We start from the raw sequence: 137931 nt of genomic DNA, 5'->3' as shown, positions 1-137931 counted from the left end.
TCACGTGTCAGCTCCTCTTGAAGGTGGGTGATGTGCTTGTCGCTCAGTTTCAGCTGGGTTGTGAAGGCATAGCTTAGTGAGCTTGTGATCTTGACTAGCTCCTCGTGGTTGTTGTTCTGGCTTGAATCTTGTGTCAGGAATCTTCTCAGGATTAGGATTATTATTAAAAATAATAACAGTTCAAATGTCTTTGGAGTGAGGCTGTCTGTTATGCCTCTCAGCCAAATGTTCACATCTTCCCCATGGGAAATGGGGTCTGCAGTCTGCGGCATGTTGGCACGCTGGGGAGAAGAGAGACTGACACAGATCTGTGTGGAGTAAAAGCCTATGTGTGGTGGGACAACTAAGTGTTGTATCAGTGATTGTGAACCACTAGTGAAATGTGGTGATGACTGTGTTGGTCTCAGGGTGTCTAAGTAGACTAGAGATGCGAAGACTTTGTCACTCTAATGAGGAAGAGGAAAAGAGAGACAGAGGTGAAAAACAAATTCAAATGACAAGCAAAATTTCTGTTTTTCAAATGAGGAAAATAATTTTTTCCAATTAAATGTTATCAAAAACATAAACAATATTATTATATTTCTTGCTTTGGACAAAAGAATACAATAATAATTCTGATATCTCTTTTCTTAGTCTGACAGGATTGACACCGTACACCTTTCAGTTGGACCGCTCACCAGGGAGGCTTGCTCAACACGTATCTCTATTAAATTGATCTCAACGTTGGATGAGATGCTAAAACTTGGATTGCGTTTCCAAATGTAGGGAGGTTAGGAAGAACAAATGAGAGGATGATTACAATCAAATTCATAAGAATGATTCGTCGTCTTTGGCACGATTGTGTATTTACTTCACTTAGAATTGATTGATGGTTCTTACATGTCCTACAAATGTAAAAAGAGAAGAGGAAAGTAAAGGAGAGAGAGGACGGAGATGGTAAGTCTCAGTAGCGGTTATCTGAACTACAAGGAGAGCGTTGTGTTAGTTGCTGCACAACTTATCAAACAAAATAAACTTTAAGTGAAAGAGAGTTGTCTTTCTAATTTATTTGAACTCGTAGTGAGGGATAACAATGTCTCCTTTTAGGGCTCAGGTTTGTCGTTCCCAGGCTAGGATACACAAAGTACAGAAATGGTAAGAAAAAGTAAAATTAAAAAATTAATAAATGGGCAAAATATGCAAAAATGAAATTAAAAAGAAAAGGAAATCAATAAGTAAAACAATAGTGGTTAAGTGTATAACCAAAATAGGAAGAGGGGTAAAACGCATTCAAATAATTAAAGGTCTGAATAGCATATATTCAGATGGGTAATAAATAAATTAGGAAGAATAAGTTTACTTAAACTTCCAAAGTTCAAGGCTTATTCATTCCTAAAATAATAAGACCCAAAAGAGAATACTAGAAATAAAAGATCATATGAAATGATCTGAGAGGGAAATTTTAAATGATTCAAAATAAATTTAATGTTTCAATTAAATTTCAATTTGACAATTAATAATTGTGAGTCAGTATTTCCCTTTCTAGTAAAATGAAAATAAGTGGTCTAGTGAGAAAACAGAGCGATAAAAAGAAAGAGACTAACAAGTGTTAGTTAAGATGTTGAAAATGGTTAAATCACGTCAGCGTTGCCCAAACACACATTATTCTACCACTGGATGGTAATGCTAGCGGCTAACCTTTGAGGCTAGTGGCTTTAGTATAGACTTCAATGTAAATGCAATGGTTTCGTTAGCTTAGCGACACCGCAGAGTTTGTGCGCTGCGCGTGCACAGTTCAGAGTTGCTCCGGAAGTACGTTAGGCTTCCGGGTCACGGTCGTCACTATGGCAACCAAAACACATTCTAGTGGATCAGCACATGAATCGTTGCATTGTTGCAAATACAGTTAAGCATGTTACATGAAATGTCGGCTCATTTCAACACTGTACAAATAACAACACCGCCTTTCAGTTGGTTTTGCGATGTGGCACTTAAACTCTCAGTTTGTATAGAGTTAAATTTATCTTAATTCAAATAGCAGCTTCCTGCTGTAGTTAAGGGAACACAGTTATATCAATCTCAGCAATTTGAATCTCCGTGCCAGTTTTTCTGGACACAAACATAAAAGTTTTCCTTCGCTGTTGGTACACAGTTAAACTTTACTTGATCAAGCTTTTAAAACACTCCCATTCAAATTACTCTCGGACACACGCAGTGTTACGCGAGATTGCATTCACTTTGTGAACGGATACAAATGGGCAAACATTGTTCTCTAATGTTTAACGTTAATTTAGGGGAGTAGAATATCAAATTTGATTCGGCAGTGGAACACGCACTGGCAATCAAACTATATTAAATATGAATACGGGGACTTTGATAAATAGATTGAGGAACCCGCTCAAAACTATTCTTTATTCACCGATTTATATCCCTTTTGAAACACTAACAGTTTAGCTCCGTTCAGCAAACAGTGACTGAGATAGCGTTTGAGACACTGGAACACGCAGTGAAATCAAATCAGCTATAAAACAAGGCATTACACAAATGAGGAACACGCTCAATTTCTACCTTATTGTACGATCTCAGATGTTTACTTTTAAGTTCACTTACTGCTGTTAACAAAGGGGAGACGGACTCGAGTTAAAGTCTCCTCTAGCTCCTTTCATTCAAGCGGGAGGGCGCGCGCTGCTTACGTCACGCAAACACACACACATACTCAGGTCTCGGAAGCTTTTCATCCGTCATTCCTTTAGCAAAATCAAAGATTAAATAACTTGGTTTATGCTCACAATTTAGGTTAAACTGCCCGCATTCTCCACCATTATAAATGTAAGGGAAACAGGTCAATTTAGCTCAAAGGGAATCATTTAAGATTTTAAAGGGAATTTGAACAGAATCACTGTTTCACGGCTGTTCACGGAGGCGCGCCTGCGGTTCAGTGAACGAGCCGTTTAACATCAAATCTGCGCTGGATACTAATATCCAAACTATAGTGAAAACACTATCAATTAGCACAGTAACAAGATCGGCAGTTTAAGACATTAACTTGTAAGCACAAAACACAAGATACTTCTCTTTTCAATATGAATAAGGCTTTATTAGATAAATCTAAGACATATAAACTAATCTAACACATAAACGCACGCACACACACATTCACACAAGTTGTAGGAAGGTCGAAAGTTAAGGAAAGATGAGTTTAAGAGAATGGAAATATAGAATCCCAAGTTTACAGCAATACGTTAAATTGCATAGACATGAACAACCATCAATCACGTAATTAGCCCTTGCATTGAGTTCCTCAATGTGACTAAAATTATATTAGATAGACCAGCACAATAAATATCTGGGGATACGTTGCCTTAGTTTCCTGTGAAAGGGACTCCCGTTGAAAGGGGTATCCCGGTGTCGCTGATTGGCTGGAAGTTCAGTAGTGAAGTGACGTCTTGGGAAGCCCGTGGTTGTTGGGCGTTGGCTGAAAGTGCAGAGTCGTGTGCGCTGGTTGAAGTTGAACTGGCATCCGAGGTCAGGCGTCGGAGACTCGACGTTACAAAACTTAACTCAGAACACGAAACTCTCAAACGGAAAAGAAAAGAAATAAAGTTTGACGAGACTAGGTTGTGTTCCTTCTCATTGTGGCATAAGTAGCAGCAGGCAGGCACGCTGGAACCGCGCTCAAAGAACAATGACGACTAACCGCATGGCTAGATGCTTATAGCTAAAGCTAGGTAGCAAAGCTACAAGCTAAAAGCTAAGAGCAGGCATGACTGATAGCACGAGCAAGGCTGGAACTAAAAGCCGACATGGCTAATAGCAGCAGCTAGACTAGAACTAAAAGCCGACTAAAAGCCGACATGGCTAATAGCAAACTAAAAGCAAAATTTCATGGGATCCAAAGTATTTAAAACTTCCTTGTTGGCCACCCCTCAAATGTTGCCTTGACCAATCAGATATGTTCTTGGGGTGGGTATCATAAATTATTTGTTTATCTTACCAAGCATGTGGTTCTTGCCTCACAGGGTCTAATTTTGGACATGATTCCTATAACATGATTATGATATATTTTACAAATAAATGATTGTCAGGACAATATCAAGCAAGAAAATGCGATTATTTCAATACTAGACATGACTAGGTATCCTATAGTTATCAAAAGACATACACAATAAGTGATTATACATGATAGTCAAATGTGTGGGTTACACGTAAATGAATATGGAGTTAAGCAATGGAATGATTCATTCATAAGTCTTTTTTGAGTTCATTCTGGTCCATATATAATGTATAAAAAGGGTTTCTTTGCCATTCTCTGGCAAAGGACTTTTCTGTGAAGACAAAGGTTTAAAGCCCTTCCCCCTTAGGAATTTCAGTCTGGTTTCACTGGCTGGGGGGGGAAGTCAATGCAAGTATTTAACTTGATCTCCTGGGTTTACATGTGATGTCCAGCGTTGCATTCCAATCACGAACAATAAATTTGACAATCTCTTCTTTGAATTAAAATTGTCAATAATTGTTCTATTGGTGTTAATGTTGAAAGCTGTTGTGTGAACAAGTTGGTTGGTTGGTTATCTTGTTTGGTTCCTGTGGCACTAGAACTGATTTATGACTTCCTGAGGAATTCAGCTCATGTTTCAATGCACACAGCTCTGATAGACTCTTTGATTTGTCTGATTTGACTCATTTCTGCTACACCATCAATGCATCAGCAATACTGGCGCATTATTATGTGTTTGCATGACACAACAACCAGAAGTATGTATACATCTGGGAATTCATGGCCTAATGGTTAGAGAATTTGACTCCTAACCATAAGGTTGTGGGTTTGAGTCCTGGGCTGGCAATACCATGACTGAGATGCCCACTGATGAGTGTGTTCACTGCTGTGCACTTTGGATGGGTTAAATACAGAGCACAAATTCTGAGTATGGGTGACCATGCTTGGCTGTATGTCACTTCACTATTATATGCACTTAATTTAAAAAGTTTGGGGTAAGGTTTTTTTTATTATTATTTTTTTTTTATTATTCAACAAGGACTCATTAAAAGTTACAGTAAATAAATGCTTTGTTATATAAAGGTTTCTATTTCAAATAAACTCAGTTTTATTAAACTATCTATTTATCATAAATCCTGGGGGAATAAATTACTAGTTTGCACAAAACTTCAAGAACCAACATTTTATTAGAACGATTTCTGTATGAGTAATTAAATTCATTCTCAGGAATGAATTATATTTTAAAATAGATTTAAATAGACGATTTAAAGATTAGAAGAATAGAAGTAATTTTAATTAAACTGTAATAATATTACACAGTACTAACTTGAAAAACATGAACAATAGTGTAAATAATAGAGAGATATTAAATTTTATCCTCAGGTAAAGTCAAGAAGTCCAGAGTGTCATATGAAATACTGAACAAAAGTGACGTTTTGTAAGTGAAGCATAAAAGTTGCTAACTTTTTTTTGTTTGTTTTTGAGAGTGTGTTGTTAAAGGCATGTTGATAGAGTCCTGAACTTAAGGTGCAGAACACCTAACCTTTCTAATGAGATCACTGATGTTCTAAAGTGCAGACCAAAGGGACCAAGCAAGCAGAGCAGCTTTGCTTGTCAATAAGGCAAAGTGATCTGAATCTGACTAAAACTGAATGAATATGAACTTGTTTAAAAGAATGTAGAGAAAATATTGTGTTTACAAAACGGGTAATGATAATCTGTATAAATGTTGATTTTCCATGTGTTTACTATTCATTATTATTTTCAAAAATACATATTTTCTGTATCAATTTTACATGAAAATCTACATGCTTAGCTTAATATGTGCTAATTAGAGAAAGATTATATTTATTGATATTATTAATGATATGTGAATCAGTGAGAGAGAGTGACAGACTGAGCACACTAAAAGGATGTAGTAGATATAAATTGGGGTTGTTGTATTAGAAAACAATGCACATACTCAAAAAGACAGCAAGAAAGCAGAGAAACGAGAAGGGACTGAAGGGCAACCACAGAGTCTTGGTCTGTTGGGACCAGAATTTACAAGGCACCAATTAGATATGATGAAGCGAAACTCCTCCAAAGTGACTCAGATCTCCTCCAGCAGCAATGCAGAGGATCTTTGTGCGCTCTGTAGACCGGCTCATTAAGCAAAACATAGATGGGTCTTAGCTTATCACTGCTGAACACATCCAAATCAGACACTATTTTCCTCAGGCACTCTACCTTTTTACTAGCTTTCACTGTCTGTTCTTTCTTTTATTTCTGTTTTAGCTGAAAAAGACATCTTTATTTGGTTTGGTCACTGACCTTGCATTATTGCTCTCTCTCTCTCTCTCTCTCTCTCTCTCTCTCTCTCTCTCTCTCTCTCTCTCTCTCTCTCTCTCTCTCTCTCTCTCTTTTGAAATGAAGCCATTTAAAATGAGAAACTTTTTTCTTTTTAAGTAACTTTTTTAAGTTAAGTATTGCCTGGTGCAAAGGTGAGTTGAAAGAATTCTGCAAAGCCCCAGAATGTATTGTATACCCAATATTTAGAGGCTTAAAGTCTAAACAAGGGCCACAATTCAAAATCAAACCAGTATGTATGGTAGTCTGGAGAGCCTATATAACAGTTTTACTCTCATGCATGTAGAGCAATTTCACAAGTTTTTAAGTAGGTTAGGCAGCCTTTACTCATCAGATTGGATTCTTGTTCTGACGGATTAGTCATTTCTAGTTCTGAATGAACTCAGGCAGAGAGAATGAACAACAGATGATAGTCTGTGAAGGGAGACAGATAAGAAATGCCATATTTATAAAATTACAAGCATATTACATCTGTACACATGCTTCTTCTGAGGAATCTTTAAAACATGTACTAGCAGAGAAAAGGTTGAGAGGCCAGCCTCTAATAAATCACATCTGTGGGTGTCTGACAGAAATCAAATGGACAATAAAATGACTGATTTCTACTGTACTACAGTACATAAAAACAGCTAAATAAACTTAAGTACACTACCTTTCAAAAGTTTATGATCGTTAAAATTTTTCTTTAGTCAATGACTTGTCTTATGCTTACCATGCCTGCATGGTAAGCATCAGTAAAATATGGAGTGCCACAAGGATCCGTCCTAGGTCCCCTTCTATTTTAAATATACATGTTGCCCCTTGGTAATATTATTAGAAAATACGGAATTAGCTTCCACTGTTATGCTGATGATACTCAGCTATATATCTCAACAAGACCAGATGAAACTTCTCAATTATCTAAGCTAACAGAGTGTGTTAAAAATGTAAAAGATTGGATGACAAATAATTTTCTCCAATTAAATTCGGATAAGACAGAGATATTAATTATTGGACCAAAAAACACTACACAAAATCTTGTAGATTACAATTTGCAACTAGACGGATGTACTGTTACTTTCTCTACAGTCAGAAATCTGGGTGTCATATTAGACAGCAATTTGTCTTTTGAAAATCATATTTCCAATGTTACAAAAATTGCATTCTTCCATCTTAGAAACATTGCCAAGCTACGAAACATGTTATCTGTTTCTAATGCAGAAAAGCTAGTTCATGCATTCATGACCTCTAGACTGGACTATTGTAATGCACTTCTAGGTGGTTGCCCTGCTTCGTCAATAAACAAGCTACAGGTAGTCCAAGATGCAGCAGCTAGAGTCCTTACCAGGTCAAGAAAATATGATCATATTACCCCAATTTTACAGTCTCTGCACTGGCTACCTATTAAGTTCTGTATCAGTTACAAATTATCATTTCTTAGCTATAAGGCCCTAAATGGTTTAGCTCCTGCGTACCTAACTAGCCTTCTACGACGCTACAATCCATCACGCTCCCTAAGGTCACAAAACGCTGGACTTTTGGTAGTTCCTAGGATAGCAAAGTCCACTAAAGGAGGTAGAGCTTTTTCACATTTGGCTCCCAAACTCTGGAATAGCCTTCCTGATAATGTTCGGGGTTCAGACACATTCTCTCTGTTTAGATCTAGATTAAAAATGCATCTCTTTCGTCAAGCATTCGAATAATGTATCTCTTAAATTGTGAGTGTAGTTGCATCTGATCTAATGTACATTTTTATTCATTAGCTTGGGTTAAACTAATTTTAGTTTGTTAATGATGTCTCTATTTTGTTTCTATGTTTGTTTCTAGGATTTACACAAGCTCCAGTCTGGATCCAGAACACCTGAGAAGAGATGATGCTGACCCTCAGAGGACCTCAGATGATGCTAACCCTGAATCAACAAACAGAACTAACAAATATTGCTACAAGTGTGACTGCATTATATAACAATTATTAATTAATAATATTAATAATGTTCATTGTGTAGCTGACTACGTCTTTTATTAATTTCAACGTGCACAAACTGACAGTCACCACCATAAGCTACTACTAAATATTGTAGAAACATAATTTTCTGTAAAGTTGCTTTGTAACGATTCGTATTGTAAAAAGCGCTATACAAATGAACTTGAATTGAATTGAATTATTTAATAAAAAATACCATGAAATTGTAGATTGTTAAATATTATTACAATTTAAAAGAACTGTTCTTTTCTTTTTTTTCTTCTTTTTTTTACCTTAAAATTTTAATTCATAATGGACCTGATCATAACTGGACCAAGTCTACTAACAATGCCAATTATTTAGAAAATATTTCATGCTTAAAACAAAAATTTTAAGGTCCGTGTTCAGACTCAGTGGTGATATCCTTTTCACAAACCATATGCATCAATCTGACGGGTCTGTGCTAAATTGAGAGATAAATGTGTTTTGAATTGAAGGAGCAGCTGTGAGGAGATCTGTGCAGGAATGGAGTAGCATCTATAATGAACTCTGGGTCCACTATAAAAAAAAATAAAACATTTTATTCAACCAGCTCACCACAGTCAAACTTTATAGATATAACTCAGGGATCTCTGCATTTTTCTTTAGAACCAAAGTGATTGAGGGCACATTTTTACATGGCACATGGCTATGCCCTGAAGCACCCTAAAGCAAGCTGTGCGTGATGCACTCCCTGCTATACCCAGAGCTGCAGTCCCCCTGACACTCAACTATGTCTGCTGTGAGGTTTCACAATCTCAATTCTAAATCTAGTTACTACATAAAGCCTATGGAGATATTCCTGCCTATTACATAAAATATATGTAGCAAAAATGTAGAAATCACATCTACTTTGTCAGTAGTAGGCAGGGCCATAGCAGGGAGAAAGGTTGTGACAATACTTCAGGAACTTTATTTCAGCCAACAAAGACCAGATTAGTTAAATTGTTAGGTTGTTTTATTAGTTTTGTTTTCAATTGTGGCCATGTTGTATTACTTTGTTCCCTGATTTTAATTTAATTAAACTGTGGCTGCTATTTAACTAAAACTAGGGAGCAACTTTGGAACAACATTGCAATGATTAACTTTAAATGAGAGAACAAATTAATACATTTTGGAAGCAGATTAAATTAAGTCATGGCTATGATATCTTTTGATATTATTATGCTATGATATTATTACTCCAAAGAGTGATAATGTTTTTATGAAGAAATTCAATATCACTGATCAATATTTTCAAAAGAAAAGATTCATTCCTTTTTTGTATTTCTCATTTGTAAATCACGTTGAATAAAGGTGTCTGCTAAATGAATAAATGTAAATATTGAGCAAAGGTATTTTTTAATCTCAATTCAGGTGTGTTGAAATTAAAGTTCTGCATAACTTCAATATACAGCAGATATGTTCATATTCAAGTAAATATTATTTAAGACTGTGTTATATTTACAACGAGTCCTCAAATATTGGGATTCGATTTGTAAAAAAAAAAAAATTCTAAAAAGTTAAATTTACTCAATAATATGCTGCAAATTTATGTAAATTTTATTTAATTGTATTATGTAAATTTGTGCAGTTTTAAGTGTGTTGCACCCTGTCCATTGTTTTTTATGGGAAAAAATTTCATGCATCCAGGCCTGCATGTGTTAATCGTGCCACATGGCCTTTTGTACAGCCCAAGTTATCAGGGTTCAAACTTTCATGCACTCAAACATGCTAATCTTTTTCCATGCATAATTGGAAAGCATAGAACAACTGCCACTTTTCACCACAGGTAGACGTGATTCACTCCAACACGTACACATTCATACATTCACACGTACATACATACTCACTGGTTCATCCAATGCTTCTTGTGACTGTGGCAGTAGGAGGGTGGTGCCCTCAAGCAATTTGCAAAACGCTTCACACTGCCCTTCACAGCTCACTTGGCAAGTGCCCATTTGCAATGGAAAAGGAACATGAAACATGCTGTCAGGAATGACACCTGTATGACTACATTATGCATGCATGGTCCTTATGCATTAAACTATGCACACATACAGTATAGACAAACAAGCATGAAGTCACTGACACTGACATCTAAATCAAATTCTCAATGGAACGCGATGTAAATATATGGACAATATCCAGCTCCAGTAGGAAAGTCACTGAGGCAAGCAGAATTCCAAATACTCCTCTGAGAGTATTAGCATTTTGATAATACTGCTAATACTACAAAAAAGAAAAGAATAATAAAAGGAAAGCCTTTCAGATTTGTCCTGACAGCAGTCTCAGTATCACTCCAAGGTACTTTTCAAAGTTCAGCGCCATTGAAGATTATGGATGCCATAAAATCAATTCCTCTGGACAGATAAAAGGCAAAGAAATCCAATGCAGCTATAATCAAAGTGCATTGTTTTGCCTATATTTTTTTCCCTCTTCTTCTTCTTCTGTCTTGTGCTCCTTCTTTGGTCCATGAGCCCAAGAGGTATGTGGATCAGAGACATGTTGGTTTATAGTCAATCCAGGACTATTAGATTGATAGTCATTAGCACTGTAGAATAGGCTGCTGGTACTGATTTTTTAAGGATAATGTCCAGTCATCCAATCGAAGCAAAATACACTTTATATTGTGGACAGTACCTGAGAAGTTACCATGTAAGTACAATGGTATTATAGTGGTGCACCAACTCCTCCTCGAGATCCAACTCCTCCCACTTTACATATCCCTAAACCTTCTCCACCCCCTGGATCAAATGATTCCAATTACTCTTAAACTGTACATGTTGTTTCAAAATGTAGTTATATAATTCCTGTCACATGAGTACTTAGTGAAGAGAAAAACAAAAGTGTTGTTATCAGTCATATTACACATTTGTACTTACACAAACCATCCTGAGGGTTGTTAAGTGTGTAGTTACAGAAATGTTACAGGTGTAGATACTATGTACCAATGTGTACTTACACTGTGGTGACATACTATGTACACATGCAGTTACTATGTAAGTGCGCAGGTAAAAGGAACATGATGTAAAGTGGGACCAGATAGTCTAAACAAAATTGAAAATACTTAATTTACTAAGTTAATTCAACTTAACTGCGCAAGCGGAAACATGGCTCAATAAATTAAGAATTACAGTGTAATAAGACAGTAATAATAATAGATTTTCTGAGGTAATTTTCACTGCTCTTATTAAATGTGACTAAGGGTGCTTTCACACAAGCACTTTTGGTGTGCACCCGGGGTCGATTGACATCAGAGTTCAGTTCGTTTGGATGATGTGAACGCTTTCTTCCATACTTGGATGTGCACCCGCGGACCGTACCCGAGTCTGCTTAAAAACGGTGGTCTGGGGTACACTTCATGTGAACTCTGGTACAGTTCGCTACTCATGTGAACGCAATTGTACCAAATCGCGGAAGTGAACCGCTTTTAATGACAAACTATTTTATGAAAATGTGTGTTTGTGTGTGTGTTTCACTCACTTTCCTGATGAGCGTGACTGACGCGCTACAAGCAGAGAGCTGTACATCTCATTTATGTTCGCCTTCAACGTTCTTTAGAGCATTTTCAGTAAATTCATAAGACAGACGCAAGTGAGGTTATGTACCGAAGCTTTATAAACAAAACGAACAGTTCAAAACGTAATACATAAAAGTGCAGAGAGTAATATTATGCATTTGCCGCCTTCTCCTGCGCTGTCGTTACCAAGCAACGGGGTAAACAGCTGCTGGCTTGATGACACAAGCGATCCGCGGTTCGGTCTCAAATATTATAATATGAACACAGTCCAGTGGGGGCAGGGGGAGGGGGGAGCAACCGAACTCGGGTTTGGTCCAGGCAAGTGAACCAAGTGTGAAAGCACCCTAAAGATCCCACCAGTTGAGTTTGTGTAAAATGAAAAAAAGAGTGAGTCTGTAGAGTGAGAGATTGAAGCAGAACCATTATTAAGAATTAAGTGTTCAGAACGTCATTCAATAGTAATGTTTAAAAGTAATAATTTTTATTTGTCAGAAATATGTTCACAATTCGCCTTTCTCTCTCTTTCTCCCTCTCACCCTCTCCCTTTTTTTTCTTTTTTTTGGAAACTATAATTTTCAAACAATTCTGCAGTAGCTTTCAAATAAAAGATCAGAAAACTAATTTCAAACATACACCAGTGGTTGCACCTTGCTCATTTCTAAAATGTAAAAAAGGGTAAGCGGGCAACTACATGTTACTATGGCAATGTGCAGTTACTGGATACTGGCTGGATGGTTAAAGGCCCAAAGCTCAAACAGTAGAGCATGGTGCTAGCAAAGCCAAGGTCATGGGTTTGGTTCTCATTGAAATACACAAGCCAATCAATTGTCTACCCTGGATACAATGTATGTTGCTTTGGGTAAAAGCATCTGCCAATTGTATACATACTGAACATTACAGTAGCAAGTATTATGACCCCCATTTGATTAAAAATGGCAATGAATGTTTGTATATATATATATATATATATATATATATATATATATATATATATATATATATATATATATATATATATATATATTAGTGCTGTCAATCGATTAAAAAAAATTAACTAATTAATCGCACAATTTTTTAAAATTAATCGTGATTAATCGCGATTAATCGCAATTAAAAGACTGAAACTTTTTGGATATGTAAATGTAAAATGTAAATAATTAATGTAAACTCAAGACAAAGAAACTGTTTAAATTCAAAATATGATTGTTTATTGGAATTTTTGTTTAACTTGTAACACTGATTTTCTCATGTAAACAACATACCTGCAATAAACCATCAATATCCTCCAAATTAACTGTTGGCTTGAAAGCCATAGTTATTACAGAAATAAAAACACAGGCATTTAAGTACCATTTGAATTTCAAAACAATCAATGCCAATAAAAAACAAAAATGATTTCCATGTTGAATTCTAAGTGGACTGCAAAAAAATTCCAAAGTATTGTCATTGCCAGTGCTTTAAGTGGGCCAGTATGCACAGGTACTCAGTACCGCCACTTCCAAATATAGCTCTTGAGCTTACCGCCACCTCTCCGTGCGCCCAGAACGTGCTTGTAGCGTACCGGTACGCTCATTTGGACATCTGTTTTAATAGAGGTTTTAATCTTTTACCTGCACTGCCGATTTTCAGAGCGCCCTTCACAATGCAAGCTTCCTAATTCATCCCACCCAGAGCAGAAACTACATTACCCATTCACCCTTAAGTTATACAAGTGAATAGCGCATGTGTCGCTTTTCCCACTGTTAAGTGTCAACAACTCAACGTGGCCGGAGAAGGTGTGTGAAACTCGTTGTGAGTTATACTAAAGCAAAATCTTGAGTATTTATTGTCTGAAAAACATTAAAAACTGTCTGCGGAGGTTGAGTCGTCCTGCAGCCCCCGCTGGCTGTTCATTGGCTGCAGCATCTTTTTTCTAAGTTCTAAAAAAATACCGTAGACGGCAAGGCACAAATTTAGTACAAAAAATACTCCGCTACACAATTATTTCGTTATTTTCGTTTAAGCTTATTAACGTTAGCGTTATAGAAAGGTCTGATTTACGCACTGTTACAGTCATTGTTTTTTTTTTTTGTTTTTTTTTTAAACAATGACATTTGAGTTCATGATTTTAATGTTGCTGTTTCTTGTGGCAGACTAAATGAAGAGTAATGTTTCTTGTGGCAGACTGAAGAGTAATCCGGCAGAGTTTTATACTGAAACTTTCCGTCTAAAAGTCCTTCCTTGGTCTTATCCATATTTCTTTGCACATTGAACACACATAGGCCACAACTGGAAATAAAAAAAAACTGCAACCGCGTTAATTGCGTTATTTTTTTTTTACGCGTTAAATATTTCAAATTAATCGAATGCGTTAACGCGCTAATTTTGACAGCACTGATATATATATATATATATATATATATATATATATATATATATATATATATATATATATATATATATATAAAGGTCAAAATAAAGACCATTTTACTGGGCCAGCATAACATTTATAGACAAAACATGGCTTTCGAAATAAATATAGTGTTTGTTTTATTTGCATACCATCATAACATATCCATCAGTGGCCTACACAGCAATCCATTTTGTAATCGAGTTTGTCAGTCTGTCCGGGGTGTTGAAGAATGCTGTCAACACGGAGTAAGCAAGCAGAAATAATGACATCAGTGGACTCCTCAACAATTATGCCCTTTATTGCATAGTTAAAAATGGCATAAAAATAACAAATGACATGAGACAGATAGGACTATATTATCCTATCATAGCATGCCACAATTTTCTACACATCATCGAGCTGAAAATGTCTAGTACTGAAGAAATGTCTAAAGTAAACAGCATATAAATATTAAGTTATTACAAATAACAATAGTTAAAAGCATTAAATATTAATTGTAACTGTAGTTAAGATGTCAGATGTCATAGTTTGCCTTATAAATCCTTTTTATATATTGGAAAAACTGTGAAGAGAATCTTGTCTTAAATGACACACACATGAAATCTCAGCTGGTGGAATGCTGGCATCTACATGAGCATTCAACCTCAGAGATCAATAAACTGCACATGTATACTGTATGTTTACTCCAGCAGTTAAGTTTGTTCAAGGTTTCTCGAAACCATGTACATTTACCAGACAATTTCAAGAAATATAGATGACTGAAATAGCATAGCACCTACAATAAACCAACTGCTTTGAAATAAGGTAAAGATTATAGCTGAGAAGAGAAAAGTTAAAGTGCCAACGAGCGGCAAATAAGCTAAAATAACTTTTCAATTAAAAAGTAAGAGAAAAAACGTGGAGGGGGGTGGGGTAGTGGATTTGTTCATAATTATTGCACTCACAGAAAAGGTCATGTAATAACCTTTATGTAAATACAGCAGCACAGCAGCACAACCTGTGTGTTGTAACACTGACACTCAAAAAGTGAAGAAAAAGCCTGTGATTTATTATTATGGTAATTGTTGCTGAACCTTTAGTTCACACTTTACATTGTAAAATAAATAAATAAATCAATCAATACAGATTTAAAGTATTGGAATGTACCAATATTTAATTATGTCAGGGAATAGCATGTTAATACACATTGTTGTTGCTATTGCCATTATAATGATTTATATTAATGTGTATAATGGACACTAATATATATATATATATATATATATATATATATATATATATATATATATATATTATTAAAAATATTATATTAACATAATAACTGAATATAGTCACTGTTGTCAAAATCTTCAGTTACACTTTAAGGTCTTTGATACAGTGGAAATATCAGTTAATGTACACGTACTGAAAAGGGTTAGGCTTTGGTTTGAGGCATTACTAAATGGCAATATTTTCATACATTTTTTTCATCCATATAATTCTAAAAGCATAGGAACTTGATAAATTTTGTCACTGAAAACCATGTCCTCTGGTGTGATACCATATCCTGATTTTGAATCGGGCTATTCCACTGACAACTTTAATTAGTTGAAGGACCCCATTCAAGGTCATGTTACTGAAGCCCCCTGTGAAGCCCATGCCATAATTAAAAACTTGTTAAAATTGTTAAATTACATAATCATGGGTAATTGGGTGGAGCTGAGCACAAACACATATATTCATACAAGTTGTACAAATTGCATTTTAATTCAGTTTATTACAGTTGTGTGTGTTTGTTTACCCCATTGTTATTTCAGCAAAACTCACATTGATTTGCTGACAAACTGGGGCTTTGCAATCCATGACAGGGAATCATAGAGAAATGTCAGAGGCAGTCATTCAGTTTGTCACCTCTCTTTTATACATCATCGAGTATGAAAGCCCTCTGACATACAGGGGCCAGATTTCAGCTAAAACGTGTGCGTGTATGTACTGTATGTATGAATGTATATTTAGTTTCATACCTGGAAAAAAAAAATGTGTTGATTAAAAATATTTAATTGGTTCCATACTAATCAATTACAATGTTACACAAACATCATTTGTTCACATATATTCTACATCATTGAATACATTTATTTTAAGAGACCCAATTAAGTAGTTTCAAAGTGATATTATATGATTCCCTGACAGGATTAACTCATTGCGTTTCATATTTTGTTACACCACTAAATTACAAGGTTGTAGCTAATGAACTGGTAGCAAAGAATAGCCAATCAACATGCTAAATGATAAGTAATATAATGTTTCTTGAGTAAAACTCAAGTATGTACTTGTACTAAGCTCCACTCTTCACCAGCACTGTAAACCTAGTAGAACTGAAACTAAATCCCAACATAATTGAACATTAAACACTATGAAGTCTGCCTACATAAGTTCAGCCTACATAATTAAATCTATTAGACTGAACATCTTAAAGATTCACATTAATCAAAAGCAATAAATAGAAACAGTTATGTTGTGTAGATGACAAATAATGATTGAGTAAATTGGACAGTCTGTGGTTTTCAGTGCATAAAGCTGTATAATTCATACTATACATTTATAATAATAATAATAAGCTTAAATGTTTTATATTAGTTTTTTTTAATAAAAAACCTTATTGGTTTCCACTGATTCTCCAGTGACTGTGTAAATGAAGCTTACGGATCTACTAGTGGGGCAACCTTTTGACCAAAATGTTGCTCTAATCACTCTGTTCTTAATTAAAGCGATATAATCATTATAGCATAATCTTTGAGGACTCCTGAGCCTATTCATGACCAGAGTGCAAGAGTGTGTTTGTGCATTTAAATGTGTGTTGATCTCTCTCTCGCTCTCTTGCTGTACTCTTTTACTTTGGCTCACATCCTGTCAGACTGTCAGACATCTACTCATCCACAGCCCTCTCACCAGGGGTAGGATAAAATGTCCAAACTCTCCTCGACCTCCAACCCCCTCCCGTGTGTTTCGGTCAAGCCTTCAACACTTCCCTGGTCCTCCTGAGAGAGTTTTGATGCTGATGCAAACATTAACAAACTGCACATCTCACTGCTCTCCTGTTAAGATAACAAAATTAGCACGTGGACCCACCGCTCTGTCAGCAGAAGCCAAATTTCACCTTCAGTACCAATTTACACGTAACACATCACATAGTAACACAAATTCTGAGAAGAAGGTTGATAAGGTTATATTTCCATCAAGATGCTATTCTCTATTATGCCTATTCAGGCAAATGGCTAATTTAAAACCAGGTTTATCTTGACAAGAAATTAAGTATTCGTGTATACTACAAAGTAAAAATCTGTAGTTATGGAAGGAGTAAAACTATGTGTCAACAGCAAATCCATCTGAAGAATTGACCAACTATAACATATGAAATTAATGATACTCAATTAACTTACTTTATTGAGGTACTGTAATTACTGATATCCATAATAATCTAATATGAATTATGTTTGCAAGGGAAAAATTTAACATTGTAATAATTAAGCACATTTTAATAAGTGAGATTATTCTATACATAATAAGGTGTACCGCTTCCATTGCTCTAGAAATATATTTTGACAATAGTTTTGAAAGTCACCATGGAAAAAGGTACAGAATTACTGTTGCTCGAAGAATAACACATTCGCATAATTCAAAAACAAGTGAAACGTGTTATAGTGAAAAAAAAGAATTATAATTAAACAAATTATCCGTACTTTATAGTGAATAAATATTTCCAAATGTCTGTATCTTCATTCAAATCTTTATTTTACTCTTTTTCACCTCTCAGCAATACTACACTGCAGTTCAATTAAGTCAAGGGAAAGATTTGTAGCACACTGTCAAGGTTTCCTCTGACAGATATTTTCACATCCTTCGGAACATGATTCCAATCTGCTAAACATCCATGGAGAAAATGGTATACTGTGCGCGAGAATGAAAATATATTCGGTTCTCTGTGAATTCTGCTTCTATGCCAGTTGTATCAATTAAAATGTTTCATGCCTCTTCTTTTGGAACACATCAGTAAAAATTCCCACTTGGTGTAACACAAACTCTGGACACCTGTGTGGTACAGTTTAAGGAACCTTAGAGTTGTTTGTGGGGACATTGTTTTTGTGAGTTTCGTCGTTCCAAATCGCAGGTGGAAAAACACTAGCATTTGAAGGACATACAAAGTCTGGCTAACTTTGATGTAGTGATGTCACTTTGGTACGGTGGAGCTGGAGCCTTAATGGGTGTTGTGCTGAAGCCAAACGGGAGAAATATGTATTGAACATGCTCGGCTTGGACAGTTGACAGCTGGTGGAAATAACAAAACAACCACTTCAGTGGGACCAGAGAACATTCCAACACACTTTCCTTCAGATCTGCCATGTTTGCCTTGTTCTGTCTTTGTAGAGTTTGTGTGCTCAGAGCGATTGAGCATGGGGGGGAGGATCTGTAAAGGATCCAAGAACCCAAAGAACAAACTGGGAGTTGGAAGCTTTAGGTGGCTTTGGAGAGGATCAGAGCGAGGTAAAGAAAAAATAACCAGAGGGAGCAAAATATCAAAGTTTTCTTCATCATTTAAAAAAATACCAACTCAGGAGTTAGAGAGATGAAAGAAGCAGTTGAAATATTCATTTGTATCCAGTAAAAGTGTGGTAGGGAATAACACTGTCCAGTGTTTACAAGGGAAGTGCAAGAAGGTCTTTAATTCCAGGAGAGTTCTGTCTGTTAGCTTTGCAATTCATTTCAAAGGCAGTTGTTTGGCTGCAGCAGGTATTCTACTATCTGTGTTCATGAGTGTTCAGCTCCAGATAATTCTGGGCACTTAAATGTAACATTTCTGAAATTTCTGTAATATATATGTAGCCTGCAAGCCACTTTAATTATAATAAAATACACAAACTTTCTAATGGCCATCATTGTAGAAAGATGCTTTTTGCAGAGGTGTAGTTATGATTTGACATACATCACAGCCCTGTTCATAAAACTTGATCAATTTTAAGGCTAGTGGACTGTTAGGTCTCTTAATACCAACTAATTATTCAATGTTTGATTTCATTATTTTACTTTTAATTTCTTATCACTTAAATAATTGCTACAACTTCCTGGTAAAATAACAGTAATAATAATAATAATAAGTTTAAGAGCTAAAAATGAAATTGCTGGATGACTCAGACCCTCCTGTCATGTGGTGCTCTGATCTCAGGAATTAGAGGCTGTCTCCAGACATGTAATCCAGGGTCAACATGACCGGTCAAGATGAAATCCCAGTCAGATTGCAAATAGTGTTAAGATAGTGTAGTCCACACTGGGCTTCCTGAAAAGGCAAAACACAGTAAGTACAGCAACAGTGCAATAAAGAAAATGGCTTTAAAGTTTTATTGATATATATTTTTTATTATTATTATTGGTTTGGTGTCAAAATATCAAATTGATATGAATTTTCATGACCAAGTGACTTAAGATCTGGACATAGTTGAGCCAAAGCTGCCTGTCAGAAAAGATCATGGTACAACACTCTTAAAGATGAAGGTTCATAATCAGTATTATCGAGGGGTGTGTGTTAGGGGCCCTAAGACTGCAGGACCCCATGCAATGGCGTGGTTTGTGTGGTGCCTAAAAGCAATACAGGTATTATCAATGGTTCCATGAAGAACCTTTAACATCCATGAAACCTTCCCATTGCACAAAAGGTTCTTTATAGTGGAAAAATGTTTTACACTAAGAGGTTTAAGAATTGCTCAATGAAAGGAATTCAAATGGGACTTCTATGACATCGCTGTGAAAACCTTCTTTTTTATTTTATTTTATTTATTTTTTTTAGAGCAAATAATTCATTCACAGTTCACTTTTGATAAGGTATTTAATGAATTTAGCCTTTGCATGGGAGTTTGGACTTGATGAGAGAGAGACTGCTTATGTGACCAATATTCAATCATTTTAATCTGGAAAAATCGTGGAAAAGCAAGTTGATTTGTAGGGCACTGGTGAAACACTTTAATCAAATCACCATTAATTCAAGCTCCTCTCAAGAAGAGGAAGCAGAACACATGGCACAACATCCCTGCTGCTATTTATTTATTTGTATTGTTTAAATACACCACAATGGCACCTACAATGAGTCTATCATTGCAGACACACTCTCGGGTGAATTCACTGAAAAGTATTTCAGGTCAAATTGTGTTTCTGTAAATAACTAGAAGAAAATAAAAAGCAATAAATAGTAAAACCATTTGCACTACAAACCAATGTGTTTATGATACAGTAATAAATTAGAATATCAAAGCAGTGTGATGGCTACAATTACTATAGCTGAAATAACTGGAAGCAGATGGCCCCCGAAGCCTTGCATATGCAAGTTATAAATTACTGCATCCTTTCTTACATTAAAAATAAGGTGGATAAAAAAGTGTACATAAAAAGAATAATTATAATAATAATAAAATTATTATTTATGTCTTTAACAGAAATTATAATGTCTGGATCACAACATTGTAACAGTGTTCCAACATGCCATTAAAGACAACATACTGACATAAAAGCACTGACTTGCAACGCCATTTAAATTAGCTCAGCGCCAATTTTTGGGGCGCATTTGTACCATTTCCTGATTTGCAAAATGCCTTCAAGTAAAATAAGCACAAAAAAATATCCTCGTGATATTGTGATATCCACGCACACAGTTTATTCTTAGCAAACTCCCCCCTCTGAAGTCTACCCTGTTCAGCATCTGAGTGACACAAGTTCACAACTTCATTTTTCACACAGTCTGCTGAGCACTGATAGCCCTTTTCACTTTTCATCTTTTTCACCTCCCATCTCTTTATTTACCCTTATATTTATTCAATAATGGTATAAATGTCATCTCCCTCTCTCTTATTCTTATAAACACTTTTTCTGTTTTAACATCTCTTCCCCAATTTTTCCAGCTGTGAGAACAATAAGATATTACAGGTCCATTGGGTTTCACCTGTACACAAGGAAGCAATCAGGTATGTGTGGCCTTCTCCGAGGGGAAGCCCACCTGTGGTTCAGCAATGGCCCGTGAGATGGCTGCAGCATTACAAAGTCACGGCAAACACCTTCCTGTTTCTGAGTGTACTGACTCATGACATTCTGACGAGCGACACCAGGGGGGAACAAACAAGAGTGTGTTTGCCAATTTATTTATCAAATGTGATTTACCCCAGTGCATATGTGTGTGTATGTCTTTCTACACCCTTCAGGCACACCAAACTACTTACCGCATCCAAAGTGAGTGTGTGTCCTCTACTTCACTTGGTTCAACATGGAGAGGGCAGCACCAGATAATAACATCAAAATGACTTCACTTTCTCCTGTGCGTGTGCACTGAAAGGTCTGTCACACCTGCAGCATGGTGAGTGACATCAGAACTGTACATGTAACTGTAGTAGCTTTGTCCTCATCTCACTCCAACATCTGTCTGCTGACTCAAACAACAAAGAAAGTCACGAGTGTCACTTTAGATCACATCATAACACATAACACAACATAGATTTGAAAGTAGCTTCTCAGATTGGTCTTGGAGAGCCACTGTCCTACAGAGTTTAGCTCCATCCCTAATCAAACACACATAACTGTAGCTTTCTAGCAGAGCTGGTCTTACTGTTGGGAGATGAGAGGGTCTGTATTACTTACTATTGGAGAAAGTGTAATAGTCAACTTGGATCACATGTGCCTTGATAACCAATCACATTATAGCCTTGACATCATTGCATTTCAGTCAAAGTTTACAAATGCTATAGAAATGAATGGGAATGTCGCAAGCTGAATCCCACCTAGTGCATAAAGTCTATGACATCTCTTATTAAACCACTTTTCTTTTTTTTTTGTTTCTCAATGTAAACTATCAAAATAGTTCACTAGAAAATTGGTATTATTCAGGCTTTAAGAAACCAATTTAGCCAAGTTACTCAGCTATTATAATAGTGAATGATTAATTTAATTCAATTCACATTTATTTGTATAGCGCTTTTCACAATAAAAATCTTTGCAAAGCAGCTTCACAGAAAATGTAAGTTTCTACATTATATTTAGGAGTGGCTTATCAGTGGTGACTATGTCAAGGTGATGTCCATATGGCAGAAATGTATGGTACAAATTATGCAGTTGCTGTAGTTAATGACATGTATTCAAACAAATGGTGAACGCTTTTAACAGCAATGATTATACGGTGCAATCAGACTTAAAGCTAAATTTGGAAATTGTAGTATTGAGAAAATAAACCCTGGATGCTAATACCTTCATTATTTTTATTTCTTGTTATTACACATTATCATTCTTAAACACACCATCCTTTTGCTGAATATAAAATTGTGTCTCATAAATGTTTCTGCTTAACAAATATTAGTTAATTACAGATCCATATTGCCTCAAGCAATGCAACTGTTTTAGTGAAGCTGAATGAAACCAATTCAAATACATCTTACAGAAGAGCAGTCAAGTGGACAAGTGGTCAAATGGTGAAACAAATAGCTTATTATCTTCAAAACACACTGGAATGACACCATTGCTGATCCAGAAACCTCATCATATGGTTTGGCCCACAGCCATCCTGTCCCATAAGTCTTCACTGATGAATGAACATCTTGTTAATGAAAGAACAGACAGTAAAGTGAAGGAGCAGCTGCTGAGGTCTGAAGTCCACTGTGAAATCTTGAAAACTACACAGTTAGTTGTTTTAAAAGTTTGAGAGAGTTCGCACAAGGGAAAAGTTACAGTAAATATGTTTACCAAAATGCTAAAGCAGCGCTAGTATCACATCAACAGTGCAGGCATCAGTGATTTCTACACCGTGCTTATACTAGATCTCAAACATCTCAAGTCACATGGCCCATCTATTGAGCATGAGAAGTTTCTTTCACATCCGAAGTGTGAGATTCTAAAGCATGTTTATCCCCGGGCCTCATCCTCTGGAAATTTGCTAGTCAGTGATTTTAATCACTGTCACACAATTATAAGCATACTGGCTGTTTAGACTTACCAAATACATAATATGAAACATAACAAATGGAAAACCCAACATGACCTCATTAGCAATTGTAAATAATTGTGGGTAAAGTGTAGCTCTATCACAAATAATTAGAAGACCCTGAAGTACATTAGCAATTTATAATGTGCATTTCATTTCAGTGTTTATGCAAATATAAAAAATCATTTGTGTTAGAAATACTGTATATTTGAATGATTTTGGAATGATGTGACACTAACTTTTGATGGCTGATTTCAGCAGCAATTACTCAGTCTTCATTGTCTAATCCTTTTAAAAACCATTCAAATGTGCTGATCTGATGCTCAGGAAACATTATTGTAACATTATTGTTAAAACAGGTGTGTTGCATTAATACATATAACACACATTTGTATGTACATTTTGTAAAAAAATAAAAAATAAAATAAGAATTGTATATATGGGTATACTATACTGCAAGGATGCAAATAATGTAAATTATGGATGTATTCACTTAATATAACATAATTTGCATCCATGCAGTATAGCATACCCATATATGATTTTTTTTTTTTTTTTTTTTTTTACAAAATGTACATACCAATGTTAAACTTATATATGAATACAAATCAGATCAAGCATGGCAATGGGAAACCATGTGGGATCATCATGATACATAGAATATGCAGATATAGTCAAGATTTGCACAAAAAAGGAAGACCAGGGATTTTAAAACGTTGATAAAAAAAGAGAGTAAACAACAGAGCAGCAGTTCTGTGGGTATAACATCAAGTTGTTGAGAGAGGTGGTTCAAATCACCCATTACTAAACATGTGTTGTGTCTTGAAGTGGATGGGCAACAGCTGCAGCAGACCAGGTTTACACCTGTCAGTTACTAACAGGAAGATGGGCACATGAGCACCAAAACTAGGCAGCTGACAACTAGAAAAACTTTAACTTATCCAATTCTTGATTTTTGTCTGTGACACACAAATGGTAGGAAGTAAACAACATGAATCCACGGACCCGGCTTGATTAAAGTGTTCCTTTAGTCCTTTAGTGTTCCTTGACTTTAGCGCTCCTGTAGCTCAACTGGTAGAGCATTGCATTAGCAAGCAAGCAAGTGCAAAGTTGGGGGTTCGATTCCCCGGAAACACATGATAGGTAAAAATTGATAGCCTGAATGCACTGTAAGTCGCTTTGGATAAAAGCGTCTGCTATATAGTTCACCAAAAAATTTAAATGTGATGTTTATCTGCTTACCCCCAGGGCATCCAAGATGTAGATGTCTTTGTTTCTTCAGTAGAACACAAACCAAGATTTTTAAGTCAAACCGTTACTGTCTATCACTCTTATAATGTAAGTGAATGGGAATCATGGCTAAAACATACAATAAAACAAAACAAAAAAACATACAGAAACTAAACCAAATTAAACCCTGTGGCTTGTGATGTTACATTCATGTGTAAAGACTCAAAATTATCAGTCAAAGTCAGCAAAAAAACGTAACAGTATTTATACCGTTTTTTTTTTTTTACCTCTGATTCACGCAATGTCCTGTTGGAACTCTCCTGAGCGCGTTCTCCCTTCTCACTTCTCAGCAGCAGGCAGTGAGGCGTCTTCCTCTTTTTCTTGCTTTATGGCGGATTGCAGACTTACTGTTTAAGTGCATTACCACCACCTATCTCTCAAATGGATCATTGACACTCTATCTACTATCTCAATTAGAAGTGTCAATGGTCCACTTGAGAGATACGTGGTTGTAATGCACCAATAAGTCTGCAATCTGCCATACAGCAAGAAGAAGAAGATGCCTAAATCCCCAACGCATATAGGACGATGCGCCCCGGAGGGTTCTAACAGTTACATATAAATACTGTTCAGTTTCTGTGTATGTATTTATTTACTTTTTAATTTTATTAAAGTTCTATTTTGACTCCTATAGTAGGAGTTTTTTTTTTTTTTTTTCATAATATTTGGGGGGCAACAATACAATCTTAAATCAATAAATCACTTAATTTTAGTTGCAGTACCAAACACACACACACACACACACACACACACACAAAACATTAAAAAAGATAAAGTTCACAACAATTTCCCCCAATGATGGCCAAATCTATGATTTTTATTGTGTATCATGTCTCTTTACTGCATCCTATGTCTTTACAGTCATAATCTCATTGCCTCACTATTAGACCTCTCAACACTTTCACTCCTCTAGATTTTTTTGTGTGTGTGTGAGCGGTGTTTATAGTGGCTTGGGCTCTCTATTCAGTATCATGTCACGTCCACCGTCCATCGTCATCATAAACTGGCTGTTAGCCAATCACGTCCTTTTATGCTGAACACTTATGCAGAATACAAACATTATTTATTGAAAAAGTTACTAATTAATGAATTTACAACGGAAGTTAATGTATTGGCCAAAGGACATTTAATTTTCTCTGCAGGACTTGCAAACAGCATTTTCAATAAACTGTTTCATTTCTTTGCTATTAAAACGCTGTCCTTGCTGAGAATTTACAGAGGAGAATGTGTGTGTTGTCATCGTCCTCTGGTGGACATTTGAGGTACTAACCCAGACTTTAATATAAGGCTAAGCTAAACAAACACGTCTAATGTAAGATCTGTGGTTGTTGCAGCATCTGCTTTTCTCAAATAAATGCTATCTTTTAGAAATGAAATAAAAGCCATGACCATAAATTTATATAGCACTGTCCTACTGAATTTAACATTTTACCCAAAAAATGCTAATTCGGTCATCATGTGCCCAAACCCATATAGCTTCTGTCCTCTCCTCCGTAAAATACGAAATGTACAAATATTTTTGCAGATCTTTTTCATATATTTGATGTGATGAAAAATGGGACTGGCAAGGTCAAAAATAACCAAAACGTACTGTCTTCTGAACTAGACGAACCTGTTTATTGAAAAGACCCGTTCAAGATTCGTTCAGGAATCGATCTATTTCTCTCATGAACCCTCTTGCAGAGTTAGGGCATATGCTATGACTTACAGTGAATGTTGCTTTTATTGTTGCTTTTACACATTGTATGGCTACAAAATACTTGGGACACGGATCAAGAGCTATTTTTACTTTAATGGTTCTTTTTGTCATTTTGGAGCTTGAAAGCCCTGAAGCTCAACATTAGATGATAAAAATAAAGACAGGAGTTTAATTTTTAAACATTTTTAAGTTTTTTCCTTATTCAAACTATTAGTATTGCCAGTGGAAGAGAAGATGGCAGTTTGGTCTCTAAACCCAATTTTACTGTATCTCCATAAAACACATTTAGAGTTCTACATTTATGAAATGAGTTTCTTTTAATATTTTACTAGCAATGGCTAAAGACTAAGATAAATCTACATGCAATATTTTATCTTTATTTTATGAGGGGCTGGACTAAAAGTACAGTAGTTCAGTGCTGCTCTGGGCAATTTTGTGTTCCTCATCATCTGGTTACTATTTCATTCCTTTGTGCTCTCCTCTTCCTTACCATCTACTCCACCCGTCCATCAGCCCATCCCTATTCTATCACACACGTTTACACGCTTGCAGAAATACATCTCCAGGCTGTGTGTGAGTTATGGTGCTCTCTCCCCCAGCGCTGTTATGCTTTGACACGGATGGTCACTTCCTCCCATCATGCATTGTTTTGTGTTGAGCCTATGGGCAGAATGTCCTGCCTCAATATAAATGGTTCCAATCTCTCAATACCCACTGCTTTAGTCTCTCTCCCTTTTATTGTTTCTCTCTCCCTCTCTCTCACTCTCACTGATTGATGCCACACTATTCGGGCAAATTGCCTGCACACATCTTACCCAACTGGTCTGGCAAGATCTTGTGTTTGTGCGAGAAAAATAGAGAAGAGCTTTGGGCAGGTATGGCCAGCATGACAATGCAATCTGGCCTGAGGGGGAAAGAGATAGACTGATGGACGCATGGACAAAGAGAGAGAGATGATAGGAAAAATCTATTGCGTTCTTCTTAATGTACTTGGCAACAGAGGATGCCGAGTCTCTTGCCAATAGAGCCAGAAGAAGAAGGTGAAGTAATATCACCCCACCTCTGTCCATTTATGTGGATATTTTCAGTCTGACAGAGTCCTGATAGTGAAAGAAAAAGATGAACAAAGTTAAAATAGATCTGCGTATATAGGATTTGGACTCTCTGCTCTACAGATTCAAGGGGTCTGGTTAGTGCTGGGCGAGTGTGTGCATGCATGCACAGGATTTAGGCTCTCCTCTGTACAGAATGAGTGATCCATCTTTCTGGTGCTGAGGAAGCATTCCCATAATCCCACTGCTCAACTTCAAAAAGCTTTGTAAAAGACTACACAGCACCCTGTACCACAGTAAAACCCTCACCGTCTTTATTCTCTCTCCTTCTCTTTCTGGTGCTTTTCTTCTCCTTCGTAGCCTCAGTCATCGCTGCCCCGTCTGACTTCTCCTGCATTCCAATCTCTATTCTAAATGCACTTCTCATCAATATTATATCACTTTCTCTCTCTTTTGCTCACTTTGACCATCTATTTCTCCCTCTGCGCTCTTCTTCTTCTGACCCATCGCTCTTTGCTACGATGAGCAGGTGCTATAGGATTATTTTCTTTATGTACGGCTAAGTCTCATGTGACCCACCGAGTGAGGGGGATGGAGTAGAGTGCAACCACAGGGCAGCCAGAGGATGAGTGGCCTAAACACTAGCACAATGACAGGGGTCAGACGAGATGGCACAATGGGATTTGAACCTGCGTCCTCCTGCTTTCTTCCACAGAATCTCCCATTGTGCTATTTTCCAGTCATCTGGTTTTCTAAAGACACCGGCAAGTGCTGAATGGGAAAGGAGACCTAGTTGTTCTGTGTATATCTCAGCCGCCCTCTAAAGATATCTAAACATGCTGAACAATACACGTGTGCACTCTTTAGCCATTTGACCTGCAGCTCTTTCTGTCTTTTACAAAGTACATAACTTCAGCAAAACTCCATGTAGATGTAAAGTGTAGTAGACGAGTGATGCCAAACTTTAAACAAAGACAGACCCTTCGATGATCGGTGTAGGCCTGTCCTTTTCAATTAGTCCTCCTTTTGTTTCTTTCTCTCTCTTTCAGCAGGAGGTTCAGGAATATTGAGTGAAGGCCAACCCCTGCTTCAAATATTGATAGAATTCTTACTAGGCCTCAATGCCCTTTCTACATGACCAGCTTCTTAAACAGAAAGGAAAATTTTTTTGATTGCAGCTATGTGACCACTACCAAAATGATGTGTGTATGAGAGTGTGTGTGCATGTGTGTGATATTCTAAATTTGGTTTCTGACACTTCGCATCAACTTCATGTTTGTATTCCTCCCTTCCAAATACTTATTTACATTTCCCCCACTTCCCCTCATACTGGCCTTTTCCACAGTAAAAAAAAAAAAATCTCTAGTGTCTTCTTTAAAGGTGTCCTATTATACCCTATTACAAAGTCTTGATTTCATTTTTGGGTGTACTAGAATATGCTTTCATGCTTGATTGTTCCTAAAATGCATTATTTTTCACATATTTTACATTACCCAGTCGGTCTCCAATGACCTCCTTAGTTTCTGTTTTGATGAAACCCCTCCTTCTTAAATGCGAAAAGTGCTCTGATTGGTTAGCTGACCCAGTATGTTGTGTGTAGCAGACCACTTAGAGTGAGCTCCAGAGAGGACACAATCAGGTTTCATCAGTTCTGGAGCTACTTTGTCTCTTCAACATGGCAACAACACAAAGAGCAGCTCTTCTTTGTCTGCATCTCTTCTTTTTTTTACATGGTAAAATGGTATTTACATGGTCTATGGTCTTTATCGCAGCTCAGCCTCACCCCCTTTTATGTATATTCCATGGCAGGAATTATTGAAATGTGTGACATTATGATTCCTCACTATCAGGAAGAAGCTCACTGTAGTTCGAGCGAGCCAGTTGTTGTTATCTCCTTTTAGAGTGGTCTTTCAGCGTTTTAACCTCACAGATCTTTTTTGTGATCAACAGCAACATTACACACTAAAGTTGAAAAAAATGAAAACACATAATAGGACCCTTTGAAGTTAAAGTGGTCATGTTTAGAAGGTAACCTTCCTGCTGCAAAATTGTCATGAATGTGCTTTGTTATGCTTCAGTCATGTTTCTCACTCATGTTAATTAGATATGAAAAGCCAATCAATTTCAAAATAATGAAACAGTTCAGTTAGTTCAGGAAAAATTCATAATTTACCCATCATTTACCCTATGACTTTTGCTTCTATGTAATATAATAGAAGATATATTTTTAAATAATGTTTTTTTTTTTTTTTTGGGGGGGGGGGGGGTTATTGCTTGAGAAAAATGTTGTTCATTGTATGGAACATTTCTGTTACATAAATTTTGGAGCAACATGACTTTAACAGAAGGACAAAGAGAATAGCAGCCCATTACACAAGCTCTGCAGATGCTTTTTAGAGACATTCCTTCCTCCACTGCACTGCACTCACTCACTTTCTCAGACTTTCTTCATCCACTTCCAATGCACCTGTTCACCCTGAGTTGTTTATGAAATGTTTATGGTTTCTCGAAGTATTCAACATACAGAACGTTAGAATGCCAGTATTCTTCACTCCTTTCAGATACCAAACAAACCAGGAAAAATTGTAAAACTGCAGTACACGGAACTGCTCCTCATATAAAAGAGCAAAACACTTCAAATGGTTTACACACACACACATACAGTCCTAAAGGTTAAAAACACATGAAATATTTACTCATTTAATAGCCTGTCAACATTGTCATTTCTTTAAAAGCATGACATTTGTTTGCAGTTCCATCTTCCCGCTCACTCTCTTTCTTGCACGCTTTTGCTGAAATGAATTATTGATTTTAGTTTTAAGTTGGTGCTCCTTTTTGCTTGCGTTTTGAATATGAATACATAACACTTTTTTACTGTTTCACTCTCAAAGCTATCTTTTTTATAGAGTGTGAATCCATGAGTGTATGTGATCGTCTCCGGAGCCTCGAAATGCAGCCTCAGCATCCAGCCATTGATTTTGTTTCATCTTATTGAATTTCTCCTTTCCTCTCACCCATCGCTCTCTTATTGTACCACTCTCACCTCTCTCAATCATCGCTCAGTCTATCTCTTCCAGTGAGACAGAACACTTATAAATGCAAGTTACTTATAAACTTGACTTTATTGTTTTCAGAATTTCAGTGTGTTAAAAGATATTTAATACACTAGAAATACAGTTGAAACTGAACTCTGATTTTGAGCTGGAGTGAAAAGGGAATAATCAAAAATAAATAAGTAAAGGGAATCCTTGCCGTCAGTCTGCATGTAATACTGTGCCACAAAATAGTGGCTCTTGTTAACATTTTCTTTTTAGAGAATCAGACTATAAGCACATCCAGTGAATTCCAATTCACAAAAATAAAATAATAAAATGGTTAATTTTAGTAAAATTAAAGCAAACAGCACAACCAGTGAATTCCACTACATGAAAAAATTACTCATATGAACTGATTCATTTTAGCAAATCAAAATAATAAATTTCAAGTTTTAATTTTATATTGTATTATAAAAACCAGATTTAAATTTATACTAAACAAATATATATTAAACTTCACTGTTTGGCTTCATTGAATACTATTTCTGCTAAATAAATAGCATTTTACACTGCATAGATAGAGAATAGTTTGGGTCCTGATGGAACCTGTGAATTGGAATCAACTCAAAATGATAAATGTGAATTGATACCCAGCCCTAACAGCAACTAGTAGATAGAGAAATTAAATTAGTATATATTTGTCACAGCAAGAAAGTACTGCAACAGACAACATTTCATTCATTTTGGTCATCCCTTGTCACAGCATGACATCACATTCATTGCTGGAATTAGACTGAATAATTAGATCATAATAAAGCCACAATCATCATAAGATTAAGTAACTCTCCCAGAGAGAGAGAGAGAGAATAATGGAGAACTAATGTGAAGTCCTTCTCTCGCTAAACACATCTTGAGACAGACTCTCTCCTCATTGCTTGCTTACTGCTGAATTATCTGTGTGCCACAGGAAGACCCTGTATCTTCACATACAGATCAATTCATCCCAGCATGAAAAAGAGAAAGCTATAGAGGAAACTGAATAGCCAGCCCGATCTTCCTCATCTTGTTTATACCACAGCTTCCAGAGTGAATTGAATTCCTGAACACAGGCGGTTATCCGTTATTGAGATTACCTGATTCTGAGATTAAGAGTTTCCTGTCTCTGATTCACAGCTTCTTCCTGCCTGTCTGCTCACCGCTGCTCGGCTTCCTCGTCATTTCCATGGGCTCATCATCTCATTCCAGAAGGTTTCACAGGGCTCAGACTTACACAGCTCATTTGAACTCGAGTACAGATGCTGCCAGGCCGCTACATGATCCCAGATGATGCTGAGATACTCTGTAAACGTCTATACAAACAGATGTGAAGACATGTTCTGGAAATTCTTGGGGTCTGGAGTCATTTTGGAGAAGTCTAGAGGGTGGTTCAAGTTTGAATCCAGACTAAAGTGGAACTCCTTTCTGTGTGGAGATGCTTAAAGTGACAGTGTGAGTACAGTATATGTGTGGCCTACATTCTAAGTATGTAAACAAAGTTAGAGTTTAAACTTACTGTTTAAAGCTGAAAACATGTACATTAGGTGGTTCATAGAAAATTATATTCCTTAAGTCTGTTGAATATAAAATGTATTCAATTTAATAATAAAAAGCCCAAAAGGTTATTTTTGTTCTGGCCTTTGCTGTCTCCCAGAGCTGCCTTATAAGTCTCATGTCCAAATACTGTAATTTCATCACCATGGACAGAGCTTCATTCAATTACTCTGTGTCTGTGCTGCTGGAGGCGTGCTTTAAAATGGCTTTACACAGCTTATTTCTTTTAGCTGTTGTGAGAACAATTAGCAAAGTAAAGCAGCTACCATGTGAGCCCAATCCTGAACTCACTAAAGGAATCCCGTTTTTATTTGAATGAATCAAAGAAAATCACACATGCCAAATACATACAAACAGCATCCTAAATGTAAGTTTGTTACCTTTTGTTACCTATGAGTTCTTTTCCAAATTGCAATAAGCCTTTGATAGTCTGGTTAGAACAATGGTCTATATTTGATGCACTGGAAGGCTAATAAACATAATGGACTTTAAAATCGACCGAGCACACAGAATCACCCGTTAATGGGATGCTTTGCTTTCCCTGCCTGTAAATAAGATACTCTTTGATTTTGTACATAAACACAAACAGGCAAATGCTGGATCTGTGGAGATGGACGGTGCTCAACCAGGAACACTGCAAAGAAACAAGCGCAACGCTGAAAACACACTTGCCACGAGTATTGAGAGGACTGGAATTCATTCTCAAATCGCACGGTTTCCATTCAAAAAAACTTATTTTCTCAGTTAAGTTTAACGGTGACTCTGTTGCAATACACTATGTAGGGAGAGATATATATATATTAATGGTATTTCAGCATCACAGACCAAATGTGAAATACAGTAGAGTTCACCTTGCCTTCAAAAAGTTCTCCCGCAAGAATACACACCCGCACATACACACATCACACTTACTGGCTATAAGAAAAGTTTACCCGCACTAGCCAGAGAACAGAATGAAATACTGACATAAAGACTCAAAATGAAGCAGAACAAATAAAAGAAAGGAATTCTCTGGAAGAAACTTGAGAATACAGGGGAGGGAAATTGGAGGAGTGGAGGGTAGAAGAGCCCCCCAGGCAAGCTCATGGTTTCTGCCACTTTAAATTTGCTTGTCTAATTGTGCAATATCTGGCCTCATCTTCCAAAATCTTCCTTGAAATATACTCTAGGCCTCCAATCACACCAGGCCAACCGCCCTGCGTCCTCTGACAAATCCAGCCTGACTGTTGGTGGGGACCAAATTGATCGCAGCAATGAAGCTACTAAAAAGCCTCCATTAAGGCTAGAAAAGTGTTTATAAAGAGACTTATTCAATAATCACCATGCGTCTGCCTCACTGACTGCCTCTGCAACTTTCCTCACTTGAAAATACATTCAAATGGTCCAGATGTTTTGTAGGCATGGATTTCTTTTATTTCTTTTCTTTTCTTTTTATTGTTTTAATTGGAAGGAGGGAAGGAAGGAAGTAAAGAAGGAAAGAAAGAAGAAAAAATAAATAAATATATGATTTTAAAAAACTGCTCAGAGGAAATTTGTACATAATACAATCACAGCTGAGGAAATCAGAACATGTACAAAGTTATAATCATTAATGCTATGTATAAAATTAATAACGTTTCTACCTTCCACTAAAGGAAATGTGAGATAAATGTCAGATGCTATAAACAATGTGATAAACAATGTTTTTCTGCATACTGCCACTGGAAATAAGAATTTACTGATCATATGATTTAGATGTATGTCCCTTTGAAAAAAGAAAATTTAGTTAAATTAACTTTTTTTTCATTCAGTTAATTCCTTTATTTTAGAGTAAATAGGATTGAAAACACTAAAAATCTGGCAACATTATTTTTTTTTCACATTGTTATATGTATATACTAATACTAATGACATTAGTAACAAAACTAAGTTAGTAATTGGTTGTAGCATTTGGACCGATCAGACACACAACTATTTGTAATATTTATCAAATAATATAATACCCCTTCATCTAACCAAAGGGTCTATGGACCCTTCCCCTGGCAAAACAAGCCTCTGGTTCCATAGCAACCAAAGGCACACTATCTGATAACACTAGTTCATGGCTCCCAGGAATGTGGCAAAGCAACTCAAGTCTCTGCCCATAAAAAGGGACTCTTCTCTAATAACTTCATAAGAAAACCTGTATTTGAATGAACACACATATCCTTTAGATCATTCAGTATGCTATTAATGTTCATAGTAATAACAGTAAATGCCATCAGCTAACACAAAACCTAGCCCTATCTAAAACCTATAGTAAGTTGTTAAATTATATTACTCTGTACTTATAACTGTAATTAATGACACATTAAAATAAAGTGTGACCAAATATGTTATTTTAACTCACTATTTCAAAAATACTTTTCTCCTTAATACATTATTTCTTGTAGTGACAATTAAAGGGTTAAAGGCAAATCATAGTTGATGGTAAGAGGACAGTGAAAGCGCGTGATACAGAGGAAGGGAGACTTCGCTTTTTTAAAGGAAGGAAGAGAGTGTTTAAGTGGCAGCTGTGAACAAATGTCAAAAGAAATTTGGGTCAGTTTCTCTTCAGCTTCCAGATATATCGTTTCAGTCCCTACCACTTTCACACATTCAAACAAGGCTGTTGCCTAGATGATTAATCACAGTACAAATACTGTACTTTTTTTGTATTACAAGTTTTCTAAAAAAATATTATGTTTAAATATGCAAATCAGGCATTATCTTTTTAAATATGCACTTATTTGCATGTAGAAGCTTTGAATAAAGGCAGTTTAATTAAGCCAAATTCTTTTGTCATGTTGCTTACATATTATAGTATTTTTATTTTTTATTTAACAGAGGAAGTGTGGGTCTCTCTTTTCATCACTCCATAAATTGGAAAATATTTTCAATAGCCTAAAAAAACATTTCACTAGGTTTTTAGGAATAAATCAGGCAAATTATATATTAATAAATATCTCTGTAGAAACCTAAATATACAGTATTGTTCAAAATAATAGCAGTACAATGTGACTAACCAGAATAATCAAGGTTTTTCGTATATTTTTTTATTGCTACGTGGCAAACAAGTTACCAGTAGGTTCAGTAGATTGTCAGAAAACAAATGAGACCCAGCATTCATGATATGCACGCTCTTAAGGCTGTGCAATTGGGCAATTAGTTGAATTAGTTGAAAGGGGTGTGTTCAAAAAAATAGCAGTGTGGCATTCAATCACTGAGGTCATAAATTTTGTGAAGAAACAGGTGTGAATCAGGTGGCCCCTATTTAAGGATGAAGCCAACACTTGTTGAACATGCATTTGAAAGCTGAGGAAAATGGGTCGTTCAAGACATTGTTCAGAAGAACAGCGTACTTTGATTAAAAAGTTGATTAGAGAGGGGAAAACCTATAAAGAGGTGCAAAAAATGATAGGCTGTTCAGCTAAAATGATCTCCAATGCCTTAAAATGGAGAGCAAAACCAGAGAGACGTGGAAGAAAACGGAAGACAACCATCAAAATGGATAGAAGAATAACCGAAATGGCAAAGGCTCAGCCAATGATCACCTCCAGGATGATCAAAGACAGTCTGGAGTTACCTGTAAGTACTGTGACAGTTAGAAGACGTCTGTGTGAAGCTAATCTATTTTCAAGAATCCCCCGCAAAGTCCCTCTGTTAAAAAAAAGGCATGTACAGAAGAGGTTACAATTTGCCAAAGAACACATCAACTGGCCTAAAGAGAAATGGAGGAACATTTTGTGGACTGATGAGAGTAAAATTGTTCTTTTTGGGTCCAAGGGCCACAGGCAGTTTGTGAGACGACCCCCAAACTCTGAATTCAAGCCACAGTACACAGTGAAGACAGTGAAGCATGGAGGTGCAAGCATCATGATATGGGCATGTTTCTCCTACTATGGTGTTGGGCCTATTTATCGCATACCAGGGATCATGGATCAGTTTGCATATGTTAAAATACTTGAAGAGGTCATGTTGCCCTATGCTGAAGAGGACATGCCCTTGAAATGGTTGTTTCAACAAGACAATGACCCAAAACACACTAGTAAACGGGCAAAGTCTTGGTTCCAAACCAACAAAATTAATGTTATGGAGTGGCCAGCCCAATCTCCAGACCTTAATCCAATTGAGAACTTGTGGGGTGATATCAAAAATGCTGTTTCTGAAGCAAAACCAAGAAATGTGAATGAATTGTGGAATGTTGTTAAAGAATCATGGAGTGGAATAACAGCTGAGAGGTGCCACAAGTTGGTTGACTCCATGCCACACAGATGTCAAGCAGTTTTAAAAAACTGTGGTCATACAACTAAATATTAGTTTAGTGATTCACAGGATTGCTAAATCCCAGAAAAAAAAAAAAAAATTGTACAAAATAGTTTTGAGTTTGTACAGTCAAAGGTAGACACTGCTATTTTTTTGAACACACCCCTTTCAACTAATTGCCCAATTGCACAGCCTTAAGAGCGTGCATATCATGAATGCTGGGTCTTGTTTGTTTTCTGACAATCTACTGAACCTACTGGTAACTTGTTTGCCACGTAGCAATAAAAAATATACTAAAAACCTTGATTATTCTGGTTAGTCACATTGTACTGCTATTATTTTGAACAAGACTGTATGTGTATGTGTGTGTGTGTGTATACAGAGAGATTTACATAGAAAAGAACAATAGTTTTGCTACCTGTTTCTTGCCTAAAACAAATTAGAATTTTTAAGACAAATGCTTCTCAGTTTGCACAGACTGTCGCTGGTTCAATCTGTGTCTGTGTCTCAATATGGTGATGGAAAATGACACATGACTGGATGGCAGAGGTGACAAAACTCCATATTTGAAAAATAAAGGAGCAGAAAAGAATAAGCCAGAGAGAGAGATTGTGATCGTTTTTTTTTTTTTGTAATCACAGCCCGTGGCAAATGAGAGTTGAGATGGTAAACATACCACAGAGAATGGGTGTGTTTTAATTTTAGAGATGGAGGAAGTTGGTATACTTGCTGTCAAAAAAAAGCCTAAAATATAACACTGTCTTGTGTCATAATTCGATGTGTCTTTGTGAGACAGTGGATGTCAATGGAGAAAATATTGTACATTAAAATGTGCATGACCCTTGCCATATTCCATACAGAAACAGCCCTGCAGTCCTGGAGTTGAGCTTCTGCTGATACATCTCTGATCCTGTATACTGATAACTGTCTCAATCAACTGTGTGATCATTAACATTTCACCATTACAGAAAATGTGGACTGGGGATTTAAAACGGAAACAAAAGCTCAATGGAAGCTCCATGAAGTAGTCAATTTAGCATATGTGCTACATTCCAAACCATACAATACCTTTGTGTGATGAACAACATTTTTCACTGTTAATCTTCCCTTTATTGACTACTGAAAATGGATCATCGAGTCAATTTACAGAAAAAAAAAATCAGATTCTGTGAACAAATCAGGCCAAATTATATGAACTGGATTTAACTCATTCATATACATACTTTTCCCAATGAAAACTCCAAAATAACTGTGGCACACACTTATAGCAAACAAAATGTTATAATCTGTGGGTGTGGATGCAAATATAGTGATTGTTATAGATGTCTTTATCGTACTTACATATAATCAGATAAATCAAAACGGTTATTCGGCTGTAGATATATATACCTCCTGTCATGCTAATAAAGTTGATTATCTTAACGTTTCCATGTGGTGGTAAGTGGTTGATTATCTGAACATGCTTCTCCCGAACTTTGTTAATAAAACATCATATAGTCAGAAGAACGTCTGTTGGGGCACCATTAATTAAAGTGTTAGCAGATATTAACCAGACAGCCTACTAATACTCTAATGACTGGCAGTTCACATGTAGCTGCCAAGTTAATCTAAAGTGGACAAATGCACAAAAAATAATACAAATAAAATGTTACCACATCTGTTTTTTGTTTTTTTTTTCCAGCAACAAGTATTCATTTCTTTATAACCGTTTCTACCTGACTCTTGTTTTCAAATGCATGCATGTTACCACAAATCTCTCCGTTAACATCCTCAGTCATTCTTTTTTGCCTTATATTGAAGAATTAGGAAGCTAAAAGAAGTCTGTCCGTGTGAGTCTGTGGAGTGATGCTTTAGAGTAAATACAAATCAATACTGCAGTACTAACTCAATTTCCTGTTAACGTGATGCTACATACAGCGTTTCCCTGAATTAAAGAGAGTCAGGCAGGATGTGCAATTGTATCTAATGTAATATAATTGTGGTGAATATGGAAAGCCTGTCTGCTTATTTGAGCATGTAGCAAAAGATGCTACATGGTGCATGGAGATGATAAACTGTGACTAGCATCGTAGTGAGACCATTAGGTTTTATAAGCTTCTTTTTATTAAATCTGTTTTTGTCCATGAAAAACAAGCATGTGGTTCATTCTTGACGAACAGGACAAATGAGAGATAAAGTTGTAACTGTTACCCTCTTACGGGGTACAATTTCATCAAATTTCAGCCAGAGAGAAATTACTTTTAAAAAGAGTCCTGTGGTATAGAGGAAGTAAGGGGGGAAGCCTTTGCTGCATCCCAATGTGCTACTTATACTATGACCTTAAAGTATGTACTTTTTTGTTGAAGGTAAAGTAGAAGAGTAGGCAAGCTTTGGGACATATTATCACATCATACAATTGCGTCTTTAACGGACCGCTCTGTCACTGTAAACTGGCCTGTCAATCATCTTGTCACAGTTTATATCCTCCACATTTCATTTCAACATCCTACCATAGTGAAAAATAAAGATGTAGCATGTTGATTTGCAAGCCACGGGTCTTCATGCAGAGAACCCTGCTATTTTATTCTGCATATGATGCATTCAAAAGTTAATGGCCAAATGGTTGGATATAAAAGTTTACATTGCTGTTTCAGATGAAATGTAACACAGATAACATTAAATAAATAAATAAATAAATAGTGTAATGAGTGTTCATGCATCCACACTTAAAAAATCGACCTGAAATATTAGGCCGCTCTTTCAAACTAAGCACTTTTGTGGAAGGCCAGTAAAGTAAGGACAAATAAGGGCAAGAAAATTGTTTATTTCATTTAACTGAAATGTTTACCATCAGTGAATGAGAGGGTAGAGTCATTTTACATGTGTTGCCCAGTACAGCTGTACTACACTATGTTACAGCACAGTTGCGCTATTGCAAAAAGGAACAAGATTACTAAATAGAAAATTCCTGTTGGTGTGTTGAGCAGACTTTGCTTTTCCACTGAGCAGGAGCATTACATGAGCGGAAAAAACATTCACTGAGCGGAATACTGAGTGGAGCATCACAGTGACTGTGGGAGAGGGTGAGTGAAACCTACATGCTGGACTCATATTTTTGGCCATTTTTCTCTATAAAAACTGATGTAACAGAAATGAGTCGAACCAGACAAATTAAAGAGTCTATCAAAGCTGTGTTGGAACACGAGCCGAATTCCTCAGGAAGTCATAAAACATTCTGTGCCACAAGTCCCAAGGAAGATAACCAACTTGTTCACACAACAGCTTTCAACATTAACACCACTACAACAATTATTGACGATTTTAATTCACAGAAAAGATTGTCAAATTTGTTGTTCTTAATTGAAATGCAACGCTGGACATCACATGGAAACCCATGAGGTAAACACTTCCATTGACTTCCCCCCACTTAGCAGAACCAGACTGAAATTCCTAAGGGGGAAGGGCTTTTTAAACCTCTATCTTCACAGAACATCCCTATGTCAGAGAATGACAAAGAAACTGTCTTTTGTACATATATATGGACCAAAATGACTTATAAATGAATCAGTCCATCGATTCACTACATATTCATTTATGTGTAACCCACACATTTATCATGTTATAATCACTTATTGTGTATGTTTTTTTTTTTATATAACTATGGCATAGCTTAAGGATTCATAATTATGTTTGGTATATGTGTGATCGAATTTGCTTGCTTGAATTAGCACAGATAATCATTTATTGATCAAATGTATCATATTCGTTTTATAGGAATCATGTCCAAAATTAGACCCTGCCAGAGCAGGAAAATTCGGACCACATGCTTGGTAAGATAAACATATGATTTATGATACCCCCGAGCCAAGACAATATCTGATTGGTCAAGACAACATTTGAGGTGTGGCCAACAGGCCACTTTAAATACTTAGGACACCATAAAATCTGGCTTTTAGTTCTAGCCTTGCTTTTGCTATCAGTCATGCCAGCTTTTTAGTCTCTAGCCATGCTGTTTAGTCATCACTGTTCTTTGAGCGCGACTGCAGCGTGTTTCAGCCTGCATGCCTGCTGCTACTTAGCCACGATGAGAAGGAACACAACCTTGTCTCGTCAAACTTTATTTCTTTTCTTTTCCGTTTGAGAGTTTCGTGTTCTGAGTTAAGTTTTGTAACGTCGAGTCTCCGACGCCTGACCTCGGGTGCCCGTTCAACTTCAACCAGCGCACACGACACACGCCTAACAACCACGGGCTTCCCAAGATGTCACTTCAGCGACTACTGAACTTCCAGCCAATCAGCGACACCGGGATACCCCTTTCAACGGGACTCCCTTTCACAGGAATCCAAGGCAATGTACCCTCAGACATTTGTGCTGGTGTATCTAATATAATTTTAACCCCATTGAGGAACTCAATGCGAGCGTTAATTAAGTGATTGATGGTTGTTCATGTCTATGCAATTTAACGTATTGCTGTAAACTTGGGATTCCATATTTCCATTCTCTTAAACTCATCTTTCCCTAACTTTCGATCTTCCTGCAACTTGTGTGAATGTGTGAGTGCGGGCGTTTATGTGTTAGATTAGTTTATATGTCTTAGATTTATCTAATAAAGCCTTATTCATATTGAAAAGAGAAGTATTTTGTGTTTTGTGCTTACAAGTTAATGTCTTAAACTGCCGATCTTGTTACTGTGCTAATTCATAGTGTTTTCACTATACTTTGGATATTAATATCCAGCGCAGATTTGATGTTAAACGGCTTGTTCAGTAAATCGCAGGGCGTCTCAGTGATCAGCCGTGAAACAGTGATTCTGTTCAAATTCCCTTTAAACTATTAAATGATTCCCTTTGAGCTAAATTGACCTGTTTCCGTTACACTGAAAATGCCATTTTCGGTGTCCGAATTTGCCGCCTCACCAAAGGTTGTACCCATATTCTTTGTTACGGTAGCGCCCCCTGGAATCAGGTGGATAGAAACAGTCAGCATTCTGATATGTGCATTTCAGGACTGTGCAGGCGCACTGGCTGGTCTAGCCTAAAAAATAATCTAACACTATTTGAGCAAAAGAAACAACATCTATGAGACAAATGTTGTCTAAATTAATAAATGTTGTCTAAATTTAATCCTAAACTTGGCTAACAGTTTTGGAGAATTTGTTGTTTTCCCATTCAAAGATATAGATGCTGCACTTGCTTGCCGAGAGGCATTTCAATGATGACATGACTTGCCTTAAAGGGGTCATATGACGTTGCTAAAAAAAAAGAATATTATTTTATGTATTTGCTGTAATTCAAAGTGTTTATATGGTTTTAGGTTCAAACACACATTATTTTCCACATACTGTACATTATTGTTTCTCCTGAAACGCATCCATTTTTACAAACCTCTTCATTCTGAAAAGCATAGTGGGCTCTGATTGGCCGGCTACCTAGTGTGTGGTGATTGGCTGAATTCCTCAAGCCTGTGTTGGAAATGTTACACCCCTTACCAGGTTCAGGAAACTTTCCTCCATAAAATGCGCTGCACAAACAAATATTTGGGCTCTACTGTTCTGGAACAGTGTTGTAAATAAAACTTAACTACTGATTTCTATTTGTGTCCCATTTTGGAAGACCAAACAAAGTAGTTTGGCTTTCACAAATAAACAAACTACGTCTCAACGACATGGCGGCGGCAACCATAGGCTTGTCTTAGATGCATCGCCATATTAAATTACATTTATGCATTTAGTAGATGCTTTTATCAACTTACAGTGCATTCAGGCTAACATTTTTATTCTAACCCACAACCTAACGCTGCTAACGCAATCATCTACCACTTGAGCCACAGGAACACAATATGACATACGACATCAGTGTCCTGTGAAAGCAATAGGAGACGACTTTTTATGCTTTTGAATTGCTCTAACAGGTCTTTGATGTCATATGTCAATCGCATTGCGCAGCGCCAGTGCATCTCGAACATGCGAATACTACAGCGAGAATAAATATTGCATAAACATTTGGGCAGTGTTATGCAAATATTCCCACACAGTGACGTAGATATGTTGGAGCGAGTTTGAACGAGGCATTTTAGGAAGACGTGGCTGAACATTCACTTTTATAAAGAATCTCTCTTAGGGTTTGAGACTTTAATCTTTGTGATTTTACGGATCTTCTGTATGCACGAACAGCTTTTAACCCTCTGAAGACAAAGGAAAACATGAAATTGCATCCAATGAGTCATTCAACAATCGAACATCTCACTCCTTTGGAATTAAAAAGTTGTATCTGCATTCTGAGTAGTTTTGAGATATTGCGCTTCAAAGTTTTTGCATTCCATTTGACTGTGCAGATAGAACCTTATTGTTTTTTTAAATAAAAATCCCATAATGTATACAAAAAAAAAAAAAAAAAATAATGCAAATAAATTGTCACAGAATAACAATATGGAAATAAATCAATTTTGACAAAAATGTCAGATAGAACCTTATAATTCCAAGGGGACGGTCTCTAAAGGTGATGGAGTTTTTTCAGCATGGGTGATTGAATCCAGAGATCTTGCTGTATTCATGGAATCAAGTCCATTTTATTTTAAATGGTAATCTCATGTTCAAATGCAAATGTAAGGTACCTCTGATGAAATGGTAATTAATATTGTTTATAAGGTTTCAGAGAAGCTCTCAGATGCAGCTTTAAAAGGACAAAAGGAGGGTTACCTACTGCATTATTGACTGTTCTGGATTGTGCCAGATGTGGGATTCATTTCATCTTTCATTTGTTGTCTTTTCAATGACTGCTTGGACATTTCTAGGACTGGTTGCTCATATACTACTCTGAAGTAAGACTTACAGTATTTGTGGTGAATTATATATTTATTTCTCCTGTTCCTTTCTGGACTATTTGGTAAAGAAAAAAAAACTAATATTCCATCTCTCATGTTTGTGTTTATTTGTGCTGCAAGGATAAAGAAATTGTTTCATTAACACAGGTATTTATTTGATAGGCATTTGTATTCGATATACCATCCAACAATCATCTTAATGTTGCAACACTTTATTTTGTAGGGTTTTACTTGGTTTATTTGTTATTTGTTTAATGCACTGAGCTGTTGGATTTGCAGAATATCTTGGATTATAACAATGTGGTACTTGTTTCTTTGTTATCTTTTATTGTTCAATACAATTGAGGACTCTTACAGTAATTTTGAACACAAAATTTGGCACAATTGAATCCTCTTGTTTCCTTTGTGTAGCTTTTTGACAAAAAAAAAAAAAAAAAAACGGAGTGAGACTCACAAATTGAGGCTTGTATCTGAAGTAACATTGTGCTTAATGGTTTCAGTAGAAGCATGTTGTGCATTTGTTCATTTCCAGCTATTCGTCCAACTCACCCTGTTCAATGTTATTCATCTATAACCTCCAAACATCCCTTCTTCCCCTACTGCATATAGAAATTGATTTTGTATTGTATTTAGACAGCAATATGTTAGCTCAGATTTGCCCTGCACACAAGTGTGAGATAATGTCAGTAATGAATCCTAATTTACCTCTGCTTTCTGCATAATCTCTCCAATTTATCATTGTAATCATATTTTAATCGTACAAGAGTAACTCATTTTCACTTCCTTGTTTAGTGGTAAATGCATTGTCCAATGAGTGTCTCATTGTCAAAATAATTACATTTTACTGAAACGTTCACTTACTAAATATTTTCATATTTTATGTATGTTTGCCTAATATGCTTTTTGTCCTCTGTGTACTGCCAAAAACTGCTGACCTGACAGGACATGAACTTTACAACACCCCTGAAGGTGTCCTATGGTATTAGGCACCAAAAAGTTAGCAGAAGATCCTTCAAAGCCCTGTAGGTTGCAAGGTGGAGCAGTCATGGATCAACATTTTTGGTCCAGCACATCCCACAGATCTCCAGGTGGACTGAGATCTGATCACGGACACATTTTAAACTTTGCATGTTTCTCAGATCATGTGTGCAGTGTGACTGGATGCATTATCCTGCTGAAAGAGGCTGTGTTTGTTTGTGTGTTTGTTCACTACTCACTGCTGTGTGTGCACGCGCACTTGGATGGATTAAATGCGAAGTACAAATTCAAAGTATGGGAAACCACACTGGTAAACTTTGAGATATTTGCCCACTCTTTGCAGATCTGCTCAAGTTTGGTTCAATTTGATAGTGAGCGTTTGTTGACTGCAGTCTTTAAGTCATTCTACAGATTTTCAGTGGGGTTTAATTCTGGGCTCTAACTAGGCCATTCAAGGACACTTACCTTTTTCTCCTTCAACCACTGTGTGCTCAGTTTTGCTGTGTGCTTTGGGTCATTGTCATGTTGGAAGGTAAAACTTCTTCCCATTGACATCTTTCTGGCAGAGGGGAGCAGATTTTCCACAAGAATTTGACAGTATTTTGACCTATCCATTTTTCCTTCTATCCTAACAATTGCTCCAGTCCCTGCTGCAGAGAAACAGCCCCATAACAGGATATTACCAGCAGTGTTGGGGGTAATGCATTACAAGTAACTTGAGTTAGGTAATCAGATTACTTTTTTCAAGTAACTATTAAAGCAACACATTACTTTTTAATTTACAAGAATTTGAGAAAGAACGCCAGTTACTTTGTTTTCCCATTTATTCACTGACAAGTCTCCTGTCCCTATTTGGAGAAATCGGAAGTACAAAGGCGTTGTGTGCACTGTGTGAACATGATGTAGTTCTAAACTAAATGTGAATGTGCATTAATTCAACCCACTTGCAAAAAAAAAAAAAAAAAAACTGATTTAGTATTCATCAAAATTAATTAGAATGGTAAAATGCAAACTCAGAAGTGATGACACAAACTTGAAATAATTAAATATGTTAAGACAAATGTATCTAATCCCATTTTAACTAATGTCTTTGCTGCTGACCTTTGATGATCCAGTTCTAATAATCCAATGCTAATAAGCAAAAATGACTTGTGCTTAATTTTTTTTAATTATTATTCCTGAAGCGTGTTGAACCTACCTGTCCTGTGTTCTAGTGTACAGACATGAATTAACGTTTCCAGCCTGAGGTTTATTTATTACACTTTTTGGTGTGAAAGGGCTTTTACATTTTCTGTAAATAGAACTTCGGCTGTTATTTGGATGGTGAGTTTTATTGGATTTCTGCTAGACATATTGTTTGGTGTTGAGGCCAAGTAATTCAGTTTTAGTCTAATTTGTCTCAGAATCTTCAAGTCGCGACTGCATGATTAGGTTCAAAAATGGTTATAAGTTAGTTGCACTGAGTAAATACAGCTGAATAAAACAAAAACCCAACCCACTGAAAAAAAAAATATTGCTATATAAAAAGGAGACAAATGCGTTAGATCCAGAGTCTCTAGCTAAGGAGAAAAGCACGTAAAAAGCGTGTAATATGAAAATTAAGACGAAATGAAATATTTCAGTTTATACCAAGGGTGTCCAAACCTGTTTCTGGAGGGCCACTGTCCTGCAGAGTTTTGCTATTTAATCCAAAATGAACTGATTTCCATAATGGTTTTTAACAACAAAGATGCATGATAAAAAAAAATAAAAAATTAAAAAAATTAAAAACAGAAGAACATTATACATGGAGTGTTAAAGTTATTTTGTTAATAAATACCAGCTGTCTTAATATATGACCTTGTAATCATGTCACAGGTCATTAAGCCATCAATGACCCAATGTTTATTCATTAAAGGCCCTTAGTAGAATTTTTCTTCAAAATATATTGCATCATGTTATAGGGAATTAGGGAATGGAAGGAGATGAAGTGTGTGTCTGCCCTGACTGATACATGACACACTCTTTCACCAAACAATGAGGACGTGCAACATAGAGGACAAAGCCTGGTTGATTGCTCTTTGTGGTGTGGACTGCTCTCCGTTTTTCAGCTCCACGAAAGCTGCAGACTTAAAGCTGATGTGACAAATTACAGAAGCATTCTCACAATGCCTTCCATTCTCAAGCCCTTCCAGATATGAGAAATGGTTGTACCACATCTCTTTCAGTAGCGGGTATCTGTTTGCTTCAGCTTTCGTCTTGTTTCATTTATTCAGAGTATTTACTGTCTGACGAAACGAGGGCTGTGGTGAGGTCTGGACTGACATGGGCAGCCATGTGTAAACAGAATCCTTCATTAGGTTAAAATGCAAGAGGCAGGTCTGATAAATGCAGCAGATAAATGCCTGTGGATATTTGTCTCGGCCTTGGAGAGCGAGGTTTCATGATGGTAGCACTTGCTGGTTTCTAAGTCTTGCTCTTTTTTTTCTGTGTATCTTTCCTGACTCCTTTTTCAGGTGTTTATTTTTTTTATGTTTTCATCTGCCTTCTTCAATTGAAACATATTTAATCTGTAAAGGAATAGTTTACCAAAAAATACTTCTTCTGGAACCGGTTTTCCTTTTTGCCATCACAACTAATGTCATGTTTTCGCATCTCTGACAGTTGTAATGTAGACTAACAGTGTGTTGACCCTTACTGGGTTGGTTTCCTCTGTTCATTTATTATTAAGAGCTCATTCTAGTGGACATTAATGTCATGTCCATACAGGAAATTAAGACATAGATATCAGGCAGAAATCATAGGACTTTAAAGATATCACCTGACAACCTCATGACCGGACCACACCAGCAATTGTTCACCATCTTCCAGTATTTCACCATCCAGTCAACAGCTAAGATGAATTATGTATTTATTTTGTTCTTCATAAAATGGGGATGTTTAAGTTGCCAGCCAAAAGCAGCTTTGGGTTTTCAATGAACAAACAGGTTTTGGTTGGTATGACCTGAAATAAAATTAATCTTAAAAATAGCAATGTTTCTGAGTTGTTTTGAATGACCAAAACAAAAACAAAAAACTACTGTGACTCAGTCTTGAGTGGAACTGGGTGGACAAGGAGCGTGACTGAGAGAGAGAGAGAGAGAGCGTGTGCATGAAGGAATAAAGAGATGATAAATGCTCTGACCAGTTAGGTTAAATTATTAGTCTGGCTTGTGCTGGATGTAGCACTGGCAGCATAAATATGACAGAATGAACGCAGCCAAAGCGTGTTATTGAAATGCAAGTACAGGGCATCGGTGATGCAGTCAGTAACAAATTGATGTCAGAGACTAGCACGATAATCATTTACCATTACCGTAGGTACCCAACCCTCAGTGATGCATGCTGCAATATCACTAATAACTGAATGGAAAAGTTATATAGTCAGATGTGCATGCACATGCATTGGTTTTTGTAGATTAAACCTATATATTTTGGACAATATTCATGTTTCGATGTTAAAATGTATAAATTATACATGCGCTAATTTAAACACTTTCCCCCTTTAATGATACAATTATTTTTTATCTCTAAATAAGCCTCTTGTATTTGATTACCTCTTTTTCACTCTGATTTTTTCACTTGTAGTGTTGAAGGCATCTGCTATTTCGAGGGTTTTCAGCATGTGGGTGCTGATATTATCTCCCATCAGCCCTTCATTGTCTTTCAGCTGCTAATTAGCCATCATTGTAGTTTTGTGGCCAATCAGAGATGTTGCCGTCCGACGAGAGTTGCTTTATTTACATCAGATAAAAGGCATAATGGGATGGGATGGATTGTGGCGATGCACATTCTGATCCAAAATCTGAGCTCCTGTGCCAACTGAACAACTGGTGCAATACCATTAGTGTTATTAATCTTGATATGATAACCCCCCAAATCTCATCTCATCCATGAATGACTTAGAGGGAATATCGGTTTATTATCTGTTAGTAGTACACATATGTTTGCTGGCTTTCATTATCCTCTGACTCTCTCGATTAGGCTTAGTGTATAATGTAACAATGGGTGTTTAACCTCTGAGGCCTGCAGAAGGCGCTGGAGAACACAGGCAGTCGAAGCACCCAAGTGTGAATAATACGGTAAATTGCCGCAATGCTCTGTAATCGAAGTGCACAAACAAGCAGGGTGTGATGAATACAATTTTCATAATTTTCAGATAAGAGTGCGGTCTTTTGTTTGGCAGGCACTCCGTATCGCTAAAAACAATGTCTACAGAGCTCTTCTGCTTTTCCAGTCCTCATGGTAATTTTGCCCCATCTTCTGTTAGCTAGCAGGCAGCAATATGGCTTTGTGTCCAATTGGAGTGGCCAATATCCACATGAAGATCTGTCTTTGTTTATGCTGTGGGCACAGCTGTCTCAGTTTGATTTCATCGGAGTGTACGTGCGTAAGTGGATCAACTGCGGACTCATAAGCACACTGTTGAAAAATCAGGAAAAAGTTAGGGCCTACATTCACAGACATGAAGAATAAATCTAACCTGTGCTTGTCATCAATTCTATGGAAGCCTGTAATTGTAAGATAAACTTTGAAGTAAGAAACTTTATAAGGAAAGAAGTCAGAACTGGGATGTACTGTACACTAAAAGTCTAAGACTGTTAAAAATGTTTTTTGAAAGCCCTCTTGTCTCTTATGCTCATCATAATACAGTTAAAACAGTAATACTGTGAAATAATATTGCAATATAAAACTGTTTTCTTTTTAAATATGTCTCAAAAAATAAATGATTCCTGAAATGTCAAAGCTGACTATTATCATCCATTACTTCAGTGTCGCATCATCATATGCAAATGTATTGCTCAAGAAACATTTCTTCTGGAGAAACACAAACGCCTTACTGGTTATTTAACATTTTTACTACAAAACGCACACTATCATATATTTAATTAAGCTCCAAGTCCATCATTTGAATAGTTTAACAATAATTGTCCTACATGAGCCACTAGTTGCCTGCGGTGTGCCTCACTGTCCCACCTTTCCTATTCTGTTGCGCAAATTAAAAACCTAACTTGCTTTATTGACTGTTGTAATCTCTCTGGACTGCTCAGTGTTTACTGACTAATAGCATGAGGGGAAGGTTATGCATTAATGATGAAATCTGAAAGCTCGGTGGTTGAGAGTCTTCAGCGATGCTTGCTTTTCAGTCTTAACAGAACAGACTTTGTACTGATAAAACAAAAGCCAAATAGAAATAACAGACCATATGGACATGCTACTTGATCATCTCTTATGATCAAACGTTTGTGTCATATTAGCTTAATATATATTTTTTTATGGATTTTGGGGAGGTTATTTGCGAGCTTTTGCCTGGCGTGACTCTTATTGTTGTTTGGTTGGTCCAAAGTTAGTCGGACGAATGTGAATTAATTTGCTATAGGGCTGTTAATGTGCTCCATTAAAATGCAAGCAAAACAAAACCTTCAATAAAACTTTCAGAAAGCAGTAGCCAATTTAACTGCCAGGTAACAGATGCAGCCCAACTAATTGATTCAACACGCCTGGATTTCACCACTACACAGCGACCTTCCTTTGTGAGTCAAAGTCACCCATAATGTTTTCCATTATTTGAGGTCCTCCATTCCCAACACTCCTAGCATATGGTGACCTTCAGATGAGAGAAAAGCGCCAGCATGCTCGTAGCAGTAACGCTTAGGTGGGAAGCACAGCGAAAACAGGTGAGAACAAACACACACGTGCACTTTGAGTGACAGGAGCACAGAAGTGACACGTTTCAATCAAAACCATAACATGTGGGGATGCTCAAGCTGTCAGCATCTGACAGTCGTCATTTCTAAACACGTTAATTCATTCAAGCATAAAAACTTAAATGAGGGAGATGGTGCAGGTGTGTCGCTTAAACCTGATTACAGAAAATAAATGAGACGAAGACAATAAAACACAAGGAATAGAACCTGATTAACACTTTAAGGGTAACAGAAACACTCCCAAATAAAAATGGCAGTAGCATACTTTAACAAGGAGACCATAAACCTCTGTTAATTCTCCAGTTTATTTACACAGATGTGGAGTTGAGAGAGCAATTGTAAAGTGACCGCAGTTAAGCAGACACAACATACAGGTGATGTACAATATACTGTATATACTACTGTTCCAAAGTTTGGGGTAAGATTTATTTAGTTTAACTTGTTTTTACATAGCAAAGATGCATTAAATTGATCAAAAGTTCCAGATTAGGCTTTTATAATGTTACAATATTTTTCTAAAATAAATTTAAATTAGTTCATGCTAATTTTAAAGTTTAAATAATCATTTGGTCATGTTTTATGTCATTTTTTTTACTTTTTCTTTATAGTTTTCAATAATTTTTATATTAGTTTTAGTTATTTCAGTTCATTAAGCTGTATACACATGAGAAATGTTGCCTTGTAAATGAGCTCAAATAAAATCATAATTTCATTTTATTTTAGTTAACATTTATTTAATTTTAAATAATGTTTTTGTGTTTTAGTTTTAGTTAATACATTACAATATAACTGTTTTTACTTTTTTATCAAATATATGCAGCATTGTTGAGCATATAGACTTATTTAAAAATGAAATAATCTTACCAACCACTGACTTTTGAATAGTAGTGTACTATATGAACCGTTTAACTTTACTGACATGTCACACACACTTTAGTATGTTACATGTTTTGATGACCGAGTGCATGATTACCATTTTAAAAATAACCATGAGATGCAGATGGCTGTTACGTGATTCATAATCTACGTCAAGTTTCCACTATAAATATTTAATATCAAACTGGGTGACAATATTCAATGTGTATACTTGTACTCATTCTATTATGCATTATTCAACAGCTGGAGAGTCTGGAATGGTGGGTAAGTTTTGTATCCAACTATAAATAGGCAAAAGATTCTCTTGAAAAAACATGTGGTAGACCATTAGGACTGTAATGACTAATTCAGCTCACTTCTGAACAACCACTTTCATTACATGGAGGTTTAATAAGTTCTAAACAGATCAATGCATTTGGAGCACCATTGTCTAGTCATGTCTTCAACCTTTGCTGGCTTGAAAAAAAGAGGAACTAGAATGAGGGGAAACAGCAGGGCTATTTTTGTACCCAACTATAAAAGGACAAAAATTCTTTAAGTCAAAAAGATGCTTGGTAGATTTTGAAGCACATTACTATTAAAATTATCAAAATAGAAACAAAAAAAAGTTTAACTGAACTAACAATTCTTCTTGTAAGATTACTTTGCAATAAGGTTCAATTTGTTAACATTAGCCAATGCATTGGTTACCATGAAATAACATTTCAGCCTTTTAGTGTTGAGTTATAAACAAACAACTGTTTTATATTTATCATGTTTGTTAATAATACATTCATGTTAGTGAAAGTAGATTGAAATGTTACGAATGTGTTAAAATATGTAAAAATCAGCATTAACCTACAGTAGAGTAGCCAATGCAGTAAAAGTACTGGTCACTTATCATGTTACCTAATAGATAAATGTTATGATGTAACAGAAGTAGCACTAGATCCTGTCTTTCATATTGTGATTTACATTCAACTATGAATGTACAGGCAACTTTTGCTTCACTGGAAGATTAATTTATTATATTTTAATTTAAAAGTATATGGTCAAAAAACACACACACAAAAAAACCTTGAACATGGATGAATCAATCACAATAAGATCAACAGTAAGCATTGAAAAAATAGGGTAACATTTCATTTCATGCTCATTTTCAACTGAACCTTTGTGCAAACTGTCACCATTCCACTCATCTCAGAACAACCAGTTTCAAAATATGAAGTTTTAAGATGATATCGGAACATCACTGTCTAGTAGTGTCTTTTTCAGCCTCATCTAGAATAAAAACAGATGTGAGAATAAAGAGGGGAAATGCATGTTACCAAGCCTAAAACAATCAATAATGTTCAAGACTGAATTATATTATTCTAAATTAAAGGAGAATGGCTTAATGAAACCTATGGCAAAAAGTTGTAAGTGTGCACAAAAAATGCATTTACATCCATGTTTGACCACCAGTGTACCTCAGCCTAAACATTTATCTATACTCTAAAAAAGATGGTTCTTTTAAGGTTCTTTAAACGTAGGTAATGGTTCTATTTAATCCTGAAGAAACCTTTTATGCTGAAATAGTTCTTTGTTATAGAGTTTAAGGTTCTTTATTCCCACCTTTTTGGTTTTTAAAAATCTGAAACTGTCAAAGTCACCTCATTATTGACTTTCGGGAGCTCAAGATTTCATCTAAACAGACTGTCTAGTCTACACCAGTGGTGTCAAACTCAATTCCTGGAGGGCCAGAGCCCTGCAGAGTTTTGTTCCAATGCTTCCCAAACACACATACCATGTAGTTTTGGAATAAGCCTGAAGGACTTGATTAACTGGATCAAGCTTGTTTAATTAGGGTTGAATCTAAACTCTGCAGGGCTCTGGCCCTCCAGGAACTGAGTTTGACAACCGTGATCTACAATCAACAAGTAAATGATTTCACTTTTAAATTTGAATAAAAATTTCACTTTAAAATCAAACTAGTTCATATTCTAGTAACATGCTTTTCTCTTTATTTGTTTTTTGGCCACATAAAATAAGTTGATGAAATTCTCTCCTCTTCTCCACCAAGTAATTAAAAGAGATATTGAATTTATAATTCATATTGTTAGAATTTTGGAATTACTCACACAACATGCTGTTGTTGTTTTAATGTAAAACACTAATAGAGGCAATAAGATATTATAAGACCAGGTTCATAAATGCAAAAAAAAAAAAAAAAAAAAGTTTAAATAAATATATAAAAATACAATTATTAATACTGATATTATGTAAATATATTAATATTAACTAATATAAACCATCACTGAAAAGGGTTATTTCTAAGACCATTAAGGTCATATAGTTCTTTCAAAGCATAGTTCTTTAAGGAGCCATATAAAAAGGGTTCTGGCTGGAGAACCATTTTTCTTGAGACTGTACCAACTCTCCATGTATTCTCCACTCTCTCCAGTATGTCTGACTTTAATGGGAGGCAGCAGTGCTTTGTGGGTCTTTCTTTTTCCTCATGCACAATGGAAGTGCAACAGACAAGACTCATGTCTTTCTGTCTCCGTCTCTCTTAATTGCCTTCTTTCGGAGAGCGTCCTGATTTGTTGAGAACAATATTTAGTTCACTAATGAGGTTTTGTGGCAACTGCACACTTTTTCTGGGCTTCTTTTGTGAAAGCAGGGTGAGAGCGCTGGGGTCTTGTTGAATTGATGGTCTACGGGAAGACTGGAGAGTCTCATCAGTCATCATTTCAAGCCTGGAGACACACAGAGTTCCTTCACCACTAGCCAATTTCTGCATCGGGTCCTGTTGTTTGACCTCATCTGTGGTCATTTGGTTTTGTCTATTTGAACCTGTACTGACGACTGACTTCCCTTTAGCCTGCAGGACAGGGGAAAAGTACATGGATAAGTCATGGATAAATGACTCAAAGTCTTTTTTTTTTTTCAAAGTTTTGTATGCAGTTAATAAACTTGATGCTTGATGATTTTATCTGGACAAGATGGACATATATATGGTTCAACTGACAACAAAGATGGAGATCAGGGCTGATCTACTGCACTCTCTGCTGGCCTTTAGAGGTGTTCAATGAAGCAAAACATTCATTAAGCATCGTTAAATAAAAAGGCTTGTTGAGTATTAGTGACATTTATGTGAGTGTAAAGCAGGTTTAGTGCTGACCTCTCTCTGTTGTTGGGCTGTGCTGGTCTTTGCAGTGCTGTAAGTGGATGTTCTTCTTCTGTTCAGGTTATAAGGTAACGAAGCACTCTGCTTTAGGTCTCTAGGCCATAAGTCGCCGTCATGCTGCAAACACATTTACGTTGAAGCTTTTGTAAGATGCTTTTATCTTAATCAGCTTCCATCGCATTGAAGGTTTATTTGATCAGTCTATGCAGAAATCATTCCCATGATCTTGTTGATGCTAGAGCCATGCTTAACTGTTTGAGCTACAAGGAACAGAGACGGCAATTTCTAGCCAATCAAATATTTTACAGGTGAACGTTACTATAGAAAACCTAAAGGACATACCAATGTTTGCAAGACAGCAAAAATATAAAAACTTGTCATAATACCTACACTACTGGTTTTAGTTTGGGTTGATTTTATTTAAAGGTACAGTAAGTTTTTGACCCTACTAAAGCATAAACATACTATAACATGTTTGCAGATATTTAAGAAACATGCTAAATTGACGTACGTGTTTATCTGAAAAACAATGCTACAGTCAGTTATTCTCCTTTAAAAATGTGTGTTCCGGGCCGGAATGTCGGTCTTTTTTTTTGGTTTGTGAAACCTGCCCACTGAGTTTACCCAACTGTATTTCAGCTCCGCAGTGGAAAACACAGCGATTCTGTTGGTGTCATCACTCTGGCAACCTGCGTGTGCATCTGAGGAGGAGGGTCGTGTGAAAAAAAACCCTCTCCAATATTTAAAATTTGGACTGCAATACCTAGTTCAACCACCCGGTGTCAATCCTACATACAGCTCCTTTAAAGAAATGTAAACTTTTATTAAGGTCGTTACATTAATCATTCATCAAAAGTCACACTAAAGACATTTATAATGTTACAAAAGATTTGTGTGCTAAGTATTCTAGATTTTCAAACTCATAAAAGTTACAAGTTTACAAAAACCACACATTAAATGCTGAAATTATTTAGTAAAACTCCCTTGTAATAATGTTTGAGGAATATCTTTACAGTACTTGCCTATTAAGCACTGCCATATTATATTGACTAGGATTTTATGAATTTTCATGAAATTTCAAGGCCTAGAAGTCAGAATCTTGACTGACATTTTTATATTTTAGTTGTAATTTAGGAAGAAATAGTTTCATGCAAAACTATAGTAAAAATAGTTTCATACAAAAATGTTCCTTACTTTTTAAGCTTTAAGTCTCGGGGAAGTGAAATACTTAAAACTTCCATATATTCTCGAGCAGCTCTAACTAACCCTAACTTTTTTGACCTTGATGTAGGAACAAATGTACTGGAACAATTTGGACCTATTCCTGAGCTGAACACTCACTTAGACAGCTCATACTTTCCACTGTGACTTTACGGCCTTTAAGTTGTTCTTCACGTCTACATCCTCATTTTAGCAGCAGAAACTCCCCTATGCTTGTTCCTTTACCTACCCAGCACTGCTCGCCAGTTTCTATGGAAACCATGCCAAGCAGAATACTGGGTGAAATGGAAGCAGTGAAAGGTTCAAAGAGTCTCAGTGCACAGAGGATCAATTAATCCAACTGCATGGATTATTACTTTAAGTATATGTGATAATGAGTCTCAGCAATATGTACTGTACACTGAATTATGGTACATGCCCTCCGCTCCTCGTTTACTCTGCTGCTCGAAAAAATCCTGCAGCTCCCCTCTATGCCCACCTCTCCAGAATGAAAAAAACAACAACAAAAAAACGAAGTGCTTTATTTTTCTTCCTCGTATCAGTTTAAAGCCTCAAAAGCAAGAGTAACCCCCGACAATGAAAATAGTGAACCTGTGGGAAGCAGATAAGGATGAGGCACTAGGACCGTAGAGAGGGGAAGGAAAAAATCGGAGAGGGTTAGAGGATTGGAGGAGCGATCTAAACAATGGCTAAATCATCTACTACAGTACTCCTCTGGTTTAAGTTATTAGCAGTGAATCAGCTGAGTCAGGCCCTGGGTGTGTAGTAACGCCCGGATTGTCTAAAGAAGAGTCTGCTGGAACTAGTGTTATTTAGACAGTCCTCATCACCTTACTTCAGCTAAAAGACCTTTCCGGATAATGTGATTTATACTCATGGAGGATGACCTTGAAAGCACTCCCTCAATTCTCAGGGCTAGTTTTTATCTAACTTACTCTGGGAAAAGGAATTGCAGCGTTATGATAATGGACAATAGGGGTATCATGGCCCTTATGAAAATACTTATAATAGCAATGATGGAAATAATATAACAATGAGAGACTTAAAGTACGTGTGAAGAGAATGGGATGTTTTTCGATATTTAACAGCATTGTTAATTGCAATTAGTTGAAAATGTAATACATGAAATGCAGCTGAACTTTAGAGTGCTATTTTGACGCAGTTATGGACAACTTTATATGTCATTTTCATAATTTTCTCTGTTTTCGAAATATGGTTTTAATGCCAACTGTACATGCAGTCACTGATGGAAAACTAATATAACACTAAATACACTTCTATTGAAACATGTCTGTGTTGTATTTGGTTATATTTATAATAATAAAGCTTCAATTTAGTTCATTTGAAAAATGTTACCTTTCAATGTAATACTGAATAACACACTACAGTTAAGATATAATCAAGACTTTACATATTCTTTAGAAAGTTAGTCAACTTATTAAATTAAAGCCTGACAAAAGTTTATTAAAACCATGATTTAAATGTAATGTAACACATAAGTGGCCTCTGCTTTATTAACATTATCTGCAAGTGCATTTTTAAAAAGAAATGTTTTTTTTTTTTTTTTAATTTGAAGTACACTTCTTTTTCATAATGAAGTACTGCAATGGTATTATTAAATGGTTATACATTGTTATCCCTATTCACGTACTATGGTATTCACAAGGTACTCCAAGGTACTTTCTACCCCAAAAAGAATAAAGAAAAAAAAGCAAAGTAATATCATGAAACTTATGATTTCTGAAAAAAATTTGGTTGCTTAATTTTGAAATAAGTAGCAACTAAGTGCCAGATGTGGAACAGTACCCATCTAAAAATGACATTGTTACAAATGGGCATGTAAAGAGGTTTTTTTATAATGTTAACTGCACATTATGAGCACTTAGAAAACGAAGAAAGCTCACCTTCACTCTGATAATGGAGGTGACCCAGTCCTGCTGAGAATCATTCCCTTTACAGCAGAAATACCTTTTTCAGGGAGGATGCAAAGGCACATATTCAGAACACTGAAGCACTCAAGTGTCCTATTTGAAATTCAGTCATGCAGTTCTGTAGTTCAAGTACTACGATGTGCAAAACCTTAGCAAGTCTCTTAGCAACTCGAAGCATCTTTCTTGATTATTCAGTTCATGATAAATGTTTTTTTTTTTTACGTGCTTAAGTGTGATTGACTGTGCAATTATGAACAGAGTTAATTGCACTTACCACTGCTGCTTTTCAGTATAAACAGTAAATCCCCAACTGTTGAAAATGAGTCAGAAAGTATTCTATTAGTTTCACAGCATTTCATTCAGGTTCTCCACATCAATTTACAGCTATATTCAGCTTTTCCTGATGACGCCGCAGTCTGACCCTTGAGAACCTTTTAAGTGCTAAATTCAGCTTAACATTCATAGCTAGCTGACAAGCATAATACAAAAAGTTTTTATTGTGTGTAATAGAATTGTATCATCTTTACATGGCCCACTATACTTTACACTCTTAGAGATGTAACTTTTTTGCTAACCTAGTTCTTGTTAATTTATTGAATTCATGGTTCATACTCTAAACCTTGCACACAGCACTTTAATCACTGTGGCTGACAAACAGCTGTTATTTCCACACAACTGCTCACGTAATGAGCATCAAAATGTGTTTCTTTAACCTCTGGCACTTTGTCCCTGGTGTTTTTTTTATTATTATTTTTATTTTATGTATTGCCTTTTGTATATAAATGTTATGCCTTCACTCTGAAAGCCCAATACAAAATATGATTTTAAAACTCATGTAACAATTAAATAAACCATTTAGTATGTGCAAATTATTTATATAAATTATTACAACTGTCTCCCACTTTTGACATTACTTACAACACAACAAATACTTTTGCTTATATAAGTTTCATCAAAAGTTAGTGTACCTGTGTATCAAGAAGACAACAATAGCTGTTTCCATTACCCTTCAAACTGTGTAAACTAAATTTGCGAGTTAAATTATGCAGAATTGAAAAAAATTATATCGCTCACATGAGGTTTATTTTCAGGCAATTGGAAAAAGGAGTTTCACAAAATTGCATTTTTTTCACATTTACAGGTCACCTGATGTATGTATAAATCACATGATCATTTTTTAAAAAGGGTGCCGTTTGTTTGGAAAGAAGATGAGACAGAAAAGATTTACGGCAATACTGGATTCTAAACAACAAATAAATTCCACTATTTATTGTTAATTCGTGGCCAATTATGAATTTATTTCATTTAAATAATAGCCACCTTTGATCAATTAATTCCCTTGTTTTAGGAAAAACATGGCCACGTTGTATTAATTATTTTGTTTTCTTGTTTTAATTCAGTTAAATAATGGCCACACATGTTTTCGTGGAAAGAAATTTCTTAATTAAATGACCACATTATCTTAGGCCTTTTCCCTGCATGTTGCAATATGTGCAGGCTCCAAAACTGTGTAAAATGTCATTTCCACCACAGAATGTTAAAAAAAACTCTATTTGAAGTGTGGTGAAAATGACGTAGTAGAAATGTGGTAGATGTGGTAGAAATGTTCATGTGACTGTTTATGTGATGCATGCACTGTATGTCCACTGTAGGGATTTGTTAGTAAACAAAGTAAATATTAAAAGTGTGAAAATGTCATTTGAGAAAGTTCATTTTCTAGACCAGGGAGAAGTGCCTATAGTTGAACAAACACCCTAAAATGAACAAAAGCAAAATGCATGTCAATATCAATTAATGTTAAAATAAAATAATGTTAAAATGGATTGAAAGCCATTTAAGGGTAAATGCTATCACAAGAATTATGCTGTGGATACATTCACAAAGAAAACTGTGAATAAATTATCATAAGCACAAAAAAAAAAAAAAAAAAAAAAAACTCCAGCGCACTCATAAATTACACAGCAGCCATAAATTACAAAAACTCAGCATTACTGAAATGAAACAAATCCAGTTAACAATTTTCACAGCAGGAGAGAGAAAACCATACAGTAGTACAGTGTATTTGCTAAATGACATTTAATGAATTTTATAATTGTGAGATATAAATGTGCTTTCAGATTGACTGTGATAGTCTTCTTTCTGAGGGGACGTCTGGCACTAATCCGAGCAGCTGTGCATGTTTGGAATAAGAGATAAAGACTGAACTCGGAGCTCATTTGAACATGAACCTAGAGTTAATGTCAGAACATTTATGAATCAATCTTAATAACACATTTAGGATTATTAATAAGTCTTTCAGTGTGGCCACACTAATTTAGAATAATTTGTTTTGCATCATGGTTCGCGGGGTCTACGTGCTCTGGATTGAAATAAGGATTATAATGAGAGTTCGGGGAAAGTGTTACAAAAAGCACCAATTTGTTGAAGAACTTGAGGAAGACATGATTAGGTAGCACTTTTTCTAAATATGAATGATAAATAATTGCTTTAAAGGCCATTACCTGCTTGTTGGTTTCAACTTCCTTCGCAGCCCTAAGTAACATTTAACCGACTTTAATGGAGCCTCTCTTTCTGGTTTGGTACTCTGTGGAAACAATAGCACATGTTTCAAAATCAACACAATAATTCTGTATCTGTTCATATTTTACAGTAAATACAACCTAGCTGATTCTTAATGCTGCTTTATATATTTAGGTAATAATGCTATGTATCAAATAAAATCCTTTCTGAACAATCAGCACCACCAAAACTGGTTCACATACTGTATGCAGAAAAGTCGTTTGATTTATTTCCCCCATCTCATCCACTTGAATCAAAAGTGGGGGGAAAGGCAATTTCCTGTTTACAGCTGTTGGGAGCCCAAGGGCATTGTGTAAACAAGACTGTGCCGACAACACTGTGTTGTTGCCTGGAAGTGATGTTCTTGGTACGTAATGCACTGCAAAACACGAGCGGCTCAAGCAAACACATCAACGATGGCAAAATGAGATCTAACCGAGAATCCTAACTTACAAAAAAGCGAGAAACAGAAAACAAAGGCATCAGAATTGCAATTAAATTTCTGCTTCACAGCCAATTCCCACCTTCTTCGCCTGATAATTAGCGGAATATTCTGCAGCAGCCAGAAATTAGACTAATTAAGGAAAGAACAGCCTTCATTGAGAGTGCCTTCGCCTCTCTGCCTTCCCTCCATCTCTCTCTCTCTCTCTCTCACACACACACACACACACACTTTGCTAAAATTTCAGTTATTAACACATCCTGCACTATTTAAAAAACTGTGTCTTAGCTCACGGAGCGTGTGCCCTTGAGGAAGAGCAGATCGGCGTGTGCACAGAGTGAATAAAGCAAGTATGAGGAGATATTATAGAGAGAGAACCTAACAGACTGCAGTCATTTAAATCACTGTACCTATTTCAGGGGGGTATGAGAAGTCCCACATTACTTTAATTCAAAAAGATACTAGCCAATATGTTTTTTTTTTTTTTTTTCTGCCATGCATATTACAAGCGGGCCCCTGCGATTGCCCCAAAGCAGGTAATTTGACATCCGCTGTGTTTTTTAATTACTATTTCATCTGTAAACGCATGCTAAAAAAAACACAAAGCTAAAATGAAATGCCATGCTGGGAAATCAAAATTGGTAAACCGGCGACTGCTGCAGGGCCGCTGGAAAACAGAGATACTGTGCAAAGGTCTATCCCGATGAACAGCAGGGATGGAGATATGTACATATTACCATAGGCAAAGATACCTGAAGACCTTGCAAGCCATTTTGATTTGTTAAAAAAGGAGGAGACTTGGAATTAAGAGTGAAAATATAGGAGACATACTTTTATATCTTTGTATAACAGCAGTTTTTTGTCTTGGAGTACCAGGTAGCGGTCCTGAAACTTCTTTCCCAACAGCAGTTTGGAAGAACCGTCTTTGAACTTGAGTTGCTCTCCTTTAATGAAATCTTTGAGTTTATCTGTCACAAACACACAACACCACAGAAAACATATTGAGTCATAACATTAAGTATTTATGAGATAGAACATATAAACCATACATATACTGTAGCACTTCGTCAACTTCAAACTGTAGCAAGGTGTCATACATTTTTAAAATGTGTGAAGTTGCATTGAAAAGCAACTGAAATCTCATCTGCACATTTGAGAGTCTAGCACATACAGATCCTGCCACATCAATAAACCTTTGCATCACAGTGCTGCTTAATATATATTAATATCTTTAGCGAGGCATGCAGAGAGGCTATTACTCAGCGCAGGTACAAAATTATGATTTCTGGCTGCCGTTACTGATGGTTTCAATAGGAAACCGAAAAGAGTGAAAATGCACTTTCTAAAAAAAAAAATCCCTGCTATGCTTTTCTGCAACCACTCCATTTATCATCAAGAGTGAAAATTGATCTGGAAATTGGTATGGAGACTCTAAAAAGTTATGAAATTAGGCCAAAATCAGAAAACTTTCTGTCTGATAGTAACTAGGTCTAGGTGATATACAGTATCAGGTGATATATTGTAGAGTTTTTTTGGTCATAGAGTTAATTCAGTTAATGGATTAAAAACTCAAATTTAATGATTTATTGGTGTCATCACCAGACAATATACACATGAGTTTCAATATGGGATGTTTTATAGGATAAAATAAACATGAGAGAATTGAGACATATCTGTACAGTTTTATTAGCATCTCTTACTTAAACCTCAATAGCAAGAACGGTGTTATAAAATATTTCAAGTCTTATTCATTTCTGGTAATCAGTTCAAACTCGACTTTTTTGTTGTTTTATTTTGGTCCTTACCTGAAAGTGTTGGCATTGGCGATTTAAAGTTTTAGTAAAAATATGTAAACGTAAAGAAAATAAGAATTATTAAATGAAAAGTATAATTTTTCCTTTGTGTTTATTTAGTATACACTGAATAATGAGAGCGAAAAAAAAACATTGAGCGAAGCTCTAAGTATAACCACAAGCTAAAGTTTGAATGTGGCTCCAATGAAAGACTGACTGTAAATGTAATAAAACAATAAGGTTGTTTGATCTGTGAATTATAGTTTAGAGTAATCTGCCGGGGTGTTTTATTGTTGGTACCTGAGTTGGAATCTGTCATTTTAGAACCAGAATATTTCTTAATGAGCAGGAAGGCCGAGCTGGGATCCTCCAGAGAGCTCCAGTCCAAAACTTGCTCCAGAATCTTCTCTTTGTAATGTAAGGGCCGCTCTGAGCACAGAGATAAATGATAAGTAGGATCAGTGAAAGCAAATCTCCATCTGACTTGTTTCTCAACTGATCGCTATTACACAGAACAGAAAGCCCAGAAACATACAGTATGCTATACAAATATGATAATAGTTCTAGCTTCTAACAATGCAAGCTCATCATTTTCACACATCATTGTGTTCCAAAATGTGTCAGAACGCAATTCAGGTAAGTACGTTTGATGGACTGCATGTTGCAATGTGGTGAGCGGACGTTTGTGTAAATGTATATTCTTAGATCAGTTCACTCAAAAATATCAAAGATTACATGAAAAAAAAAAAGAACCAAACCCCTGTTTGAGCTTGAGGTTTGTCCTCCACACAAACATAATTATGTCAATATGACTATGATTAGAAAACACACTCAAGTGCAAAATAGATCCATTATCAAGTTGTAATTTGTAAAAAGGAAAACACAATGCTCTCTATTGGCAAAAACCACTCTTACACCACCTGTCTCCCCCTCCCACCAATGCATCACAATCTGTTAATCGTTTATCATAACCCTCACTGAAATAATAATAGTACTGATCGTGCATTCACAGCACTATTGAAGTAAGCCTTAGAGGAGCATCATTAAACGCTCTATTAATTTTGCATACACTTATAAAAAGACATTTTATGTAGAATTCAGCCGTAAGTTACATTTAAATATTGATTTCAATTGTTTTCAGTGTTACTGTAAGATTAAACAGCAGCAGGACCCTTACCCATCTCTCCATTCTCAATGACCTCAAAAGTGGTCCAGAGATCTTGAGCTTTGACCTCCATCCCCTTCATCTCCAGAGTGCTGACAGCAAGCTCGTCCGACCTCATGTTAGGAGACACCTTATAGACACAGACATCAGTATCATTCTGTTTGCAGTGTTTCAAATGATCAAGACTTAATTCCCTTGCGCATAAGGATTTATCTACTTTTGCTGGAGGAGAAATGAGAGGGGAAAAAGAGAAAAAAGGTATCAAAGAAGTGTCAAGAGGAAAAAATAAAACACTCTGAAGCAACCTCTATTAACTGAGGTTTACCCTGACTACTGATAAAACACAATTACTCTCACAATTAAATCAAACATGCCTTTGATTAACTGCAGTTTGATTTAGTCTGTGGCAGAATACCCTCTAGGTTCACACACACCACGGAGAGCGAGAGCGAGGGAAACAAACCTTGATTAAACAGCACTTCTCAGGCTGCTTTTTTTCTAAGTAGACTTCAAATATCAGGTCACCAGCAGGAGAGAACTGTGAACACAGGTGCATACAGAGAGACAAAACACACACAGGACTTTAAATACATACTTAATTCATATAAATGTACTGTATAGCCCTAAAGAATGAAAGAAAGAAAGTTTGAACAACTTTTCTAAGAAACTAAGCACCCAACAATACAGCAGTCTTTGTGGATGTAATACAAAAGCAATCAGCAGCCCATTCAGTTCAGACCGGCGTCTGTGTGTGTCTGACTAAATGGCACACAGCTGGAGTCCCACACATCATTTAGCTGCATTACACAACAAAAGCTGCCAAACATCTTGGCTCATGTAAACCGCAGATTAAAGCTCCTCTCCTAAACGAATCAAACTGCTTTGGCTAAATGTATTTAAATGTAGCGTAAATGACACATATGCTACTGTAACTTTCCATAAGAACAGTGTGTAAACACTCTTATTCAGATATTCTGTGTCTTGTACAATGAAACGTGGATAGTTGTACTAGTCAAAAGTCTGGACACAACTATCAGAATACATGTTTCTTATAGACTTTCTGATTTAAAGCGGTGGTGATCACCTACTTGGACCTATTTGGAGGCCTGAGCAAACAGGTTGCCTTAAAATTATATAACTGCATTAAAAAATTATTTACTTAATTGTGTGTTGCACAATGGGTGGTCATTAAGTCAAAAATGTTGAAAACCACTTATCTAAAGGCTTGAAATTAGTTTTTCCATACATAAATGTGCCGGTTACATGATGGTCATGTCTGAAGTGTGTGAAAAATACATAAAAAATGAAATGAGAATATGACCTACATTCATCACTTTTGTGGTGACCATGCTTTCAATTCATGAATTAAAAGCGACTTTTGTACTGTATTGTGTTTCAGGGTATGAATGTGAATGTGTTTAAGCATTCAAAAGCTTCAAGTTGTTTTCACGGGTCAGTTCCAGCATTGTCCTTGCCCCAACTTGAACACATACACAGAAACTTTTTAAACTGACACAGCAACAAACAAAGCAAGATTAATTTGTTTTTCAGCTTATCTGAACAAATTGTTCCTTATACTGCCAGTGAGGTATAAAGCAGGAGACAGAAAGTTTAGGTAGCACAAAGAGCTTGCTGCTCTGTATTGCTCTCAAAGCAATACCAATACTGGTCAAAGTGATTCTGTGACCTGTGAAAATGTACGCACATATATGCCAACATAAGTGGGTTAAAAGTAAACACACACATTTATGGCCTGAAACATCATGCTTTATAGAAATCTTCTGTCTCACGCCTGCAAACACACACACACCTATTTAACTGGAAGGTTAACAGGGGTGACTTACTGTGGTGTCCTTCCACCTGGTGATAAAGCTGTTTTCTTTCTCCATTTGCCTTTCCTGCTCTTCATTGACCTGTTTTAATGAACCCGCACAGATAAACAGAGATTAAAGCCCTTGTGCACAGTAAACAGACCTGTTCACATCCCCAACAGCAAAGGCAGGGCAATTAAACCCTTCAAAAAACATCCCATCACTAAACCCGTTTGAAAAGACATGTCAGGAAACTTGTTGAAGCCTCTGAATGGTCAATAACATACGCAACTGGAATACGAGTCATCAGGTGATTTTGAATATATAATGCTGATAATTGATATCTAATTGTGCTGGCACATTCCCCTATTTTTGCATTTAGATACTAAATATAAACATGCTGGAAAAGAGTTAAGCCTAATGCTAAGCTAATCTTTCAAAGGACTTTTAACACTGATGAATGTGATCTTAAAAATCACGTGTGACGCTTAAATGTATTTATAAAATATAAAGTGATTGATTTTTTTAAACGTTTTATTTTTATTACACTAACTTAACCTACCTTATATACATTTGACATATTTTCTTAACAGTTTAACAAAGAAAACTGAGAAGCTGGCTCAATTGTAAGCAAAACAAAAATGTAGTGTATATAGTAAACGTTAAATTTACACCTGCATGCCTCGGTGTTATGCTACTAAATATTACTTTAGTGAAATTTCCCTTAATTTTCTCTAGATTATAGCTGGCGACAACACTAAACTTCATGTTTCACATGTTCTCCCTCTCTCCAAAAGTACAAGCGCATGTATGTGTGAAGCCAGGGGGCCTATGGATGTACGAGTGGGCCGAGGGGGAATTAGCACAGCGCAGCACTGTAAATCCCATTACAGAGGCATGCGTCCAAGTGCAACACAAACACCGTCCCCTTCTTCACACACTTACACTAAAGCTGCGCATTTTACCGTGTTGAATGGAAATGCTTTTCACTGTTCATAGCACCATTGAGTTTGTCATATACTTCGTAATGAGTGCACAACCACAGCTTGCCAGTTTGTTATAGTCCTCTTCAAACAACGAGTTCAGCACATACAGGCGTCTATTTTCATGAGCAATAATTAGAATAAACAAGGAGACAGAACCAGTGAAGTAGAACTATGACTAAATCAAGGTCTCTCTCTTTCATGTGCTAATAAAAAGGTATATATAATGGTATAAATGATTAATTAACACCACGCACCTGTGAAATTATAAGAACAACACCGTGAAATGTACTTTGGCTCTCAAACCGTGATTATGACACTATGACTATGAGGGGAGTGAATATCGGAGCAGCCTTATGTTCGGCAGGCCCCCTGGACTCTAACTGACAGAGATCAGCAAGGTCTGAATCCTGAGAGAGGACACACGTTTAACTCACAGAGAAGAGCTGGATGTAATTGTTGATGAGGTCTTCCACCACGCGGGTCTCCTGAGCCGTGTGTCCCTCCGTCTGAAACAGGCACGAGGAAAAAACACATGCCAGCCTCTCCGTGCTCATCTGGTTGATATGTGAGCACCTCTGGATCCTGTGCAGATGCAATATATGTGCATAAATATATGAATACTGCTGGAAAAAAGACCTATATAAATAAGTAATATACTTATTAGTAATATACTGTCCATACAAATGCACACACACACACACACACACATATATATTTATTTATTTATGTTCACATACTTCTGAATTCACTGAATAATGTGTGTAATATGTAAGAACTGCTACATTCATCACAAGGTAAACCTTTTTGAAAAGTTTGCACTCTGTAGGTTTTTTATGTCTCTAATGCTCAGTGGGGGAAGTCGTGGCCTAATGGTTAGAGAGTCGGACTTGCAATCGAAAGGTTGTGAGTTTGAGTCCCGGGCCGGCAGGAATTGTAGGTGGGGGGAGTGCATGTACAGTTCTCTCTCCACCTTCAATACCATGACTTAGGTGCCCTCAACTGCTCCCCGGGCGCAGCAGCATAAATGGCTGCCCACTGCTCCGGGTGTGTGTTCACAGTGTGTGTGTGTGTGTGTGTGTTCACTACTCTGTGTGTGTGCACTTCGGATGGGTTAAATGCAGAGCATGAATTCTAAGTATGGGTCACCATACTTAGCTGAATGTCACATCACTTTCACTTTTCACTTTCATCAAGCCTTCATTAGTCTGATTAAAAATACAACATAATTCAACATAACTCTTTTCTATTTTTACATTTTTAATTGATTCATGTTATGCAAATCAGATTTTTTTTAGAAGCCATTCTTCCATTCTTTAGAGCCAGGTGATCCTTCAGAAATCAATATAGCATTCTGATCGGCTGCTCAAGGAATGTTATTATTATTGTCAATGTTGAAAACAGTTGTGCTGCGTAATATTTTTGTGGAAACAGTCAATACATTTTTAAGGGCTCTTTTATGAACAGAGTTCAAAAGAACCACATTTATTTGAAATAGATTTTTTTTTATGTATACGTTTTTACTGTTCTTAAATTAAAAGTATTTATTTTTTTACATTTTTAAACAAATTCTTACTGATGACATTTTTGAATTTTTTTTACAGTATTGTATGTAGTCAAACAAATACAGCATTTATTGTACTGGAAAAACTTATTTGATCTGAAAATCTTTTGTTGGCACTGTGTTATTGTTTGCAGAACTTTAAGATGGTTTTATCAAGAAAGCTACAACAGGAAGAGATTAGATTTAAATAACAGCACATATAAGCAACAAAAACAAAGCAGGCAGGTGCAAATGTTGACCAGAAGACAACAAAACAATTTTTGTACATCATGGGGGAAATGTTAGGCTACATTCCAAACATGCCAAAGGGGCCAATTAAGCCTTCTTCAAACTATTATGGTCATTACGAGAATATTTTGAACAATCTGACATTCTAAGTGAGGGTTTGGAGTGCCCATGTTCACTATGAATTATTTAACCAGACTTCAGACTAATGTTACTGGCTCCAGAGGATGTTATTATTGCAGAATACTGTTGTTGTAAAAAGGGGAAATTACCTGTACAAATGCTGCAGGAGAGCACCAAGAGTTGACCTGTTGACCTTGGGTAAACTCTGAATGTAGGATGAATATTTTTGCACTCTGACCTTCTCATCCTGTTCATCTGCAGGTATGGACAACAGACACTATTAAAAGTAGAAATGTACTGCACATCCACATAGAGAGTTCTGTTTGCATTTTACACACATTACAAGATAGAAGCTGAAAAAGTGCTAGACGAACCCCCTGAAGGTGAATTCAGTAATTTGGTGCTGGTTTATACTCACACAAGAAGAAGTCTGTACTCTTAATTTTCAATAATTATATATCAAATAGTGTATTTTGCCTTGTTGAAATGACTAACATAATACACATTCTCATTGGCTAATTAAGAGCAAAAATCTGAAAACAGGACAATTCTTTTGTGCTTTTATTGTGCTTTACCAGGGGAAGAAATGGGAGAATCAGTACATCTATAGCTGAAGAAGCAGAAAAGGCAGACAAAGACCAAAGACAAGAAAATAAATATCATGCTGATCCATGTCAACAGATGGCAGTGCGGGTTTCACACTAGTGTGGTTATTGTAAAAAGCAAAGACTGTCAATGCAAACACTAGATAAAGAACTATTAAGCACATTTTTAATAACAGCCAACCGGACTTCAGAGTAGTTTGATCTAAAACTGAACACAAATTAATGCTCATTCACAGGAACAGATTAAATGGTTGGCAGCACTAACCAAGGGCAGAGATCCAAAAAGGGTACAGCTCTTTAGCCAAAACAGCATCTTCACTGTGAGACAGGAAGCTCTTGAGAGTGTCTGTGACGTCCTCTAGCCGGTGGTCTTGAGCCCGTAGTTTAACAACCCGGGCGTTCTTGGCAAACTCCTTCAGGAGCTGGGCAACACGGCCAGGGTCACCGGTTTTCTGGTAGATTCCCTCATAACACAAACCTGTTTGGAAAGGTCAATGGTAAGAGCTTTGTGAGATGGCCTTAAAGTGTCTTTACAATATAATAATTATAATAATGATGTCTACAAAATTTGATATGTTAAATACTTCAAAATGAAATATAAATGTTTCAATCGCATAAGAATATATATATTTAAAATAAAGCTTACCATACTGGGTAACAAAAGAAATGCAGCTATCCACAATGATAGGAACGTCATTTTTATTCATTTGCTGGTTGCCCAGTGCCATGCCGTCTGTCCCAGCTGCCAATTGGATGGAAGAATGCCACAATGCAAAGTCCTGCTTGGTTATGCCATGTATGTACACAGTTCTGTATTAAAAGGAAAAGCATACACATGCACAAGCACATTTACATATGTAATTATAATTAAAAATTATATGAGCCGTTACAGCATGGTGACAGTACACTACAGTTAAAAAGTCTCTTATGCTTACTAAGGCATTGATAAAAATAAAAAAAGTAATATAAAAAGTGAAATATTGTGAAATATTATTACAATTTATAATAACTGTTTACGATTTTAATATATTTTAAAATATTTATTCCTGTGATGGTAAAGATGTTTTTTCAGTAGCCATTACTTCAGTCCTATGTCAAATGAACATTGGATAGTAGTTCACCCAAAAATGACGATTCTGTTATCATTAACTCACTCTCAAGTTATTTTAAACCAAAAAAGGTTTGGGACAACATGAGAGTGAGTAAATAATGACAGAATTTTAGTACAATGTAGTACAAAATAACCATTTGTTTTAAACAAGGGAAACAAACCTCATTTATTTGGGTTACTACGCAAGTAGACAGTGTTTTGTCAGCTATAAATTTGGAGTTATAAACTTAAAACTAGGGCTTCCCTGACCAGAGATTTTTTTTAATTATTATTATAATTAGCTAAAAAAGTATAATAACCTTGAATTTAAATAAATAGATATTTTATATTTTAAATAGATATTTTATATTTTTTTAATAAACTAGTGTTTTCTGAGACAGTGTCTCAAAGATGAAGTTGACTAGACTCGCCATCTCCTCACTGGAAGCACCTTTAGAGAGAAATGCATCTCTGCAGTTTTTGTTTTTGATTTGAATTATTTTGTTTTAAAGTAATTTGAAGCTTTCAATAGATATATTTATCATGCATGTGAGGCAAATATTTGCTGAGTTTCGGTTCATTTTTGTGAAGCGCTCCTGTTCAAGACGAGACCGCAGAAATCACATCCTGTTTGTTTTCTTTATTTTTCAAAAACACAATCTTTTGTTGTGAGTACACACAAATTAAATAAGATACTTTACAGTGTATAATAATGTACTATTATTCTTCTCTCTATGAGCAAAAATGACGGCGCATTTCAATTTGTTTCTGCTGTTATTAAGAAAAAAATGCAAGCGATCGCGCTTTAGCTTGTGTTTACATGTAAACCTTGTGTGTGACAGTATTAGTGAAATCAGACAAAAAAATTATAATAACTTAGTCCAGTAAACAGGTGCCGTTTGATAGACTTTTTAGTGTGTGCGTGCTTAAGTGTACTCGCAAAAAGAAGATGTCAGAGCAGCATGAGAATGAAACGTTTAAACAAGGCTTTGAAACACAAGTAAACAATCTAATTTTGTGATTGCAAATCAGTGTCCCATGAGTGTAATTTTACCACTGAGTTTGTTTTGAATGTATGTGGCATTGTACAGTAGCCTATACTGAGACGGAAGAGCCAGAACTGCAGCTGATAGAATGTGCGCTGTAGCGCGATACTAAAGTATTTCTTCAAAGATTTCTTCAAAAATTTGATATCGCACAGGATTCTCTGATGAATATATAATTAAAAACTGCATTTCTTGAAACTTGAAACACAAATATTTTGTAACATAAACATTTGTTAACATTACTGTCACTTTAGATCAATTTAATGTGTCTGAATACACAAAAAGTGAGTACAAATTTCCATAATATTCCATAATATTTCCATAAATAAATAAAATCCCAAACTTTTGAATGATAGTGTATGTTTAATAAAACTTAATATCAGCACAGTCTTTTATGTTGCATTATGGTGTAAGGCAGTGTACTGTACCTCCCACTCTCGACCATGAGTAACACCTGAATCTTCTCGTCACCCTCCATATGAGTGGACACAGCTGAGGAAAAAATATTAGAAAAACATTTCTGAAGCAGTTCATAAATCTATAATAATGATAAATGCACTCTTAGACAAACTAAAATAAAAATGATTAAGAGTGAAACAAAACAGCTGGAGTAAGTGCAGCAGAAAGCTGAGTGCTGCTGGTCATTAGTTTCTAGTGCAGTACATGAGAAAACTGCCTCACTGAACCCAGCAGATACATGCACAGTTGTACATACACATTCATTGAGTCTCTGATTATTTAACATGTTTTATTCACATCTGTCACTTTCCCACTCCCTCTTGTCTCTCTCTTTCCTTCAAGTGTCAGACCAATATTGCAAATCATATTCAATGACCGAAACTCTCGATCAATCCTCGAATTATGTTTAATTAATTAATCAAATTCATAGACTCAATCACTTGTGCATAAATTCTGAGATTAATCTATTTCATAGTAATACAAACAAAAACAAAACAAAGCAGGTCAAGTGAGAACAAAATTGCTCAATTATTTTTGAAACTCCATACTCAACTAAAATCAACTGAAACATGCGAACTTCAGTAGCAACAACAAGCACTTTAATTGTTGCACTTTAGCTATTTTCAAGACTGCCACGTTTTGTTTACCAATGTTATTGATTTTTTTTTTTAAGGAGCGCTATCAGGCACACAAGGTTTATTAAAAACCATTACTGAAAAGAGAAAAAACATTCACTATCACAGTTTGCTAAAAACAAACTCACTCACACTCACTTAAAAATTAACACCCTTAACTTTTATTAAGAAATTAAAAACTAAATTAAACCAAGCAGCCTTGTTTAGTGCTGAGGTTGGCACTGAGATTCCAATAACATCTCTCTTGAATCTCTTTTTCTTGTTCACATACAAACAATTTGGGTCAAATATTTGATTATTACATGTCTCAAATGTGTTTGTGTTTACATTTGTAGTTCATTCTTTTGGTCTGGGCCAAAAAAAAAAAAAAAAGAAGATACATTTAGTCCTGGTTTGTTTTGCGTTAATTCACACTAAGTTCATGCTATAATTTGAACACTAAATCTAAATATACAAAACAAAAGGCATAAGGATACAGACTTTTTTTATCAGATTATTGGACCCAACTGTACATGGGGCACCTTTTAATATCTTCAAGAACAAACAGATCCTTATATCAGAAGACCTTTATGTACTTGCGTGACAGATTTCAGGACCATGGACAGAAAATTCTTTTTAACATTATCATACTGTCATCTAGGACGTTTAAAGGAACTATTTTTGGTGCTTTGAAGCAATTAGCTTGCAAAAGACTATGAGAATTTCTTTCAAAAGCCTCTTTGTAGAAAAAATATAATGTCTGACTTTCAGATGTAATTTCTACACAAATCATTTCCATTGCTAAATGGATGAATTTGACATTGCTCTCCTGTTTACAGCAGGAGCAAGTAAAAGAGGGTGAGCTTGGGCAAGCTGTGAACTGCTGGTCTGCCTATGTCTGTGTCCTAATCTAATTTCACAGAGTTGCAGCCCTTTGAGGCCCATATGTTCTGTCACTATAGAGATCTTAAACCACTGGAGACGCTTCGTTAGCGCGCCACGCTACATTTCAAGGCTCTCCGAATTGTTGAGGCATCACCCTCTTAATCCTGCCCCGAGTATGTTGGCTTTCTGGATTTGATCCTTTTTTTGGCCTTGAACGGATTAGGGGGAAAAAAAGAGATTCATTGATTTTTCCCGCCATTCTAGCGCAATTGATTGAAAATGTTGCAAATCTGGTCCATGGGTGCCAAGCTCTTGTCAACTACATCCCGCCCAAACACGACCGTGGTCTCCCTTGGAGACAGACGAGGAGTGTGACCAGACAAGTCTTTTAGAGACGTGGGAATGGAGTCAAACATTAGTACACTCAATGCCAACGAGGAAATATTAGCAAGAGATAGAGAAGGCGGCATAGAAGATTAAGGCTAATATTTCAGATGAGATTTCAAGAAAATGATCATGAGGCTCAAGGTGTCACATACTAATACTGAGACACTTTACCTCAGACATCAATAATGTAATTCATTAAAAGAAAAGACAATATGGCCAATCTTTTTAAACTGATAATATTAAAAATGCTTACTGACAGCATCTAATCAAGTGAAAAAATTGCTAGAATTAAAACCGCACATATAAACACATTCAGTGATCAATTTCAGGATTAGTTCACCCAAAACATATAAACTTGAATGTCTTTCTTTCTTCTGTAGAACACAGAGAGAATAATGTGCTGGATGCAGTTACATCCATTAGAGACTATCACTTTCTAGCTACAACAAGAATGCAATAACACAATAAATGTATCATAAAATGCTATGTTAGTCATTAATATTTTCCTCGAGTTACCTGTTACAAATCACTGAATTGATTTGATTTGATTTGATTTGAGAACAAACCATTGAAACTGCTATTGATTCATGGTCTGACTCCTCAAAACAGTCTGTTTGTAAGTCAGACTACGCAAATTCTCTAATGGACTCTGAAGAGCGCAAAAAGGAACAAGAACAAATGACAAGATTTATAAAATTACATTTCTATCTGTTCATTATGTGTGTTATGCTACTGAAAGTTTTGGAATTGAAATTAAGCTGAAAAAAGGACATTAGTTTCAGTTAGTTGCCAGGGCAGCATTTCTCATTTTCTTTTAGGATAAAGAACTAAAACTACTAAACTTAAACAGAAATAAAAACTAATTAAAGGTATATATAAATATAAAAACATACAAACATGACAAAAGCAGATATCAAAATGACTAAAAATTAAAGAAAACGGAAAATATAAAAAGCTAATTCAAAATATTAATAAATATTATAATAGTATATATTTAACAATAAAATAGCACTTTTCCTCACTCAAAGCTATCAAACTGGTCTAAAAGACTATAGAACACACACACACACACACACGTTGTATTTACTGTACCACTTCTGTGATGCTTTTTAACAGTTTTTTAGTCATTTTAGAGCTTGGCAGCCCCAGTCTCATTATATCAAAAAGAATAGCCATGATCATTTTTAAAAAACGAAATAAAAGAAAGAGTCATATGAGTTTGGAAAAACATGGATGAACTATTCCAATAATATCTTTCATTCTACTGGTGTGCATGCATATTTGTTCTCACTAAGCTCCTGTAGGCGTTTGAGTTGAAGAACTCCCTCCTCTTCATCTTCATCTCCAGAACAGAAGTAGAGTTCTGAGGCCACCAGAGCAAACCATCCCATTCGCCAATGATAAAGGTCATGACCCTCTTTATAGTGCAGTCGGCCAATAAGCTCACTGTCCTGCCTCAGCAGAGCATCAGCCCTTGCAGGGACAAAACACTGGAACGAAAGAGAAAAACATTAGACAGAGGAGCCGTGTGAGAGGCAGAGAGAAAACATTTAAAAGTCAGGGGCTTGTGCAGATCAGAAATAAGTTTCTAGTGTTGTATGCCAAACAGAAACTACAGCTAACCCTGGAGTTGCATTAAACCAGCATATACAGATAGAAGAACAAACACAAATACCCTTTGAACATTCCCTAGCTGAGCTCTCAGAGTTACGCAAACATTTCAGCCTAGACACTAGCACCTCCACACTTCACTTAAATGGGAATGCATGGGAGTGTGTGTGTGTGTGTGTGTGTATGTGAGTGAGGGATGAGAGGCAAGTAAGATGGAATTGTTTGAAGAAGTAATAGCATACACCCACTCACACAAGAAAAACACTAACGCCCACCGACACAACAGGGACAAAGACACAATAAATGACCTTCAAGAGTCGACGCATACAGCACAATGCGGCAAACGCTGCAATTCATAATTAAACACTGAAGCACACACATGCTAAATCAGTGCAACGCTTATAAATCTTTTAAGACTTATGTTATGTGTTTGAGTGCGTATAACCTTGGCGATGGCGAGTGTCCAATCCTGCTGCGCGTCTGAGGTCTCCGCTCCGAACACCAGCACTCTCTGAGAGCGCAGGTACAACTCAAAGGTGAACACTGGCCTGAGGGAGGTGTGGAAACAGTACAATTAACACACACACACACACAAAGTGACTGAAACACACACATGCCCACATGCTCACAGCTGTGAAACAGAAAGGATAGTGATTAATCTCTGTTAGTCTTTTGCTCTTACAATAAACAGCTGAACGCTGGAGATTAATCCAAAGGGAAAGGTCACTCTCTTAATGGCTTTAACAGCTCTGACTTGTGGCCCACATTTTTGGACAGGGGGATATTTTCGTTACAGCAAGCGAGAGCAAAAGTATTCAAGAAAAAGGGGGATTTCATTTGTTAGTGTATGGAAACTCTGAGGTGGGGTCACATCTAAAACACTTTCCATAACCTCTTAACCTTAAAAGGTGGTCAAATGAATAAGTACATTACAAGAGGCCATGAGAGAAAAAAAAAAGGATGGAGCGGGAAACGTGTACCCTGTTTCGGTGATGTTCTCAGTGTTGTTGATGGCCAGGCTCACCACGTCACTAATGTCAACTCGGCCTATGGGTGTAGCATTCTTCTCAGTGTCATAGTAACTAAGAAATCCACCTTCCAACGTACACCAACGACGGACCATGTCTGAAACACATTCAAAAATACAAAAATGAGATTAACTAGATTCAATGGCATATTCTTCATCACGCAGCGGTATTTGAAGTTGTTGCTCATACTGAGGGATTTAAACAAACCTCGGTGCATACATTTTGCATTCGGATATTTGGAATAATTTCACTTGTTGTATTATTAATTAATAGATGCAACATAAATTTAGCTACGTTTCTTTAGTTTGTGTTAAAAAAAGATAAAAATCCTCCCTTAAGGTGTGGGGGCACGTTTACCGTTGCTCTGTGAAATTTCACAAGCAAAATCCAGTCTTCCAGTGGGAATCCACAAGATTTGGGAGTTTCACGTGAAGATGGAAAAGCTCTCCAGCAGAATTTCCTTATATGGGAGCACTGAGAGGCTGAGCACAGACATTCATTCACTGATCAGAGCGAGAGCGTCGCGAAAAGTCACAAAAGAAGTGTGTTTTTGGTTGCCAGGGCAAGACAACCCTGCACAGATTACCAAAAAAGAGAAACAGCATTAAGGGACCAGTGGATGGAGTTTATTTTTACAGAGCATCAACGGAGTTGTGCAAGTGTTTGTGTTTGTTCCCTGCATTTCGAAGATGCTTGTTTTACAAACAAGGCCCAGTTTGACGACGGATTTGCGTATCGTTTATTTCTTAAGGATGATGCAATCCCAATGAAAAAGGATCACGATCGTGTGTTGGAACCGCAGGCGGTGAGTAAAACTGGTTAAAATATCTCTGCCTCCTTGTTAGTGCGTCCGCCTCCCATGCTGGAGACCCGGGTTCGAGCCCCACTCGTTGCAAAGTCGTTGCTGCTGCTGCTTTCGTTCAGTTTCAGCCTCTGGATCTGATTCTGGATCATAAATAAACGGCTGAATCTGACTGTAAGCCATGGTTTGTTTTGGATGGTTTTTTCCTCACGGTAATGTCACAGCTTCCAGCTCTCAACGCAAAAGCCTACTGGCGCTCGTGATTCTTTAGCTCCGCCCACACGTCACGCCTCCAGCCGGTCGTGTTTTTCCGGGAAAAATCGGTACAGACTATCTTTCTTTTATGAATATAATAAAACTAAAGACTTTTTGGAGTTATGAAGGATGCAATACTACTCTATAGGTACTCAAGATTAACAGGATATTGAGAGAAAACGAGCATTTCACCCCCCCCTTTTAAGTGTTTATACTGTATTACTGTTAAGAATTCAGAGCAGATTCACAGCCACTTACATGGTCAATTATCCCACACTTATTAGTGCTTTTTGCACTGCATGCATTCTTTATCTACTACAATTTTTAAAACATTTAAAAATGTTTAAAATATCCTTAAAGAATTCATCTGTGGTCCACAAAGAGCAACCAGAAGTAGAAACATTTTTGTAAATGATCAACTGTAAATGATCTACTAAAAAAAAAGTGGTTTAACCATACATTCTTCAAATGTACTCAATGAATTCAAGTTTATCTAACTTATTATGTGTGCGTTCAAGCAATAAATAATTTATCAGACACTTATATCCCCAGTGTCTTATCTGTACAGTTCACTTGCTGGCTTAGTCTTTCAGTCAGCAGTTTTTTTTTTGATTATGAGCCACAAGTATTACCACTTTTAGATTACAAAGCCACTCGCTTGGTGCATGTGCAAGGAATGCACATCTCAGGACAAAAATATATTTTTACAAGTGCTCTACTCAAAATTGAGAGTGTGTTGAGTCACAAAGCATGAGTAAATCTGATGAGAACATGTTTTAATAAAAGCAACAAAGCAAAAAGTAACAGCATCTTCCCAAAGCACACATAAATAAAAAGGAATTAATAAAACAAACTGATATTTCATTATGATAAAATATCAAAACACTGAATGTCTTTAAAGAGGTTTTAAAAGATTCAACAAAAATATGAATTCTACCAAAAGCTTTTTAAACCCTGTTTGACGTCACATAAAAGTGCAGTTTAAGTATATAAAAGATACATCAAGGCATGTTAACTACTAAAATCCAAAATATTCTCCCCAATCTGAGAAGGCTTCTGTTCATCATAAATATTTAAATGAGATGTTACACTCTTTTTCTAGTTATTATGTTGGTTAAGCAATGCTAGCATTGTTCAACACACTAAAATATTCATAACACAAGTCATTTTCATATCATACAACTATCATTTGTCTTGTGAAAATGCTGATGGGCTCTTTTTCAGTGTGATGTTTCCAGAGGGGAGCTATTAGACAACGGGGGAGCTATTAGTGACACAATGTCTTGTTCCTGACAGTGCTCCACCAGATTCATCTACAACACTGGCGCTTCATTACTCCAGTTTGCTGGGTTTTGTCGGGGAACAAACTGTTCTGTCGGCAATGTCAAAACGAGAGTAAAGAGACACTAATTTATGGGCAAGGAGAGGTTATCACAGAGCGATATCCAACTTTTAAAATGATGGTATGAAACAACATCTTGATCAGTGACAGAGTTGGTATTTGGTGACCGTTTGGCAATATCACAACACACTAATATGTCGTGTATATTTACACATGCACACAAGTCCACAGGCAGCTGGCATTTACCATCCAATGTGGCTGTCTCTCAGTATCGAGTGTGGTGTAATACAATAAATTGCTGGTATTTATTTCCATCACACCTCTTCACCTCCTCTGTCTGAACCTCTCAAGCTCAAATGCCAACACAGTAAGTGCACGAAAACCCTCTTGTTCCCTCTTTTCATTTTCTTATTTACAAAGGATATGGATATATAATCTATGAACCAGTGCTTCTCATGGAACATGAGGAGGTGTCCTTTTCATTAGTATATTTGGATTTGGCACAGCATGTGTGCAAGGGGTTTTTGTCTATTTTCAACTTCATCTGTGTCTTTATGTGAACTGAAACAGTTTTAAAAAAAAAAACACATCAACTTCTCAGTAAAGGCTGGGTTGCTGGGATCAAGCCTCTTAAAACAAACATTTTTCAGGTTTTTCACAAGCAAAGCTGCACATTTAGACACAAATCTAACATGTGCTTGAAACTTTAAGAGGTTGGAGCATCCCTGAAAGATGTGTAAATCTCCTTTATTTCTGTTATGCCAAGCTTATTTGTATACACCCAAAAGCCATGGCTGTCTTTACCTGTAATAATTTAAGGTTTTATGTGAAGACAGGCCTAAGAAATGGCGGTGCTGTTGAAAGAATCATTCAGTTAGATAAACTACTAGCTGTTAAAAGTGGAAAGAAACAGAGAAACAAAGAATTAAAAAACAGGCAACATGTTTTACATGCCATATCAGGGTGACAATTACATTCCATGTACATCGCGTTTAGTGTTGTCTGTGCACAAGAAACGAATATTAACCCTACCATTCAAACGTTTGTAAATTGCCTTTTTTCCGCACTTTTACATTTTTACAAAAATACATATTTTTCTAATAAAAGTTCCACTTTATTTGTCGTCTTTTTTTTTCTTTTAAGCTGTACATGTGGAAAGTGCAGTTTGATGACAACATCGCATGTTGTTTACTTGATGTGCTTACGCGCCGATAGCTAAGTTAATAACACAGAGATATTTTAAGCAGTTTTACTCACCGCATGCGGTTCCAACACACGATCGTGACCCTTTTTCGTTGGGACTGCATTATCCTTAAGAAATAAACGATATGCAAATCCGGCGTCAAACTGGACCTTGTTTGTAAAACAAGCATCTTCGAAATGCAGGGAACAAACACAAACACTTGCACAACTCCGTTGATGCTCTGTAAAAATAAACTCCATCCACTGGTCCCTTAATGCTGTTTCTCTTTTGGTAATCTGTGCAGGGTTGTCTTGCCCTGGCAACCAAAAACACACTCCTTTTGTGACATTTCGCGACGCTCTCGCTCTGATCAGTGAAGTCTGTTGTGATCTCAGTGCTGTGCTATACGGGAGCGCGCGCTCTTCTTCTTCTCTAGTAAAGAGTGCGTGCTCTTCTGGCAGAAGTGCCCTCAGGACCCATATAAGGAAATTCCGCTCCATCTAACGTCACACAGAGCCATACTCGAAAAAAACGTTCCGAACTTGTGACAAACCGGAAGCAGTATTTTGGGAACAGAAATACTCCTTCAAACGTACAACTTAATTTTTGAAACTTTGTCCATGTTTAGCATGGGAATCCAACTCTTTAACAGTGTAAAAAACTCAGTATGCATGAAATAGCATTTCACCCCCCTTTAAGTGGATGACAGACAGGAAGAGCAAAGAAACATGACTGAAAGAAGAGAACGGACGGAACAGAAACAGAGGAGAGAGATGAACACCGCACACTGTGAAACTTGAATGTTTGAAACACTGAAGTACTGAAACACTGAAGCAACACTGTAACACAACACAAAAAGTGTTTTCTGATCATGTGTAACATTGAGTGTTAGGGAACAACTAAATGCAGCGACACTCACTAAACTTCTTTTTTTAGTATAGTCACTGTCTCAGTGTGGCAGGAAAATATGGCTCAGCTTAGATCCCAACCCAAATCATTGGATAGTTATCAATGTAAAAAAATATATTGCCCCTTAAACATATTCAGTGTGGTTGGCTACTTTTTTGATAGTAGAGTGTGTTGTTTGCTGCATGTAGCATAAAAATGTTGTTACAACTTAAAAGTCAGTGCAATAACCGGACAGCCTCAAATCCAGCAGACTGTGCTTTTATTAAAATCCCCAGGATGAAACCATAAATTATTGACATAAGGTTTTATATAGAACGATGTAGACCATCAAGGCAGTCTCAATAAAAGCTTTCTAAAGAGTCACCGTCACTATGCTAGTGTGTTATGGGTGGCTGCCAGAACATTGTTATGCGGTTACAAAGGTGTTCTGAGTGTTTTCTAGAATGGTGCAATGTGGTTGCTAGGGTTGTTACTAGGTGGTTGATTATTGGCCCAAGTTAAAAGAAAAGTCCCACATCTCGATGGTATTCTGGTCTCTGATTTGGCTCACATCCCTCCTCCTATGCAAGTCGATGGGATTTTTCACTGCTTTGACATTACCCAAGACAAAATTCAAAGTTTTTGTCTAAATTTACACTTGTGAAAATGCCTACTTTTAAAAAGAATAAAGAATATACAAATTGGATTTCTGAATTTTGAAAAAGCAAACTGAATATTAGCCGACACATGAAAATAAGTGTGCATCTTTAAAGTATGACAAAGGATTACTAACAGATTATTCTGTTAAATGGATATTAATGCATTTTATTTTATGTTCTTTCAATGTGCACTTTTTAAAAGTGTATTTGCTTAGTTATAAAACATAGTCATGAAAGTGTACTCTCTTAAGTTCATTTAAGTGACCCTTTACCGTATTTTTCGGACTATAAGTCGCACCTGAGTATAAGTCGCATCAGTCCAAAAATACATCATGATGAGGAAAAAACATATATAAGTCGCACTGGACTGTAAGTCGCATTTATTTAGAACCAAGAACCTTTTCTATTGGTTCATTTCTCTTGGTTCATTTCTCTTGGTTCATGTCAAATTAATTTTGATTAATAAGTCGCACCTGACTATAAGTCGCAGGACCAGCCAAACTATGAAAAAAAGTGTGACTTATAGTCCGGAAAATACGGTATTTAATAAATATCATACTATCAGTAAGTAGAGCTTTTTTTCTTTCTCCTTCTTAAAATTCTTTCAAGATTTGAAGAACAGGACCCTACAGGTACACATTCAATGCAATTAAATGCACTTCTTTTTTCACAAAGAGATGCATTTTTTTCCCATACATTTTATGCTACCGTGGTTTTTCTAAAAAATACTCCAACGTTTTATCACTAAATTGATCACAGTTCAGGAAAGTTGTCAGACTCTCATCCACTTTGTTGAAGTTTCGTTTTGTGCAAAGAATAAAGAGGCATCTGTTTATTATCGTAACAGATGTTCTTTAAACTTTCAACATTCACCATATTTACTTTTAAGATACTTAGGACTGCATTAAAGCATTTTCAACTATCTGAGCCTAATTCTAAAACACAGCTTGCTTATTTGCTCTTATACACACACACACACGCAGGAGTACCGGGAAAAACTGGCAGAGGACCAATGCGGGCTACCACAGCTTGAGACACATATCCCTAGGGATACAAGATAGAGACAAGCTGAAAAAAAGAGCTCCTGCAGTGGAACATGTCCTCCAGATGCTTGTGCTACTCCATCAAGAGTCCAGCTTAATGTAGGGCCCTTTCCTGGCCCTGTCTCTAGAGAGAACTTCTGTCTAACCCCCAAAGGGCCCTCTCCAGATGCTTGGTAGTGAACAGCATAAGTACAGTGGGTGCCAGAGAGACGATGGGGAAACACACTTGAAAGAATAACATCTTTGGGGGGATTTAGTGTAAGAAGGATGGGGTACTCAAATGTAAGCTGGGCATAATAATATTGCACAAGTACTGTGCAACCATTTCCAGTCATGGGTGAGGATAAACAGGAAGCGCAGATGAATATTCATAGGTAATTATGTGGATGAATGGATAACTGAAGAGGTGGGTGTTTGGACGGATGAATGCAAGGACAGACAGACTCACCGGGTCTTCCTTTCCGGTCCAGAGTGGCCTTGCTGGCATTCACAGAGCAAAAGAGAAATCCGTCCCTAAAAGAAGGAACATCAGCCGAAAAACTGCTGTCACATACTGCTTCTAGCTTAGGAAAATCTATAGAGAGAGAGAAAAGAGAGGGGGGGGGGGCAGAGAGATTAAAAAGAAAAAGAAGAACGGCTGATTAGGAATAATCCTATAACAAGGCCAGGATGAGAAATGTTGTTTAGTCGCAAACCCAGCTCACTGTTCTTGCTGCTTTCAAGTGAAATCCAACGTTTTTAAAAACTATTTACCTCAGAAGCTTCTTGATAACCAGTAGGTCTCCATGCAAGGTGTTAATCAGCTTCTAACACCTAAATTTCATCCATTTCTCATTTTCCAAGGTTATTTGTTTAGATGGCTTGTAAAACGAGGCTTAATTCTGCTCCCCTCGTTCCACTCTACCTCTTCAACTGCTCTCCGTATTTGCCTCCTTCACTTTAACTCCTTTTTCTGCCTACTACCTTATCTCATTCTGATTCAATTAGCCGCTATGCTCAGGTTCAATTTTCTTCTGGAAGGCCGGCAGTACCAATGAGATTTTATCACACACTTCCAGTTGGCAGCATGGAAAAGGTTCAAATAACTTTAATTGAAAAGCCTTTTAATTGAGGGATCTTTCCATCCATCCATCTCTTCCCTACAGCTACAGATACTTCTCCGTTCGAACGAGAAGGATTAAAAGTGATAATGAGATGAAGGCCGAAGGGAAGTACAGTTTTACGATTTCTGCACACATGTTGCAAACATACAAATTGAGAGCCTGTATAAATAATATATTCAAATGTATGCATATGTGAAATTTTCCATTAGACTGTAATAGTCCAAAAGAAACAATTGAACTTGTTGCAAGTTGAATGTGTGTGTGTGTGTGTGTGTGTGTGTGTGTGTGTGTAAGATGACTGAATTATCTGACTTCGAATCACATTTACAAGCTATTAAGTTAATGAGGCCATAGCTCCACACAGATTTAGAGGTTACACAAATGTCGTCCTGCTGTTGTTACGATGTAAGTACACAATCTACAGCTAATTACAGACACTTTCAGAGGCAATGCCTTCTTGAAGTAAGGATTTGTGTGTGTATTAAAGTCCTGCATTAGCCTGTGAGAAATCACAGTTGTGATGAAGATCTGACTGTGAGGACCAGTTAGACTTCACCAGTCAATACAGACAGAATGTCTTTAAATGATCTACTATGTATTTATGATCTACAATGCTGTTTAAAATTTGGGGTCAGTACGTTTTTGTTTTTTTCTTAAACTAATAATTTTATTTAGCAAAGAATATCTATTGTGAATAAATGCTGTTTTTGAACTTTTTGTTCATCAAAGGATATTCTTTAAAAAATTCCATATTAGGGAGCACAACTGTTTTTTTAACATTGCGACTGAAAATTCAGTTTTGCTATCACAGAAATATATTACAATTTTAAAATACATAAAAAAAATTTATATGAAATTGAAATAATGTTTCACAGTATTACTGTTTTTATTGTATTTTTCATCAAATAAACTGCCTTGGTGAGCATAAGACTCTTTAAAAGCAAAACAAATCAGATAGTTTATAGAGTAGTTTATGTCTTCTCCATATCTGCATTGTCTATAGGTTTTACACACAGCTTTTATGTATATTTGATATGTTCACTTCTGGTACAACTTCATCCCGTATTCCTTCAAAAAGCTGCCAATGCAAAGCAAGTCTCTTATGTTAACCAAGCCTGCATAGATTTTATCAAAAATACTGAAAAAAGTACTATTCTGAAATACAATTACAATTTAAAATAACTTTTAAATTTTTTATATTTTAAAATATTTTAAAACTTAATTCTGTGACGGCAAAGCTGAATTTTAAACATCCATTACTCCAGTCTTCAGTGTCACAAGATCCTTCAGAAATCATTCTGTAATGCTGCTTAATTTTTGTGGAAACAGTGATAAAAAAAAATTGGATTCTTTGATGAATAGAAAGTTCTTTTGTATATATATATTTATATTACTGTCACTGTTACTTTTGCTCAATTTACTGTGTCCTTGAAGAATAAAAGTAAATTTCTCTCAAAAAACTCAACAGTATTGTTTATGTTGTGGCACATATTTCACAAGATATTGCAAACTATGGCACACTGTACGCATCATGATGAAGTGAGTTTCTTAAGCACACACACCTGAGAGCTTGTTGTGGTGGAGAAACTCCATCTGCAGCCTCTGGCCTGCTTTCTGTGCCATTAGATAGGGGGTGGAGGACTCGGGGTCACCTGTCGCACACATCACATCCGCCCCACTGAAAACCAGGGCCATGGTTTGCAGGATATCAGGGAGAACCACTGCAGCACACAGGGCCTTCGGACACACACACACACACATTCACACAAAACATGTAGTATGAACAAAACTGAGCATCAGTGATGGAAAGAGCACAGCAGCACTTTTGGGCTGAATCTGACAGCACATGATGAATTAACTAACAACATGGTCAAAGCACCACTCCTTTTGCAGCTATATGGAAAACAAACATTTGTGGTATGCAGCTTTACTTGGAATCTTGGTACAGAATGACAGGAAGCGGGGCATCCACAAAAAGAATCCAGTCAGTCCAATTAAAAAGAGATGGAGGGGGAAAGAGTCAATAAATACAATAGTGTGTGTCTCTGAGAGAGCGAGAGAGAGAGTGTGTTGGCAGGAGTGATTCAGTCGAACACTGCTTTCATCTAAAACAGCCAGCCAAGCTATCGATCCCCCTCAAACAAGCTCGATCCGCTGGAGAACAAGGACACGGACACCGTAAACCACACACATATATGTACTCCCATACATACCTGCCACTACCAATTACAAAAGAATCAAAACTTCTCCATTTTCTTTTATTTTTTTATAATTTCAAAATATTTTCTTATTTTTTTTTTTTTTAAATACCATTCAAAAGCTTTTTGCTTTTTTAAGAAAATATTTTTATTAAGCAAAGTTATTTTTATAAAATCTATTACATATAAATGCTGTTCTTTTGAATGATAAGTTGAATACTGACAAATATGTATCATGGTTTCCACAAAAATAGCACAACTTGATAATCATGTTCTCCAGCATTAGGCCTATATGAGATGTATGTACAAACAGTCATATGATTAAGGTCTCTTTTTATTTACTTTATGACAATAATACATTTAGACAAAGATAATTTTATATTTGTATGCATAACTTTTGTGTGCTATATAAGATTAAAAGGTATATAAAAGCATTTCCCTTTCATTCAGTGTCTGGAAAAAGTTCTTCCAATGACATAAACCCCAAGGGCGTCCCTTAATGTGTGTGTGTGTGTGTGTGTGTGTGTGTGTGTGTGTGTGTGTGTACATGTTCTCTAGGTCACATTTGCTGAAGAGACTTCCTGGAGGTCACTGATTCTAATTGGAGTTGTGGACTATAATCCAGATAAAGACACACATACACGCATACAGTACATGCATACTCTAAATATAAATCAAACAAATACAACATAATGATAAATTATGCCACTGATGGCAAAGACTGAAATCTATTTCATCAGCCATTATTCTAGTCTTCAGTTTCACATGGTCCTTTACACATCATTAAAAAAATGTTTTATTATTATTATTGAAAAACAGCTGTGCTGCTTAAAAGTAACAAAAGAACAGCATTTATTTGGCATTCTTCTCTTTTCTCTTTAACATTATAAATGTCTTTACTGTCATTACTTTTGATCATATGTGTGTGTGATGCCATTAAGATCTACAAAAGCTCACAGTTGAATGGACACTCATAAACATCCATTTGTTTTCTATCATGGTGGACATTTATCACATTGAGCAAATTTCAAACCTTTCTGCATTTTAACGTTCATTTTCACAGGCATTTGCATGCTTATTAAGCAGTTAACTTTGGCTTGTCCCGACAAGGAAAGGAACAGAAAATGACGTGGATGTGTGGCCAAGTGTGGTGTCCCATACTTGGAATTTGTTCTCTGCATTTACCCCATCCAAATGCACACACACACGGCAGTCAGTAGTGAACAAATGCACACACACACCGTGAGCAGTGTGTCTTGCTCAAGGGTCTCTCCTCAGTTGTGGAATTGAGGTGGAGAGAGAGAGCTGGATATTCACTCCACCGATCTACTGACCTGAGACTCGAACCCACAACCTTCAGGTTACAAGTCCGACTCTCTATCCATTAGATCACGACTGCCGGCACTTTCAGGTTTAACTTTAAAAGAACTTCTTCTAAACTCAAAACCACTGCCTGCCAGGCTGACTTCTACTTGAAACTTCTGGCTGAACGAAAGTATCAGAAAAGAGCTCAAATGAAAACTTAAAGAAACATATTACATCAAGGCTTAAACAAAAACTTTTAAGAAAAAGGGAGGATTTTTCCAGAACATTTTGTTTGTGTCTGTCCCAGACGTACCTTTCCATTTATAATCTAATCTCCCCTCTATATGTTCCTGCACTGTATTCTTTATCTTCCTCTCACTCTCTGTCTCTCTCACACACACAAACACAATCATATAACTTTTTATATAACTGCTGCTCTCATCTCACATACACCAAATCCACAGTTCCAATCCTCTCTCTCCTTCTGTTCCCTTTCTTTTGCCACCCGCTCCAGAAAACAAAAGCAGGCTTGATCAGTGTTAGTGCTGACGGGAGGAAAAAATGCATCTTTTGGCTTAGAAAAGTGTAATGCGGACAAACTCAGTAATAACAATCAAAACACACACACACACACTACTGAATAATTAGGAATCGTGCACAAGAAATCCTGTAAAATCAACATCAACATCAAATTATATCTGTTAAATTTCTTAAACATTGTCAAAATAAGGTATTTTTCAAGTATAACTTTACAGCACTTTGATTGTAGTTGATTGCAGTTTATTTAATGCTATGCAAAAGGAAAGTGGAATCTTAGCATAGTTTTATAACCCTGGCAACCTGCTCTGAAGTTTGGAGAGATTCAGTTACCATGGTAACCCTAATTTACACCTGGTCTTTCAGGTGAGCCACAGCACAACTGATGTATACACACACACACACACACACACAGCCACCAACATATCCAGGCCTAATGGGCCTTTTAATGAGGTAGAAGAAAAATAGCACTAATCCAAAGGCCAACGTTAGCACACATAGTCTCTCACACACACACACACACACACACACACACCTTGTTGAGTTCCTCTTGAGTGTTTAGACATTCTAGAACTTTCTTGTACTTCCTCGTTTTGTACTTCCTGCGGATAAAGGATGCACGCTGCTCCGGCGATGGCTGCTTGCAAAGCCCGTCCTCTGGGGGAAGATTTGCTTCCCAGAAGCTGTTGGAGTTTTTATTCCCAACATCTAAAAACAGCTAAAGGTAGGGACAGAACGTGAGGAAAATATATTTCATTTTAAAGCTAAGATCACCCAAAAAAAAAAATTATGCCCTCATGTCATTCTAAACTTCTAAAAAAAAAAAAATCAGATTTTTTTAATGAAACCATTCCATCCCTCTATTGCCTCCATTGAGTGGACTTTCAATGAAGGGAAAGAAGTTTTCATTACAAATATTTTCCTTGTGTTTCAAAGACAAGCAAGATACGTAAGGGTTCAGAATGACATCAGGGAGGGTAAATATAAATCTATAGATTGACCATCCCCTTTAAAATCAATATGTAAGTAGTGACTCCCACAACAGATCAGTACCTCAATGAGCTCATTGGTCCAAATGCTGCTGTCTAGCTTCATGCTGCGGACCTTCGAGATACCAGGACCCAGGAATCGATGCTGACCTGGAAACAGATAGTGACCTGAGCTATTCACATCTAAAACAGACAATGTTCATTTAAGGGTCAATTACAGTATGTCATATTCACAAAAAAAAGATGTTAAAACTTCCTGTTCACTGATAGTGTCCTGCCTAACCTCAAAACTAAGCACAACTTTACACTAAATGGTATAAAGTAACAACTCGTATGGCACATATACAGACAGAGTCACACTCATTATTCATTTCATCATATTCTTTCCAGTCACTCGTTTCTCCAGCCTGCCACAGCTATTGCAAATGAAAGGCAAGAAAAAGCCATTAATTGCTAATGAATCATAAGTAATTAATTGTGTTTGTTGGTCGGCACATTTATTTTGCTGATCTCCAGGCACCGTGGTACTTGTTGTCTATGCGGGAAACAGCTGAATTAAACATGGCAGGAAGAAACACATATTTGAATATGGAGTGTGTGATTTTCCGGCATAATTAGCAGCACTTTAGAGTACCAGTTTGCCATCAAAGATCATAGAGCCAGCTGAGAGCCGACGGGACTAAAGCTGCTTTGTGTACGTGTTAGTGTGTGTGCATTAAGGCCACCTGTTAAGGGATTCGTTGTGCCATCTAAGAAAACTTCTAAGACAGGAAAGTACCTTAAACACAGCGTTTGCTTCAGTGAAAACTGATTTAAAGCATCAAAAGGGAACAGAAACCATCAGAAAGGTGGAGAAATTTCTCTTTGATACCTTATTTGAAACTATTAAAAGAAAGAGTGAAAAATAAGGGAGTACCGGGTGTTTCTATGGCAACCGCAGCCTCAAATGAGGAATGTCTCTAATCACAGAGTTCGATTTAAAGAGCTTATTGCAATTACATGCATAAAGAAACAGACTAACCCGAATATGTGTCACACAGCCAGGGATGCTGATTTACATCACAGTGTGTTAGAAGATGAGAGTTGTGGTAGAAAGCGACAGAAGTGAATGAGGGGGAAAAAAAACAAGTGGGAACTTTAGATAAGTATTATAGATGTGAAGATGGATCGTGAGAAAGAGGGAAATCACTTCACCCGTCTCTCTCCATCTCCCACTGAAGACAATTTGCTCTCATTTAATCGTTAGGTGTTCGTTATATTCCCAGTATTTCGCTCTCGCTCTCCTAATTGTCAGCTGCAGAAGTGCAGATAATTAAAGAGTCTGTGACACCGATTCCATGAAGGCTGCGGTGCACATTTAGAGAAAGTGTCTCCCCACTCGATGGCTCGCTCGGCAGCCATCTGCACACACTCAGCAAGTGGTTCCTCCTGTATTATGACCTTATGTAACATTAAATGGCTGCATAACTCAAATAATGAGTTAATTTATGGTGTCAGAGGGGGGTCAGAATAATCTAAGCAGCGACAATATTGGGAAAAAGAGCTGAGGACCTGGGGAATGATGGAGTAAGAAGTGTGTGTGTGTGTGTGTGTGTGTGTGTGTGTGTGTGTGTGTGTGTGTGTGTGTGTGTGTGTACGGGACACTATACTGAGTGAAATAGAGGAAGGGGAGAGAAAGAGAAGAAATAAAAGAGATGGCATTTACTCTGTCCCTCTAAAGTACAAATAAGGAACAAATATAAATCTAATTGGGTGTGTGGTTTTTTTCGTTTATGTTGTGTTCGTTCTTGATCTGCTCTTTCGGTTTGTAATTGTTTCTTACCAGCACAATTCTTGCAGATGACCACACACAGGTTGATGGAGGCCCATTCTGGCTCCGGAGCCTGACAATCAGCGCACTTCCTGTTGGACTTGTTGAACCAAACCTTCTCAAGCACCTCGTAATTGCATAATGTCTCTACGATGGACTCTTGAACTGCCTCTATCCATTGCTCTCTCTCATGCTCCGACTCCACTGTGAAACTGACACAAATAACACAAAACTCATACATTTTATCAGACTGATTTCACGTTAAGTATTACAGTAGGTGATTTAAATAAAGGCACTTGCTCGGTTCTTTAAAGCATCATTGACTAGCTGTGAAATGTTTTCACCCTTCATCAGCTAAAGAAATTTTTCTGAAAATGATTCCAATAATATAATTCCTCTCTGCCTTTGTTGTTATAGCGGTGGTGTGGTCTCTGCTATTACTTTAAATTTAGAATTATTATAAAAAAATTTTTTTTTATCATTGTGAATGGGCCTTAAGGGGTGGTCATATTTATCATTGTTTGGCAAATTTTCAAGGCTAAAATCCAAATCAAGAATTTCATATGAAGGCGAAAGATTTGACACACACAGATTTTACACATTTCACTGCTTGGTTTGAAAAGCTCATGCTTCTGTATGAGATTTTGTTAATGTTACAGCATCTTTTAAGCAGTGACATTAAAGGTACATCTACCTGCATGACTTTCTTCAGTGGATCACAAAAAGAGAAACGCTTAAGACTGTCACTCTTGGTCTCTGCATGCACTACAATGAATAGAGACTAAAGATTTTAGAAAAGTAATACTTTTTTTTTTTTAAATAATCATTATATTTTATTCACAAGTTCTGCAATTATTACAGCTCACTGAAGGGAAATTGCATTATAAGAATGATATGAGGATGAGTAAATGATTGACAGAATCCACATTTCTGGGTAAACTATCCCTTTAAAGAGCCACACAGATGGGAAATCAAAAATTACCTGTATTACAGTGTATGATGTAGCTGTCCATCAGTGTAAACAATGTGCAAAGTAATTAAACCAAAAAGTACACGATTTATAAAGTTATTGGCTTCTAAAGTAAGGAGTCGATTCTGAATCGCTGAAACGAGTCGTTATAGATTTCAAATCTTTTGCCCATCTCTATGTACGTCACTAGGAACACTTTGCATAATAATCTCCGCCTACCGTGTTGAGAGAAACAAAACTCTGACCTGCCCCACCCCCCACACAGACGCTCTGTTTGTTGTGAGAGCATCATGTCGAGGAGACGGTGTGTTTTTAATTGTAAAGGCAAGTTTGTTTTATTTTCACTGCCAAAGAATTAAGATCAGAAGAACCAATGGCTAAAATTCATTTTTACCACAATACCAGAGCAGTACAACAAATCCTTGTTGTGTTCACAATATTTCACTCATGACTGCTTTTCTAATCTCTGTTAGTACAGCGGGATTTTCAAAGCGTTTGGCCATAAAAGATGGTTCATTACCAACTTTATATAGAGCAACGAGCATCTCCGAATCAAAACGCGAAGTATGATTATGAAGTTATGTGTTTGTTTTCTCCCGAGCGTCTTATCAGTATGTGTGCTGTCTGCAGCCTTCGTCTTCGCTGATCTTCATTTACAAACGTCATTAAAATGAAGTGTAACTCCGTGAATACTGAACGAAGAGACATGAGAGAGATATCTATAGAAAGCTTGACATTGCTACTTTAAAACTAAACAAGTGCTGCGGAAAACAGATATTCTGTGATAAAGTAATCCATATGAAAACAACGCGATGTCTGTTTTTCATGTCTCCCTTGGTTATATCTAATGTGACCACACCCCGCGCTGAACGCGCTATTCAGATTCAAACTGAAGCGTGCAGCTTGAATAAACCCACACAGAAGAAAAAGCAGCAAGACTTTACTATTTGCTTCGTGGTGAGAGGAATAAGACATAATTCTCCCCAAACAGATGCTAACGCATTGTTTACCGTGAGGTTGTGTGCGGAACAATCAATCAAAACTATGTCAGTTGACCAATCAGAACACAGTATGAGAATTGAAGTAATTTTAAAATGATATTTTGACAAAATGACAATGTTTTTTAATCTTGAATGGATTTAAACCTAATGTACAGGACTTATAAACAGTGATAGGAAGCTTAGAATTTTCATCTTTCTGGCTCTTTAAGTTGAAGCCTATAGTAAATCGGGTATTGTCAAATTTCAAGACAGGGCCAGAAATTCTTCACCATCAGTTCTCTAAGCACTGACTCAAATATAAGGAGTCTGTGTGTGTTAATCCGGTACATCCTGACCTAAAACACAACAGTTTGCGTCTCACTGCGCCCAGGTCAAGTAGCAGACAAATAACAATGGCAAACACCAGTGCAGTTTAAATGTAAAACCAGTAACAGCTCTGAATCTGCCTTTCATTTCCATCATAACCCCCTCTGTGCCCATTATTTTAATTGAGCACAGAGACCTTGATACATAATTTCTTTGAAAAATTCCAATTATTTTGCCAACAGCTAATACTAAATAGTCGGCCAGCATCATATCGCTCAATGTTCAGAACGCAACTACAAACAGATCAATATTCTGTCCTGTGCACAAAAACAAAGCTAAGAGATAAAGAGGAAAAATCTTTAACAATGCGCACCAGCCAAGAAAAGAAAGCGATAGCTTTTCATTGTTTGTTGTTGTGTCTTTCTTTCTTTTTTCAGGGGAACTACATCAGTCATAAAAGGATCATTAAAAAACAAACACGAAAACATCTCATCGATTAGGCCTCCGCAAATGGCTGCTTTGTTGGAAACATCAGCTTGTGGTGGGTCACAGGTGAGCGATGCCTGTATTGTACAGCCATTATAACAAAGCTGATATTTAAAAAGAAAAAAAAAGAAAGAGAAAAAGATCAATAATGAGTGTGCTTCAGATGGATAGTATCAGAGCGGCAGGACAGTCATAATGAGAGAGTGGCTGCTAGAAAATAACACAGCAGGCAACAAACTCTGAAAAAATGATACTAAAAAGGCTCAAAAGGGAGAAATTGATGGAGTTTCCTATGTCTTTTGATAAATCTCACATAATCCAGCTATGCAAGCACTCAATTTCATTATACACAGGTAAAAGTACCAACTGTATGATGCTAATCTTTTCACAAAGTTCAGCCATTTAATCCATATTTTATTAAAGCTGGTGCGATCACTTAGTAAGAACATCAAAACCAAGACAAAAGTTTCACCTTTCCTGAAATGTTAAACTAAGTATTGGATGTAAATGTAGAAATGTTTTTGTTTATTAACTTCTGGTTTGGTTAAAACAATTAATGTACAATTCCAGATACAGATGCGAGAAAAGTTGTGAATACTTTATATTCTTTAAATCTGGAATTTTGTAGGAATGGTTCAGAAACAGTTATTTCTATAATGGTGCAGATGCAAACATACATTAGAGCCCTGCATGGGACTGTTCTGACCAATATTGTCTGTTCCCACAATGTGTGTGTTCCACTCCAGCCTGCTCACACAATTTGTGTGTCCACCTGTTCCTACAAACATTCTAATATATAATTTTCAGGCATCAGGTAGCTGTTATCAATATACAGGGTATTGAAATACCTCTCGCTATTCACTGTAACTTTCGATTCTGTGATCACACGTGCTCTGTTTGAACCGCATCTTAAAATGTATTTGTCAATGAGGTCAGGATCTGTTAAGCAGTAAATCCTCCACCATGGTTTTGTCAGTCACCAACTCGACCAATGATCAGTGAAATCTGACTCCTGTAGCTTGTTGTAGAAAACCTTTGAGCTGTGTTTATGGATCAAAGGTCATAACATTGAATTTAAATGTGTATAGGTATGGGAATTACCTATTTTGAGTTTTGATATTTGAGATATGGTAATTGAGCTACTTTGGGCTGTTTTTAACTGGTATGGGTTAATTTCATCAGGCAGCCCTTCCAACCCTGTCAGTATGAAGCAGAGCAGACTGTAGTGAACAACAGTGGGGTGGTGCCACGGTGGGCAAGTAATGTCATCGGTGTACGACCAAACCATGTAACACTGACAACCGCAGCATGTCTAGTTTTTATGCAACTCGATGCATTTAGGGATGAAGACATAATCAAGACGATCACCTAAGTTTCAAACCGAGCATCAGAATGAGGAAGAAGGCTGATTTAAGTGACTTTGACCATCACAATGGTTGTTGGTGCCATGCAAGCACTGTATTTCAGAAGCTGCTGATCTGCTGGGATTTTCACACACAACCATCTCTAGAATTTACAGAGAATAATTAGAAAAAGAAAGAATATCAAGTGAGAGGCAGCTCTGGGAGTGAAATGCCTTGTTGATATCAAAGAGAATGACCAGACTGGTTCAAGCTGATAGAAGGGCAACAGTAGCGCCAAGAACCACTCGTTACAACCAAAGTATGCAGAAAAACACACAAAAAACATTGTAGCAGACAGACTACACAAGCAGAAGACCACATTGGGTGCTCAAACAAGTTTCTTAAACATGGCAATGAGTTTACTCAAACTGTCTATGTAGTCACCCAATCCAACAGAACACTTTTAGGGAGAAACACATCATGGATGTTCAGCTAACAAATCTGTGTGAAGCAATCATTGTCAATACAGACCAAAATCTCAGAGGAATTTTTCTAGCACTTTGGTCAATCTATGCCACGAAGAATTAAGGCAGTTCTGAAGGCATTCAGAATGTTTTAACTAATAGACATCTCTCACTTGTGTTTTAAAAAGTAAATAAATATCCATACAACACGTTGCTTTACTTGGTAGGTCACTAGGAACTCACTGGTGCCTAACTATGTTTCAGGACCCGAAGTAGAAAAGCCTCATAATATTATACACCCTCCAGCATAGTTTAACTTTAGAATGAGGTTTTGGAGGAAATACAACCACTTGTTTTTTTTTACAACCAACACATTTTATATTCTTTGTATTTTGTTTAAGGACTCTTCAGCACATTCTTGAACTTATTATTAAAGGACGCCCTCTCCTAGGGAATGTAGAAATGGTGCAGATTTGTGTCCATCCTTACATAATTCTTCATAGACTTAAAACTATCTCTGAAATTCCCTTTGCACTTGAATACAGTGCAGTTGTGAAGAGGAGATCAATAAAAGTTTTTAAAATGACATTATAGGTCAATCCAACACTGGAACAGCAATTACCTTCTTTTCAGAACTCACTGATCTTTGAGGTTTGCATATTATCAGCAGTATTGGGAAGGTTACTTTGGAAATTTTATAGGTTACAGATTACAAATTAACTTATTTAAAATGTAATAAGTATGTAACTATTTCAAATAATTAATGTAACTGATTTCATTTGATTACTTTTCAAAATTTCTTACAAATGTTAAACATTTTAAAACATTTTAAGCAGGCAGGATTTACTTTATATTACTCAACACTCATTGATTATTTGAATTAAGATAATAATTTATTTGTAAAGCACATCCACCACAAAATCACCTCTTTTTACTTTGAGATCGTTCTGAGGTTAAATACAGATTTAAAACCATAAGAAATAGTTTAATAGTTATGATACTGTTTTTGAAATCAAATCTTTGCATAGCTATGACATGAAACACAGGCAATCGTAAAAAAAAAAAATACAAAAATTCCATAAACCCAAATAAGAATTAAAAAAGTTATCATATAAACCTGTCCTATTTTGTGTCCTAAAGGGACTTAACTAATTCATCACAGTACACACAAATGGGATTGAAATGTCCCTCATATTAGACAGATGTTTTTTTAATAGAAAAATAATGAAATAAAATACATTTATAATTAACATATCATTTGGCTAGGGGGTAAAATGCTGTCAAGGTAGGCTGCACGCTAGTCTATACGATATTATGCAAGCAAAAATGCTACTTTCATTAGAAGTAAATTTTCCTCAATAACTATTATGCAAATGACGTTATTTGAAATAAATAAATGTTTATTTAATCATAATCTGTAGTTGAAATTTTGAGCATCTCTGAACTCATAATCTGGAGGCATTTGTGTAAATAAATGATTGTTCACAGTATGACCTCGAATGAAACTTAAAATAATTAAGTAAAGCATAAATTGTCTTAAGAAAGTCCAGGTAAGAAGCTTAAATCTCTTTTAAGGATACAAGATTAAAGTTTAAAACAACATCTAACAGTCAATTTATGGTAATATTTTAATCTGATAAGAGATTTTCTTTTCTTTTTCTTTCTTGTTTTTCCTGGCTTTATGCTAATATACAGTATATAATATATAATATAAGCAGTTTACCAGAAGGATTTGAAAGGTGTAGTGATCTCAAATCCTTTCCTCTCAACTTGTTTCACACACGCAGCCGTCAGGTCCACCACAGTAATGGCCAGCCCAGCATTAAAGTCCTGTGAAGAACCAGCATAAACATCAAAACACTCAGTGGTTTTTCATATCCACTTTTTAAAATTCCAAAATCAGGAACTGAAATGAGTAGAGTAAATGAAGCAGATCAGTTACTGCTATGTCAGTGGACCAAAACATTCACAGTCAAACATTGTGTGTGTCTGTTTAGAACATCATAGCTGGAGTAAATCAAGTGAATAAGGGAAAAAATATGCCAACTACAAAAATCTTACAAATGCAAGGAAACTATAGTGTGAGAAGGGTCAAAGGGCACTGAGCTTAATGGAGGGTGAATACCTGCTGATCCATAGATCAGAGTCTCAATAAATTAAGTTATTCCACACAAGAACAAGCAGGAAACACACAGCAACATTTATTTACAGATTTTACCAAATACTTCAAGGGTAATGGCAATATGAAAACCTCTCAGAAGAACAAGGGATGATTCTGAGAGGAAATTATAGAGTAAAGAAAAAAGGATGTGACATCAGCCAAAGGCTACTGTACCGTCCCTTTCAAGACATTATTATTAGGGATGTAATGGTACATGTATTCATATCAAACATTTTTGGTAGGGGTCTTTCGGTTCAGTGTGCCTGTGTACTGAACAAATACAGCATTGTTTTAAACCGTGAGTACACCTTCAGTGGAAACTTCCATTTTTATATATTGTTTCTTTTGATAAGAAACTTATTTATTATATTATTTTCATTCTTTTTTTCTTTACCTCAGTGCAAGTAATCAATTTTCACAGCTCATTAATTCACAAGAGAAATTAAGTCTAGAAAACAGCATTTTGCGAAATATTAGATTTTATAATAATTCGATTTTACTTACCTTAAGTGATGCCTTAAATATTTAATATATGCTTAAATCTGTCATGAAACAAGTTATGAGAGCCACTGTGTAAATGATTATATTTCAACAAAAAATAAGTTAATTTAAAAACAGCAGTGTTGATTATTATGTTTAAAAATTAATAGTAATTAAATAAAATTTTGGGCTCTGTTAATTGTAACCTTTTAATAATTCCGAGAATAAACATATAAACATAATAAACATTAAATTCATGTGAAGAAAGAGCAAGTTTTTCAGTAAACCACTGTTTAATTAAAAAAGAAGCCATTTTATTTTCCCCCTGATGTACCAAAACCATACCATCAATGATGTTAAAACTGAGGTGTGTACTGAACGGTCATGTTTGTGTACCATTACACCCCTTATATAAGTATGTTGTGAAAGTGTAGGTAGCCATTAAAATGTTATGTTTTTTTAATCCTCTGCCTAGGGTGCCGGGGGATGACATTATCTGTGACAATGTGACAATACGTCGTGGCCATAAGATATTAATTTGTGGGAACGTCATATTAACCAGTGAGAATTTCATATTATGCCGTGGCCACGAAATCATTTTGTTGAGGTAACAACATCCTTATGTCATGGCCTTGAGATGCTGTGTTAAGGGAATGACATCCATTTCTCGTGGCCATGACTTCTTATGTTGAAGGAACTACATATTTTTCTCGTGGCCACGAGTTTAATACGTAAAAAAATCTGTGTAACCATAGCAACCCGGGATTATCAGAGATTTATACATTAATATTTAATTTTTAATTAATAAATTATTATATTATTTATTATAGAAAATATTTCATTATTAAATTATTATATGAACCATTTGCCATTGGTTACCAGACTGTATTACATGCTATAGTCAGCATTCTAATATAGTTTATCAAGAATAAATGTTACATAAAGTGCATAATACATTTGTTTTCATCCTAGAGTCTTAGTTCCTAGTCAGTAAGTCCATTACTGATCGTCTTTTCCCCGTAATATTTGTATATTATTATTATTATTATTATTAGACTATTATTATTGGTTATATTTTATATTCATTTATTAATTTTTCCCATCTTTTTGGTCTCCATTTTACTTAACGTTCTGAATACTTTTGTAAACAATAGTCCACTGTAAATGCTCGACAAGCCAATAAAGCTTTGATTATGCTGACTGGAATTTTTGCTGCAATGCAGTTTAAACTGTACATATATTTCATTTTATTTCGGCTAATTAATAGACCATAATTATAAATATTATAGTGTTTAGTTGATGAATTAATCAATCACACTCACACATTTCTAAATGAAAACACAACATGCTTGTTTATCATTTATCTGACAATTATGCCAATAAAGTTTTGTCCTAGAATAAGAAGAAAATAAATAAATAAATAATTGAGTCAGCTGCTTCCTCCCTGATTATCATCGGCACCCCGTCCTAAATCGCCGCCCTTCACCAGGCTCCCGACAGGAGTGGGTGCGTGAGAGAGGAGGGCCGCTGGATGAGCCAGGGCTGGCGGCGTGTGATGGGGCACACCTGATGGAAATGGAGCCTCATCACCGGCCGCTAGAAGAAGCCAGCAGACTCCGCCCCTCACCTGGACCCTTCCTCCATGAACACTGCCCGACCCACACGAACCCCACAGCATGACAAGCACACCAGATCCCCTGTTTGTTTTGGACACTCTCCCCCTTTGGCCACTTTTATCCCGTTTTACTATTTTCTGTTAATAAAAGCTTCTACGAGGCCTGACGACAGACATAGTCCACTATGTCTGTCGTTTGCTCCTCCCACCACAATATATATAGATAGATATAACTTACACAGTGAAGTTTAATTCATTTACACAATGTATTTCTTATTTAATGTAGTTTTTGTCCTATTGCTTGTAATTAGTGACTTGTTCTTATTTCATCACTGACTGTTTATTTATCTCCAGTGAGCTTTGAGTTTCATTATTATTACTATGTTCTTGTACTAGTTTGATATCAACATTGGTGACAAAGCTTATGAAAATTCTATGGTATCAAAGATCTTAATATCATAAAAAACGTATTGAAAATAAACATATCAAGATATATATCGTTATCGTGATATAAAATTTTAATATCGTGATTTTGGTCATATCGCCCACCCCTAGTAATAGTGTGAACTTTGATAATCTCATAGAATTAGAATAACTGTTAACAATTTATATTTATAGCTATAATTACAGTTATTATCATTAGCCTCAAGACTTGTCTTTTAAAAATAATTCACAATATTTCTGAAAAATGTCTTATGGATGGAAATAAATGAAATCTGCGTGTATCATAAGTCCATTAACATCTATGAGTCAACCATCTCGGTTACATGAATTAAAATGAAAACTCCCTCAGAGAGACAAGTGTATAGGGTTCACATACCTAATCTAACAAGATAGAGTCAGGTGAGAAAAGGAGGTGAGATAATAGTTAGAGGTAAAGAGAGAGGGTGAGAAACTGAGACTCAGAAGTGCTCACAACCGCTGTGAGGTCATGACCAGCCCAAGACAAGGTCATTCGTTTCAGTTTCTATACTTGTTTTACATGAAAACTTATTGTTTCTTCAACATTTCTTACTTTTTCTTGAACGCAACATAAAAACAGCAACCAGTCTTTTATTTGAAAACCCTAAGGATCCGTTACAAGCAGAGTGGAATGCTTTGCACATTACAACAAAAGCAGCTGCCTCCCCATCAAACATTTTAAATAAAACAGAACGATATAAGTGATATCAACGCGCTTCGAAATCGTCGGCAGTGCTGCATAGGATTTGTTGGAAATCAGCACATAAGTGAATATATGTTAATGGAAACAACACAAAACTTCAGTATTATAGCTCAGCTCACGGCACGCCTCCAGAAGCTCTGCTTTTTCCGGAAAGAATCGGAAAGCTGTATTTTTCTTTTATAAATATGATAAAACTAAAGACTTTTTGGATATATAAAGGAAGCAGTACAACTCTATAGGTACTCAAGATTAACATGAGATTAGGTGAAACTTTGTATGTTATGTACCCTTTAAAAAAGAAAAAAATTATTGACAGTTTGTTGGTCAATCCATTATGCGCGTATGTGCATCAACTGTTGTTTGTCACAGTACAGGGACAGAACAGGGGTTTTGAGATGTTTTTTTTTTTTCTTTTGAACTAGTTTGAACTTGACATGGTATATTAAAATTGCAACACATACAGCCTATACTCCATTACAATGTGTTCAGGCCTTAAGGTTGAAATTGTAGAATTGCCACTGACATCTTCTAATTTTCCTTTTAGACTTTAAACATTAGTTATCAGAGACTCTGTAATGTGACATTCCAGTGCCCATGTGCTTGATATTTTTGTGTTTTTCTTTGGAGTAAATAGTCTAAGTACAGAAATCAAAAATTAATGTAGCACTAAACTGTTGCGGTGTCATGTGACTTGGGCTTGCTTGTTAGGTTGACTTTCATTACCTTGGGAAAACTTCATGGCCTGACCTCAGAGAAGAGAAGGGCAGCACACTTCATCCTCTCCAAGATGGAAAGGAGGGAAAAAAAGCATCATGGGCAGCTCGTTCATCTTGTTAAATTAAATACTCCACTTCACTGAACATGACCTGAGCTACCCACCACCACACCTTTTTCCTCTCTCTCCATCTCCTTCTCACCATTTTTCTGCTCTTTTATGTTTTCTTCATCCCTCAACAGCCACTGCTTTCTTCACCTCCTCGTTATCCCTCCATTCTTTTCTCTGTGCCCAGTTCCTCTTTCACTCACTCTTTCCCTCATTCCTTTTCTTTCCCCCATACTCTCTTTTCCTCCATTTCCTCCCATTTCTCTCACCACTTGTCGGAGTGATTGCCACAGACAGGATTTAATGCAAAAACAATACAATCAATTTCCATTATCACTGCTCTCTTTCTCTTTCCCTCACCCACATGTTAAATCGGCTGACGAAAAACAATTTCCTTGCAGAATGAAGACAAAGATGTTTGCTTGTGCTAATAAGGAAAATAATGAAAGACAAACAGAGATAATAAAGTGTGTGGGAGCGTGTATGCCGCCGATTCATACAGAATAACATTCTCAGCTTAATCTCATTTAAAACTGAGTCAAATTGGGCATAGATCACATACATATGCAAGCAAAATGTCAGGGCTTGTGTGTGCATTGTAATAACTACACTCTCAGCATATGGGCTCAGTCCCAAAGAAAAGGAAGAAAAAAACAGACTTTTAAAAATGAAATCTTAAAGTTTAAGTTAGTTTAAGTTACTTGAGAAAACAGTGCCTAATTATCTGCACAAAAACAAAGGGGAAATAAGAAAAAAAATTTAAGTAATTAAACAGAGTAATAAAGTTTAAGTAGATAAATAGTTTACATCAGGGATAGGTAACTCCGGTCCTGGAGGGCCACTATCCTGCAGAGTTTAGCTCCAACCCTAATTAAACACACGTGAACAAGGCAATCAGTGCTTTCGGGATTACTAGATAGATACAGGCAGGTGAGTTTTTATGAGGGCTGAAGCTAAACTCTGCAGGATAGTGACCCTCCAGGGCACGACACAAGATCAAAGGATGGACAGACATAAAGATTGGTCTTAACACTGCCCACACCACAGAAATATCTTATAAGATATTCTGCTGAACTATCAAGACAATTGGGACTTTACCTAAGGACAGGGGAGAACTCAGCCCGAAGTCGGCCTAATTATCTTGTAATGTGTGCCCTGCTTTAGAACAGTGTAGTCTGAAGGTAGACAGGCAAACAGATAGATACATGTAGCTTGAAAGTAGACAGATAGGCACCCTAGACAGACAGATAGAGAGCAACAGACAGACAACAGATAAATAGACACACAGACTGGTCAAAGCCATGGCTTAGCAGAGTAAAGTCTGAAGTAGGGCTGCACGAATCATCGCATGTGATTGTCATGCGTGTCTCGTTAGTAAAGCCGGTTCTGTGATTAACGATAAATGTCCATCACCTGCTTTCAAATGGAGCAGCACTTAATAGACAGAGCCATAGTTCGCTGACAAGCTACCCAATATCACGTTCATAATCGCAGATGAATCGCATTTGATTATGAACGCGATATTGCGTAGTTTGTCAGCGAACTACGGCTCTGTCTATGACAATCGCATGCGATTACCGTATTTTTCGGACTATAAGTCGCACCTGAGTATAAGTCGCATCAGTCCAAAATTACGTCATTATGAGGAAAAAAACATATATAAGTCGCATTTATTTAGAACCAAGAACCAAGAGAAAACATTACCGTCTACAGCCGCGAGAGGACGCTCTATGTTTCAGTGTAGACTACAGGAGCACTGAGCAGCATAGAGCGCCCTCTCTTGGCTGTACACGGTAATGTTTTCTCTTGGTTCATTTCTCTTGATTCATGTCTATGGATGTCATGTCAGGACCAGCCAAACTATGAAAAAAAGTGTGATTTATAGTCCTGAAAATACGGTAGTCGTGCAGCCCTAGTCTGAAGGTAGACAGACAGACAGACAGATTGATAGATGAAAGGACAGACAATTATATATACAAAAACTAAGGAAGAATAGGAAAAAAATTATTAATTTATAGAGTAATAAAGTAATCGAGTTTACAGAGAGATATAGGCATACATAGGTCATACAGACTAGTAGAAGCAATGGCTTAGCTATTGAAATAAGAGAGATACAGTAGAAACTGACAGATAAAGAGACATACAGACAGCCAAGAAATAGATAGACAGAACCTTCACATGGTTGTTGAGCTGTGGTACTTATTTTGAACTCATGCAGGCAGCAGGAGTATAAATCTAGACCAACATTTAACAGTGTCTAAAAGAAAAGAAAAAACTGATATAGATCTACCTGGTCTGTTTTACAGAGTATGAAGCTGGTTCTCATGAGGCTGAGGTAGACTCTTCCTTTGAGGCCACGCAGCTCGACATAGCCACTCTTGTTTGTGTTATTTTTGCGAGGCTGATGGGAAATGGAGGACTGGGAGCTCACAGCAGACTGGAGAACATCTAGCCAATCCTGACGCTCTCCTTAGAGGGAAGACAGAGGATGGAGAGGTAAGAAGAAGAAGCATGTGTGCCTGTGGAGGAAAGCTGCATTCTGTTTGATGTGTGTTAGCGAATACGCAGGTACGAGTGCGCGAGTGTGGAGAGACGCCATGCCATGGGAATAAAAGGGAAGGAAAAAGTGTCTAATATATTATTGTTATACTTTATAAACTTTCAAATCTGCAAACAAAGCAGGTACGCAAAAGCCCCTGTGTCTCATTGCATTGTGTCTGTCTGCCTCTATGTTTGTGTGTGCGTATGAGATGAGGGAAGGAAGCCTGAGAGGGTTCTCTTGTGCTGTGTTTAAATAGTGCTACAGGAGCTTGCACAAAAGTATTGTGAGCACACACACTAGCCAAAAAACATTAACAGCTGGATACTCTTATCCTCTGCAGGTCTGCAGCACCTGCCACATCTAGAGAGAGAGAGAAGGGGGTAGGAGAAACAGAGAGAGTGAAATTTCATTTCATTAAAGGTGAGTGTTTTTTTTTTTTTTGTATAGAGTCTTTTGGACCCATTTAAGTGTTGGTCCGTCACATATTTAAAGACATTTAAGGGTGTGAGTCAGAAGCGCCACTGTCCTTGCAAAGTTGGAACTGCCCCACTTTATACAGTCTTTTCAGAAGAGTCTTTGATCACTGACACATTGTAGGCTAAGCTGCAGGTTCAGGAAACAGTCCACCATAAAATGTGCTGCACACACTTGAATATTTGGGTTGAACTGTTCTGGAACAGTGTTGTAAATACAACTTAGATTTCTAGTTGTGTCATCTTTTGGAAGGCCAAACAAAGTATTTTCACGTAGACACGTGGGGGCGTGTTTAAATGAGATCTCTTCAAATGTATAATCTAAAGACACCTGAAAGAGGTAGATTTTGGCAAAGGTACTCTTTTTAATGGTCTCACTCTCACATCTCATTCTGTATTCCTCACGCTGCCCAGGGAAATGTAAAGACTGAAAATACCCTGCAGTGATGAGATAATATGACTTTGCTTACACTTTATGGACATGTTTAAAGCTGTATTCCAAGACTGCTGCCTGCGAGTTTCACTTGTAGGTGATAATTAAATAACACCATAAAAAAGTGTAAATAACTATTTATTGATTAATATCAGTTACCAAGGTCAAATGGACAAACATTGGCTTATTAGAATGATTCCATTTATAAGCATTATAGTTTGGGATCATTAAGAAATTGATACTTTAATTTGCAAGGATGCATTAAACTGATCAAAAGTGATACAAAAAATTTATGTAATATTACAAACTATCTATTTCAAATAAATCAATGTATTTACAACTCTCAATTCATCAAACAATCCTGTATTTTTGATCAATAAATGCAGCCTTGGAATTCTTAGCAGGAATTCTTACTGACTTCACAAGTGTGACCAGTTGTGAAAATCATGTTTGGTTTCAGATTACTGATTCAAAGCAACCTGACAGCAGATCTAAACACCCATGAATCGCCATGAGCAAAGATTATTCAGGTTATACAGGCTTCCAATAAACCCTCAGAGACAGTTACAAACAATTACTTTCAAAGTCCCAAACCTCCAAAATTGGTGGCTGCAAAAAAGAAAGAAATCCCCCTTATCCATGAAAACACTGTTATTCCCACAATATCACACTCTATCTGAAGAAAGAGACCTGCACAGCCAAGGACTGCCCCAGAAATAGCACACAGCCATGAAGGTTTGTTCACGCTCACACACACACACACACACACACACACACACGAGCACACGTATCTAAATGATTCCCAGTGTGCTCAATCTCTAACACTATTCTCATTCTTATCTTTTGTGCTCATCCCATGACCACCCATTTCACTCATTTATTCTCTCTCTCCTCCTCTCTTGTGTTTATCTTAAGATTGATGACTCCTTCAGACTGCTATGAAGCTGTTTAAAGATGCATGAGTTGATTGGACCAGTGCTCTCTCGGTCTCTGATTTTTTTTTTTTTTTTGGATGGTGGAAAGTACTGTTAAACGCATGCTTAAACTGACTTCCCTCAAAGTAATTCACTTACCATGGGTCAGAGGTCATTAAACAAGAACTGGGGATAAAGTAGGTACTGAGGAGGCCATTATTTGCTGATATTCTAAGACATTAAGGTAAACAGTAGTGCTATCAACCTCAGATGTACCACAGTCATTGCAGCGGGGAAAGCACAGGCCATTTCAATAACATTGTAACTGATTGGCTCTTGGTGAACTCCTCACCTATACCCTTTTCCTTTTACTGCAACGTGTCTGAAAAAGCTAAATAATCTCACCGATCTTCACTTTTTCCTTAATTTACAAATAATGAGAGATAATATACATGGCATGCTTAGGTATACAGACACTCAACATGACACTGCTAAGGTGACACTGCTAATTGATCCTGAATTGCAGTAACAAGCTACTCCTTAAACACCACGAGTCTCTCTATTTAAACCATGATCAAAACTGTCTTTTAATCCAGCTTCATTGCAGTTTATGTAATGAATATTGAGAAAAATATCCCATAAAAATGCACAGGCAATGGTGTGGAAACTATATGCACCAACAGGGTGTTTACTGTACATTTTAAATCTAAAGTTATCATCATCATCTTGGGTATTTCAGTTCCGTGTCATAATATTGTGATCTATTTGAGTCTGGTTGGCTTTTCATCTCTCTTTTACTCTGTCTCTGATTTGGTGTGCAGTGAAAGATCTACTCCGAACATCTTATCTTATAGCAGAGATGGTAAGGTGATAAAAATATGAGTGAAAAGATGATAGAAGAGTGAGAGTGGGAGTGGGAGTGAATTTGTTTATAAAAGATGAGCAAATGGGGAGATAGACAGAAAAGCAAAGAGGCTCACCTTCTTTCTCTGCCCGAAACACAAAGGTTCTTACAAAGGTGACCACCTCAAACTTATTTTCACCCAGAGCGCAAACTTGTTTAACTGCTGAAACAGGTATCAGGCCCTTCGAGTACATCTCCTGCAACAAATGAGGGAGACAGAAAAATTACTTATAGTGCAAAGTGCATATGGACAGATTACAAATCATTAGTCACAAGTTTGGACACAGAGAGACTGAATCTTTCTCTCATGATCTCAGGAACTCCTTTCTAAAGACTTACGAAAAAATAAAAATAAACAAAAGCAAAAATCAAACAAAGACACAAAACCAAACCAGATAAAAGCAAACTAAAAACTGAACAAACAAAAAATACCCATTTTAGATGCACAGCTCCAAACAAAAACATAAAACAAAACCAAATAGAAGGCAAACTAAACATAAAACACAAAAGAAAAAGAAACAAAAAGCAAACAAAAACACAAAACCAAAGTGCTTACAAAACATAATACCCATTTTGGATATATATTGATATTACTGATATTATATCAATTGATAATGTACAAACATATTGCAACATCGCTGTCATACATTGTTTCCAATATATATATATATATAATTAATATATACATACATACACACACACAAAAGAGGGAAGAAAAGAGGGATTGAGTCAAGCACACACTCACACACTCAAGCAGGCCTGGTTCCTAATTCCAGTCCCCAGCTAACAAGCTCGGCCCTCCAGTATTTATAGTCTGATGTTTTGTAGGGAGAGATGAGGGAAACAGAGCTAGAAAAGAGTGTTTGATTTCTCTGTGTGCTTCAAACCAACATAAGCCTCCAAAGCAGCAACAGAGCTCTGAGAGACCTCCTTTAGTTTACAAAATTCATACACAGCACTCCAGCCGCTCTGAAATGGCAGAATGTGATGGATAGAAAAGGGCAAATACTGTTGAGAACTGAAAATGAAGAAAGAGGAGGAAAGGGCGATGGGAGCTCTGTTCCAAATCCTAGTTTGCTGCCTACGAAGGTAACATTTTAGGCAACATAAGGGACGAGAGTGTTTTAGTTGAATATTAAGGTAGAGCTGCATACATTGCAGTTCATTTTGAAATTGCCTTCACAAAGCAAAGTGATAAATGCAAGGCACACCAAGTTAGGGTTTTGTAATTTGAGTATATAACACACAAGTTACGCCTGTGTAGGTCATTCCAAAATACTTGATTGTGAGGTTTAATACATATAGGATACAGAGCTTCCTATGTAGACAGTGGGAAGTGATGTAGTTCATTAGGTTTAGGAAGAGCTAGTGGGTGACATAGCCAGGGAAAATACAAGGGAAAAGAGGGAAAGAGAGGGAAAAAGAGAAAGATTAATTTGTCCATTTCATTTGGCTGTTAATTATTATGATGACCTTGCACTATTTCTAGAACTCGTCCATACAGAAATAGAAGATAAGATTTAGTGAGGGACCCCCTCCTCAGCTGGCACAAATGGAAGAGGTAATGCCAATGATAGACAGTGTAAGAGAACGGATGAAGTACAGAAAGTGAGAAAGCAGAGACAATGAGAAAGAGAGAGGAATCTGATAGCTTGGCGATTGCTTGATAGAGAGAGAATGAGTGAAGAACCAAGGGATCATGGAAGAGATGCTCACAAACGGAGGGAGCTTACGACTGCGAACAAGAAAGCGAGAGAAAGTGGGGTCAGAGAGAGCATCATCTCCTCAAATTAAGGCAGCATGTTAACAACGATGGCTGCAGCTAACCCTAATTATGGCAGGGGCAGCCATCGCCTCTCTCCGGGAATTCACTCATTGCTCACTATCTCTTATTTTGCATCCTTCCCACTGCTGAACTCACAGGCATATTTAATGAGACTTCCTCTGTCTAAAATCTGGACAGCAGCAGAAGAGAGGAAAGGGGGATAAAAGTGAAGAGGTGTGCATGTTTATAGGAAGCTAAGTTGCAATAATGAGGTGCTCTCTAAGCTGGCGTTAATTATTCATTATAATTACAATTTTCAGGGTCGGAATGATGAAGGGGGCTTATAGAGTACATGTGCAAGCGCATCCATTAAGAGTTTAGAGATGGTTTAAGTATTTTGGTGTGTGCTTATACACACACACACACACACATATAACAAAGATGTACGCTGCACACACAAAAAAAGATACAATAAATGTATAGAAGGGTTTATTTGTATGGCTTGTGCAAATCTGTGATGATGTGTCACTCTCACAACAGTTGTTGTATATGAGCTTATGCACTTTAATGTTCATAACCACATACATCCAAATGTGCTACAAAGTTTTGGGCACTGACTGATAAAGTCTTAATTCGCTCAGAGAGACCCACAAATGCCATTTGCTTTTGTTTTTACCAGCACTGAGTTAGTTCTGCAGTGGAGCCATGGGGACTCCAGCTGGCCAAGGGCCGCTAGTGCACTTGAGTGTGGAAAATAACTTGTAAATGTACTGCGTGCAGTAAACTTCAAAATGATTTTTGTAGAACATCCTACACTAGCCCAAAGCACACAGCTGAATGTAGTATTCTAGAAGATCTGCTGCAATACACTACCATCAAAGTCTGAGAAAAAAAAAAAAAAGATTTTCTTAATGTTTTTGCAAGAAGGATTGAAAGCCGTTTTCTATTTTAATATTAAAAAAAAATATATATTACTGTGATGTAATATTCCAGTCTTCATTGTCACATGATCCTAGATATATTCTGATATGCTGTTTTGATTCTCAGTTAAATTTTTCATACTGGTTCTTATGGTCACTAAAGCTGAAAACCATATTTGCTGCTCAATATTTTTATGGAAAACATGATGCAGTATTCTTTGATCAATAGAAAGTTTAAAAGAACAGCATATGATTCTAAGTCCTTGCTGTCATTTTTGATAAATGAATTTTGTCCTTGCTGAAAAAAAATATATAATTATTCATTTTTTAATTGTGATACTGAAGCAATGGCTGTTGAAATGCAGTTACATTTAGACAGTATCAAAGTAAAAAAAAAAAAACTGTTCATTTAAATTGTAATATTTCACACTGTTACTGTTTAACTGTATTTTAAATGAAATAAAGAGCCTTGGTGAGCATAAGAGACTGCTTTTAAAAACTGTTTAAAAAAAGAATGAATTATTCTGACTATTCGACCAGTACTCTATAAGTTGCAGATCATGGGAAGCTCACTTCTGCCTTAAGTTGGATGGACTGCAATCATCAAAACCCACGAGTGGGTGGTGAGAAAGCTTTCCACTGATGCTCCCAGAGGACTTTTGAGCTTTTGTGGATTTTCCACACAGTTGTACTTCAGAAACGAGGTAACTGATCCCAACCCAAACATCTCCACACACTCTGCCAACCTACAGGTGACACTCTAAAGCTCTCTCACTCACACATACAAGTTAAAACTCATGAAAGTGTTAGTTGTGTCCCCAGACATTACAGACATGGTCGCAGGGTTGATGAAACATCAGGTAAGTTTGGGGAGAGCCCATGCCTTTCCATCCCTGAGGGTCCTACAGAGAACCAGTGGGAGCATGGTGCTTGCTTCTCTCCCACGCTTAAGAAGGTCTCTGATTAATGACATCATTATTGGATGACAAGAAGCGAGCAGTGATTAACCATTTCAATCAGAGAAAAGAGACTGAGAGAATGTGCCCGCTGAGGACTATACATTTAAGGAGACTTTCTTTGAAACTCTCCCTAGTATTCTTGATTATTGATGCTTGTAAAAGGAAATTCAGTTATTTTTAATGTATAGAAGGAACCAGTAAGCAAACACCAAGCAAACAAACATAAATGCATTAAAAGCTGCTCAGAGGACCAACTTTTCAATGTCCTGGCAACCGCTCAAAACACCATGGCAGAGCTTCATGGTGGGCAGCACTCAAACAGAACATTGATTTACAAATGCAAAATTCACCATTAATTCCTAATGGATGATACCATCACAGAGGAGCATGCCTTTATTTAGAAGAAGAGAGAATCCAGGGAGCTGGTCCTAGTGCTGGCTAAAAACACTTACCACTAAATGCTGAATGACAAATAGTCTAAATCCCAAGATCCCAATTTGCAAGCAGCCTCTTAAATGTGATGGTAGTGGAGAGTGACAATGAACAATATTACTCCTAAATTCCTAAATCAAGATATGGTGACCATACATCCTCTTTTTCCTGGACATGTCTACTTTTTTCTTTTTTAGGACTTAAACAAAATGTGTCCTGACAGGATTTCTAAATGGCCCAAAATGTCCGGGTATCGGCCTTTGCTTTCTACAGTTGCCATTCATTGTGTATATATTTGTATTAGACCCCTGCGAGGGGACTGTTTTCTTGATCCCCCTCCCGCTTAATGTCTGACTGTTACTGATTTTTGTGTCCTGCTCGCTCCCGCAAACATTTTATGATAGTGTTTCTCAACATGTGGGACACAAGACAGTTCTGAGTGGGTCGCTGAGTGTCTGAGCATATCACACCAGTCATCAGGTCCTTGCACTGGATCCAGTTATATTTAGGAATGATTTTAAAATACTTGTACTCTTTTAAAAATCACTCAATGTCCTTGGACCTAACATTAACCTAACAGACCACTCTGATCATTAGGATCGAGTCAGTTAGAAATACCAAGGGTTCACACAAAACAAGGGGAATCTGCTTTTAGTGGTTATGTCGCCCGCAGTTGGAATCAGCTTCCAGAAGAGAGCATATGTGCTAAAACATTAGTCACATTTAAATGCAGACTTAAAACTCATCTGTTTAGCTGTGCATTTATTGAATGAGCACTGTGCAATGTCCAAACGGATTGCACCATATTTCATGTATAATTATTTTTTACATCAGTTTTAAATTCAGTCAATTTTGAAATAATTTTGTTTTAATGTGTGATTATTTTTTGATTATGATTATTTCATTTGATTTTGTGTAAAGCACTTTGAATTACCATTGTGTATGAAATGTGGTATATTGCCTTACAAAGATAAAAACATCAACACAAAAAACATAATTAGAAATGTTTTTCTAATACAAGACTTTTATTTTGAAAGAAGTATGTGAAAGCTGTTGACACCTGACAAAAATCTTTTTCATGTGTTTTTAAGCCTTACCGCTTGTCGATTTAAACATTAAAGCATCGAAACACAAGATTGCGGAAAAGATGAACAGAGTAGCTGGTTACTCGCGCGCTGTATTCGGTGCGCACGAGAGAGAGAGAGAGAGCCGCGTATCACAGACAGCGACCCTAAACCGAGCTCTCTTCTGCGAAGTTCTCGCCGAAGTCCCTCCTGCACCTGAACGAACAAATACAAATCGCAGTTTGAACAAACAAATATGTGAAAGAGCACAATTCAGTACTCGCGGTGTTCTGGTGTTCAGGGCTCACGCAGAGAAAGGCATGTCAAAACACTTGAACATCGAATTTGCTTGTTTTTGCTCTTGTGCCGACAAATACATACAAAATATGTCAAAATATCCACCTTGGAAATTTTGCCGAAAAAACTGTCAGTTATTTCTTAAGTGAAAGTTAACAGTTGAGGAAAAAAATGGGGTGTGTATTATATTGGATGCGTTCATCGTCTCTTAAAGTGACCGCGCCTAATTTAGCTACTGGCTGCTGTAATGTTAATCCAAGAAAATGAAAATCACTCACTGTTCTTGACTACTTTGTAGTTTTAACAGTCAAACCTAAAATTATTTAGAAAACCAGATATAATTTTTGATATATAAAGCAAAACTGTAATAATGTGAGAAATGTTGAAGGTGTCTGAATAAAGCGTTACTTATGTGGTGCAGCACGGACTCGATGTGCTTTCACACAGGACGTGTTTGCAGTCGGTACGTAAACGATCGCTGCACTGCTGCAGACGCAACGCTCCTGGAACGCAACTGGAATCCGTTAACATGAGTGCGTAAAAAAATATGCAACGCATACACACTGCAGACGGAGTATGTCTGAAACAGGCATAAGGTTGTCTGCACTTTGTGGAATGTGGAATTAGTTTACAAATTTTTCAAGCACTTTGTGATGCATTTGTGAAGCACTTTGTGATGCATGCAGCCCCTTTTATAATACACCACCTGGCTTGATAAACCCCTTCTCAAAGTCTTATTGTTTGTCAATTTTATTTGGGTAACACACATATTCTGAATGCCTTCGGCAGAATTCGAATGAGCCATTTGAATCTAGATTAATTTCAAGATCACAGTGAGATTAATCTAGATTAAAAAAATAAATCTATGCCCACCACTAAAATATATATATATATATATATATATATATATATATATATATATATATATATATATATATATATATATATTAATTTAATAAGCAGGTGTTGAAACCTCTTTTGAATGCGTGCTCACTGTTCACTTTAATTTTCTATTTCAAGATCAGGCGTGCTCTATGTAAAGGAAGATCAGATATTTGTCAATGAGCTCAGGATCTGTGAGACCTCCTACATATTAGGCGCTGCTTTTGTATTACAATACATGTGAAACTGCAAAAAGCAAACATACCTACTCCAAAAGTGTGAAGCAGTGCTACCCACTGCATCTGCCAGCTGCGAGCAAAAGCAGAGCAGGATCAGTCATCCGCATAGGACTGATGAATGTGTACTGCACTTCTGCCACAATGTAAAGTGATCAACAGCGCAAGTTTCTTGATTCATTCATGCGACACATAATTATGTTATACAGCCATGTAATATGAGAACATTAAAGGTTCTGTAATGAAAACAGCTGAAAACAGCCACGACAATGTAAAACGGCATGATGAGGTATTACCTATCAATTCAGCACCAGTAACAAGTAGCTTGCAGTTAATAACACTGTACAAATAGCCTATGTTGTTTTAGCAGAAATGTATTTATTATGGCCTATATACATTAAATAATGGGGAATATATTATTTTTAGAAGTTGCTTTTGTAGATTCTAGACATTTAATAAAAAAAAAAAAAAAAAATTAAATTCCATAGTTTATTATTTCTTATTATTGATTTTAAAAACCATATAACCATGGTGATGAGGACCATGGTTGTTGTGACCACTATCTTACTAAACTAGTAGTAAAGGGTAAAGATAATTTAACAGAATAGCGTTAGAAGCTTCTTTCGCTTTAAATGTTTAGCTCTAATTAATTATAACTGCTTCAATAAGAGCCTGATTAATGAAAAATATCAGTGTCTTATATTTGCAATTGCATTTGCCGTGAATTAAGTTAATTAAGCAGGAAGCCTTTTAGCTGTGTTTATGATCAATATGCATAACTATTACTGTAAAAAATTATTTTAGGGATGGAAATGACTTATTTTTTTAGTTTTGATATTTTGGATGCAGTCATTCCGCTACTTTGAGCGCTACATTGGGCACTACTTTAACCACCAACCAAACACCCAGCCACCCATGCACTAGAAAGTTCTGACTCACTCGAATCTCTAGGCAAGATCATTTACATATGCATTACTGTTCAAAAGTTTAGGCTGGGGCAATACAATTTTTTAAATAAATTATTTATTTTGAATCAGCAAGGAGGCACTCAATTGATCAAGTGGCAGTAAAAACATATATAAAGACATAAATGCTGTTCTTTGGCACTTCATATTTAACAAAGAATCTTGACAAAAAAAAGTCCCGGTTTACACAAAAATGTACATTTATAATAAGAAATGTTACTCAAGAAGCAATCAGCATATTAGAATGATTTCTGAAGGATCAACTACACTTTAAAGAGAAGGAGAGAGAGAAACTGGTGTGTTTGAACGCTAGAACAGGCCGCTCCGCTGATGCTCCTCTTTTGATCAGGCTTGAAGGACTAAAAGAAACACAACAGCACGGTACACGCAGGTTCACCTAATGCTCCCTCCTCCATCTCTTTTAGAGCGTCCTCTGCCCCCACTGTTTTACACTGATGATATCACCCCGTTCCTGCATCCAGTTCCTTTTCTGTCCTACTGCGATAATACTACATCTGCAAAAAGACTGAGTGACTTTCGACAGCTCTGGAAGTTTATCCCACCGGAAGAGGAAATTAAGAGAGGGATTTGCAGCAGTTTGGATGCTCTGAGATACTTGAAACTGATTGTACATGCTGAGTTTAAAGCTGACCATTTTTTTGTCTTATCTCTCCCCATTCAAGCTGAAACAAGAACATGACATGGCAGAGCCCTGTTGTGTGTGAGAATCTGCAAATGTGTGTGTGTCACACCTTATCGCTGTTGTAGTAAGTGAGATTTCCTCCTTCAAGCTTCACCCATCTTCTCTGAAAGACACAGTTCCTACAAGTACAAAGCAAAGTCTCATATTGACAAAAAGTCAAAACACATCACCATTCATGTCAAAACAATAAAATAATTATCATTGAGGGTTTATTATCAGGGCCATTTGAAACAAAATGAAGAATTTTAGCCAGTGCTACCATGCAACTGAAATTGTGGTTTGTCAACAAGCAAAATAAACCATCAAGTGCAAAGAGGAAGAGAAACATATAATAAAACAGACGGCCGTTTTTAGCTTTAGTTTAAGCATGTGTGGAAATGAACACCAAAATAAAGTGTGAAAAACCCTGTTAAGTTTTTTTGCCCGTCTCTGCTGATGCATTGTACACTTGCTTTCAAAAATGATTCATAAGGGTCAGCAAGATTAGTGTGTTTTTGACAGAAGTCTCTTATGCCCATCAAGACTACTTATTTGATCAAAAATACAGTAAAAACAAAGCATTGTTTGCTATATATTTAAAAATGAAATGTTTTCCTGTGATGCAAAGCTGAATTTTCAGCAGGATTTACTACAGTCTTCAGTGTCAGTTGGTGCTCAAGAAACATTTCCTATTATTATCAATGTTGAAGACAACTGTTTTGCATAATATTTTTGTAGAAACCATCATACATTTTTTCAAGATTCTTTGATGTATAAAAAGGTATTAATTTCTTTTTTCAGTGTCTTTCTTTTAAAAAAAATTAATAAGAAAAAATCTCACTGACCCTTTATAACAAGGAGGATTTTTTTTACTTGAAATATAAGCTGTAACATCTAAATGGAAATGAAAAGTAAAAAAAAAGAAAAAGAAAAAAAAAACAGCAACTGCTGTGGTACCTTCATATCAATGCGGTCATGCGCGTATATTTTAATGACACATTTTCAATCATTTGCAATTAAAGACTTAACGTGTTAACGGACTCAGCATGTGATCATTGTTGCTAAATCATTGCTGATAAATGTAAAATATATATTGTGTCATGATCATTACAGTGGATTCAAGCCAAAGGTTTGGACACTTCACAGTCAGCTCACTGCGGTATGCTCACTAAAGTATGTTGTGTGGCTTCAGAAGAATGCAGAGTCATGCAGACTACGTTCATGGTTACAAGATCATATGAACAATGGCAAAGAGCTGCATGACATCCACTTTCTGTGCTACATATATAAAATAACAGTGTATAGAGAACAACATTTTGGGGTGAACATTGGGGTACCACTGATACGTTAATATGTGCTTTAGTACTTGACTTACAGCATCCTCAAGATTCCTTAAAAAAATGAATGTTCTGCATGGTCCTTACCCTTGAGGGGAGAGTTTGTCTAGCCAGCCTGCTTTGGTGGCTGCAGTGCGGGTCCCATAGAAGCAGGCGTAAGGAGAAATGGAAACTTCTGTTTGAGAAAGAAGGTTTGCTCTCATTAGGCCTGGTAGGTCTTCTTGTGGAATACTGTATATGTCATTCACAACTAAATGTGGCTGGGCCAAAGCTGATGGTCCAGTGATCGAGAGAAGAGGAGACGGTGTAGGATGTTTAAAAGAGCATTCATTAGCCAAGCGATGACTCAGTGTGGATTCTTGTACAGTGGAGTAATCATCATCATCATCATCGACATAATGTTGCTTGGAAAGGTCTTGCTTCTTGTTATTTTGAGTTATTGTCTTGCTTCTTGTTATTTGTGTCTGCTTGTTTCTAAAAAAAAAAGAAAAAATAAATTAATTAATTTGTTAAGATGGCATAAGGAAAGGGCAAAATAATAACATTTACAATGATTAGGTGAGTAGCCAATTCATTTTCATTGCTTTACGTTCTTTGAAATGATGACCATATTTAGTGAGAGGCACACTGTTCCTGAAGAACATTAAAGGGATAGTTTACCCAAAATGTACGAATGTTTGATAACGAACATTTTCATTATTTAAAATTAATTAACACCAAAGGTGCTGATTACACCTGGTCATCGTATCCTACACACCACAATGCTGTTCACAGAGTAACACAGTGGGCATATGAAAATCCACAAACCATGTTTAAATCACAGAAAGTAACAAGAATTAGGGGACTTCAGATATAAGTTTATGATTTTAGAATTAGGTTGGCAGGAATTGTAGGTGTGGGGAGTAAATAACCAGTGCTCTCTTCTACCCTCAGTACCAGGATGGAGGTGCCCTTGAGCAAGGCACTGAACCCCCAACTGCTCCCTGGTTGGCTGCCCACTGCTCCAGGTGTGTGTGCACTTGGATGGTTTAAATGCAGAGCACAAATTCCGAGAAAGGGACACCATACTTGGCCACACGTCACTTCACTTTTACTTAAAAAAACAGGCCAAAGGACACTGAAGTTCAGCAAACTGTTCACCTTAACTTGTGTTGTTCCAGGTTCTCTCTTACTCCATGACTGGACATATCCTGAAAAACAAACCGACAAATCAAGATGAAACTATAAGCAAGCCTATTTTCCAAAATGTTTTCAAATACCATTCACCCTATGATTGCCTTAATGCACTGTTAAAAAGTGCCGTATCTTCTTGGTTTGTTTAGCTTTCACAAGGCAACATTTCAAAGGGAACCTTAATGTTACATATACATAATTTCTTAGTAAGAGTAGGAATCAAAGCTTTGTTGGGCCATTTTAACAAAAGTGACACTTTAACAAAATTACATTAACACTTTTCTTTGGTTTTGACAATAAGTAATGTGCTCACCTAAAGATCTAGACACTGCTGCTTTTCACTTAACATATTTTCAATTATGAATTATGACACAGATGACCCAGTTTGGTTCACTGGTATGTTGGGTCAGACTGCTCTTTTATCACAAGCAAAGCACTCCAGAGTTTGCTTTCAACTGGGCCGAGACCACCTTGTTACGGCGACCTTAGACCAATTATTTTGGTGCGGATCCCAGCACAATAGCCATGTTCATATATGGCTAAATAAACCGAAGTAGGGGAGAAAGTGTGACAGGTACTAAAAGCAAATGTTCCAGGTTTGAAAATGGCCTTACTGAAACTGGAACTCGTGCTCTACATATGAGGTCATTGTAAATCATGTTACTTTATATGTTACTTTAGATTTTACATAACAAATTACAGCACAGGCAGCTTATGTATACACTCACCGTTTCTATTTCTGCTGAATCGAACAGAAAAAGCTCTCCATATGGGGCAATGGGGGACAAGGTCCTTTCCAGTGGTGCTGTAATTAACACAACATGAATGAATCATTATGACAATGCAGGTTGTGGTTTTGTGGTTTGATCGTGGGAGGAGGGCAAAGGAGAAAGTATAAGACAAAGAACGAGGCAAGAGAGAGAAGAGAACAAGCATAAAATGAGATCCCACACATTGTCCTTTAGCGTAGCCAGCTTGGAAAATGTACCAAAGAGGGAGCAGCTTGGGTGACTGGCTGTCAAGGTGACAAATGACCACCATATCTCTGCAGAGACAGTAAGGGCAGCGTGACTTCCAGACTGTTCCCTCCGGACAGACACACACATAGATATACAGCTAATAGACAGGGCCCCCCACTAGATAAAACCCTACTGTAGGGTGTTTGATCTAGATGCCACTATGTTTTCTATGATAGAACTGTACTGTATTGTATCGCATCTTAACCCAGTAGCAAAGGTGTCATTTCAGATCAGTGTCATCATTTATCATTATCGAGAGTTGACCTTCTAACTACAGATGATAAGCTCGCTCTATTTTTCTCTCTCTTTGCCCTGTTTTCTTCGTCCGCAAGAACTTGTTTCAGGACAATTGTGTAAATCTCTGATCATACATTCTCTGTTGCAAACAAATTATCTGTTCTCGCTCTACAGTTAAAACTCTTCCTCCAAAACTTAATCTACCGTGTAGCTTTCTATTACATTTTAGTCTTCAGAGAGTTAGAATTTGCTTGTAGATCTACGCTAGTAGGTATAGGCATTATTAAACCACTTTTACACCCAAGCCTGGTTTCTGATTTCAAAGAATAGTTCACCCAAATACTGAAATTCTGTCATTAATTCTTACTCACCCTTCAGAACACAAATGAACATATATTTGAAAAAAATAACCCTGCATAGACAGCAATATCCATAGTCATATATTTCATATAGTCCAATAGTCCATGTCCAATAGAATGTCCAATAGAACCACATCAGTGGTTCAACCGTAATTTTATGAATTTATAAGGATACTTTTTGTATGCAGCACAGCAGTACCACATGGATGCATCATGAATACTGCAACATGTTCAGAACAGGGACACAATGGAACATTTCAAAACAAAAAGTAGATTCAAAGACACACACATAAGCAAGTTGATGCAAGTTTGTCAAAATAGGCTTGTCCTCAAGCATGAATGAGAAGATAAAAGCAAATACCATTGAGAGACTGGATCCCATTTATTTGAACAGGATCACAAATCACAACAAAATAAATAAACCTTGAGTTGAAATAAAGTGAAAAGTAGTGTACCTTTCTTACTGCCTGTGGGGCAGACGTGTCCCTCAGACCTTGAGAGATGGTCATTGTTGTTGTTTGCTGCCACATTCCTGCACACACATTTGTAAGGAGAAAAGTGTGAAATCTGCTGATGTAATTACAATCGCTAAATGATAAAGAAGGGGAGGGGGAAGCCGGGGTAGAGCTGAGCACTCGTCTCCCCAATGGTAAATTTTTTTTATTAATTAGCCAAACAGCACTGAGTGTTCACTTTCAGCGCTGAGGAATGTTGAGATAAAGAAACCTCGTAGGTAAGTCTAGCCTCCCTTCTGATGTATCAACCAAACATTGTAGAGACGTAAATCATTTTGATATTAGTTTGAATGTCTCCCGCTGCGCTGATTATGTACCAAGTACTTATGTAGTACTTAGTAGCGATATTGAATATTGAAAATATCCTATAGAGTTCATAATGTTGGTACATTATAACATTATTAGGCCTGTCGTTATTATTTCTGAAAATGTGACTTACACAAAACTTTTACATAAAATATATATATATATATATATATATATATATATATATATGAAAGTTGGTCATGTGCCGGTTTTTCAACGTTCAGCTTTAAACATTGTATCAACGTTGTTTCAAAGCTGAAATCACAACTGACCTTATTTCAACCATATTTCAACATTGAAGGTCGGTCATGTGCCGGTTGGGATGTTGGATGTACGATGGATAGTTGAAACAAAAATACACCTTGTGTATTTATGACATCAATTACTAGGCCTACATTCCTTTCTGTAACTTAAAATGTTACTGTGTGTCTGTAATTTTAATATTTTTAGCTATAGGACTATACAGCAAACATACATAGCTTTCAGTAGGTAATTTTACAAAGCTGTAAACACGGGAATCATTTGACGAACACCTAATTAATATATCAAACTAGACTATATGTTATTAAATTGTACATGTATATCAAATTATTTCATTAACAAGTTGAATTTTTGTGTTTATTCCACTTTTTTTTTCATTGCATCTGAAAATTACTTTCAGAAATTCTCCTCGGTGAGCATGTTTTCACCAAGTACAAAATGTTCCTGAATCAAAATCCGTGTTGTTCCTGAACAACGTTCCAATCAGCCAATCAGAATTAAGATATTACTTTTCAGGAAATATCTGTTTTAGGCTTACATTCAGGGTTAGGTGCTTCTACACCCTTGTTTATCATCTATCATTTCCCACTGATTTTAGGAATAAATTATGAGTAGGGTTAGGTTTAGGGGTAGGGATTGGATTGGATTAAGTCTATATTTTTAGACAATAATTTTGATCCAGGATCATCAAAAGATGTTGAGACATGAACAATAGTCTTAAAATGTTGTCTCACCTTGTTCTCATGAACCCAATATCATTTATTATCGGATTTTGTGAGTTAAGTGTCTTGTCACACTTCTACTTATTACATATGCTGGCATTGTTAAATGATGTTCTCGTAACAAGGTTCGGGAGGAGCGCGTCAGATACTTAGCCTAATCAACACAGGTGGACCACAATCTAGTAATCAATCCCACAGTATAAATATCGCTGACTTACCTCTATCCATCAACGGTTAATCAGCATCCCTCCTCCACCCCATCTCCTCACTTCGAGTTCACTTTATAATTAGACAGGGAAGGGGGGGTACTCTAGGTTTGGGCCATCCCCGAGCTCGGAGCCCTTCCCTGGACAGCACGCCAAATACGCATACCATATCTCAGCTAATTATATTTAAGTGTGAACTCGTGATCGTGAAACCATGCCTTTACGTTGTTGTGTCAGCACTCAGCAACCAAAAATATTCAACCTGTACTTTAAAAAAATCTCACCAGTCATAAAGAGGTTTGAAGGGATGCTCAGGGATCTCTGGAACGGGCCTGTGTCGTAGCTTATAGGAGAGGGTAGACTTCTGCTCAGAGGGTTCTTTAATGAAGGTGCACTGCTCATATATTTCATTTTCAACCATTTCTCCCCGAAACCCTACAGAAGCTCCTTCTGAGGGAAAGGCATGATTCTCTTTTGGAATAGGTTCTTCTGAAAAGTTCTCCAGTGATTCCGTGCTGTCATGCTCAGAGGTGGAGCTAGAGCTGGAGGAAACAGTGTAACATGTAACACTTGTCCCTGAAAGAGGAGTTTGCCTTGTCGTCTGGATGGTACTGCTCTGAGAATGCTGACAAGGTATGCCTTTCTTCTTAGCCTTAGGAAACACTTGTCTAGGTCTTGGGATTGGCTTTCTCCTCACGGGTACTTTAATGGCACCTTTACCTCCATCAACTTCCACCATTAGGGTCTCCAGGCTGCTTAGGATCCTCCGCCGGTGTCCTGTGGGAACATTGTCCACTTCAAGGAGTTTCTCCTCTGTTAGGTTCATAAGGTCTTTAAAGCAATGGTAGCCAGCCCTGGCGAAGCTGGAGGCATATTGGGGCAGGTGCAGACTGGTCAGCCACCGAGTAATTTCCTGGTCAGGCTCCATAGAAGACTAGACACAAGGGTCTTCAGTGGTCATGAAGTCTACCATATGCCATTGGATGACGAGGTTACTCTAAGGCAAGGAATCCAACCTAGGAAGAACAAACCTGATTGTGGATCATTTTCTTTGCAATAATCAAACAAACAAACAAGTTGGTGTTTAGGAGTTGAACAACCAAATGCCTTGTCCACTTTAAGTATGAATCATCTTGACAGTTAAAAAAATTATACATATGAAAGAATAAAAACTAGGGTTACTCGATTATGGCAAAAATCATAATCACTATTATTTTGGTCAATATTGTGATCACGATTATTTAACATGATTAAATGTTGAAGTGATTTATGTTAAAACAGTGATTTATATCAAATACATATTTTCTGTAAATAAGGTTGCTATATGACATCTACATTTTAGAGAAAGTTCACAATCCGCGATACGACAGCAGAATACTAGATAGGGCTGCACAATATTGCGAAAAAATGACATTGCAATATTTTATTTTTCTGCGATATATATTGCGATATGAAATCTAATCAAATTTTTTTCTTACAAACAAAAATGGGGTGAGCACACTTACATTCTCATTTTAAATTATTTAAACATCAGAGTATTATTTAAATTAGAGTAAATTATTTGTTTGTAACTTTAGGATATGGTTTGAATTGTTAACATATTAACTAACATGAACTTACCACGAGCAATACTTTTGTTACTATATTTATTAATCTTTGTTCATCTTAGTTTATAAAAAACAGCTGTTCATTGTTTGGTAATGTTACTTCACAGTGCATTAACTATTTTAACAAATACTGTACAACTTTTGATTTCAACAATGAAGGCTATAGCCTAAATGTTGAAATTAACAATGTTGTAGAATTGCAGTTTAGTAATAGTAAATGTTAAATAATGTAGTTAAATAGTTTAATAAATAGAACATTATTGTAAAGTGTTACAGATTATTTTTACACCAATTCAGACGTCTCGTGAGTTCAGTGTTGGACAGGTCAGTTGTTTAAACCATTCATTAAATTGAATCAGTTCAAAGGATTCATTAGTTCGCGAATCAGACTTGTACGGCATGCCTTGTGTAAATATCTCTGCAGTTTAGGATATCGCACAAGATTTGACAAACACAGAAAACATTTCATCACTGGATAGTTTTGTTTTTGGTTTTTTTCAATTGATTTTGGTTAATATGCGTGAGGGAGAGAGAGCAAGACAGCGCTCATGTTGTTTGAAGACGGTGAAGGTGTGGCCGGGGCTCGCTCGCTCTCTCTCTCTCTCTCTCGCTCTCGCTCTCGCTCTCGCTCTCGCTCTCTCTCTCTGCACATTATTATATGCGCTCTGTTAAACTGACAGGACTTAAAAACACATGCAAATGATAAACTTTCAATCTATGATGATTAAGCTGTGCAATTAATCCGCGAATCACATTCGTCAAGGGCCGGGGAGCCCTTGTAGTACGACAGCCTACATCGCACATCCTGCGATGTGACAATCGCGGATTCGTACATCGCGATATCGATGCTTAAACTACACATCGTGCACCCCTAATACTAGTGTAACTAATATTAGTAAAAAAATGAATAAAAAAACCACCACCAAAAAAAAACGATCCTCAAAAATTCACAGTAATAAAAAGGCAAAGGACAAATTCAATAGAAAAAAAAAAAAGATGCAAATAGAACAAACTGTCCTTAAAGTTTTTTATGTTAGTCTAAATTATTCAACAGCCTATTACACGGGAAACTGGGCTTTTATGGAGGAACAAAAGCGCATAGCTGGAAAGAGGGCAGAATTGGGTGTAATAATCGTTTCATCTCGATTATTGCATTTTCATAATCATTGGCAATAACATGTGTGAACACTAAAACAGTTATTTCCATTCCTGGATTCTGATTGGTCAGCAGCAGTGTTTTATTCACAATGAAGCGTGGCTATGACTGTTCACCCAACAGTTCTGTGTATCACTGAGCAACACCCTTAGTAACATAAGCAATCAATAATATAGCATCAAAACTGTTTCATTTATTATGATTTTCGGCATAATTAACTGTTTGTTATTTATGTAGTGAAGTAGAAGTGACCCCTGCTGGCGTTATGTTACAACTTTCACATGAATAGCAGCCATATCGCCCTGCAGCCCAAGACTGGTTGCCCACTGAAGCTAAGCAGGGTTGAGCCTGATCAGCACCACTTGGGAGACATCCTGGGAAAACTACACTAGGTTGCTGCTGGAAGAGGTGCTAGTGAGGACAGTAGGGGGTGCTCACCATGTGGTCTGAGTCTGTCCTAACACCCCAGTGACAGTCAAAAAGCACCGTCCTTTGGATGAAATATTAAACCGAGGTCCTGACTCTCTGTGGTCATTAAAAGTCCCAAATCCTGGCTAAATTCACCCATTGGCCTCTGACCATCGTGCAATCTGCTGATTGGCTTCGTCACTCCGTCTCCTCTCCGTCGAAGTGAGGAGGTAATATTACTGTATGTGTTACTGTCGCATCAGTCCAAAAATACCTCATGATGAGGAAAAAAAAACATATATAAGTCGCATCTATTTAGAACCAAGAATCAAGAGGAAACATTACCGTCTTCAGCCGCAAGAGGGCGCTCTATGTCTTCAGTGTAGACTACAGGAGCACTGAGCAGCATAGAGCGCCCTCTCGCGGCTGGAGACGGTAATGTTTTCTATTGTTTCATTTCTCTTGGTTCATTTCTCTCGGTTCATGTCAAATTAATTTTGATAAATAAGTCGCACCTGACAATAAGTCGCAGGACCAGCCAAACTATGAAAAAAGTGCGACTTATAGTCCGAAAAAAAAACGGTAGCTTTCTGTTTCAGGTATGATTCTGTATGTTTATCAGTTTACACTGTAATTACGCTTTCAAACTCATGCTGTACCGCAAATCGGTCCGTTTTAAAACAAAAAGATGGAAAACAGACATTGTCTCATGCTGAGAGAAAAGCAGATGTTTGTGTGTGAGAAAATATCATATATGGTGTTAAAAAGAATGACACAGCGGATGATAAGAGCACCTATTATCTGTTTTTATTTAAGCTCCATTAGATGAGACATGTTCGGAACATTTACTGTTGCTGTCAGGAACTATTTTTAGAGAAGGACAGCATTTAAAGGGGGGGGGGGTGAAATGCTCGTTTTCACTCAATATCCTGTTAATCTTGAGTACCTATAGAGTAGTACTGCATCCTTCATAACTCCAAAAAGTCTTAATTTTTATTATATTTATAAGAGAAGGATAGTCTGTACCGATTTTTCCCGGAAAAACACGAGCGCCTAGAGGCGTGACGTGTGGGCGGAGCTAAAGAATCACGAGCGCCAGTTGCGTTGAGAGAGTTTGAAAGCTGTGACAGCTGTGAAGGCTGAAACTGAACGAGAGCAGCAGCAGCAAGGACTCGCTACGAGCGGGGCTCGAACCCGGGTCTCCGATGGGAGGCGGACGCACTAACAAGGAGGCAGAGATATTTGAAGCAGTTTTACTCACCGCAAGCGGTTCCAACACACAATCGTGACCCTTTTTCGTTGGGATTGCATCATCCTTAAGAAATAAACGATACGCAAATCCGTCATCAAACTGGGCCTTGTTTGTAAAACAAGCATTTTAGAAATGCAGGGAACAAACACAAACACTTGCACAACTCTGTTGATGCTCTGTAAAAATAAACTCCATCCACTGGTCCCTTAATGCTGTTTTTTCTTTGGTAATCTGTGCAGGGTTGTCTCGCACTGGCAACCAAAAACACACTCCTTTTGTGACATTTCACGATGCTCTCGCTCTGATCAGTGATTGTCTGTGCTCAGCCTCTCTCTGCTCTGCTATACGGGAGCGCGCTCTCTTCCGGCAAACGTGCCCTCAGGACCCATATAAGGAAATTCCGCTCCATCTAACGTCACACAGAGCCATACTCGAAAAAAACTTTCCGAAACTTGTGACAAACCGGAAGGAGTATTTTTGGAACAGAAATACTCCTTCAAACGTACAACTTAATTTTTGAAACTTTGTCCATGTTTAGCATGGGAATCCAACTCTTTAACAGTGTAAAAAACTCAGTATGCATGAAATAGCATTTCACCCCCCCTTTAAAATCATTCTTTCCTCACTTTCTCCCTGCAACTTGTATGAATGTGTGAATGCGTGTGTTCATGTGTTACATTAGTATATATGTCTTAGATTTATCCAATAAAGCCTTATTTATATTTGAAAAGAGAAGTATCTTGTGTTTTGTGCTTATAAGTTAATGTCTTAAACTGCCAATCTTATTACTGTGCTAATTAATAGTGTTTTCCCTATATTTTGGATTTTAATATCCATTACAGAGTTGATGTTATTCGCTTCAGTAAACCAATGGCCGTCTCAGTGATCAGCCGTAAAACAGTGATTCTCTCCAAATTCCCAATAAAATCTTAAATGGTTCCCTTTGAGCTAAATTGACCTGTTTCCCTCACATTGTATTGTGTTATTTTAGCATAAGCATCTTCTGAAGTCCTCTAAATAAATATTATCCATACATGTGTATAACTACAGTCACAGCGCAGATGCATAAATTTCAATATGGCAGATGGCTTACATATAGCGGCCTATAGAAGCAGGAATAATGAAGTGACACAAGACCTCACGGAGACTCGCAAAAATCAAACGTGGCTTGAGAAAAAAAAAACTAATGGAGAATAATCAATTTTGTCAGCGCAAGTAGTATAAGAAAATATGAGTGATTATTCTCAATCCTCCACTTTCATGGCATGTTTACAACTGCCAAGTTTCAGCTGAATCCAAGCATGCAACATCCAGTAGGTGACACCTGCATGCATTGGCTATCACAAGTATCACATTACAGTTACGTTAAATAATCACAATGGCATCACACAATAGAGGATTTATTGTACAAAAAAATCTTTGTGTTAAGCCTTGTATTGTATTTTTTGTCAAACAAAGTGCTGTACAACAGAAAAATGTACCATTTAAATTAAAACACAGATGAAAAAAATTATATTGTATTATAAATTGTATTATTGTTGTTGTTAGGGATGCATGATAAATATCAACCAATATTTAATGTGCATCTTGTCAGTAAAGAACAGAAGTCTAATTCATTAGATTAGGTTAGGTTTTACTAAATACAACTAGGCTAATCTGTTCCGTACCATTTACAGTAACTCAGAGCAACTGGCTAAAACATCACAGCTTTGCCACAAACCAATGCTTTCACAACCTCTTAACTTGCACAGACATGCAGCAGAGTTTTACCAGTTAGGACAGGGGCACGTACGGTACATTTCATGATTTACAGAGTAGCACAGCTTATGCTGCCAATGCAGGAATTCACTGCTTTCCTCCCTAAAATCAGTTGCAGATCTGTTCCATTATGACAGTCACAGATAGCAGGGGAAAAAAATTTATATTCAAATAATAAAATCTAACTAACCATATAATTGGCAAAAGTTTGCACAGTAAAAACTTTCTAAACTTTTCTTAAATGGAGGAGAAAAATACTTTCAATATTTGTTTTGGATGCAAATTCATCTGTCAGTTAGTAGAACCAGGCAAGTTATTCAGATTATTCAGGTTGCATGACATGCTCTCATCCCTGAAAACCACGGGAAAAAAATAACAATCCAAAATAAAAGAACATTGGAAACATTATATATGGTTTCACTTACAGCAAGGATAAAATGTTTGTGTTCAGTCCAGTGAATCATTGTCCAATGAGAGCATGAATCCATCCACTCTCAAGAGACATTTAGAAACCTTTTTCCACAAAAAAAAAGTAATAATGTTTCAAATCAACAAATACCATAAATCACACTTTCTCTTATTTATGCATTCACCAAATGATCAATTTCTAATCAGGAATTTTATTTTGCATATTGCTGGTCCCATGCAGTTCAATGATCATAATCATTTAAAAGCCTGTGTTTGTTTTCTTTTCTTTCTTTTTTTACAGACAGTCTACTTGATAAACAGGTCTATTAATGTGTTTGTTTGTGTTAGCAAACAAACCAACTGAGACAACTTATAACAAATGCAACAAAATGTATGTTGTATTTTCTCAAAAGCTCAAAGAATAATAATAAAATACTGCACATTGTAACCTCATTCTACCTGTACAAACAGGTTAATCAACTGCTCATAATAAAGGAGTAGTTCATTTCCAGAATGAAAATTACGTCATCATTTACTCATCCTCCACTTGTTCCAAACAAAAGTTTCTATCTTCTGTTGAATACAAAATAAGGTATTTTGAAAAATGTTGGTATGCGAACAGTTGATGGACACCATTGACTTCCACAGTAGGAAAAAAAACATGAAGCTAATCTGTCAGATGGACTTTTTGTAAACATTGTTGTAAACTGGATTCATTTGGATGTGGTTATATTTCACTACACATATGACCCACATTCACCTGAAAAAAATGTTTACAATGCCATTTTCCCGTCTTCATAACAAGCACAAGCATGTAGGCCTGTGTCTGACTTCCACTGTAAACCACAGCACTTATAGTGTAAAGAATGTACACAAAGAATGTGCTTAAAGGAACAGTTCAACAAAAAAAAAGTGTTATCTACTCACCCTCATGTCATTCTGTGAAACCCAAATAGGGATGTAAGGCCGAATGACAGTCTGTGAAAGTGAATGGTGACTGAGACTGTCAATCTGCCTAACATCTCCTTTTCTGTTCCTCAGAAGAAAGTCATTAATGTGAGGGAGTAAATAATGATGGAAGTTTCATTACGGGTGGACATTAAAATTAAATAAATTAAATAAATGTATGCATTTAGCAGACGCTTTAAAGCGACTTACAGTTCATTCAGGCTAACATTTTTTACCTAACGTGTTCCCTGGGAATCAAACCCACAACCTTGCCCTGCTAACGCAGTGCTCTACCACTTGAGCCACAGGAACATAACTTTAAGAACTTTAAGACTACTTGGCTACTCTGCTGTTCCTATTTTACTCGAATTATGCATACCAGACATTTCTCTCCCATAAAAATCCAGCACTAAAGAGCAAAGTCCAGCTAGAAATGTTTCACAGCATAAATACATGACAATACCACCACAGTGTAATCAAATGTTCAGCATGGCACACAAGAATTAGCATACAGCGGCTTATTATTTGTTATATATTATATATATATATATATATATATATATATATATATATATATATATATATATATATATATATATATAAACCATTTATTTTGCATGAATACTCTGTACAGGATCCGTGAGAACTTTGCACTTATTGTATGCGGGTGTTTCTTTAACTATTGGCACTTTTGGTTTTGATGGCCCAGGTCAATGAGCACAACATTGCGCAAGCTGATTAAAACAGACTACAAAACAAAATATTGTATCCCAGTTAGTAAATTTGTCTAAATAATCTGATGTATGCCCACTTAAGTAAAATAACACAATTCCATAAAGCCAGTAACGAAAGTGACGCGCTCAAAGCGAAATCTCACAGCAACACGTTGTTAGGTAATATATAAGCAGGTCTTTTCTCGAAACGTACCTCGAACCGTTCTTGCTGTCAAACTGTCGCTGTAACTTTCTGATGAGAAGTTGTCACTATCTGCTAAGTTTTGAAATGCTTGTCTTCATCATGTCGTTCCGGATTTCGAGTCCAGGCGCGCGACTCTCCACGCCTCCTTGCGCCGCGCAGGCGACGCTGACGCACCTCGTGCCATGCCAACCAACCGCGCCTCGCTACTATACCGCTCAAAACATGTGTCCAGACATCAGATAGATTCAGATACAATTCAGATAACATGGCAATATAATAATGTCGCTAATTAGATCAGTCTGCAGAAATGTCTCTTTCTCACTTTGAATCAGTTAAACGCCGTCTCTCTGCTCTTTTCTTTTCTGCATGTTTCAGCTTGATGCGCCTCCAGCGACGGATTCTGCAGGAATTCATGTCAGGTCAACCCGACCACAGCTCACAAAAACACAACGGCTGGGATGTTCAAATACATGTACAATTCTGTTTATCAGATAACTAATTTCTTAAGCATGACATTTCTTTGCGTAGATTATATAGGCTAACTGGGAGCAATATATGAGAATACTAAGAGAAGAGAGGATTCAGAATTGTGTGGTATGTAACAGGGCAGGACTTTGGAGAACTGGGGCCCTTGGGCTCTGGGTTATGTTTGGGCCCTATACCTACACTACTAATGTCCATCATGGAGTAGCACAAAATGTTCATAAATAGTATAATTAATATGCAACATGTCTAACGGCTAAAGTCAGAGTTTAAGTGTAATATTAAATATTCATTATAATATAATAAACCTGATTTAAATATATATAAATAAAATATAATATAATAAAACCTTGAAGCAAAAAAAAAAAAAAAAAAACTTGCTGGCTATTAAAAAAAATAAAATGAAATCACAGTCAACAAAATTCATAAATGGATTGTGCATAAATGTTAAGTTTCAATATGAAATTTTAATGTAGAAATATTAAATGATTGAATCAACCGATTCGCAAAAAAATATGATTCATTTAACTTTGCAAATGACTTTACTTATAGACTGAATGAATCATTTGCTGGTCTGGTGTGACGCTGAGGAACAAAACACTGGTGTTCAGAGACGCAGCGGTTCTGCTGCTTGTTCTATTTTCTTTCTGATGGAGCAAAACAGAATTTTGTGACTGAAAGTTTCTCTGCAAAGTTGTTGCTTATTGTATATTTACATTTACATTACATTACATTTATTCATTTAGCAGACGCTTTAATCCAAAGTGACTTACAGATGAAGACAGTGGAAGCAATCAAAAACAATAAAAAGAGCAATGATATATAAGTGCTATAACAAGTCTCAGTTAGGTTAACACAGTGCACGTAGCATGGGATTTTAAATAACATAATAAATAAAAAGAAAACAGATATAATAATAATAAATAAAAAAAGAATAGAGCAAACTAGTGTTAGAGGTCTTTACACATACACACGCACACACACATACAATTTCATAATAAATGAAAAGAAAATAGAATACAAAAAGATTAGAAAGTTAGTAAGATTTTTTTTAAAGAATAGAAGAATAGTGAGTGTTAAAGTTAGAGGGTCAAATAAAGATGGAAGAGATCTTATATTTGCGATCGTACAGATATTCAAAGAAAAAAAAACTCTTGTTTATACTCTTGTTTGATAGGCTAAGTCCTATATCATAGGCATAGCTATTTTATAAAAACAGAAACTTATTAAAATCATCATATGATCGCATAATTTAGTGGAACATTAATATAGTAATATAGAATCATCCTCTGTAAAAAAAAATGAGTTGTGAACAATTGAGAATTTATCATTATCTTTCTAAATGTGCGCTCTTTGGGGTTAAAGGCTTAATGGAGCTGTTTAAAGTAGCCATGTGATAACAAACCAATCAGCAGTGATGCGATTCAAAATATTTTGTCCAAACTTGTTCTTCTATAAATCTATTTTCTTCATACATCCCATCTTATTTTATCTCACTGTTGTCTCTTTGGTAAAAGAAAAATAAAGTAGGCCTGTACTAACTTTTGTAGTAAAAATGTGTTGGTTGTAATGGAAAGAACTTGAGGCAATTTAGGGATAGCTGTAATATCTTAAAATTATGTTTAATATATTACAAAATATTAAAATTATGTTTATTCTGCATTAATAAACATCAACTCAAATATAAAAGTGTCTTAAGTTGAAAAAACACATTCATGTACATGCATGGCTGAGATATAAAAGATGTCATGTAAAACTATTAAAGAACAAGTCTGACTCATAATATCTGTCATAAGCAGCTTTCTCACCACCTGAAGTATCCTTGTTATATGTGTAATTCAATACATTGAACACATGATGGCGCCAAATTCCAACAATTTATTTCCCCTGTGTTTTGAAGTCTTAAATATACAAACAATATAGAATTGTATAATTAATTAACATATATTTAGCACCAAAAATATGTAGCTTCTAGATCATAATTGAAACTAGGCCTACAAGAGTCTGTCTGACTGATTGCACAGACACTAATGAAAGAGAGCTGAACTGGATGATGACTGATCATCACTGAATCATCAATGAACTGACTTTAGCTGAAAAAATTACTATTTCTTTATTGTCCTCTTGTTATTACTGAAACAAGCAGTATTGTATAAAGCACTATACAAAATAAAAGTGACTAAACTAGCCTTTGCCATTTTTGTGTGCAGTATTCTTAATGGTCCGCGTCTGCTGTCTGAATATTTACAGTGGTTGTCTGCAGTAGTTCCAGGAATGCACAATATGCCCGGTGTTTTAAATCTCAGAAGTAGAGATGTAGAATCTAGAGAAAGTAGAAAGCTATTCTGAGCTTTCATTGCATTTAGTCATCTAAAATGTCAGCTGGCTTATTTAAAGCCTTTTGTTAATTTTTGTTAACACTGGCATTGGGTATTAATTACATTATTTAATTTGCTGCAGTAGTTTTCAAGAACATAAAATGATTTTAATCAATGTTTGAAGCCTGCTCTGAACTGTGAGGTCGTGAAAGTTTCATGAAGAAAAAAGAAGGATTATGTGACACTGAAGACTTAATTGCTTGGTTAAAATCCAGGTTTGCTATCACAAGGAATAAATTCCATTTTAAATACACAATCGCAGATGTAGAATTGCTCATCTCTAGAGGACACTTTTGTGTCCAGACACAACTGTTGTCATGATGACTGTATTTGACTGGCCTGGACTGGTAAATACTGGGTTTATGAGGCAGAGAAGGAGAGACAGGGAGAAGCTATCGTGTATCACCTGCTGTTTCTCTAATAATCAAATCCTCAGTTTATGCTCCAAGGCTCTTAATGAATACACTTGAAAGTATGGTAGATTCCGCCAGGCAGCTAATACTCTCACATGAGAATGATCTACAAGAAAACACTGAGGAACTGAGAGTTTAACAACCAGTAAAAGGAAGAGAAGAAACAGGACCTGGGCAATCCTCTAATGACCACAGAGATTGACTGGACATCACACAAGGCTTTCCCAGGTCCTCGGGAAATTTAGTGAGCTTGCATGCTGAGAGAGGTTCTTTGTGGTGCAGCAAACTAACTCACCGATGGTAGGATGTACTCTAATTTGGCACACACTCTCCCAGCTACTCAATAGTCTCAACAGACAACAGCTGATGTGTGTAAGAGCTTCATGAGAGGCTTGGGATCTTTGTAAGGGAGCTCGAGGAGACTTTTTCAAACTGTGTTTGTGTCTTGCTTTGTCTCAAAGCTTTATTTTGCATGACTGTGACAGAGTACTGCCAAAGCATTATATACTTAGTGTATAAAATAGTCTTAAATAAAAAATGTTTGAAAGGTTTAAATAAAACCTCCAAAAGTTAAAAGTAGTAATAATAATAAATCACAGGGGCTCTGATTTACTAGCCTTACAATTTACACACAACTGTTCAAAAGTTTGGGATCGGTAAGTTGTTTTGTGTTTAGTCTTGTTAAAGAAATGAATTACTTACATTCTGTAGGATGCATTCAATTGTTCAAAAGACCTTTACATTGTTACAAGAGATTTCTATTTTTAATCAATTTTACACAAAAAAAAAATCACCAAAAAAAACTGAAAATAATAATAATAATTTTGTTTGTACAAAAACTTTTAGCAGCACAACCAAATCAGTGAATGATTTGGAGTAATAACTGCTGAAAAATCTGTATTTTTTGTTTTTTGTTTTTTGTTTTTTTTTCACAGGGTTCATTTGCAGTGGTGTGGATGGGATACTCTTTTGGTGTGTTTGCAGTTCTGTCCCGTTTGAGGATGGAGAGTTTCACAGTCCTTAGTCTTAAACTCAGAGTGGACTCCAGGATATGCCTGGACTGGAAAACAATTTTTCAAACAAATATTAGTTTTGAGATATAAAGAGGAGGAGTTTGTGTGTTCTGTCTGCTTAAAGAACATTATTACATCCCTCATTTCTTTCAGAAATGTTCTACCAAAAGAAAAAAGTGCTCACTAAGATAGCTGGCTATTAAAATTTTGCAATGTATTGCAATGAAACCTTTTCACTTTCTCTGCCATTTTCATAAGGTTCTTGCAGTTCAGAACTTTCTAATTGGTTGTGCAAGCAACTAAAGTCATACATATTCATCACAATAAAATGACTAAATAAAGAATGATTCCAAAAATGATTCCTACCATGCTGGTTTTCCCTCAACCCCTCAACTTTACCAAAGCTGTCCATCAGCCCTTAAATTTAAACAACCTTTGGCACTTATTTTCCCCTTTCCTTTATTAATCACATAAGCATTTTGTCCATTTAAAATGTGTGGATATTGAATGCAAGGCTGCATTAATTTGGTGAAAATACAGTAAAAAAAAAAATGTATTATTGTAAAATATTATTACAGCATAATATAACAGTTTTCTATTTGAATATGTTTTCAAGTTGTGTTTATTGCTGTGATGGCAAAGCTGTAATTCAGCAGCATTAGCTACTCCAGTCTTCAGTGTTGGGTGATGCTTCACAAATCATTCTCATATGCTGATTTGGTGCTCAAGAGACATTTCTTATTATTATCAATATGTATTATCTGCCGCTTTATATTTTTGCGGAAAACTTTTTTTCCCCCATCATTCTTTGATGAATATAAATTTCACAAGAACCACATTTATTTGAAAAAGAAATCTCCTGTAAGATTTTTTATATTCTTACCGACATATTTGCTCAATTTAAAGCATCCTTTCTAAATAAAAATAATGTTTTCTTTTCGATCTTTATAGGAAATCAAGTGTTAGAATCGTATTATCCGCCATGTAATTGTTTTTGTGTGATGGTTGGAGAGACCACAGGTAGGCTAATGAACATACAGATTCACACATAATCACATTCCACAACCAAAGAAGGAACCAACTATATTGAAATGAAGAGAAGTTGACTCCTTCGGCAACTACAGCTCTCTTTACTACAAAGATGTAATCCGATGTAGGTCTCTCGTATCGTTTCAGTCGTTTGTGCTATTCAAACACAAGTTCCCTGCAAAGTGGACATCACGGTATATTACGCCATGATTCCAGTTCGAAGCGAACGTATCTGTTCCATTCAAAGTGCATTGAAGTGTGCGAGACGTGAATTTAAATTGTATTTATTTACAGAGGTATATGCTGTCACACTTGTCCGTGTGTGAAGACGGTGCACAGAACAAATCCGTAAGTGAATGCTCCGAAGTGAAGTAAACTTCATCAGATTTCCCCTGCTCAGGGAGTAGGGAGCAATGAACACTGTGTAGGAAGGGACCATGTCATTGGAACTCATGCACGGAGCTTCTAACAATTAGCTGATTATCTGAATCAGGTTTGTTAACAAAGAGATACAACATGTGCAGACCAGGGGGTCACAAGGACTGGAATTGAGAACCGCTGGTGTAATCAGTTTACTGATGGTCAACAAAGGTCAGCTGGTCTGAGGACTGTCCGCTGGAAGAGCCTGTCTGCTGCTCACTGTGCCCAAGGAAAGCGAAAATAGAAAATAGTAAAGCAATTAATTAATCAAGAAACATTTATTTGAGAAGCAAAATGACTAATTTAGTCTTGTTTTCTGAACAATATCAAAATTTTGTTTGATGCTTGAGGCAGCATGAACATTGTAGGTTTGAATTACAACTTTTTTCATGGCGTTATTAGCATGGACTGTTATAAAATATGTGAAAGTTGGGGCAGGTTTGACATTGTTCGTTTGAGTTTGTGTAAAACATGCAATTTCCAGTTGCCAACAGACCCCAGACTTGTTACATTTTTGGTGGATTGGGCAGTGTATACTTTGTCAGGCTGCCACGGAATAAAAACTCAAGATCTTTCCTATTTAGCAATGCCAAGGCCTTAATTACACTCACCAAATTTAAAGATGATCCGATTAAAAGTGTAGGAAGAGTTTGTTAAAGTACGAGATATGACAGTGGCAAAAACTGCACAAAAAATGGTTCAGTTGTTGCGTTTTGTACTTCATACCAAGAGACTTTTTTTCTTATAATCAAGAGACCATTACTTAGAATGTATAATGACTGCTTTATTAATGAAGAAGTATGCACCTCTATCTATGAAACAAGGCCTTGTTATCCCGATGCCAAAACCAGGCAAAGATCTTCTCTCCCTTTAAAATTACTAAATTTAGATGATAAAACTCTTATTTTTTGGCAAAAAGAGTCAAACCTGGTTTATCTGAAATAATGAAACTCAAACCGTTTTTATGCCTAAATGACATAAGTTGCAATATTAGGTTCATTTTAGATCTTATAGATTATGCACCCCATATTAACTCCATATTAACATATTAACATAAACTGATGTTCACTACTCTAGAATTGTTTGTTTTTGGAGAGTAATTTATGAAGATGGTTAAAATGATATATAAAGATATTAATAGATCAGTTCTCTTACAGTTCGGTACATCTAAGAGATTTCATATTTACAGGGGAGTTTCCCCTTTTTTGTTCCTGTTACTTGTGGAATTACTTTCTTTGAATATTCTAAATAATCCTGATATTAAAGGGTTGTCAATTTTCGACGGTGAGATTAGAATTTTACAACTTACTGATGACACAACCCTGTTTTTAGAAAACACAAATCATGTTGCAAAGGCCCTAGAAACTATTAATACCTTTTCACAGGCTTCTGGTCTAAAATTAAATATCCCCAAATGTGAAATTCTTTGTCTATATGATAGCCTTGAAACTTCTGTAAATAATATACCTGGTTAAAGATAATGTGAAATATCTGGCATGAGAAAGGAATTTATTACCTTTGTGATATGCTAGATCCACATGGAAATGTTTATTCTTTTTATGATTTCATGTCTAAACATAATTACCCGGTTGTCCATGAGGAATAACTTACAATGGTAAAAGCTATAGCTAATGGTCTTGTTCATTTAATTAATTAGATGTCACTCATTATCTAAAGAGATTGTAAAAAGTGAACAGAATTTTTTTGGTTGAAGATAAAAGTATTTATGACCCAAAATGTAGTAACAAAATTAAAAGAAATGTGTTTTTTATATATATATATATATATATATATATATATATATATATATATATATATATATATATATATATATATATATATATATATATATATATATATATATATATATATATATAATAAAAAGAATTACTCCGAGGGGAATTCTGGGATCCTTTAATAGATTAGATTAAGTGGAAAAAGCCTGGTTCTTACCTTATGATTGTTGTGTCCCTGATAAAGTTAAAGTAAAAAATATAAATAAATAAATAAATAAATAATCATAATATACCCCACTAATGAGATTATTTCTTATCTCTTTTTCGAAATCCAATTTGGTCATTCATTTAATTAACTATGTGTGACATATTCTGTTATTTCTCTCAATAAAATCTAGAATATATAGGAAATGCAGTTATTTTATTGGCAAAATATTATATTTCAAATATATTTCCTCAACATAACCCAAATGAAACCATTTTCTTTGTGACCTTAACTATTTAATCAAGACACTAAAAAAGATTAACAACAGACAAAAGTGTCAAATTTGTGAATCTGTATAATGATCTGATGCATGTAACGTAAATTGCTTTATTACCTCTGTATTTTTTCTTCCTTTCTTTTTTTTCTTGTTTTATGGTTGCTTTCCCTCCCCTTATACTTCTTATTGTCTTCCTTCAGTATTTATGATGTCATCCATTGTTATATTGAAATGTTGAAGTTATTCTCGTTTATACTTGCATTTAAAAAAAAAAAAAAAAACTTTACTGATAGACCGTAGAGCATTATACATTTATGAAACTAAGCATATTTTCTCCGAATTATTTGTTTTCCATATGTGAAATGCCATCCAAGCACATTACTGAGCTTTTGCCAATGTGTAACAGTCGATAACTAATGTGTGTGTTGAGTTTCATGAAATTCTAAGCATAAGTGCCTCAAAACACTGTGGCTTATGCCCTAATAATAATAATAATAATAATAAACCGAGCAATTCTAGTAAGGTGCTCGCACCGCGTGCTTTGACCCTAAATATCTGCAAACATAAGCGTAACTTAAAGCAAAGACAAGTTAAAACTCAAGTCATTTTAATGAATTTTTCAGTAAACAAATAGTAATATCTTTTCAAGTAAATTTGTCCCGATTTAAGAATGTTTTGTATTGGGAAAACAAGACAGAAATACTGAGTAGAAAGCCATTTTTTGCAGTAGATTGAGTCAGAGTTGTTGTTACTTAGATCAAATGACAGAAGTGAGGAGTTGAGGAGGTTGTGGAGTTGTACTGTGTTCGACAGACACTGTGCTTGTGGACACACACACACACACACACACTCACACACACACAAACATTAACCGAGCTCACTGAGGACGATACAGCACTTCTCATTATGTCTCGCCGTCTGTCTCTCTGCTGTCCAGATTGCTCGACTCCATGCACCACGCAGCCTGACACAACAGACCTTTCACATTCGGACATCCTTTCCTCAACTCGGAAATGCCCCATTCTGGCTCACTGCTCGACCCACATGGAGAGGCCTGACTTTTCTAGAGAGCTACTGCTCTCACATGGAAACCAGACAACCAGGTGAGACCCGGGGCAGTTGGTTGACAGGATGGAATGATATATTGGGCAAACTGTTCACATCATGAATGTATCATGAACTGAATATTAAATACCTTTTATTCGGGCTTAAAAGGGGGTTTGTGACCCATAAGGGTCTGTGGTGGTACTCCAGTGGGTTTGTCAATTATTATTTGTTCACAAAATAATTTTGTGAAAATATCACAGAAATAAAGCAAATTTATTCCTGAGATGGCAAAGCCGATTTTTCAAAGCAAACAGTGTTACGCGATCCTTTATAAATTATTCTAATATACCGATATGGTGCTTAAGAATCATCTGTTACTTTAAACAATTTAATGCATCCTTGCTGAATAAAAGTATTATTTTACTATTTTAGTACATAAGGCCACTTTAAGTGTTTCAGAATGTCCCACAATCTTGAAAGCACTGACTGAACTCTATGAATCGTTCCACTGTGAACACACGGAGCTGTATGAACCACTGCAAGCTGGAAAGTAAACAGGAAGGGTTTTTACGAACTCAACTGGTTTTGGGAGAGAAAGTAAATATCTTTGAAAGCGAACGTAAAGTTTCTTGAGGGAACGCAAATGTTTAGTTTTTTTTTCCCTCCCTCCCTATATTTTTCCCACCAACATGTGGCTTAGGTTCCAGTACATACAGTTGGGTTGATATTACCAACAGGCACGTCATGTAGTCTACACT

General features: G+C 36.5%; 1 protein-coding gene across 2 annotated transcripts; it reads right to left on the bottom strand.

Moving 5' to 3' along the window:
• Positions 1 to 52455: 52455 nt before the first annotated feature.
• LOC113051398 (arf-GAP with Rho-GAP domain, ANK repeat and PH domain-containing protein 2-like) lies at positions 52456 to 128346 on the bottom strand. Of its 2 annotated transcripts, XM_026215120.1 has the most exons (34): positions 128182 to 128346; positions 126324 to 126411; positions 120002 to 120733; positions 118163 to 118239; positions 116821 to 116897; positions 116060 to 116109; positions 115007 to 115393; positions 113653 to 113722; positions 105457 to 105577; positions 102405 to 102583; positions 95594 to 95700; positions 89313 to 89512; positions 87555 to 87640; positions 87037 to 87219; positions 84024 to 84198; positions 81807 to 81932; positions 75139 to 75283; positions 74604 to 74706; positions 73839 to 74037; positions 70631 to 70694; positions 68713 to 68876; positions 68332 to 68544; positions 67611 to 67716; positions 65987 to 66134; positions 64600 to 64668; positions 63219 to 63293; positions 62768 to 62885; positions 61891 to 62019; positions 60629 to 60765; positions 59298 to 59380; positions 57071 to 57106; positions 56770 to 56833; positions 53639 to 53761; positions 52456 to 53338 (listed from the first exon to the last, which is right to left on the bottom strand). In XM_026215120.1, the coding sequence occupies exons 3-34, from the start codon at positions 120643 to 120645 to the stop codon at positions 53027 to 53029; spliced, it is 4770 nt and encodes a 1589-aa protein (XP_026070905.1). In that variant the 5' UTR covers positions 120646 to 120733; positions 126324 to 126411; positions 128182 to 128346; the 3' UTR covers positions 52456 to 53026. The 2 variants fall into 2 exon arrangements, with proteins under 2 accessions (XP_026070905.1, XP_026070904.1); XM_026215119.1 differs by lacking the exon at positions 126324 to 126411.
• Positions 128347 to 137931: the final 9585 nt, after the last annotated feature.

This window comes from Carassius auratus, chromosome 32 (assembly GCF_003368295.1).
Source record: "Carassius auratus strain Wakin chromosome 32, ASM336829v1, whole genome shotgun sequence".
Lineage (NCBI taxonomy): Eukaryota > Metazoa > Chordata > Actinopteri > Cypriniformes > Cyprinidae > Carassius > Carassius auratus.
The sequence above is the reverse complement of the archived record's forward strand: the minus strand, read 5'-3'. Positions and strand labels throughout refer to the sequence as shown.

Excerpts from the sequence above, each read along its gene's own strand:
- LOC113051398 (XM_026215120.1), bottom strand. The coding sequence starts at position 120,645 with ATGGAGCCTGACCAGGAAATTACTCGGTGGCTGACCAGTCTGCACCTG. Across the intron at positions 74,707-75,138 it reads GAGAACATCACCGAAACAGG|GCCAGTGTTCACCTTTGAGT; the intron begins GTACACGTTTCC and ends CACCTCCCTCAG. Across the intron at positions 66,135-67,610 it reads CTCCTGCAGCATTTGTACAG|GATCCAGAGGTGCTCACATA; the intron begins GTAATTTCCCCT and ends GCATCTGCACAG.